The sequence below is a fragment of the Dasypus novemcinctus genome, chromosome 9, assembly GCF_030445035.2.
Source record: "Dasypus novemcinctus isolate mDasNov1 chromosome 9, mDasNov1.1.hap2, whole genome shotgun sequence".
NCBI lineage: Eukaryota > Metazoa > Chordata > Mammalia > Cingulata > Dasypodidae > Dasypus > Dasypus novemcinctus.
This window is the reverse complement of record NC_080681.1, coordinates 719,906-864,084: the sequence shown is the minus strand read 5'-3', so window position 1 is coordinate 864,084 and position 144,179 is coordinate 719,906. Positions and strand designations below refer to the sequence as shown.

Here is a 144,179-nt window from a genome sequence, read left to right as displayed (position 1 = left end):
TGCATAACAGACAGAAAACAAAACAAAAATATTAGAAATTAAGAGTTAGACACTTTGTGGATCAAAGAAAGGGAGGTGGAATATAGGAGAGACAGTGCTACGAAGAGTATATCAAAGAGGGGAATCCATTCCTTTATCAGTGTGGGCTTTGTGCCAGCAAATTGCTGCCACCTTAGATCCTTTACAATCAGACACTTTACCCTATATTAATAAGATAATTGTTCCCAACTCCATTCCTCAAACACCTTTAATGCCCTTTTTCTTGCAGAGATCTCAATGAGGGGATCCAGAGGCCATGCAATTATTATCAGCTTTTCTGGTTATATTGCGACCAACTCCATCAGATGCTAATAATCTTCAGGGAGGTGTTGAGTTCCATCTTGAGCCAATATCTTTTAAACTATTGAAAGATTTAAAACTGTAAAAATACTAAATAAAGTCCTTGTTAGTGAAATCAGACTTGTAAGAAAACTCTCAAAGTGTTAACTAAGATAAGGAAACTATTCTGGCAGCAACTCTGCAAAACCCCTGCTGTCTACAGGACAATGTAGCTGTGGGCTAGTGCAGGTTAGTAGAGTTAAGTCATGTTTCCATGCTAATTCTGATTGGGCTTATTTAACCAAGATAATAAAATGAGTACAAAACTTTTATCAAGGTTTAAAAAGGAATTTTCAGTTTTAAATCAATAGTTTACTCCTGAACTTCAAGTCTCTGTATAGTCTTATAGAGTAGTAATTCAAAAATGTGCATTAACTGTCTGTCTAAACTGCTAAATAAAAACTTAGCTACATTTCTGCTGCTCAAGTTATCTTAACTGATTGCTAATAACTAATAAAAATGTTTCCAGGTACAAGCTTGCATGTTATAGGCAACATGGATTCCAGAAGAAATCTTAAAAAGTAAACTCTAAAATGTGATATAATGGGAAACTTAAAAACAGCTATACCAAGAAAGTAAGAATTATGAGTTAATTGCAAACTGTTAATGCGTTGTAATTGTTTTGTGTCTGTCTGTTTGTTCAATGTCAGTGTATATTTTATACCTCCAGATGGTAATATAAATTAATAAAAATTTTTAAAAAAGAGCTCTATTCAAATGGCCAAAAATTAAATAAATGCTTATATTAATACTTAAGTTTAAATGTTAATAAGATATCTACAATGATAAAAATTGTAAGTCTTGATTAACAAAATTACCATAAGTCTTTTTATAAAAAGTTGTTCTTGCCTAGATTGAAATGAATAGCTTATTTTTCTTCACAGGATAAAGTGAAGGATGTAAAACTTAAATGAATATTAAAGAAGGTTAAAAATTTGTAGAAATGCTGACTGAAATTTAATAAGTTTTTTCTAAAAAGTGTGTTTTGTACTAAAGTAGGATGGCTAATTTTCATAAACTCTTGGAACTTAAATTCATGTGGCAAGTTATAGAAAGTATTGTGGTAACTTTAAGTAAGGAAATGTGTTCTGTGAAGGTAAAATTTGTCTTAAAATAATATAATTATAGTCTATATGGTTACAAATAATTATAAAAGGTTTAATGAAGCATTGTTTAAATTAAGGTGTTTAAATGGCTAATTTCAAAAGGTCATTATTAAACAAACCTGAATTTATAATAATAATAAAAAGTAATTTTATAACAGAAAAACTAGTTGGCAGCCAGCCTCCCCTGCCAACTTGCTTCTAGGGAACTGTTTCTAATATTGCATGCTGTTAAGTCTTTAAAGTGAAGAAAAGTTCATTATTTTAACAAGCTTGTTTAGTGTTGATGGTATTATGTTGTAAGGTGTTTGCTTGATAACTTTGTATGTGGGCTATATGGAATGTGTTTTTATTATTAAGGAAAAGAGATGATTTTGTCCTAAGATAAAATGACTGATTATTGGGAAAGAGTAGACTGTGGAACAAAACCTATGTGAATACTAAAGTGCAGAAGGTTTGTAGAAAAGAAATTTTTATGATTAAAGTTAAATAAAATTTGATGGGTCTGTCTATAAAATTTTAAAAGGTTTAGTATCAAGTAATATACTAATGCAAAGTTAAAATTTTGTTATTTCTCAAAGTCTCTTAAGTCATTAGTCTGTTTTGGCAGAGGTTTTTGTCCTGAGTGATTAGTATACAAAGAAAGTCTGTTTTATCAAAATAGCTTCTTGTGCTTTAAACTCATCATTTCCTCGGTGTTCCAAGAAGGAAAGGTCTTATCTCTTTTAAAGGAACATAATGTTCAAAACTGCTTTCTCAAAACTAAATCCTGAAAAGTTAGCCTTTTATTCCAAACTAATTATAAGAGATTTGTTCTTTTACCTTAAAAGAAAAATTAAAGTAATAGTTAAGTTCATTTAATATGCTATAAGTCAATTAGAAGGTGTTTAAAAGTGTTATAAAATCAACAAGTTTTTTTTCCTTTAACCCTCTGTTAATTAAAGTTGTATGAGTAAAGGTTCCTATGAATGCTTAAAGTGTATAAAGTTACCAATATTTCAACATAATATTAAAGAGAAGTACAATGTGGTTAATTATAGTTTTAATTATTATAAAAAAGTATGTGTCACAGAAAAAACCTCTCATCATAGATTGAAATAACAACACTGTAGTATGCAGCAATCCCAAACACTGATAGTTTGTTGCAAGAAGTTAATGTCCAGCTGTGTTGCTATCACTTTGTTTTAAAACTTCCTAAAACTTTCTTGTGTCTTCTTAAACAAGTCAAGCCAGCTGCATTCCTCTATCTGTAAAAAACCCAACAATAAACTTTTGCAGTGCTTTTCAGGGCTATATGCATAGCCCAACCTTCTTGTACAGTATTTACTGATGGTAGTAGTAATGGAAAAGCAGCATATGTTACCTCTCAAAAAGAACAAGTTTGGCAGACTCCTTATTCGTCTGCTCAATGCACAGAGCTTTCAGCCATCATTAAGGTTTTACAAACATTCCAAGAACCCTTGAATATTGTCTCTGACTGTTTGTTTAACTGTAGGCCATATTGAAACAGCTCATATTTTTATTACTGATGAATTGTCTCAACTTTTTGCTGACCTTCAAGCCCTCATTCAGCATAGAAGTCAGCCCATATATATTACTCATATCCGGTCTCATTCTTCCCTTCCTGGTCCTCTAGCTACCCAAAATGCAAGAGCTGATTTATTAATAGGATGTTTGCAAGATGCCAATAAATGTCATGCATTGACTCATATTAATACTAAGGGACTTAAACAAAAATTTCGTCAACTAACAAAACATCAAGCTCAAGAAATTATTCACACCTGTCCCACCTGTGGACCCTTAACTACAGTGCCTTTTCAGGCTGGGGCTAATCCTAGAGGTCTGGCTCCTAATCAACTGTGGCAGATAGATGTTACTCACATACCATCATTTGGTAAATTATGATATGTCCATGTTTGCATTGATACTTACTCTCATTTTTTGTGGGCTACTACACAAAGTGGTGAATGTTTTCATCATGTTCGTTCCCATTTGTGGTCTGCTTTTGCTGTGATAAGTTGCCCCTCAAAAATTAAAACTGACAATGGTCCTTCTTACACCTATAAGTCCTTTGCTGCCTTTTGTGCTATGTATGGTATTGAACATACTATGGGCATTCCCTACAATCCTACAGGTCAAGCCATAGATAAACGCTGCCATCATACCCTAAAAACTATGCATTTAAAACAAAAAGGGGGAGATGATGGTATTATAACACCAAAAGATCAATTGGCAAAAGCTTTATTTACTTTAAATTTTCTAAATGTTTATAATTCATTGACACCTGTGGAATGTCACTTTGGAAAATGTCAAACATCTACAGTGAATGCAGGAAATGAAGATCAACCAATATTCTGGAAAGATATTTTAAGCAATGAATGGAAAAAAGGCAGGATTAAAGTATGGGGGTGAGGCTATGCTCTTGTCATTTCAGAAAATGGAGAACAAATTTGGTTACCTGTGAAGAGGATTAAACCTTGGAATGAAGAGATAGGGTCTCCTGAAACTTCTGATGATGGTGATCGTAAGTAATGAGGAAGCTGCTGGTAATTACACTTATTGGGCCTATATACCTAACCCCCCATTACTTAGAGTGTTAACCTGGAAAGATCCATTCTTTCATATGTATCTGAATAAAACCCATCTATTCCCTGGACCAATTGATGATCAGTTACCAATTAAGCCCCATGAAGAAGGACGAAGAATCTATAATTTTATATTACCATTTGATCATCGACCCTTATGCATTGGTAACCATCCTTTCTGTATGTATGTTTAAAATCAGGCCATAATTATCTTCAAAAATACTAATACTCAGTTTATTTTGACTTTATTTCCCTCTTACAATTTAATCATGACCAAAAACCTATGCATGATTGTCCACAAAAGACAGTAGGGATAAAGAAGGATGGCAAAATTGCCATATAGGAAAAGGATCTGTCATTTTTAATGATTCCTATGGAATAGTGTGGGAAAGTGCCCCTGTGGGGAGTCCCATTGAATATAATGACAGATTTATTTGGCATGGTCTAAATAGTAAAGGACAACAAAAAATAATTTTTACTAAAAATAATATTGTTTGGAAACAGAAAGGGAAATGGATCCCTTCTCCATGGTGTAATATTACATTTATACACAAGCAGAAGAATCTGTGGAAAGTTTTTCTAGGAATAGCTCCTACTATAGAATGGACTAAGAATAATAGTAAGAAGGGTCAATATCTGTATTTAAATCAAATTCATCATCTTCAGGCATGTGTAAGAGATCCTTATGTGTTTGTGGTTGGAAAATTAACTATAACCGAGAATGCTCTATTTTATAAAAGTGGGGCTTTGCACACCTGTTAGAGAACATTCTACAGAATGGCGATTTCATTACAATGGCTTGAAGGTGGCAGGGAGTGTGGATTCCAGTGCAACTGAACCGAATTTGGCAATCATCACCTGAGAGTTAACTGCTGTTCCATATTGCTCAAGAAATCCTGAGGTGCTCAAAGTGATTTGTGGGACTGCTAATAGCTGGCATATTAGGATTGATTGGTGTCATTGCAGCTGCCGCTACAGCTACCGTGGCCTTGCATGAGATGGTGCAGACTCAACAATACGTGCAAGAATGGCATAAGAATGCCAGTAACTTATGGCATATGCAAGAATATATTGATGGAGAATTAAACAGTAGAGTTAATGATTTAGAATCAGTGGTTTTACATCTTGGAGATCAAGTATATAACTTAAACTTACTTAGGGGATTGAAATGTGATTGGAATGAAAGTAACTTTTGTATTACTCCACTTGCTTATAATAATTCTGTGTTTGATTGGGAAAAGATTAAAAATCATTTGATAGGTCATAAAAGTAATATGTCATTAGAAATAGAATTACTGAAAAAGATATATTAGAAATGTCTCATAATCAAATTGATGTAGCTGATGATAAAGATATCTTTAATGATTTAATTTCTCATTTTATTAAGTTTAATCCAGTAGATTGGTGGAAGTCTCAACATTTTTGTCAGCATTAGGAATAGGACTTTTTGTGTTAATCTTGTTGCTGATTGTTGTCGCTTGCCTGGGACGAGGAGTATGCCGAAGACTGCGCCACGCTGATGTGATGGTACAAGCTAATAATTTGGTACTTGCAAAAAATCTGATATAGTTCCCCATGGTCAGAGTGCTTGGCTGGTAGTCAATGACAGGTAAGATTCTCAGAGGAGGGTAACCTAAGACAGGTACAGCCACCCTGACTAAAACAAAAAGGGGGAAATGTGGGAAACAAAGGCATGCTGTTTCCATGGTAGCAAGTTACTTTCCAACTACTGGGTCATGCTGTCCCTAGAGATACATGTGCAGGTGGCTAATCTCTCTGGGAAATGTAACATTCCAGCAGAACCCAGACTTGATATCTCAAGTAACCTGGGCAAGAAGATTAATGAGTATATTTGTTTCAATAATATAATAGAACATTATGAGCTTTGGTAACTATCTTCTCCACTGTGCATTGTGTTTTCAAGAATGAGGTAATGGGAATAGTTAGCTAGAATAGTTGCTGGTTCTCACAATTGCCTGGGGTATATAAAGAAGCCCCTGGGATTAATAAACTTGTCTGATGAGCTTGAGGCTTCAATGCTCTCAGATTCCCTGCTCCCAATCTCTCTTTATCTTTCATTCCCAATACCCTTCAGGTCCATGACTCTGACAATTAACAATATTATTGACAGCCATAATACAGTTTTGTAATTAATTCTGTTCATGTTGTGGAAACCTCCTCTCTTTGAGTACATACCACATGAGGATCTGAACAGGAATATATCTAGATTTCATATCCCAAATGGCATTGGCTCAGGCCTGGTTCTCGCCAGTTTTATACTCTGCATTAGGAACTCAAAGGACAAGGACCACCAATATCTATATCTCACACTGTCTTTTTTAAACATGACTGGCACGTCCTTAAACTTTGGGACCCCTCCGGCACTGAAATAGGTCCACCCCTAAGATTTCACTGGCCTTTGCTTACTCTCTCCAGAAACTGCTGGCTGTTACTGGATGCAATCTTGGGGAATTGCCATGTCTTCCTGGAAACAGAATTTCCTGAGTTTTGTCAGGGGCCTCTGTGTCTGGGATCAGGCAGTGAGATCCTATTCCAGGGTAAAATAGGTTTGATGTGCAGCCTAGGAGAAGCACGCATATGCTGGGCAGTTTGTTTAAAGGCATGAACTTCAGGATTCTTTAGCATATGGCTCCTGCTTGTGGTGGGATTTTTCTCAATTTCTTCTTGTTTATTGTTGTAATAAAAGAAAGGCCCAAGATGATTTACACTGAGCATCAGAAAAAGAAAGACTGAAAAGATGATGGGGAAAAAATCCTAGGAATCTATCTCCTTCATAACATCCCTGTGCTGCCTAGAAATTCTTTGAGAGAGCATCATTTATCTGTTCACAAATGAGCTGAGAAGCATTTTAACAAAGATCCAATGTCAACCCTTTTCCTTGGCCTGCATCAGCCTTTGAGGCTGGTTTTATATGTGGGAGAGATTTTCTCAGAACATCGCTGTGATCCATGACATTCTTGGATCACAGATCCTTGACAGTCAGATATCTGGAAGCCTTTCTCCTTGGCAGTCAGATATCTGGAAGCCTCACTGAACTGGGAGCCAATTCTCTTTCAGAAAATACATAATGTGGATTCTGGACCTAAAATCACAAGTGGAGGCCTTGGCTATCCCTGAAGATCTCCCACCCATGTGCCTTCTCACATATTGAAATCCATAGCTCTTTTTTCCCCAAGGAGTAAAGGAGAATCCCTGATTGGCTCAACACTTTTGACTTTTTGTCCACTAAATTCATCCATTTCCTTGTCTCTATAGCACAGCACTTTCAATCCTCCTACCCACTCATGGCCCAACACATCCACCTCCCTGGGGGAAGCACCCACATCCCATCTTGAATCATCTTTCCCTCCTGGAAGCTCTCTGGTGCTGCCTGTTTTCCCCAGGGCAGGAAATGGGCTCCTGTCACCAGTGGCACTGGAGGTGACAAGGTCGTTGTCCAAATCAGAAAACAAGGAGGACCGGCAGAGTCCCCTCATATTCAGGTCTTTGTCCTTCCTCAGAACACCCACATTTCAAATGCCCCAGGGATCCTCTGTGGGGGTGCTCAGCATCCCCCACCCAAGATCTTGAGAACCTCTGCTGTGGAGCCCTTTATCCCAGCCTGGGCTGTGGGGGGCACCCAGGTTGCAGGGGGAGCCTACTCCCCAAGCCTTCCTCCTCAAGCTCCACCACAAGCTGCCCAGCTTCCCTCCATTGTTCCTCAGGGGAATGCTTACTCCAGGCCACAGGGAATCTCCAGGAAGGGAGGGCCTGCCTCTGCCCAGTCAGCACCCTCACTGGATGACCCCTGTAATCCCAAGACTATTTATTAGAACTTCTGACTTTGACAGCAGTTCAAGTCTCTGGCCTAGAGGCACTTTCACCTAAGTCCTGATGCTGAGGCTCTTTCCTGCTTTCTCATGTGAGTAGCTTCCTCTTGGAGACACACTGATTACCCTCAGTCATTCAAATGATGTGGACTTGGGAGAGGGCAGTTGAGGTTAAGGTATTTGGGAACACATGAAGGAAGGTCACAATGCAAGAAGTCATGTTGCAAGAAGATATATTCAGAAGCAACCTTTATGTACAGTTCCAGGTTATAACATACTTTCGGGAGCCTCATCTTAGCTGATCATCACCATCCTATTTAGAGAGTCCATCAAATCTTTATTTCTGTGTCATTATCTTAATAATCACTTACATAACAGTAAAAACCAGAGAGCTTTCCCATGATAAAGTGAGGAACCATGATTTGAAAGGAGGTGTCTGAGTACAAACACCACAATCCTCCAATTTCAATTGACCTTCCAGCGAAAGCCTTGAGCATGTGTTGTCCAGGTGAAGTCAAATACAATGGAATGATGAATAGTGCAAGGACCTGGCAGAGAATTTCATATTTGGCTCTACCCTTAATGTTCTGGAGATTTCCAATTAGAATTTGTATTTCTGGGGAGGTTACCTCACTGGTAACTTCTCTATAAGAACACTATTATATTTAACTGAGAGTATTGCTGAGAAAATTGTATAAGCTAATATATAAAGTGTCTGATAGACTGGACTACACTGTAATACTCCTTCTTGAAAGCTACTGTTTTTCTTATTATTCTTGTAAATATTTTTATTGTTTTTATCAGTATTATTTTTGAAAATTCAATGAAATAGAGCAAAAGAACTCACAAAAGCTGAAATGTAGTAACAAAGTATGGGAGTTCAGAGCCATGGACTCATTGAAATGTCAGGGAGAGACATTAGTGGTCATGGATATTTTATCTTTTCATATGTAGAACTGCCAACTCAACCAACACTGCACTGCCCAGAGGAATTATGGGCCAACCACAATCAGCACATATCAATTCTACAAGACAGTGTTTTTTCTTTAATATCATGCTTCCCAGCGTTTGACCTCCTAAAGGAGTCACCTGCTCCAGGGCATAATATAATGGGGCCATTAAACATTGCATTTTTAATATCATAATAATCCTCCACATTCTCAAACTGCCCTGATTTTCCACTTGAAGCAGACTCTCTAATGCAGTCAGGCAGATTGCTCTTCTAAATCTTAAGTCTCTCTATCACTAGGGCTCTGATCACCTTTGGTTCCTGGGTATGTACTCCTGTTCCTAACTGATGCTCTGGGGCTGTGTTTCCCAAATTCAGTTCTTCCTCCTCTGAATCACCTGAAAAGCTGTTTAAATTGCTCACACTTTGGAACTCTGTGAATAAGACCAGGAAATAATCTTAATGTACCCTCTCAGGATATTCATACATAAAGATGTTAATGTCTTAAAGGTAAATCAGAGGGCTTAAAAGAAATGTTTTCTTTGAACTGGAGGACTGAGTGTAGCTTCTCATTGGTGAGTTTGGATCACTGAGTACTGGCTCTGAATTGTGTCTCTAGCCTTCATTGGATGGTGATCCTGGTGGTCATTTTTACACCAATTGGTGGAGTTTGAAAAAGCACACTTTGCTGAAACACAATTTTCTGAAGGGTGCCTTCTGTTTGGCTATCCAGGAAAGTGTAGCTTCAGTGCAAAACAGGCTTTTGGGCATCTTGCCTGACCTTTTCCCTAGGTTCCTTAGGAACTAGTTTGAACCCCCTTTTAGGTCTGCTGGCCCTGTTTTGGCCAAACACAAACAATTCTAAAGATGCAGAATAAGTTGATCCAAATGCCAAAAAAGTGCATTATTCCAAAGCCTATCAACAAAATGCTAGACAAGAAAGAGACACTGATCTTCAGAATAAACTAATCAAGATAAATCAGATGCCTTGACTTCAAAATTTGCACACCATACTATAAAAAAGGAATCTATAGCCCAGGCAAGGGAAAAAATTAAAGAGCTTGAGAAGACACAGAAATTGGAATAACTATCCAAAAGATGTTCAAACAAATCCCCTATGTCAAATCAAGGAGTTGAAGGATAAGTATGATTAAAGATATAAAGATATGAAGGAGACACTGTGTGAGCCTAAAGAACAATTTGAAAGCATGGAAAGAAAAATTACATAACTTCTGGGAATAAAAGTCCCAGTAGAAGAGAATAAAAATACACTAGCTTGAAACTTAACAGAGTGGAATGTAGGATCAAAATGTTCTACTTTGGGGAGACTAACAGAAGGGTGTGGGAGCCAGGATGGGGGAGCGACTAACTGTAGGGCTCTGCCAGGTAGGTTAGAACCAGAAGTTTTCTTCAAATTATAGTTTGACAACAGAATTTGAATATATCTTGTTAGGGCAATTTGTATATTCTTTTTCAGATTCAGAGCAGAAAGTTGAATTCTGAGTCCTTTTTGTTTCAATTATTTATTGATAAACCTAGTTTTGTGCTCTTCTGTATTTGTATCTAATAGCTGAAGGTTTTTCAATTCCTTCAATGATGAATACACTTTCTGAAGAAAATTCAGTACATACGGTCTAATAAGTGCATGTCTTCTTATGGAAAAAAGGTAACAGGATATGTGAAATTAAGATTGTCTCAGCAGTTGCAACACTTATTCTCTGGTTCATTGGAGTTATCCAGGTCAGTGAACAGGAAGGTGAGGATGGTCAATCACCACATCAGGGGAGAGAGAGCATCTACAACTGTAAGCAGGAGAATCCCATCCATCAGCCATTCAAGATCTAAGACCCTTTTGGATTAGAGGTGGAGTGAACATCACCATCCCAGGGTCCTCAGGATGGAGGAATAAAATATGGATTGGAGTGGACTTACTGGTATTCTACTATAGAATTATTGTGACTCTAGCAATGGAAGATTGTATCACTGATGTGGAGACAGTGGTCACAGGAGTTGGTGAGGGACACAGAGGGAGGAAGAAGTGTGAGATGGGATATTTTTGGGTCTTGAAGTTGTCCTGAATGATATTGTAGGGACAGATGCAGGACATTATATTCCCTGCCATAACCCACTGAATGGACTGGAGGAAAGTGTAAACTGCAATGCAAAGTATAATCCATGCAGTGTAGCAGTGCCCCAAAATATATTAATAAAATGCAATGAATGTGGCACACTGATGAAAGAGGTTGTTGATGAGGGTGTGTGGGGTATATGGGAACTTCTTATATATTCTAATGTACCATTTTGGGTGATCTATGCATTTAAAAAATATAATAATAAAAAATTTACATAAAGGGAAAAATGATTGTCTCAGCAAATTTATCAAGTTCAGTTTATTAAACACAGCAGTCTTGATATCATGTACGTTATTTCACATAATTCATATCTATTAATTCAAGATCTGCAGTATTCAACTCAGCCTGCCTTTCTAACCGTTCCCTTTGCTCAGATGCTCCAATATGCCTAAAAACTACCATTCATTCTGCAACTTCATGACCAGAAATTCTGTCCCTTTTTCCCAGAATAATTTTGTTATTGTTAACTATGTAATCTTTCATATTTTAATGATTTAGTTAAATTTAGCTAACAATACCCAGGCATGGATCAAAAGTGAGATTGCTCACAAAGGACTAGGCAGAAACAAGTTTTTATTTTCCACCCCTTTGTCCTGGCAAACTAGTTCTTCTTTCCAGAGAAACTAAAGTGACCTCCTTTTTAAAAATATTTTCAGAAATATTTCATGCCACTAAAAGAAAATATGAGCTATTTTCTTTTTAAAAACACTTTTAGTTTTAAAAATATATGTTTATAATGTTACATTACATATCACTGCATTGATTGTCTGTGAACTGGTACATCTGTTCCCATTTTATTTTTTGGGCTAGATTACTAAAATGAGGACTTCTACATTCCCCTAAATCTTAAGGTACCCCTAGGAATAAGTTTGCCAAATTTAGCAACTAAATATCCATGATGCCTGGTTATATTTGAAATTTTGTAAACAATAATTTAATATAGTATGTCCCCAATATTACTCGAAACATATATTTAAAACCTTTCATTGTTTATCAGAAATAACGAATTTAATTATGTACGCTGTATTTTATCTGACAACTCTATATAGAATTGCAACCTAAAAAGCCATGAGATATTCCTTCCGATAGTAAGACCACTGAATTTAAAATAAAGAGAACCTTAGTTTGAATTCTGGTGCCACCTACATAACATTCCATTTTATCATTTTCACTGAAATAGAAAAAATATTACTAAATGTCAATTTTATTCCATTCCATTGTCATGGACACTACTTAAAAAATTCCACTAGAGGACCAAGGACAATGCCAGTATCTAGTTTCTGGGTCCAGATTGTAAAATGTCTTAGTCAAAGTTATCACAAATGATATTCAAATATATTTTTGTGACCATATTGAAAATATCTGTGCATTAAATAAATGGACTACAAAAAATATGCTAATTCAGTAAATGCCATAGATAAAACAGTAGCAGTGGAGTCAGAAGAAAGTCACAGAAAAAACGACCTATTGATTTTTGGAAGGCGAAGATCAAGAACAAAATGAACAATTCCCAATGTTATATAAGCAATTTGAGAATATTATACTTTAGGGTAGACCTGTTCCCCCAAATTCAGAGCGAGTCATATTTAAGTTGATGGAATTACAGGTGTTTCCCCTTCAAAAATCCCGAGTGTTCTTCTGGTAGTATAGGTTGTTTTGCAGAGCGATGGCTATGGCGGCTCCCGCAGAGTAGGCCTGGCCTCCTCTCTGAGCCTGAGCACACTCAGGACGCCCCATCTTCTCTACTCTGTTGCAGGAAAGGGGCCTCCGGCGCCCCCTCCCAGCTCGCATGCGCACACTCCCTGTCTCGGGGCTCTAGGGCGGGAGGGTCGCCCAGCTCCAAGGGCTCCCATGGTACATTGCGAAGCTTCCGGTAACGCCATTAGCCCATCGCTCTCACCAGGCGGGCCCGTCATGCCGGTGTCTGGCTGAAGGGGCCCTTCTTTCGGTGGTGGTCCTGCCTTAGCACCATTTTTATAAAAGGGAGAGGTAGCGCGCGCACTTAGCAATGATCCGCCCCTTCACTGCCGCGTGGGATGATGGCATCCCCGCCCTCCTGTCGGTGCCTTGCCCTGTGCTGGGCGTATTCTCTCCGTGGGAACTGGCAGTCGCTGCAGAACCGGTGGACACTGTGATTTTTTTGATGACTTAAACCTATGTGAGGGGACAAATTTTAAGAATGCAGATAAGACGTTTGTAGTGTCAGTAGCTGTTAAATTCTGAGAAATAACTAAAAAAATCCTTCGATAATTGAAAACCATTATCCAATAAAGATGCAGCTAACATCATTAAAAAACGAGTGTAATTCTTCCATAAATATTCATGATTTTGCTAAAAATACGATTCCTTCCCATAAAAATATCAGCCAGCATTCATGCTCAGCATACATTCATTCAGCAAAGTTTGAGCAAGCTTGTTGAATAGAAAAATAAAGCCCTTCTTCATAGTGATGTGATATCATGAAAGAATTTCAAGCACAAGTGGACTTCAGATGCAAGAGTTGGCAAAATCTATGTGACAATTGGCTGTATGAAATTACTGTGTTTATAGTTATTTGTAAACTGCTACACTGCCATTGTATCATGAAAACTTAATATACAGTATATATTATAGTGTATTCTAAACATACTAATATGTATATATTCATACTGTATTTACATTAGAGACAGCATGGTTAAAATTCTTAAACCTTCCCTGCACAGCACTCCGTGTGGATTTGGGGATGAAAGGTACTTTTATGCTGGTGTTTTAGAGTAGAGATCCAGTGCCTAGCGGAAGTGTTGGTGTTTTAGGTGTTCATCTGGATGTTTTTTGGGGTCAGTATGTGTATCTGAGTGTGTGAGGAATTTTGTGCTTGATTTTGGGGTGGGAGAGTAGTGGCTGGTTGTGTGTATCTGGAAATGTGATACACATCGGGGGCTTCTTTGGAATTGTAGGAATTCAGAGGCTGTAGTTGGTTTTTTGCATATGTTGGGAATGTGTTTATATGAATTGAAAATTTGGAGTTTGTACATTAATGGGTTGGTAGGATTATGATATATGTATTCAATATATATTTGAGGCTAAGTGAAGGCTCTGAGCACTTTTTTATGAGTGAGACTGTTCATCCACATTCTGAATTCTTTGGGTCTATATTTAGAAGAGGGATTGCCAGGTCATATGGTCATCCTGTGTTTCAGAATTTAAAGAACCACCTGTTTCAGTTTTCTAGCTTGCTTAAATGCAGTGTTCTAGAAGTGGGCAGGCTTTTATAATAGGGATATACAAACTGATAAGCTTAAAGTTCTGAGACTGAGAAAATGTCCAAAGCAAGGGTTCATCAGGCAGTGCGTTCTCCTCTAAGCCCAGCTGCCATTGATCCTGGGTTCCCCCATTACATGGTAAGGCATATGGGGAACCTGCTGTTCTCGCCTGTTCCTTCCAGTTTTCCTGGCTATCAGATTCAAACTCCAGTGACTTTCTCTCTTCTCCCGTTATTCATCCTGTTTGTAAAGAACTCCATTAAGAGGCTTCAGACCTACACTGGACTACACCTAAGGCCCTTTACTGAAGTAACATAATTAAAAGGTCCCATTCACAATATGTTCACATCCACAGGAATGGATGAGAGTTAAGAATATGATTTTCTGGGGGTATATACAGTCTCAGACTACCACACCTCCCAAATGTTTCTAAAGAGGTTGTACCATTTTACATTCCCACCTGCAACGAACGAGGTTCCTACTTCTCTGTCTCCTCAGCAATGTTAATCATTTTCCATTTTTCAAACATAATAGTCATTTCATTTGGGAGTGCATGGTATCTCATGGTTTTATTTGTAATTCCCTAGGAATGTTGAACATCTTTTCATGTTCTCATTGAACATTTGCACATCTGCTTTGGAAAAATATATTTTCATTTCTTTGCCCATTTGCAATTGGTGGCTTTTCTGTGTGTGTGTGTGTGGTGCAGAAATTCTTTTTATAAATTTGATAATAAGCCCTTATTAATTATATGGTTTCCAAATATTTTCACTCATTCTATAGGTTGTTCTTTCACTTTCTTGATAGTTTTTGATGTACAAAAGTTGCTAATTTTCATGAAATTCAAAGTCTCTGTCTTTTTCTTTTGTTGGTCTTATATTTGATGTAAACTTTAAGGATCCATTTCCTAATACAAGTTATTGAAGAAATTTTCCTAAGTCTTCTTCTAAGAGTTTTATAGCTTTAGCTCTTTTTTTTTTTTTTTTTAATTTTTTTATTTTTTATTGACTTTGTAATAATATTACATTAAAAATATATATGTGAGGTCCCATTCAACCCCACCCCCCCACCCCCCCTCTCCGCCCCCCCAACAACTCTCGTTCCCATCATCATGACACATCCATTGGATTTGGTAAGTACATCTTTGGGCACCTCTGCACCTCATATACATTGGTTCACATCATGGCCCATACTCTCCTCTATTCCATCATGTAGGCCCTGTGAGGATTTACAATGTCCGGTGATTACCTCTGAAGCACCATCCAGGGCAGCTCCATGTCCCGAAGACGCCTCCACCTCTCATCTCTTCCTGCCTTTCCCCATACCCTTTGTCCATTATGTCCACTTTTCCCAATCCAATGCCACCTCTTCTATGTGGACACTGGATTGGTTGTGTCCATTGCACCTTTATGTCAAGAGGAGGCTCAGATTCCACCTGGATGCTGGATGCAATCCTCCCATTTTCAGTTGTAATCACTCTAGGCTCCATGGTGTGGTGGTTGTCCTTCTTCACCTCCATCTTAGCTGAGTGTGGTAAGTCCAATAAATCAGATTGTAGGTGCTGGAGTCTGTTGAGGCTCAGGATCTGGCTATCACATTGTCAGTCCAGAGATTCAAATCCCCTAAATATATCTTAAACCCCAACATTAACTGCACCTCCAGCACATTAGCATGAAAGTCTTATGAAGGGAGATCCCATCTGAGTCCAGATTCATCACACATAAACACCATTTCCAAAGAGGGGCCATCTGCCCTGGTAGTTAACCCCATCGGCCATGACCATAACTCCCATGGGTCTCTTTAGCCCTCAAAGGAACCAATATCTGGGGGTTGTATCTGCTTTATCTGTCTCTCTGACTCTGCTCAGTTGTGCATGAGGGCAAACCTTCTGCCAGCCTCCAGACTCTTTTTTAGAAACTCGTAGCCATATAAACTCATTTCTCCTTTCCATTTCCCCCTTACTTTAGGTCAAACAGCATTTTAAAGTCATGGTATTTTATGTAGACATGGATATTCTGCCGATCCGCATTGAACCTTCCGTATAAGGTCATTTTCCAGTTGCATCATCAGTTGGTAGTTGATAGTGGTCCCTCGCTGCCAGGGAGGCTCATCCCCGGGTGTCATGTCCCACGCTGGGGGGAAGGCATTGCATTTACATGCTGAGTTTGGCTTCGAGACTGGCCACATTTGAGTAACATGAAGGCTGACAGGAGGGAATTCCCAGGTACAATGTTGCTCTAGGCCTTGTTCTTATTTTAGGTTTATCAGCTCACAAGTATAGTCATTAGCTTCAGGGGCTCACTGTTGAACCCTCACTCCCTCCCGGTCCCCGCCACTGTACCTGGGAGACTGTCGCTGCTCCCCTAGGGACCACAACAGAGCACCACTGGCCAGGAACCCAGTACCCCCCCTACTGTGGTTTTTAATTGTTGCCACTATGAGTATATCCAAACATTACCATGCACCCTGGACATATGTTCTGTACAGCTCCCTGTCAGTCATATATCACCTGTCATTGGTATCCCATACCAGTATCCCTCCATTGCCATTGTTGAAACACTCTGTGATCCAGAACTCCCCGAAATTTGAAGCCCAATATAATGTCATGGTCCCTTACTAGGGAATGGCATATAGCGATGAGTTTAAAGGATAGATAAAGAACTTGGATAAAGTTAGATAAAGAACTTAGATAAAGAATGTTGACTTGAAAAAATTCCACATCCTATTTTTTTCTTTTCCCCCCCCCCCCCCCTAATTATTCAGCTTTTCTTCACAGGAGTCCTAGACCACAGCAATGTATATATATAATATACAGCACTCCCACACATCCACCAGAAAACCTTTTCCCTTCCACAGTGATACTCTTACGCCCTATTCATATCATATTTACTTAAAGTGATGTACAGAGTCTGAGACATTAGCTTTCTAACAAGGTGACATCTGTGTTTACATTATGGTGCATACTTTAGGATACACAGTTCTTTACATTTTTAGTTATCCTATGTTTTACATTATGGTTTACATTATCAGTCTGTCATCTCCTATATGTTATGGTGTAATATTACATGTTTTATATCCATCCTTGTGTACTCTCAAGAAACTCCTCTCTTACCCCCCATTTACTTTGGTTCCACACATTTAACGTCCATTTTCCCTTCCACCTTGGTGCTCTCAGTGATAGCCAACCTCCGTTTCCTGAGGAGCCACTTCCAGAGATAGATGGAATAGTGTTCAGGGCCTAACTTGCTCAACTGCCCCAATGCCCTGGGAGACACCCTTTCTCTCGAGGGATACAGTTCCCTCTATTGGATGGCATTAGTCCTCCCCAGGATGTGGGTCCACCCCCACTCTCACTACTTGGGTTTCTACCCCATGGTGTCACCCACTCTGGCAGAATGAGCATTTAGACATTCCCCAGGAGCCCGTCCTGCATCAGACCCTCCCCTCCGAGCATTCTAAACAGGTAACCCTCTTTATTATATTTTGATATGATTTTCTCGGCATTTTACTCTCCACCAACACCTGCCCCTCTCCTGGTTCGTATGCTACCCCTCCCTCCCCCCACTTTTGGGCAACGTTACCCACCCGTCCCTCCCCGGCCACCCTCAAACCCACAAAGCCCCAAGCAAAGGCAACCCCTTGCCCCCCTTTTATCTCTTCTTTGTGTTCATACTTACCACCATCTCGTCTTAAATTCCACCCCTGCAGACATCGGCTCATATCCTTCCTCCACCCTCCGATTTCCTGCAAGCCTATCGTTCAGTCTCTTGCTATCTAGGGCAGCTTGTTTATTTCATATCATTGAGGTCATGTAGTATTTGTCCTTCAATGTCTGGGTTGCTTCACTCAACATAAGGTTCTCAAGATTCATCCATGTTATCACATGTGTTTGTAGTGTGTTTGTTCTTACAGCCGAGTAGTATTCCATTGTGTGTATATACCACATTTTATTGATCCACTCGTCTGTTGATGGGGATTTGGGTTGATTCCAACTTTTGGCAATAGTGAACAATGCTGCTATGAACATTGGTGTACATATATTGGTTTGTGTTTTTGTTTTCAGTTCTGCTGGGTATATTCCCAGCAGTGGTATTGCTGGGTCATATGGCAAATCTATGGCTAGTTTTTTGAGAAACCGCCATACTGTTCTCCAGAATGGTTGGATCCTTCTGCATTCCCACCAGCAGTGGATGAGTGTTCCCCTTCCTTCACATCCTCTCCAGCACTTGTATTCTTCTGTTTTTTTCATAGCTGCCAATCTTATGGGTGTAAGATGGTATCTCATTGTGGTTTTGATTTGCATTTCCCTGATAGCTAGAGATTTGGAACATTTTTTCATGTGCTTTCTTGCCATTTGTATTTCTTCTTCGGAAAAGTGTCTGTTTAAGTCTTTTTCCCATTTTTTAAATGGATTGTTTATCTTTTTATTTTCAAGATGTAGGAGTTCTTTATATATGCAAGTTATAAGTTTCTTATCAGATATATGATTGCCAAATATTTTCTCCCACTGTGTGGGCTCCCTTTTTACTTTCTTGACAAACTCCTTTGAGGTGCAGAAGGCTTTAATTTTGAGGAAGTCCCATTTATCTATTAGTTCTTTTGCTGCTCGTGCTTTTGGTGAGATATTCATAAATACATTATCTATTACAAGGTCCTGTAGATGTTTCCCTACACTGCTTTCTAAGGTTTTTATGGTCTTGGCTCTTATATTTAGGTCTTTGATCCATCTTGAGTTGATCTTTGTATAAGGTGTGAGATGGTAATCCTCTTTCATTCTTCTACATATGGCTATCCAGTTCTCCAGACACCATTTGTTGAATAGGCCACTCTCTCCCAGTTGAGAGGGTTTGGTGGCTTTATCGAATATTATGTGGTTGTATATGTGAGGTTCTATATCAGAGCTTTCAATTCGATTCCATTGGTCTATATGTCTCTCCTTATGCCAATACCATGCTGTTTTCACCACCGTAGCTTTATAGTATGTTTTGAAGTCAGGTAGTGTGATTCCTCCAATTTCGTTTTTCTTTTTCAGTATGTCTTTGGCTATTCGGGGTCTCTTTCCTTTCCAAATAAATTTCATAGTTAGTTTTTCTAGTTCCTTAAAGAAGGCTGCATTGATTTTTATTGGGATTGCATTGAATGTGTAGATCAATTTTGGTAGGATAGACATCTTAATAATGTTCAGTCTTCCTATCCATGAACAAGGAATAGTCTTCCATTTATTTAGGTCTTCTTTGATTTCCTTGAACAATCTTGTATAGTTCTCAGTGTATAAGTTCTTTACCTCTTTAGTTAAATTTATTCCTAAGTATTTGATTTTTTTATTTACTATTGTGAATGGTATTTGTTTCTTGATTTCCTCCTGATCTTGCTCATTATTGGTGTACAGAAATGCTACTGATTTTTGCGCATTGATCTTATAACCTGCGACTTTACTAAACTCATTTATGAGTTCTAGAATCTTCGTTGTAGATCTCTCAGGGTTTTCTATGTATAGGATCATGTCATCTGCAAATAATGAAATTTTGACTTCTTCCTTTCCAATTTGAATGCCTTTTATTTCTGGTTCTTGCCTCAGTGCTCGAGCAAGTACTTCTAAGACAATGTTAAATAGGAGCGGCGACAGTGGGCATCCTTGTCTTGTTCCTGAGTTTAGAGGGAAGGAGTCTAGGATTTCTCCATTGTAAACAATATTGGCTTTAGGTTTTTCATATATACTCTTTATCATGTTCAAAAAATTTCCTTGTATTCCAATCATTTGGAGTGTTTTTATCAAAAAAGGGTGCTGTATTTTGTCAAATGCTTTTTCTGCATCAATAGATATAATCATGTGATTTTTTTCCTTCAATCTGTTTATATGGTGTATTACGTTGATTGATTTTCTTATGTTGAACCATCCTTGCATACCTGGGATGAATCCCACTTGGTCGTGGTGTATAATTCGTTTAATGTGTTGTTGAATACGATTAGCAAGTATTTTGTTAAGTATTTTTGCGTCTAGGTTCATTAGAGAAATTGGTCTGTAATTTTCCTTTCTTGTGATGTCTTTGTTTGGCTTTGGTACTAGGGTAATGTTGGCATCATAGAAGGAGTTGGGTATTGTTCTTTCTGTTTCCATGGTTTGGAATAGTTTCAGCAGGATTGGTGTCAGTTCTTTCCGGAATGTTTTATAGAATTCACCTGTGAAGCCATCTGGCCCTGGGCTCTTCTTAGTTGGGAGATTTTTAATAACTGATTCTATCTCTCTGCTTGTGATTGGTTTGTTAAGATCATCAATTTCTTCTTTTGTCAATATGGGCTGTTTATGTGTTTCTAGGAATTTGTCCATTTCCTCTAGATTGTCATTTTTGTTGGAATATAGTTTTTCAAAATATCCTCTTATGATAGTCTTTATTTCTGTGGGGTCAGTGGTGATATCGCCTTTCTCATTTCTTATTTTGTGTATTTGCATCTTCTCTCTTTTTTTCTTTGTTAGTGTTGCTAAAGGTTTGTCAATTTTGTTAATCTTCTCAAAAAACCAGCTCTTGGTCTTGTTTATCTGTTCAAGTGCTTTCTTATTTTCTATTTCATTTAGTTCTGCTCTTATCTTTGTTATTTCCTTCCTTCTTCTTCCTGTTGGGTTACTTTGTTGTTGTTTTTCTAATTCCTTCAAATGTGCAGTTAGTTCTTCAATTTTTGCTCTTTCTTCTTTTTTGATATATGAATTTATGGCTATAAACTTCCCTCTCAGTACTGCTTTTGCTGCATCCCATAAATTTTGGTATGTTGTGTTATCATTATCATTTGTTTCAAGGTAGTCATTGATTTCTTTTGAGATTTCCTCTTTGACCCACTGTTTTTCTAAGAGTGTGTTGTTTAATTTCCAAATCGTGGTGTGAAATCTGGGCTTCTTTCCCTTGCAAATCTCCAGCTTGACTCCACTGTGGTCAGAGATAATGTTTTGTATGATTTCAATCTTTCTGAATTCGTTCAGCCTTTCTTTGTGGCCTAGCATATGATCTATCTTGGAGAATGATCCATGTGCGCTTGAGAAAAATGTATATCCTGCTGTGTTTGGGTGTAGCGATCTATATATGTCTATTAGATCGAGCTCCTCTAATATACTATTCAGATGTTTTGTTTCTTTGGTGATTCTCTTTTGAGATGTTCTGTCCAGAGTTGATAGTGGTGTATTAAAATCCCCCACTATAATTGTAGATGTATCTATTCTTTCACTTAGTTTTTCCAGCGTTTGCCTGACGTATTTAGAGGCACCCTTGTTAGGGGCATAGATATTTATGATTGTTCGATCTTCTTGACAGATTTTCCCTTTGACTAAAATGTAGTATCCTTCTTTGTCTCTCACAATTGTTTCACATTTAAAGTCTATTTTGTCTGATATTAATATAGCTACTCCTGCCTTTTTTTGGTTATTGTTAGCTTGTATGATTGTTTTCCAACCTTTCACTTTCAATCTCCATGCGTCTCTGGGTCTAAGATGTGTCTCTTGTAGACAGCATATGGATGGGTCATATTTCCTTATCCAGTGTCCCAGTCTGAATCTTTTGATAGGTGAGTTTAATCCATTGACATTCAGTGTTATTACTATCAAGGAATTATTTGTGTTAGCCATATTTTGATTGGATTTGTGTTTGTCATAGTTTGTTTGTATATTTTTTTTGTCTTTTTTGTTGTTGTTGTTGGTCTTATACTCTCCTCCAACTTTGCCTTTCCTGTTTTTTCCTTTCTTCCTGCAGAACTCCCTTTAGAATTTCTTGAAGGGGAGGTTTCTTGTTGGTATACTCTTTCAGTTTCTGTTTGTCTGCGAATATTTTGAACTCTCCATCATGTTTGAATGCTAGTTTAGCTGGATAGAGTATTCTTGGTTGGAAATTTTTTTCCTTTAGTACCTTGACTATATCATACCACTGTCTTCTTGCCTCCATGGTTTCAGAAGAGAAATCAGCACTTAATCTAATTGAGCTTCCCTTGTATGTGATGGTTTTCTTTTCTCTTGCTGCTTTTAGGATTTTCTCTTTGTCTTGAGCATTGGATAATTTGACAAGTATATGTCTTGGGGTGGGCCTGTTGGGGTTTATGACTTGTGGAGTGCGCTGTGCTTCTTGGATATGTACATCTGTCTCTTTCAGTAGATTTGGGAAGTTTTCAGCCATTATTTCCTGCAACACTCTTTCTGACCCCTTTCCCTTCTCTTCACCTTCTGGAATGCCTATAATACGTATGTTTGAGCGTTTTGCATTGTCATTCAGGTCCCTAAATCCTAATTGGATTTTTTCTATCTTCTTATTGACCCCTTCTACTATCTGTTTGATTTCTGATGTACTGTCTTCCACATCACTAATTCTCTGCTCTGTCTCTTCTAGTCTGCTGATATTTGCTGCAAGTGTATTTTTGATTATTTGAACTGTGGTGTTCATTCCCATCATATCTGTTATCTTTTTGCATATGTCTGCAATTTCCCCTCCAAGTGTTGTCTTCATGTTGTTAACCTCTTTCATTACTTCATCAAATTTGTCGGTCATAAATGTTCTGATATCTTTCATTGCTTGTGCGAAGTTCTGCTCCCCTTCCTGATTTTTAGTTTGTTGATTGGATTCAACCATGTTTTCCTGATTACTGGTTTGATTTGTATTCTTTTGTTGCTGTCTCATCATCATTTTATCTTGACGGGTTTATTCAGTTCCTTAGCTTCTTTGTCTACTCTTGGAGATTTGTTAGCTGTTGTTTTTGTGTAAGTGTTATATCTTCTTTTTGTCACTTTGTTCTTCTTATTCTAATTTCTTGTTTCTGGTTAAGTTCACTTTAGAGGAAAGTATTAGTGTTGGGGAAAGGCAATTGTGTAAGCAAGGGAAAAGTGTAAAGTTGTATTGGTGATGTATGTTAATAAAGCAGGAATATGAGATCTGGAAGGATGGAGGTTAGATTCATGTAGATTGTATAGAGTTATAGCTGTAGGTAGAGTACCTTTTATGAAGTTGATGACTGAATTTGGGAGGAATATGGTATGAACTACACAGCTATTGTTTTCATGAGAGAGGGAAAAAGAAAAGAAAGGTAATAGTTTCAAGAGTGGATAATAGACAGAAAGCAGAACAAAGGTATTAGAAATTAAGAGTTAGACACTTTGTGGATCAAAGAACGGGAGGTGGGGGGTGGAATATAGGAGAGACAGTAGATGATAGTGGATATCAAGATGCAGGGGAAGGGGGATAGTGTAGGTAGCCTAAATCAGTTCACATAGAAATGAGGCAGTGGAGGATGGGAAAACCCAGCAAATGTGAGGTGTTCCCTGTAGCACCTATTGTATACTTGAATTAAAGTAAAAATAAGTGGAAGATGAGGGACAAGAGGGAAAGAGAAAACCGAAAAAAGAAAAAAAAAAAAACAAACTAATTATAATAAAGAAAAAAGAAAGGCAAGAAGAAAGGAAGAAAGAAAAAGAGGATGGGCAAACGGTGGGGAACGGATAGGGAGAAGAGAGATACAGGTACACACGTGTCACAATTGCAACACTATCTAAAACAACAACTTCCCCCCGCTTTGCCCTAAAACCCCCCCGTCTGTCTGCCCAAATGGGTCTGCAAGCACCTCCCTTCCCACAAACCCCCAATAGGCCGCCCAGGGCCCACGAACTCCCCAGTACTGCAGATGCTCAAAAAAAAAAAAAAAAAAAAAAATTAAGTAAAATTAAACAAACAAACAAACAAACAAACAAACAAACAAACAAACAAAAAAAAACAGAAACCCCTCCCCAGGCCCGGCTCCGCCCGCCACGGAGGCTTGGACCGGCTCTGCCCGGCTCCTCACGCCGCCTTGGCCTGGCCTGGCTCCGCCCAGCTCCGCTCGCTACAGCGGCCCAGCCGGCTCCGGCGTCCACCTCCCGCCACCGCGGCCTGGACCGGCCCTGCCCGGCTCCGTACCCGCCGCGGCCTGACCCGGGCCCGCCCGGCTCCAAACGCTACCGCGGCCCGCAGCCGGGGCCTGCACCGGCCCCGCCCGGCTCCAAGCGCTACCGCGGCCCGCAGCCGGGGCCTGCACCGGCCCCGCCCGGCTCCAAGCGCTACCGCGGCCCGCAGCCGGGGCCTGCACCGGCCCCGCCCGGCTCCAAGCGCTACCGCGGCCCGCAGCCGGGGCCTGCACCGGCCCCGCCCGGCTCCAAGCGCTACCGCGGCCCGCAGCCGGGGCCTGCACCGGCCCCGCCCGGCTCCAAACGCCACCGCGGCCCGGCTCCGCCCGGCTCAGCCCCGCCCGGCCCCGCTCACCGCCGGCGCAGCGTGGCCCGGCCTGGCCCAGCCCCACCGAGCGGGGCTAGATGCCTAGTCTCCGCCTACGCAAGAAGGGAATCCTCTACAGGTAGCTGGGATCCCCGTGTATATTTCACAGACGAATCCTCTCTGTTACCTTCCCTCCAAATCGATGTCCAGACACCTCCGGACCAGCAAAAATCCCGAAACAATCCGGTCCCAAAGAGTCTCCAACGCCGCCCAGCCGATTCCCTGCAGAAGACTCTAACAGGGATGTTCACTCAGCCGCCATCTTGCCCCCTCTCTTTAGCTCTTATATTTAGGTTATTGACCAGTTTTCAGTTAATTTTTGTCTATGGTAGAAGGAGCATCCATTTTTTTCCTTTTGCCTATGGATGATCTGTTTCCCTGGTTATTTTTTCAAAAAGAATATTCCTTCCTCTTTGATGTACTTGGAAGCTTGGTAAAAAATCAATTAGGCATTAATATCTGTATTTTTCCTTTGTTCTCTATTCTCTTTCCTTTGTTCATATTCCTGTCTTTCTTCCAGTATCACAATGGTTTGATTCATATTGCTTAGAGATAAGTTTTGAAATGGGACAGTGTGAATATACAAATATCATCTTTCTCAGGGTAATTTTGGGAATTCAGAATCCCTTGCCATTCTGCATGAACTGGTGATTAGCTTTCCCATTTCTGCAAAGTTTGCTGTTCAGTTTTGATTGGATAGTGTTGAATCAATAATTGGATTTGGGTAGTATTACCATCTTAATGATATTAAGTGTTCAAATCCATAAGCACAGAATATATTTTCATTTATTGAGGCCTTTTAAAATTTCTTTCAATAATGCTTTGTAGTATTCCATGTACAAGCCCTCTAAATCCTTGGTTAAATTAATCCCTAGCTATTTTATTCTTTTAGTTGCTATTGTAAATGAAATATTTTTCTCAATTTTGCTTCTGGACTTTTCATTGCTAGTGTACAGAAAAACTACTGATTTTTGTATATCGATCTTGTACCTGTCAAATTGTGGAGTTCAGTTAATTGGGTGGAGCAGCTTTTTTATAGACTTTTCATGATTTTCTATATATAGGACAATGTCACCAGGTAGAGATAATTTTACTTTGTTCCAATTTGATGCATTTAATTTATTATTTTTAATTCACAGTTTTACAGAAAAATCATGCACATAATACAGAGTTCCCATATATCCCTCCATAATTGCCAACTTATATTTGGTGGAATATTTTGTTACAATTCATAAAAGAATGTACTTATAATTCTACTATTAACTATAGTCCAAGAATTTCCTGTTTGTGTTGCACAATGCAACATTTTTTTCAGTTATTATTTCTAATAACTTACATGCATTCTAAAAATTTCCCCTATAATTACATACAAACATATAATTCAGTGCTGTTAATAATGTTTATAATGTTGTGCTACCCTCACCACCATTCATTAGCAAAATTATTTTCCATCACCCCAAATAGAAACTATGTACAATTAAGCATTTATTTCCCCTTCCATATTCCCATGACTGCTCCTACAAACCTATATTCTAGTTTGTGAATCTGTGAATTTCCTTATGCTAAAGACTTCATAACATTGAGATCATACAATATTTGTCCCTTTATATAATTTTTTATTTTTAAAGAAGCTTTAGATTACATAAATGTTACATAAAAAATATAAGTTATTTCCATATGCCCCATTCCCTCCATCTCCCACACTTTCCACATTATCAACATCCTTCATTAATGTGGGACATTTGTTACAATTGATGAACCTACATTGAAGCATTTCTACCAATCATGTACTACAGTTTACATTATAGTTTACCCTTTGTTCTGCACAATTTTGTAAGTTATGACAAAATATACAATGGCCTCTATCTGTCACTGCAATGTCATGCAAGACAAATCCAATTGCCAAAAATGCCACCATATGACAGCTATTCTTCCCTCTCACATCCCTCGGAACCTCTGGTAGCCACTGCTTCTACATCATTGATAAGAGTTCTTCCATTGCTAGAATCATAAGTCTCTAGTGGAATAATAATATGTCTACTTTATTTCATTGTTCATTCCTCAATCTTGAGGATTTTATGATGGTGATGCCCACTCTGTTTCTAACTGTGAATGGACTTAGATCCTGTGGGAGATGGATGAGCTTGCTTGCAGTTGTAGACATTGTCTGTTTCTTGGGAAATTCAAGGCTCAACTGGCACATGGGTGAAACAAAAATTTAAGGCTCTGGGACATATATGTATGAGGTGTTCTAACCAAACTCCTGAAGGGCATGGGTCTCAGCATCTGCATGACTAAAGAATGTGCTGAGCACCAAATAAGACATAAACTTTATTGTGACTTGTGAACATGAGAGGATCTTCACTGGCAGCAGGTTGGAGAATTGTTACTGCTCCTCATAGTGGCAGGAAAGTGAGGGGCAATATAGGGCTTTCAGAACAAAATATTTCCACAGGGTAATGAGAACAGAGCTTCTGCTAGGGTCACATGGGGGACACAGTGGACTCTGGTGGTGTTATCTGAGGAAGGAACTGTACCTCCTTGAGGAGATATATACCATCTACACATTGGCTCTTTTCCCTTTGGGGAAGTTTGTTAATTTTTAACTTATGTCCGGGTCACAGGGAAGGGGAGCCTGGGCTGTGGGTTCCCACAATCCACCCCCACCCATGCAGAAGCTTAGGTTGATCATAGGACATGGATTGCATCCACATTCCACAGCAACAGTAGACCAATAACAGAATAAATAGAAGTCTTCCAGAAAATCTAGTAGACTTATAAAACCATGTTGCCATGTCTAAGAATGGGAATTACACTATTTAGATAAAGGGTCAAAAGTTAATTACTAATGTGCTGTAAGTCCTCTTGCATATGATTTAATTGTTTTAATTTTATTTTTTTAATTCATTTTTTAAAAATATTACATTCAAAAAATATGAGGTCCCCATTCACCCCCCCATCACCCCCACCCCACCACTCCCCCACAGCAACACTCTCCCACATCATCATGACACATTCATTGCATTTGGTGAATACATCTCTGGGCATTGCTGCACCTCATAGTGAATGGTCCACATCATAGCCCACACTCTCCCATGTTCCATCCAGTGGGCCATGGAAGGATCTACAATGTCCCGTAATTGTCCCTGCAGCACCACCCAGGACAACTCCAAGCCCTGAAAATGCCTCCACATCTCATCGCTTCCTCCCATTCCCTGCACCCAGCAGCCACCATGGCCACTTTTTCCACACCAATGCCACATTTTCTTGATTATTAGCCACAATAGTTCGTGAATAGAATATCAGTAAGTTCACTCTAATCCTTACTGTATTCCTCCATCCTGTGGACCTTGGATTGGTTCCACATCTATGTCAAGAGGGGGCTTAGATTACACATGGATACTGGATACAATCCTGCTTTTAGTTGTAGGCACTCTTGGCTCCTTGATGTGGTGAGTGGGGTAAGTCCAACAAAACAGAGTGTAGGAGCTGAAGTCTGTTCAGGCTCAGGGACTGGCTATCATATGGTCAGTCCGGAGATTCAGATTCCCTAGATATATCTTAAACCACAGCACCAACTACACTTTTGGTAAAGTAACAGGAAAGGCTTGTGAAAAGAGATCCCATCTGAGTCCAGCTCCATCACGCAGAAACACCAGCTCCAAAGAAGGGCCAAATGACATGGCAGTGAACTCCATCTGCCATGCCCCTAGAACCTGTGGGTCTCTTTAGCCCTCAGAAGAACCAATACCTGGGGTTGTATCTACTTTATCTGTCTCTGAGACTCTGCTCAGGTGTGCATAAGGGCAACCCCATTGATAACCTCCAGACTCTTTTTTACAGACTCATAGCCATATAAACTCATTTGCCCTTTCCATTTCCCCCTTGATTTAGGTCAAAAGGCATTTTTAACTCCTGTTATTTATGTAGACAGGGATATTCTGCTGGTCAGAGTTGAACCTTTTATTCAAGGTCATTTTCTAGTTACATCATCAGCTGGTACCTGGAAGTGCCCCCGCGGTGCTACAGAGGCTCACCCCAGGAGTCATGTCCTACTCTGGGGTGAAGGCATTGCATTTACATGCTGAGTTTGGCTTTGAGACTGGCCACATTTGAGTAACACGGAGGTTCTCAGGAGGGAACTCTTAGGCACACTGCTGCTCTAGGCCTTGTTCTTATTTCAGGTGTATAGGCTCATAAGCATAGTCATTAGTATCAGGGGCTCACTGTTGTACTCACATTCCTTACTGGTCCTTGCCGTTGCACCCGGGGGACTGCCGCTGCTCCCCTAGGGACTGTGACAGAGCGCCCCCAGCCAGGAACCCAGCAAGCCCCCAGCTGTTGTTTTTAATTGTTTCCACTATGAATATATCCAAACATTTCCTTGCACCCTGGACACATGCCCTGTATAACCCCCTGTCAACCATATATCCCCTGTCAATAACATCCCATGCCAGTATTTCTCTGCTGTCATTGTTGAACCACTCTGTGATCCAAAACTTCCTGAAAAGTGAAGCCCGATATAATGCCAGGTTCCCTTAATAGTAAAATGGAATATAGCAATGAGTTTAAAGGTTAGATAAAGAATACATATTAATTTGGAGAAATTCTACATCCTGTCATTTTCTATTCTTTTTTCTAAGTATTAAGCTTATCTTCACAAGAGTTTTAGATCACAGTAATTCATATATACAATATACAGTACTCCCACATATCCAATATAAAACCTTTTCCCTTCCACAGCAATAATCTTTTACCATAGTCATACTATATTTACTGAAACTGATGTACAGATATTGAGACAATAGCTTTCAAACAAGGTAACATTTGTGTTTACATTGTGGTTTACACTTTAGGCTATACAATGTTCTAAATTTTTAGTTATTCTATGTTTTACATTATGATTTACATTATTAGTCTGTCAGCCCCTATATGTTTTTCATGTAATACTACATGTTTTATATCCATCCTTGTATATTCTTGTGAAACACTTCACAGTTACGTTGGTTTCATCTATTCAATATCTATTTCTCCCTCCCCTTAGAGCCCACAGTGATATTTAATCTTCATTTCTTGAAGAGCCATGTTCAGAGATACTTGCAACAGTGTTGAGGGCTTGACGGCTCAACTGCCCTAATGCCCTGGGAGCCACCATTTCTCTTGAGAGATACAGTTCCCTCTATTTGATGGCATCAGTCCTCCCCAGGATGTGGGTATACCTTCACTCTCATTATATGGGTGTCTACCCAATGATATAACCCACTCTGGCAAAATGAGCATTCACATATTCCCTAGGAGTCTGTCCTACATCAGATTATCCCCTTTGAGTATCTTAAACAGGTAACTTTCCTAATTATATTTTGAAAAGTTTTTCTCAGCATTATACTATCAACCAATACCTGACAATCTCCTATGTTCATATGTTGCCCCTCCCACCCCCAATTTCTTGGGCAATATTACCCATCCTTCCATCCCTAGCCCCCTTCAAGCCACAAAGCCCCACCCAAAGACAACCCTATGCCCCCATTTTATCCCTTCCTCGTACACATACTTACCTCCAGCTTATCATAGATTTCACCCATGTAGATGTCAGCTTACATCTTTCCTCTACCCCCCTGATTTCCTGTAAGCCTATCTTCCAGTCTCTAGCTCTCTGAGGAGGCTTGGTTTATGTATTTCATATCATTGAGGTCACGTAGTATTTGTCCTTCAATGGCAGGGTTGCTTCAACTCAACATAAAGTTCTCAAGATTCATCCATGTCATCATGTGTGTTTTTGTAGTGTATTTGTTCTTAAAGCCGAGTAGTATTCCATTGTATGTATATACCACATTTTATTTATCCATTCATCTGTTGATGGGCATTTGGGTTGATTCCAAATTTTAGCAATAGTGAACAATGCTTCTAGGAACATTGGTGCACATATATCGATTTGTGTCCTTGTATTCAGTTCTACTGGGTATATACCCAGCAGTGGAATTACTGGGTCATATGACAAATCCATATGGTTAGTTTTTTGAGAAACCGCCAAACTGTCCTCCACAATGGTTGGATCCTTCTGTATTCCCACCAGCAGTGGATGAGTATTTCCATTTCTCCACATCCTCTCCAGCATTTGTATTCTTCTGTTTTTTTTCATAGCTGCCAATCTTATGGGAGTAAGATGGTATCTCATTGTAGTTTTGATTTTAATTTCCCTGATAGCTAAAGATTTGGAGCATTATTTCATGTACTTTTTAGCCATTTGTATTTCTTCTTTGGAGAAGTGTCTGTTTAAATCTTTTTCCCATTTTATAAATGGTTTGCTTATCATTTTATTTTCAAGATAAAGGAGTTCTTTATATATGCAAGTTATAAGTCTCTTATCCGATATATGGTTACCACGTATTTTCTCCCATTGTGTAGGCTCCCTTTTTACTTTCTTGATAAAATCCTTTGAGGTGCAGAAAGCTTTAATTTTCAGGAAGTCCCATTTATCTGTTTTTTGCTGGTCGTGATTTTGGTGTGAAGTTCATGAAGCCATTTCCTATTACAAGGTCTTGTAGATGTTTCCCTACTTGCTTTCCAAAGTCTTTATGGTCTTGGCTCTTATATTTAGGTCTTTGATCTATCTTGAGTTGATCTTTGTATAAGGTGTGAAATGGTAATCCTCTTTCATTCTTTTACATATGGATATCCAGTTCTCCAGGCACCATTTGTTGAATAGGCCATTTTATCCCAGTTGAGAGGGTTTAGTGGCTTTATCAAATATTATATGGCTATATATATGAGGTTCTGTATCAGAATTTTCAATTCGATTCCATTGGTCTGTGTGTCTCTCCTTATGCCAATACCATGCTCTTTTCACTACTGTAGCTTTACAGTATGTTTTCAAGTCAGGTACTGTGATTCGTCCAATTTTGTTTTTCTTTTTCAATATGTCTTTGGCTATTTGGGGCCTCTTTCCTTTCCAAATAAATTTCATAGTTTTTCTAGTTCCTTAAAGAAGGCTGTGTTGATTTTTATTGGGGTTGCATTGAATGTGTAGATCAGTTTTGGTAAATAGACATCTTAATAATATTTAGTCTTCCTATCCATGAACAGGGAATATTCTTCCATTTATTTAGGTCTTCTTTGATTTCCTTGAACAGTTTTGTGTAGTTCTCAGTGTATAAGTTCTTTACCTCTTTAGTTAAATTTATTCTTAGGTATTTGATTTTTTTATTTACTATTGTAAATGGTATTTGTTTCTTGATTTCCTCCTGATCTTGCTCATTATTGGGGTACAGAAATGCTACTGATATTTGCACATTGATCTTATAACCTGCAACTTTACTAAACTCATTTATGAGTTCTAGAAGCTTTGTTGTAGACCTCTCAGGGTTTTCTATGTATTTCTGCAAATAATGAAATTTTGACTTCTTCCTTTCCAATATGAATGCATTTTATGTCTGGTTCTTGCCTCAGTGCTCGAGCAAGTACTTCTAAGACAATGTTAAATAGAAGGGGAGATAGTGGGCATCCTTGTCTTTTTCCTGACTTTAGGTGGAAGGATTTTAAGATTTCACCATTATAAACAATGTTGGTTGTGGGTTTTTCATATATACTCTTTATCATGTTCAAAAAATTTCCTTGTATTCCAATCTTCTGGAGTGTTTTTATCAAGAAAGGGTACTGTATTTTGTCAAATGCTTTTTTCTGCACCTATAGATATAATCTTGTGATTTTTTCCCTTCAATCTGTTTATATGGTGTATTACATTGATTGATTTTCTTATGTTGAATCATCCTTGCATACCTGGACCGAATCCCACTTGGTCATGTTGTATAATTCATTTAATGTGTTGTTGAATATGATTAGCAAGTATTTTGTTAAGTATTTTTGCGCCTAGTTTCATTAGAGAAATTGGTCTGTAATTTTCCTTTCTTGTGGTGTCTTTGTTTGGCTTTGGTACTAGGGTATGTTGGCATCATAGAAGGAGTTAGGGAATGTTCCTTCTGTTTTGATTTTTTGGAAGAGTTTCAGCAGGATTGGTGTTAGTTCTTTCCGGAATGTTTTGTAGAATTCACGTGTGAAGCTCTCTGGCCCTGGGCTCTTCTTAGTTGGGAGGTTTTTAATGACTGATTCTATCTCTTTACTTGTGATTGGTTTGTTGAGATCATCAATTTCTTCTTTCATCAATAGAGGCAGCTTATGTGTTTCTAGGAATTTGTCCATTTCCTGAGTTGTGATTTTTGTTGGAATATAGTTTTTCAAAGTATCCTCTTATGATAGTCTTTATTTCTGTGAGGTCAGTGGTGATACCTCCTTTCTCATTTCTTATTTTGTGTTTTTGCATCTTCTCTCTTTTTTTCTTTGTTAGTCTTGCTAAGGGTTTGTCACTTTTATTGATCTTCTCAAAAAACCAGCTCTAGGTTTTGTTTATCTTTTCAAATGGTTTCTTATTTTCTATTTCATTTAGTTCTGCTCTTATCTTTGTTCTTTCTTTCTTTCTTCTTCCTGTGGGAATAATTTGTTTTTTTTTTTTTTTTTTACTAATTCCTCCAAATGTGCAGTTAGTTCTTCAATTTTTGCTCTTTCTTCTTTTTTGATGTATGAATTTATGGCTATAAATTTCCCTCTCAGTACTGCTTTTGCTGCATCCCATAAATTTTGGTATGTTGTTTTATCATTATCATTTGTTTCAAGGTAGTTATTGATTTCTTTTGAGAGTTCCTCTTTGACCCACGCTTTTCTAAAGTGTGCTGTTTAATTTCCATATCTTGGTGTGAAATCTGGGCCTCTGGGTCTTACAGATTTCCAGCTTCACTCCACTGTGGTCAGAGATATTATTTTGTATGATTTCAATCTTTCTGAATTCATTAAGCCTTTCTTTGTGGCCTAGCATATGGTCTATCTTGGGGAATGATCCATGTGCACTTGAGAAAAATGTATGTCCTGCTGTGTTTGGGTGTAATGATCTGTATATGTCTATTAGATCCAGCTCCTCTAATATACTGTTCAAATATTTTATTTCTTTAGTGATTCTCTTTTGAGATATTCTGTCCAGAGTTGATAGTGGTGTATTAAAGTCTCCCAGTATAATTGTAGAGGCATCTATTCTTTCACTTAGTTTTTCCAGCATTTGCCTCATGTATTTGGAGGCACCATTGTTAGGAGCATAAATATTTATGATTGTTCATTCTTCTTGAGAGATTGTCCCTTTCACTAATATGTAGTATCCTTCTTTATCTCTCACAATTTTTTCACTTTTAAAGTCTATTTTGTCCGATATTAATATAGCTACTCCTGCCTTTTTTTGGTTATTGTTTGCTTGTAAGATTGTTTTCCAACCATTCACTTTCAGCCGCCATGAATCTCTGGGTCTAAGATGTGGTTCTTGTAGACAGCATATAGATGGGTCATATTTCCTTATCCAATGTCTCAGTCTGAATCTTTTGATAGGTGAATTTTATCCATTGACATTTAGTGTTATTATTTCAAGGAATTATTTATGTTAGCCATATTTTTATTGGACTTGTGTTTGTCCTATTTTGTTTGTTTTTTTCCTTCCCTTTTTGTCTTTTTTGTTGCTCTTACACTCTCCTCCAACTCTGCCTCTCCTGGTTTTTTCCTTTCTTCCTGCAGAACTCCCTTTAGTATTTCTTGAAGGGAAGGTTTCTTCTTGGCATACTCTTTCTATTTCTGTTGATCTGTGAATATTTTGAACGCTCCATCATTTTTGAATGCTAGTTTAGCTGGGTAGAGTATTCTTGGTTGGAATTTTTTTTCTTTTAGTACCTTGACTATATCATACCACTGCCTTCTTGCCTCCATGGTTTCAGATGAGAAATCAGCATTAATTTTATGCAGTTGGTTTTCTTTTTCTTTTGCTGCTTTTAGAATTTTCTCTTTGCCTTGAGCATTGGATAATTTGACAAGTATATGTCTTGGGGTGGGCCTTTGGAGGTTTATGATGTTTGGGGTGTGTTGTGCTTCCCAGATATGTATATCTGTCTCTCTCAGCAGATTTGGGAAGTTTTCGGCCACTATTTCCTGAAACACCCCTCCTGACCCCTTTCCCTTCTCTTCTCCTTCTGGGATGCCTATAATTCGTATGTTTGTGTGTTTTGCATCGTCATTCAGGTCCCTAATTCCTAGCTGGATGTTTTCTATCTTTTTATCGATCAATTCTACTATCTGTTTGATTTCCGATGTAGTGTCTTCCACATCACTAATTCTCTCCTCTGCCTCTTCTAATCTGCTGTTATTGCTATGAGTGTATTTTTGATTTCTTGAATTGTGGTGTTCATTCCCATCATATCTGTTATCTTTTTGCATATGTCTGTGATTTCTTCTCCAAGTGTTTTCTTCATATTGTTAAACTCTTCCTTTACTTCATTAAGTTTGTCTCTAATATATGATATAAGCTCTTTAATTACTTGTCTGAAGTTCTGCTCCCCTTCCTGGTTTTTAGTTTGTTCATTGGATTCAGCCTTATTTTCCTGATTACTGGTTTGGTTTGTAGTTTTTTTTGCTGTCTGGTCATCATTTTATCTTGATGGGTTTAATCAGTTCCTTAGCTTCTTTGTCTAGTCTTGGGGATTAATTAGGTATTGTTTTTGCATAAGTGTTATATCTTCTTTTTGTCACTTTGTTCTTCTTATTCTAATTTTTGTTCCTGGCTGAGTTCACTTTGAAGGAAAATATTAGGGCCAGGGAAAGGCAATTGTGTAAAAAAGGAAAATGTGTAAAGTAGTATTGGTAATAAATGTTAACAGAGCAACAATGTGAGATCTGGGAGAATGGATATTAAAGTCATGTAAGTTGTATAGAGTTATAGCAGTAAGCAGAGTACCTATAATGAGATAGTCGACTGAATATGGAAGGAATATATTATGAATGAAAAAGCCAGTGTTTTCATGAGAGAGGGAAAGAGAAAAGAAAGACAATAGTATCAAGAGTGGATAAAAGAGAGAAAACAAAACAAAGGTATTAGAAATTAAAAGTTAGACAATTTGGGGATCAAAGAAAGGGTGGTGGAATATAGGAGAGACAGTAGATGATGGAGAATATCAAGATGTGGGGGAAAGGGGATAGTGTAGGTGGCCAAAATCAATTCACACAGAAACGAGGAAATGGAGGATAAGGAAACCCAACAAATGTGATTCATTCCCTGCAACACCTATTGTATAATTAAGATAAAATAAAATAAGAAAAAAAAGAGAGAAAAGAAAAAAAGGATAAAAATGGGGGGGTGGGCAAAGAAAGGGAGGGAAACAAGCAAGGAAAAGAAAAGAAAAAAAATAACCCTAAATAAATGAAAAAAGATGTTGAGGGATACAATGGGAGAAAAGACTAGGAGATAATGCAATATTAGCAACCAAGACAATAAAAAAAAGAAAAGAAAAGAAAAAAGAAATAAAATGCAAAGGTCAAGGGCTAGAACAATCAAGGACCTGAGATGGCCCTCAGGGCATGGTAGATTCAGGGATGGGAAGTCTGTGATATTGCAGACTCAAGAGGTGTGAGTCTCTGGGGTGTGGGCCACCAGGGTTTAGGGGACACAGACCTGGGAGCCACAAATCCAGTTAACAGGGAGCCTGGGAGCACTGCAGTGCAACACAGCCTTCAGGGATCCCCGCAGCTGGGTGCCAGCCCTATGGGGGGTCACATCCGGAAACTCTGACCTCTGTGTGAGAAACCCAAAATTCCCCCTCTCACAAGAGTCTCTTTGTCGCTGTCTTACAAAGTCGACTTCAGGACACCTCCCACCCTGCAAGCCCCCAAAACAGCCTACTGGGGGCACTTCTGTATTGCAAACAATTTAAGGACCACTGCAGATCGGCAGCCAGCCCTAGGAGGTGGGGCTCTAGCCGGAAGTGCTGATCTCCATGTCAGAAACCCAGAATTCCATGCCTCACAAAAAACTCCTCCGTCTCTGTTTCACCAAATCAGTTTCCAAACACCTCCTGCCCTGCAAGCCCCCGAATAGCCCACTCAGGGCTTAGGAATTCCCCAGTGCAGCAGAGCCTATAGGAATCGCCACTGCCATGCCGCTCACCCCAGGGGGAAGCATCCTGTACACAGCCCCGATCTCCATGAAAGAGACCCTAAATTCTACCTTTTACATGAATCTTCTCTGTCACCGTCCCACCAAATTAATGTCCAGATGCCTCCTGCCCTGCAAAACCCCAAAACAGCCTGGTCCAGAAAAATTTCCAATGCTGCCCAGCCACTTCTTTGCAGGAGAGACTATAAGGTGCACTCACTTAGACACCATCTTGCCCCGCCTCCTGATTTAAAGCTTATAAAATATTATGGGTGTGATCAGGAATATCTACACAACATTGAACATTAATAAGGGTACTGGTACCACCTTGTTATTAGTAAGAATATTAAAGCTATTTTAATCTGTAAAACTACCTTATGTAGATGGGTAGTTTCCTCATTTAGTAAGGAAATTCCTACTTTGGAATTATTATGAGCTTGAGCAATGTGATTGGCTAATATGCTTATTTTTTGTGTTTGTGTGTGAGAACTGTAATACCACCTGGCACAAAAATAGCCAATGGATAGAACCCCCAGGGAGTGTACTTCAATTTATTTGTAGCCTTGACTATTTTTCCAATTACTGGGAGTATGGAGTAATGAGTCATATAACATGGTGGGTACATATGTCTATCCCCATATGCATTTTTCTGTTCAGTTATAGGGCAAATATAGTGACTCATTTTGCCTGTAATTCTATAGCCATCATTTAGGACATGGATAGGCTCCAGTTAATGAGCAGTAGGCCTACCACTGGAAAAGACTATCATTTTCTAAATTATACAGCTTAGGGGGTAACTACATCATGGATTCCCTCTTGTTATTCCATGCAGATGGGTGATGCAATCTAATGTGACAGACACAGCTGTTAATCATCCTGAACCACTATACACAGCATTTCCTAATAAAGGCCTGGGCTTATTTACCTGTTCCCTAACAAGGAAAATATATATAATTATGAATCTCATGGAAAGATGGCAGCTGGATTTAATCTTACATGAAATGTTCTCTTTTCAAACTTACCTATGGTTTCTATTCTCCAAGGCCAGCAAGGTGGTCCATGCTGTCTAATTGGAGGAGTTACTGTCCAAGGAAGACCAGTAGGTAGGTCTTTGCAAAAACCCAACATTTTGTCCAATTTTGGGCCTGGGTACACCAAAGTCCACTGTAGAAATGCATTGACAAGGACACTGTGGGAAAAAGAAAGATGTTCATGGGGAACAATAAGAGGGTAGATGGTGCTGGTCAAACAGTGTACAGCCAGCATTTCCATTAGTAGAAAACAAAGTATCAGGTAAGGGAGTCCTACAAGGAAACTTCCAATACTAGACATTTCCCCCTTGGGAATTCTCGCCATTTCCTATGCTGATATTAATAACTACTTTAGGCATAAGGACAGTCCACATAGACACACAGAGGTCCCCAGAGGGAATAGGAGGCCATAGGTTAATGATTTTTACTGACAGTTTTTATAAAAATTGTGGTCTTTTAACAATGTTTTGGGTGACTTCTATCCCCCTGTGCTTAGGATTCCCAGTCATTGAGGCTGCATAGGCCAGTACCATGGGCAGAAATACTCATTTTTCCCAGTTTGTATGGTTTGAGGAACAGGCAATAACTGATTATTGTTGCTTACTCTTTGGGGCTAGAGTGACTTGCCCTTTAGCTTGTATTATCGATGTCTTTGCATTGGTCATACTGTTAGTAATTCAACCCGAGGAAGTGTCACAGCCCGTGGCACTGATATAAAGGGGCAAAAGCTGGACATAGTTTCTTAGTCCATTCTTGTAAAGATCCCTCACTGCCTTTTGTTTGTTCTTTTAAAAGATTCTTCATCTTTTCTATAAGGCTTGTGCCAGTGGTGTTATACGGTAAAAGGGAAATCCAAGTAGCATTTTGGTGCATTGCCCAGGATGGTGGAGATGACTGGTGAATGGAGTCACCTGGCCACTGGGAAGGCCAACAAGAGGCCCATGGCATTGTCCATAGCAGTGAAAACATACCTTGCCCACTGTAAGAGCAGGAGGGGACAAGCAGACCAGTGCAGTCTACTTGTTAGCGTGTTCCTGGGGACTATGATCAGTTAATATATTCTCTGTGCTGAGGTAATTGTGGTGGTCATCAGAGCGAGCATGGTGGACATTCCTGGGTGTTGTCCACAAGCTGCTCATGAGTGACAGGCAGCTGGAGCTGCTGGGCCAAGTGCCTCAGGGTTGGTAATCATAATGTCTGCTTTTGTTTCATGGATCTATGCTGCTGCTTCACTAGTCTCAGTGTTACAGCTCCAGACTTTCCCAAGGGCATCACCTCAACATTCCTGAGGGGATTGTTACAGGAGTGGTCAGGGATGTGCTAGTTACCTCTTGCCACTGGCACGTGTCCCAAATGTCCTTCCACAGATCCTTCTGCCACAGAAGGCGGCCTATGACAATCCTTTTTCCCTGTTTTGAAGTTGCTATCCAGATATATACTCCCCAAAAAGGAGTACAGATAGTCAATGTGTCCTAGGGTTTGTGTAAAATGACCATCCATATGGTTCTCAACTCAGTCCACTGACTGCTTTGCCTGGTGCTTGTTCCCACCAAGTACTTTCAGTGCTGGGCTGCACTGTCACAGACCTCCATACAGTAGACTATCCACTAGCTGAAAAGTTCATGTACCATACATTTGCTAAAATATTCCTTTGCCTTATTTAGTGGGCACTTTAACAGCCACCTTGGGGGGGGATGTGTAACTTGGGTCAAAGGATCTTTACGTAAGATACTGGGCCTAGGATCTCATGCATTTCAGTACTTAAAGGCTAGAATTGAAGACACTGTGCTGTAGTAGGTAAGGTTTCCACTTTGTTAAGGTACTTAATGGAGAATTGCCAGGGTGAAGTTTGATTGTAGTATCAGCGGTGCATCCCTGGATAGGGTTGGCAGGCTTCAGGATGACTGGACATTTCTGAGTTAAATTTTTCGCTTGCAACAAAATGTTGTATGATCCATATAGTTGCTTCTCTAAGGAACTATATTGTATATTAGCTACTTTCCATAATTGTGACCAAAACCCAAAGGGTATGGCTCCACCCAAAGCCAATATCACTGTTGGCCACATCCAGTTGATAGGGTAAGTCAAGGTCCACCCACCTCAGTTCTTGTGCCTCCTGTCCTATTGTCCTCTTCACTTCTTCAAAAGCAGCCTGATGGGGGTCCTCCCATTTTCACGGTGAACTTTCTTGATTAGCATATGCCATGACATTAATATTTGGGCTAAATCAGGGATGAGTGGTGTCCAATACCCAACAACCCCAGGAAAACCATTAATTGTTTTGTAGTTTGTAGTGTGGGCACACTTTATACTTTATTGATTACAGAAGAGGATATAGCTTTTGTCTTACATGACCGAGGACCACCATAATTTAGTAGAGCAGGCAGGGACTTGCAGCTTATCCCAGTTGATTGCCTATCCCTGGCTTTCAGGGTGCAATATTATTGTATCTGGTGATTTTTTAAATTGTGAATGGGAATTACTGATTAATATGTCATGACTACTGAAATAGGGAAACAGCTATAGGTTTCTGCTTGTGGTCAGATCTCTTGTCATGAGGCCATGACAAATGGTTGGACTGTACACATAGCCTTGTGGAAGCACTGTAGAAGTCCATTGTTGGCCTTCCCATAGAAGGCAAATGCAGGCAGACTTGTCTAAGGAGGTACTAACAAAAGCATTAGCAAGATCTAAAACAAAGTGATAGTGACATAACTGGGTTCTAATTTCTTGCAGTAAACCAGCAATGTTTGTGACAGCTGCAAAAAATGCTGATATTACTTCATTTATTTCATGATAATCTGTTTTGTGCCATGTTCCATCAGGTTTTCATACTGGGCATATAGGACTATTGAAATGATTATGGGTATTTATTCTTCCTACACTTTCTAATTCCTTAATTGTCACAGTAATTTCCTGTTGCCCCTCTGGAGTCTATAATGTTTGTTCACCACAAATATTTAGGGTGAATGCACCTTCTTTGGGGACCTTTTAGCTTATTCCCATAATATTGCCTTTACTACTCAGCATCAGAAACAGAATGCTCCTATGGTAGTCTGTAATGTGGCATTATTCAGAAGGTAAATTCCTAAAATAATTTTGGATAGAGGAGAAATATATACTATACTTTTGGGGAAGTAATCATCCAATTTCAAAACTAAAAATTGTTACTTAGCATAAATTATTTTTCTCCATACCCAACTATAGCCAGCACTTGTCTGTGGAATCATGCTACTGTGCCTTAATTTAAAACACATTCAGCCCCTGTGTCTACTAAGGCTCACAATCTTTGATGATTAGTAGGGGATCAATATGTAGTTAACTCTAAATGTGGTCTCAGATCCCCAGGATCCTTGGCTATTGTTCTTACTAGGGGAAGTAAGCCCTTCCCCTGTGGTAGCATGAATGGTACCTGCCAGGCTTCTGTCAGGGGAACAGAAGGTTCTTGGAGTTGGGGCACCAGCTGTTTTCCTATTTTCCTTCCCTTTGTAAATCTTACACATGGTTAGTACTATCATGTTCTCTGCATGAATTTCCTGCTGCCTTGCCTGCAGTTCCCTTTTTCCACAGCCTTTTCAAGTCTCCTAATTCTGCTATGGCCTATGCAGCTCGCAGCACACAGAGGCCTTGCAACTTGCTCTCCCTTAGTAACCACTCACAAGTATCATAACAGGTGCCATGCTATAGTCATTGTTATCTTATGGTTTCCCTTATTCTTATTTACATGTAGCTGCTCTGCTACCTATTGTAGCACAGCCAGTATACCTGTTGGGGTTTTTAGGGTGTCCCTGTAATCCCTTGGCAGTCCCCACTCATCCAGGAGGTGCAGCCACATCTCCCCACATGGACATTATTATAGGGTACTGTGGGATTTCCCCCACCAATTCTCATACACTGAGCTAATGCCTGCTACTGCTGGTGGTCCTTCAGTGTCCTGGCTGGCTCGCCAATGAATCTCTCACAACTTCTGAAGGACAAATGTAAGAGCTCCTGGTAAAGAATGTACCTGGCACTGAGTCAGACATAAACCTTATTTGTACTTACGAAGAAGAGTCTTTAGTGGTGGCAGTCCCAGGAATTAAGATAGCATTCCCAAACTGGCAGGAAAATGAGGGACAACTTAAGGGCTTCAGAACATTCTATGGAGTAATGAGAGCAGAGTTCCTGCTAGTAACATGGAGCAGACAAATGGGGTCTGATGATAAGGAAAGATGTGTACCAACTTGAGAATATTGAGAATATTGATACCAGCTCTACGTTCATTCCCTCTTTGGAGGGTTGTTAATTTTTAACTTATATTCAGGCGATGTAGGCGGCTTCATGCTGCAGGCTTTATTTTAATCAAGGAATGGTAGCCTGGATACTTGGCTTCCATATGAGTTTAGGTCTCTGTTTAGAGATCTTCTTTTTAAGTATAAACATTAGATGTATAAATTTCTCCCTCCTCATAGCTTTTACTGCATCTGTAAATTTTCTTTGTTTTCCTTTTCATATATCTTAAGGTATTTCCTAGTTTCCCTTGTGATTTCTTTTTTTCATTTTTATCTTATTATAAAGATACATAGATCACACAAAATGTTACATTAAAAAATATGAGTTTCCTATATATCCAACTCCCCATACCCCCCACTCCTCCAATACTGACAACTTCTTTCATTAGTGTGGTACATTCATTGGATTGATGAAAACATTTAGAGCACTGTGACATAGCATAGATTATACTTTATGTTGTAGCTTACACTCTCACAGTCTATTAGGCAGATTATGGTACGATATATAAAGTCCTGCATCTGTCCCTGCAGCATCATTGAGGACCACTCCAAGTCCCTCTTCCTGCCTTCAGCAACTCCTGTGGACACAGTCTCCAGATCAATGAGGGAATTTCTTCCATTGCTAAAGTCACAATAATTCTAGAGGACCAATAAGCCCATTCTAATTAATATTTTATTCTTCCATCATGAGGACCCTGTGATGGTGATGTCTACTCTACCTCTAAATTGAGAGAGCATTACATCCCACTTGGAAGATGGATGAGATTCTCCTGCCTGTAGTTGTAGACTTTTTCGGTTGTTTGGTGACGTGCATGACCAACCTCAACTCCTTGTTAGCTAACCCGTATAAGCCCAATGAATTAGTGAGTGGGTATTGCAACTCTGTTGAGACTCAGGTCCCAGCTGGCACATGGACTGTCCAGAAACTCAAGTCTCCTGAGCATACAGCAACCTCAGTGCCAAACACAGTTTCAGTAAAAAGGACAGAAGTGGAATGTTTAGAGAAGACACATCTGAGTCCAAATCCATCACACTCAGGAACACAAATTCCAAAGTAGGGCTCACTGGCAAGGCACCAAACTCTAGAGCCATCTGCCATGACCATAGGACCTGGGTGTTTCCATAGCCTACAGGAGCACCACTACTTGGGGTTGTATTGACTTTGATTGTCTATGAGATTCTGCTGAGACATGCATAAGTGCAACCTTCTGATTACTTTTGGACTCATTTTGAAGTTTCTTAGTCATATAAACTCATTCATCTTTATGATTTCCCCCTTTTATTCAATGTCTTTCTCAAGTTGCATCACCAGCCAGTGCTTGGTAGTAATCCCTCCACACCAGAGAGGTTCATCCCTGGGACTCACGTTCCATACTGGGTGAAGGTAATACATTTACATGCTGAGTTTGGCTTGGAGAGTGGCCACATTTGAAGAACATGAAGGCTCTCAGGAAGTAACACTGAGGCACCCTGCAACACCAAGCCAAGAAGAAATTTCAAGCACAACAGACTCATATGCATAGTCATCAGTATCAAAGACCCATCACTGGACCATCCTTCTTCACTGATCATTGCCCTTGCACTTGGGGATTGTTGCTTTTCCAGTGGGGAATGTAGCAGAGCTCCCCAGGATGAGAACCCAGCACTCCCTCAGTTGTGTGAATCTCTACTCACTATGTCAATATCCAACATACATCCAAACATATCTATATACTCTATATGCATGCCCAGGTGAACTCCCTCCCATGCATCCCCATCAATGACACCCCACACCAATGCTCCACCCCTGCCATAGTTGTACCCCCCAGTGATCCAAAACTTCTTAAAAAATGAAGCCTAATAAATTGCCAAATTCAATTAATAGGAAAATGAAATAGTAATGATATGCTTAAACATTAGAAATAAAGTACATAAACATTTTTAAAAACTAAAGTGAAAAAAATTGGGGGTATTAAAAAAATGAAAAATATTATTTAAAAATATTTGGTACTTCTGCCTTTCATCACTGTAATTTTCCTGTATGTACAGTGGCAAGGTTATCTCTTCCATTTCTTCCTCATTGTCTTACCTCTTTTTTTTTCATTATGTCTTCAAAGAAGATTTAGGTCACAGTAAAGTCACATACAGAATAGAGGAGACTCCCATATACCCAACATCCCTCCTCCTTTTCCCCCTCCCCACCAATGATCTGCTTACATGTGGATGTTACATTTGCTACAACTGATGTACAAATATTGGAACATAGCTACTAACCATGTTCAGTACTTTACATTATAGTTTACATTTTAGACCATACAGTTTTAAAAATTTTTGATGAAACTGAATCACACTTATAAAACCTACCAATAAAGTAAATTTCAGGACCAGATGGATTCAGAAATGAATTCTAATAATCTTTTCAAGAATTAATATCAGTCTTTATCAAATTACTCCAAGAAATTGAAGAGGAAGAAACACCAGCTAAGTAATTCTAGGAAGTCAAACTCACACTAATACCAAAGCCATATAAAGATATTACTAGAAAACAAAATTACAGATCAATCACTCTAATGAAAATGATGCAAAAATGCTCAACCAAATACTTGACAATCATATCAATAGCACATTAAAAGAATAATACACCAGGATCAAGAGGGTTTAATCTCAGACATGCAGAGTTGGTTCAAAACAAACAAAAAATTAATGTAAATCACCATATTAACAAATCAGAGAAGGAAAATCACATGATCATTCTCTAATGACACAGAAAAGACATTTCAAAATATCTAGCATCCTTTCTTCATTAAAAAACAACCAAACAATTAGAATACAAAGAATAAAAGGAAAATTCCTCAACATGTTATACAGCATATATGAAATTTCCTCAGACAACAATGTACTCAAAGTTGAAAGGCTGAAAGTACTCCTTTAAGATGTGTAACAAAAGAAAGCCATCCTCTGTCATGGTCATCTAACGTTGTAGCTGAAGTTCTGGCTAGGGAAATTAGGCAAGAAAAAGAAATAAAATGAATCCAAATCAGAAAGGAAGAAGTATAAAACTTGCACTATTGGAGAGATGACATGATTTTTTTTTAACTTTTTATTGCATTTTTTAAGACACATTTATTGCATTTTTTAAGATCACAAAAATTTACATTAAAAAATATAAGAGGTCCCCATATACCCCACACACACCCACACACCTCCCACATCAACAACTTCTTTCATCACTGTGGCACATCCATTGCATTTGGTGAATACATTTTGGAGCACTGCTTCATGGCATGGATTATAACTTGCATTGTAGTTTACACTCTCTCCCAGTACTTTCAGTGGGTTATGGCAGGATATATAATGTCCAGCATCTGTCCCTGCAATATCATTTAGGACAACTCCAAGTCCTGAAAATGTCCCCACATTTCATCTCTTCTCTCTCTGCCCTCAGCAACTACTGTGTTCACTTTCTCTACATCAATGCTACAGTTTCTTCCATTCCAAGTCAAAAGAGTTCTATAGTAGAATACCAGTAAGTCCAATATAATCCATATTTAGAAAACTCTCAAAATCAATGATGAATTACTAGAACTCTTCACTCTAAAATAAATACTAGGTCTTCTGGGAAGACAACATCCAAGTATGTAGGCAAGGCTGAATAAACAATAGTGGAAGGGGAAAAAGCTCTCTGAGAGAGCTGCTTGGGGTTTTGCAGAGGAGGAGAGTGCTGTGCATTGGCCAGGAGGGAAAGGGACAGGCAAAGAGGCCAATAAAAACCATGAGTTACTCACCTCTGTGGCTTAGAAAGGCACATATCCCCCACCATCAAGGCAAATAGCCTTGGTAAAACCTCTGGTTCACAGCAGCCAAGTGGGCGTGGAAGGAAGGTCCTCCTCTCTGGGAAGAAGAGGAATCTGGCAGAGGGTAGAGAGTGGTTTCTCTTCAGGGAGTTTGGACAGCTGATCCACTTTGAATCTGGGCTGTAGCCAGTCAGAAAAGTTGAGGTTGAAAGAGATCCATCTATGGAGGAATTGAAGGAAAGTAGGTGTGGGATTGGCATCCAAGAAACTCAGAAGTGTAAAGGGGGAGGAGAATTAGGGCAGAAGGGACAGAGAAGAAATAAAAGACCCCAGTGGCCCCAGGGAGAGGGAAGAGAGGATCAGAGCAGGCAGGCTGGCACAACTACCCACCTTGGATGACAGAGAAACTAGGTCAGTGAGTGGGTGGGCTGACCGGTGCCTAACAGCCCCGGAGAGAGGGAAGCCAGGAGAGATAGCCAGCAATGTGAGAAGCCAAACTCGCCTGAGAGAGAGGTCAGGAAGAAGCAGTTAAGCTTTCATAACTCTATCTAACCCATGGAGTGGGTGTATCTCAGTGGAAAAATGCCTGTCTCACATATATTAGGTCCCTGGTTCAACATCAGGTACTACCTGCGCAAAGGGAACTTATAGTTACCTTTGTTTTTTTTATAGGTTTTTTTTTTTTGTTTTTTGATCTGTTATTTTATATATTTATTATTAATTTTTTTTCTCTAAAACACAGTACTTTCCCTGTGGAGGACAGGCTGCAGGATGATTGATGAGCACTGGCAGTCTGATATGGTATCTCATGGCCTAAGATGAAAGCCTGTTTATTCTGGGTTATATTTGTTTTGTTTTTCTTTTTGTTTCCTTTTTTCCCCTTCTTTTCTTTCCTTAGTTTCTCTTGTCCTTTCCGTTTTCCCACTTCCATTGTTTTTCTTACATTCCACCTCCTATTTGGTCTTCTTTCTTCCCCCCTGTCTTCTCATTTTTCTGGACTTTTACTTTATTCTGTTTTTTTCTTGTTTCTTTCTTTTTTTTTTTTTTTACCTTTTTAATTCTTATTCCTTTGTATTTTTTATGATTTTTCACTCATTACTTATATCTTCTCGTGGCTCTTTAATTTTATGATTCCTTTTCTACTTTTTTTTTACTATTATTCTTTTTATCTTCATCTTTCTTTTATTTTCTATGGTGTTAGTATTTTTTCAGGGAAACTTGGACAACTACAAAGATACAGAATAAATGAAACCAAGTGTCAAAGAAGAACCTTAGCAGCAAACACAAGGAAACCAGAGGAGTATCCTGAAATATCCTTGAGAGTATAGGAGGAGAAAACTACCCATCTGCACAGAGGAAACATGAGTAGAGCACTCCATGCCAGAGTTCAGTGCCCATGGCATGCAGGCCACATCAGGAGCTATTCTGTGGTTGGAGCTGGAAGTTCCATTTCCCCCAATAAAAATGGAAGGAAAACATGGTGTGGCACTGACATCAGCTACTGATTAGGGGATTTGGTAGGCTGAAGTAGAATCCTAGGAACAAATGAACTTTGAGCCTGCCAGGTCAGAGGGAAGCTGATGGCTACCGCTTTGACTCCACCCCAGGTACGAGAGAAAGCAGCGCTGACTGAAAATAATGGTGCTTGTAAGGAACAGCTTCTTTCTACCTAGGTTGGATTGCAGGACTAGCCTAAACCCTAGTCCCAATTCTGGCATGGAGGGAGCTGGGGGGACCTGCTCCACCTCCCTGGGAAACTGCAAGCCATGCTGCAGAGGCTGGTGTCCATCCTAATGTAGGGGTGGAAGCTGCCTCAGAAGCTATTCTGTGGCTGGAGTTTGAGGTTCCATTTCCCATAAACAGTGGAGGAAAAGACAGATTTCCACTGACCTCAGCTACTGATTAGTGGATGGGGCTGGCTAAAGTGTAATCCTAGAGACAGCTGGGGTCTGAATGTGTCCATGTGGGAAAGAGCACTGTAGCCACCATTTTGACTCCATCCCCTAACACGAGGGGGAGCCTGGCTGACTGAAATACAGTGAAGTTAGAGATGGGCCTCTTTCCACCAAGACTGAACTGCAGCCCTAGCTTAGGCTCCAGCCCTACGCCCAGCAGAGAGGTAGCTGGTGGGACCTGCACCAGGCTCTCCAGGCAACTGCAACTGTTCTCTGCTGGCACAAGCTGAATAGTCAGATTCCAGGGGCCTCATCACCACATCCCAAGAGAATAGGAGAGGAGCTGGGAATCCTTTGCCTCTCTGGGCAAAGGCAGGGGTTTTCAGCCCACACAAACACATTTTTTGAGTGCCTTTGAGCCCATCTCCATTTCTGTCCCCCCAAAAGATAGAAGGGGCGTGTTGTTGCCTCAACCTCTCAGGCAACTTCAGACAGTTTTGAGCTGCACTAGCATGACTGTTGGGCACCTGTGGATACACCTCCATCCCCCATAGGACAAGTGATGGAGTGTGTTTGCCCATCCTCTATGGGTAACTAGTGCTTTTGGCCCACACATCCTGGACTGGTGAGTATTTGTTGACTCACCTTCACCCCCCAAGAGGAAAGAAGGGGACTGGTCTTTCCACAGACTATTTGAGCAATGGCACACGGTCAGCCTGCATGGACTGGACTATTGGATGACTATGAATCCACCCCCACCCCCAATAGGATAGGAGGGGTCTGGTGTCTCCACAGCCCTTCTGGACAATGGCGGGCACTTTCAAACAACAGGGACTGAACTGTCTGGTACCTGCAGATCCAACCCAACACCTTAAGAGGAAAGAAGAGGGATGGTGTTTCCTCAACCTCTCCAGGCAATGGCAGGCATTCTTGGCCTAAAGGGATTGAACTGTTGGGTGCCCATAGAACCACCCCTGCCAGCCAATAAGCTAGAGGGGGCTGGTGCTTCCTCAGCCTCTCTGGGCAATGGGTGGGTGCTTTCAGTCTACAGGACTTAAGTGTTGAGCATTTGTGGCTCTGTTCCCACCCACTAAAGGGCAGAAGGGACAGTACTCCCTCCGTCTCTCACAGTAACTGCAGGCCAATTTGGCCCACAGAGATTAGATTGTTGGACACTCCAGAGGGTACATTCCCACCCACAGCAAGGAGAGGGTCTGGTGCTACATCAGTTTACCTGAGCAACTGTGGCCATTTTGGACACACACAGCATAGATTCCTGACCAAAACTATAGTTCCATCCCTGCCTAAAGTAGGGGAGGAAGGAATGTGAAGCTTCATCAGTGTGTCTGGGTGACTACACAGAGTCTTGTTGTGGCCACCTGGATTATTATAAAAATAGATGCAGCTCAGTCCCTACCCCTGACAGAAGAGAAAGTCTGTAGGAAGCTTTATCACTTCCTGAGGCAATAGCAGCTGCAGCCTCCATAGCTTACAGCACGAATTAAATCTTTGGCTCCTACTACACAACCAGCAAGGGAGAAAAGATAAGAAATCCCTAAACTAAAGGGAGAAACTGCACCCAGAATAAATATATCTAGCAAGCCAGATGCAGAAACACCAACAAAATTTACAATCCATACCAAAAATCAAGAAGAGTTTGCCCAATTAAAGGAACAAGATAACAGATGACATAAAGGAGTTGAGACAACTAATGTTAGATATTCAAAGAAATCTCCATAATGAATTCAATGAGAAGGCTAAAGAGATTAAGGATATTAAGAAGACATTGGATGAGCACAAAGAATTTGAAAACATACATAGGAAAACAGCAGACTTTATGTGAATGAAAGGTGTAATAAATGAAATGAAAAACACTGGAGGCATATAACAGCAGATTTCAGGAAGCAGGAGAAAGGATAGGCAAGCTTGGAGACATGGCCTCTAAAAGTGAAAAAACAAAACAACAGAAGAAAAGAATAGAAAAAATTGAATAGGGTAATAGGGTCTTAGGGAAACAAATGACAGAAAGAGATGGGAAAACATATGTGTGGTGGCTGTCCCAGAAGGAGAAGAGAAGGGAAAAGGGACAGGAGGATTATTTGAAGAAATAATGGTGGAAAATTTCCCAACCCTATTGAAGGACATTGACATCCATGTCCAAGAAGCGCAACATACACCCATTCCACCAAAAAGACCAACTCTGAGACACAAAGTAATTAAAATGTCAAATGTCAGAGACAAAGAGAATTCTGAGAGCAGCAAGAGAAAAGCAATGCATAACATATGTATTAGTCAGGGTTCTCTAGGGAAACAATCAACAAGGGATATCTGTCACTAGTGAGAGATTTATCAAAGTGTATCAAACAGACGTGGGGATGCACAGGTCCAGGTTCCACAGGTTGGTTGCAACCAGGAGCTCTGATGAAAGTCCAATGAAGATTCTTGATGAGTTCTGGGAGGTGTTGGCTGTCCAAAGATGAACTGGGAAATTCTCTCTCAATGCTGAAATCACTTCCCCTTTTAAGGGATTCAACTGATTGGGTTAAGCATCACTCATTGCTAATGGCATTCTCTCTGATTGATGTAATTATAAGCAGCTATCTATGATTTACCACTGCAGTAAAGTCAATGGTGACTAAATCCATAAATGCCCTTGTTTTTCAGTTAGCCCAGTGCTTGCTTGACCAAACAACAGGGTACAATTACCTGGACAAGTTGACACAATAGCCTAAACATCACAACACATAAGGAATATCCAATAAGATTAAGTGCTGATTTCTCATCAGGAACCATGGAGGAAAGAAGGCAGTGGTATGTTATATTTAAGACACTGCAGGAGAAAAACTGCCAGCCAAGAATTTTATACCCAGCAAGATTATCTTTTAAGAATGAGGATGAGATAGAAAATTCACAGATAAACAGAAACTGAGAGAGTTTATAACAAAAATACTAAAGGGGGTGTTACAGCCTGAAAAGAAAAGAGAGGAGAGAGAGGCCTGGAAGAGAGTCTAGAAATGACAACTATACTAGTAACAGTAACTACAGTGTCAAATCTAAAATTACAGATAAAATGCAAAGATCAAAATGCATGAAATAGAAACTGCCTTTACAGTAATAACATTGAATGTTAATGTATTAAACTCCCCAATCAAAAGACACAGACTGGCAGAATGGATGAGAAAATATAAGCCATCTATATGTCATCTGCAAGAGACTCCCCTTAGACCCAAGGGATACCAATAAATTGAAAGTGAAAGGTGGGAAAAATATATTCCATGCATGCAGTAACAGCAAAAAAAAAAAAAGAAAAAAGAAAAAAAAAGCTGCAGTAGCTATACTTATATCAAATGATATAGATGTTAAAAGCAAAACTGTTATTAGAGACAAGGAAGTACATTATATATTAATAAAAGGGATGATTCACCAGAAAGAAATAACAATCATAAATATATATGCACCTAACCAGGATGCTCCAAGATACATGAGGCAAACACTGGCAAAACTGAAGGGAGAACTAGACATCTCTACAATAATAGTTGGAGACTTCAATACACCACTCTCAGCATTAGATAGAACATCTGGGCAGAGGATCAATAAAGAAACAGAGCTTGAAAAATGTGATAAATGGACTAAACCTAATAGACATATACAGAGCATTGCACCCCAAAACAGCAGGACATACATTATTTTCAAGTGCTCATGGATCTTTCTCCAGGGTAGACCATATGTTGGGTCACAAAGAAGGTCTCAATAAATTCAACAAAATTGAAATTATATGAAGCACTTTCTCTGATCATAACGGGATGAAGTTGGAAATCAACAAGTGGCAAATAAAGGGAAATTTCACATATATATGGAGATTAAACAACACACTCATAATCAGTGGATCAAAGAAGAATTTCAAGAGAAAGCAATATCTCAAGATAAGTGACAATGAGAATACAACATATCAAAACCTATGGGATGCTTTGAAGGCAATGTTGAGAGGATAATTTATAGCCCTCAATGCTTACACTGAAAAAGAAGAAAAATCTAAGATCAATGACCTAACTGCACAACTGGAGGAACTAGAAAAAGAACAGCAAGCTAATCCCAAAACAAGTAGAAGAAATGAAATAACAAAGATAAGAGCAGAAATAAATGAAATTGAGAACAACAGAAAAAAAAATAGAGAAAATTAACAAAACCAAAATTGGTTCTTTGAGAAGGTTAACAAAATAGACAAAACCTTGGCTAGACTGATCAAGAAAAAAGGAGAGAAGATGCAAAGAAATGAAATAAAAATGAAAAGGGGAACCTTAGTACTGACCCAACAGAAATTGGAGAGATCATAAAAGGATACTATGAACAACTTTATGCTAAAAAACTAGACAATATAGATGAAATGGAAAAACTCCCAGGAATGTACAAAGAACCTACACTGATGCTAGAAGAAATAGAAGACCTCAACAAATCAATCACAATAGATTGAAACAGTCCTTAAACAGCTCCCCAAAATGAAAAGTTCAGGACCAGGTGAATTCATAGGTGAATTCTATGAAGCACTCGAAGAAGATTTAATACCAATCTTACTCAAGCTCTTCTAAAAATTCTAAAATTTTGAACAAGAAGGAACAGTACCAAACTCATTCTGTGAAGTGAATATCACCCTAATACCAAAGTCAGATAAAGATATTGCAAAAAAAGAAAATTATAGACCCATTTCTTGAATGAATACAGATGCAGAAATCCTCAATAACATATTTGCTAATCAAATACAACAATACATTGAAAGAATTATCCATCATGATCAAATGGATTTTATACCAGGCATGCAAGGCTGGTTCAGCACAAGAAAATCACTGACACTTTTATCCCTAAGGTAATAAAAATCAACTTTAAATTTAGAAAAATTCATACACAGCTGGGCTTTATGTAAATTAACTTCAATAGTGGTTAAAATAGATATCCGGTAACAAGACTGCCATAATGCACCACATTAATAAGTCAAAGAAAAAAATCACATGATCTTATCAACTGACACAGAAAAGGCATTTGACAAAATACAGCATCCTTTCTGGATAAAAATACTACAAAAATTGAAGGAATCTTTCTCAACATGATAAAGGTGATATATGAAAAACCCACAAGTAACATCGTACTGAATGGTGAAAAGATTTCCCATTGAGATGAGGGACAAGACAAGGATGCCCACTTTAACCACTGTTGTTCAATATAGTGGTAGAGATACTAGCCAGAGCAATCAGGCAAGAAAAATAAATAAGACATCCTAATTGGAAAGGAAGAATTAAAATTTTCACTATTCACACATGATATGATAATATACCTACAATTCCCAAAAAAATCTACAACAAAGCTGCCAGAGATAATAAATTATTTCACTAGTGTCAGAAGATCAATATGCAAAACTCAGTAGTGTTTCTATACCCTAATAATGCACAATCTGAGGAGGAAGTCAGGAAAAAAATTCCATTTATAATAGCAACTAAAAGAGACAAATATTTAGGAATAAACTTAACCAAGGATTCAAAGCACTTGTACTCAGAAAACTACACTACATTGCTAAAAGAAATAAAAAACAACCTAAATAATTGAAAGAAAATTCCATACTCATGGATTGGAAGATTAATTCCACTAGGATGCCAATTCTATGCAACTTGATATACAGATTCAATACAATCCCAATAAAAATTCAACCAGCATTTTTAAAGCACATGGAAAACACAGTTACCAAATTTATATGGAAAGGTAAGAGGCCCCAAAAAGCCAGAAACATCTTAAAAAGGAAAAGTGAACTTGGAGGACTCTGTCTTCTAGACTTTAAATCCTATTACCTAGCTACAGTAGTAAAAACAACATCATATTAGCATAAAAATGGACACATAGACCAATGGAACTGAATTGATGGTTCATGAATAGACACTCACATCTGTGGCCAAGTGATTTTTTTTTTCAAATTCTACTCAATTTATTCATTTTTTTAAAAAATATTACATTCAAAAGATATGAGGTCCCCATTGACCCTCACTGCCCCCACCCCACCACTCCCCTCACAATAACATTCTCCCCAATCATCATGAAACATCCATTGCATCTGGTGAGTACATCGCTGGGCATCGCTGCACCCCATGGTCTGTGATGCACACCATAGCCCACCCTCTCCCACGTTCCTTCCAGTGGGCCATGGGAGGACATACAATGTCCGGCAATTGTCCCTGGAGCACCACCCAGGACAACTCCAAGTCCCGAAAATGCCTCCACATCTCATCTCTTCCTCCCATTACCCACACCCAGCAGCCACCATGGCCACTTTTTCCACACCAATGCCACGTTTTCTCAATTATTAACCACAATAGTTCATGAATAGAATATCATTAAGTCCACTCTAATCCTTACTGTATTCCTCCTTCCTGTGGACCTTGTCTTGGTTGTGTCCATTCCACATCTATGTCAAGAGGGAGTTTAGATTCCACATGGATACTGGTTGCAATCCTCCTGCTTTCAGTTGTAGGCACTCTAGGCTCCATGGTATGGTGGTTGACATTCTTCAACTCCATGTTAGCTGAGTGGGGTAAGTCCAAAAAATCAGAGTGTAGGAGCTGAAGTCTGTTGAGGCTCAGAGCCTGGCTATCATATTATCAGTCCAGAGATACAAATCCCTAGATATATCTTAAACCCCAGCACCAACTACAATTCCAGTAAAGTAGCAGGAAAGTCTTGTGAAAAGACATCCCATCTGAGTCCAGCTCCATCACGCAGAAACACCAGCTCCAAAGAAGGACCAACTGACATGGCAGTGAACCCCATCTGCCATGACCATAGAACCTGTCGGTCTCTTTAGCCCTCAAAAGGAAAAATACCTGGGGCTGTATCTACTTTATCTATCTCTAAGACTCTGCTCAGGTGTGCATAAGGGCAATCCTTCTGACAACCTCCAGACTCTTTTTCAGAGACTCATAGCCATATAAACTCATTTGTCCTTTCCATTTCCCCCTTACTTTAGGTCAAACAGCATTTTTAACTCCTGTTATTATATGTAGACAGGAATATTCTGCTGGTACGTGTTGAACATTTAATTCAAGGTCATTTTCTAGTTACGTCATCAGCTGGTACTTGGTAGTGATCCCTCGGTGCCAGGGAGGCTCATCCCCGGGTGTCATGTCCCACGCTGGGGGGAAGGCATTGCATTTACATGCTGAGTTTGGCTTCAAGACTGGCCACATTTGAGTAACACGGAGGCTCTCAGGAGGGAATTCTTAGGCACACTGCTGCTCTAGACCTTGTTCTTATTTCAGGTGTATATGCTCACAAGCATAGTCATTAGTATCAGGGGCTCACTGTTGGACCCTCATTCCTTCCTGGTCCTTACCGTTGCACCTGGGGGACTGCCGCTGCTCCCCTAGGGACCACCACAGAGCCCACCCTGGCCAGTAACCCAGTACCCCCCCAACTGTTGTTTTTAATTGTTTCCACTATGAGTATATCCAGACATTTCCATGCACCAAGGACACATGCCCTGTATAACTCCCTGTCAACAATATATCACCTGTCAAAAACATCCCATACCAGTATTCCTCCACTGCCATTGTTGAACCACTCTGTGATCCAAAACTTCCTGAAATGTAAAGCCCAATATAATGTCAGGTTCCCTTACTAGTAAAATGGAATATAGTGATGACTTTAAAGGTTAGATATAGAATACATATTGATTTGGAAAAATTCTATATCCTGTCTTTTTCTTTTCTTTTTTCCTAATTATTGAGCTTCTCTTCACAAGAGCCCTAGATCACAGTAATTCATATACACAATATACAGTACTAACACATATCATTATAAAATCTTTTCCCTTCCACAGCGATAATCTTTTAACTTATTCATATCATATTTACTGAAACTGATGTACAGATATTGAGACAATAGCTTTCAAACAAGGTAACATTTGTGTTTACATTGTGGTTTATACTTTAGGCTATACAGTTTTCTAAATTTTTTAGTAATCCTATGTTTTACATTGTGGTTTACATTATTAGTCTGTCATCCCCTATATGTTTTTGGTGTAATATTACATGTTTTATATCCATCCTTGTGTACTCTTGTGAAACACTTCTTTTGCCCTCACAGTTACTGTGGTTCCATCTATTCAATATCTATTTCCCCCTCCCCTTAGGACCCACAGTGACAGTCAATCTTCATTTCTTGAGGAGCCAAGTTCAGAGATACTTGCAACACTGCTGAGGGCATGACTTGCTCAACTGCCCTAATGCCCTGGGAGCCACCCTTTCTCTTGAGAGGTACAGTCCCTCTATTTGATGGCATCAGTCCTCCCCAGGATGTGGGTATACCTTCACTCTCATTATATGGGTGTCTACCCAATGATATAACCCACTCTGGCAAAATGAGCATTCACAAATTCCCTAGGAGTCTGTCCTACATCAGATTATCCCCTTTGAGTATCTTAAACAGGTAACTTTCCTAATTATATTTTGAAAAGTTTTTCTCAGCATTATACTCTCAACCAATACCTGACAATCTCCTATGTTTGTATGTTGCCCCAACCTCCCCCCAATTTCTTGGGCAATATTACCCATCCACACATCTCTAGCCCCCCTCAAACCCACAAAGCACCACCCAAAGGTAACCCTATTCCCCCATTATATCTTTCTTGTGCACATAATTACCTCCAGCTTATCATAGATTTCACCCATGTAGATGTCAGCTTATATCCTTCCTCTACCCCCCGATTTCCTGTAACCCTATCTTCCAGTCTGTAGCTCTCTGAGGCAGCTTGCTTATTTGATATCACTGAGGTCATGTAGTATTTGTCCTTCAATGCCTGGGTTGCTTCACTCAACATGAGGTTCTCAAGATTCATCCATGTTATCACATGTGTTTGTAGTGTATTTGTTCTTAAAGCCAAGTAGTATTCCATTGTATGTATACACCACATTTTATTGATCCACTCATCTGTTGATGGGCATTTGGGTTGATTCCAACTTTTGGCGACAGTGAACAATGCTGCTATGAACATTGGTGTGCATATATCGGTTTGTGTCCTTGTTTTCAGTTCTGCTGGGTATATACCCAGCAGTGGAATTGCTAGGTCATATTGCAAATCTATGGTTAGTTTTTTCAGAAACCGCCAAACTGTCCTCCAGAATGGTTGGATCCTTCTGCATACCCACCAGCAGTGGACAAATGTTCCCAATTCTTCACATCCTCCCCAGTATTTGTATTCTTCTGTTTTTTTCATAGCTGCCAAACTTATGGGAGTAGGATGGTATCTCATTGTAGTTTTAATTTGCAATTCCCTGATAGCTAAAGATTTGGAGCATTTTTCATGTGCTTTTTAGCCATTTGTGTTTCTTCTTTGGAGAAGTGTCTGTTTAAATCTTTTTCCCATTTTTAAAATGGGTTGTTTATCTTTTTATTTTCATGATATAGGAGTTCTTTATATATGTAAGTATAAGTCTCTTATCAGCTATATGGTTGCCAAATATTTTCTCCCATTGTATAGGTTCCCTTTTTACTTTCTTGACAAACTCCTTTGAGGTGCAGAAGGCTTTAATTTTGAGGAAGTCCCATTTATCTATTTGTTCTTTTGCTGCTCATGCTTTTGGTGTGGTGTTCATGAAGGCATTTCCTATTACAAGGTCTTCTGGATGTTTCCCTACATTGCTTTCCAAGGTCTTTATGGTCTTGGCTATTGTATTTAGGTCTTTGATCCATCTTGAGTTGATCTTTGTATAAAGTGTGAGATGGTAATCCTCTTTCATTCTTCTACATATGGCTATCCAGTTCTCCAGGCACCATTTGTTGAATAGGCCATTCTCTCCCACTTGAGAGGGCTTGGTGGCTTTATCAAATATTATATGGCTATATACATGAGGTTCTATATCAGAACTTTCAATTCAATTCCATTGGTCTGTGTGTCTCTCCTTATGCCAATACCATGCTCTTTTCACTACTGTAGCTTTGTAGTATGTTTTGAAGTCAGGTAGTGTGATTCCTCCAATTTCGTTTTTCTTTTTCACTATGTCTTTGGCTATTCGGGACCTCTTTCCTTTCCAAATAAATTTCACAGTTAGTTTTTCTAGTTCCTTAAAGAAGGCTGTGTTGATTTTTATTGGGATTGCATTGAATGTGTAGATCAGTTTTGGTAGGATAGACCTCTTAATAATATTTAGTCTTCCTATTCATGAACAGGGAATATTCTTCAATTTATTTAGGTCTTCTTTGATTTCCTTGAACAGTCTTGTATAGTTCTCAGTGTATAAGTTTTTTACCTCTTTAGTTAAATTTATTCTTAGGTATTTGATTTTTTCATTTACTATTGTGAATGGTATTTGTTTCTTGATTTCCTCCTGATCTTGCTCATTATTGTTGTACAGAAATGCTACTGATTTTTGTGGGAAACAAAGGTATGTTGTTTCCATGGAAGCAAGTTACTTCTTTGCCCACTGAGTCAAGCTGTCCCTTATGATTATTGGTGCGGAGCACAATCTTGGCTGGGTCAGCACACCTGCAGGCAGAACAATACCTATAGAACAGAACAACCTGAGTAACAGGATTTATGAGTATAGTTACTGATTTTTATAATAATAGCTCCAGTAAAGTTTGTTGGTGTTCCTCAATCACTAGTTAATATAGAATGAGGTAAGGGTAATAGGTAACTTGATTTTGTGCTAAATGTCACGTATGTTAGGGATATATATACTAGCCTCTCGACTTAATAAAGTTGTCTGATGAGCTTGAGAAATCAATGCTCTCAGATCCCCTGAACCCAATCTTTCTTTGTCTTTCATTCCCGATACCTCAGGTCACCGACCAAGACTCCAACAATTTTTGAGCATTGATCTTATTACCTGCAACTTTACTAAACTCATTTAGGAGTTCTAGAAGCTTTGTTGTAGACCTCTCAGGGTTTTCTATGTATAGGATCATGTCATCTGCAAATAATGAAATTTTGACTTCTTCCTTTCCAATTTGAATGCCTTTTATATCTGGTACTTGCCTCAGTGCTCGAGGAAGTACTTCTAAGACAATGTTAAATAGAAGGGGAGACAGTGGGCATCCTTGTCTTGTTACTGACTTTAGAGGGAAGGATTTTAGGATTTCTCCATTGTAAATGATGTTGGCTGTAGGTTTTTCATATATACTCTTTATCATATCAAAAAAATTTCCTTGTATTCTGATATTTTGGAGTGTTTTTATCAAGAAAGGGTGCTGTATTTTGTCAAATGCTTTTTCTGCACCTATAGCTATAACCATGTGATTTTTTTCCTTCAATCTGTTTATATGGTATATTACATTGATTGATTTTCTAATGTTGAACCATCCTTGCATAGCTGGAATGAATCCCAGTTGGTCATGATGTATAATTCATTTAATGTGTTGTTGAATATGATTAGCAAGTATTTTGTTAAGTATTTTCCTTTCTTGTGGTGTCTTTGTTTGGCTTTGGTACTAGGGTAATGTTGGCATCATACAAGGAGTTAGGCAATGTTCCTTCTGTTTTGATTTTTTGGAATAGTTTCAGCAGGATTGGTGTTAGTTCTTTCTGGAATGTTTTGTAGAATTCACCTGTGAAGCCATCTGGCCCTGGGCTCTTCTTAGATGGGAGCTTTTTAATCACTGATTCTATCTCTTTACTTGTGATTGGTTTGTTAAGATCATCAATTTCTTATTTCATCAATACAGGCTGCTTATGTGTTTCTAGGAATTTGTCCATTTCCTTGAATTGTCATTTTGTTGGAATATAGTTTTTCAAAGTATCCTCTTATGATAGTCTTTATTTCTGTGGGGTCAGTGGTGATATCTCCTTTTTCATTTCTTATTTTGTGTATTTGCATCTTCTCTCTTTTTTTCTTTGTCTCCCTAAGGGTTTGTCAATTTTATTGATCTTCTCAAAAAAACAGCTCTTGGTCTTGTTTATCTTTTCAAGTGCTTTCTTATTTTCTATTTCATTTAGTTCTCCTCTTAGCTTTGTTATTTCCTTCCTTTTTCTTCCTGTGGGATTAGTTTGTTGTTTTTTTTTTTTCTAATTCCTCCAAATATGCAGTTAGTTCTTCAATTTTTGCTCTTTCTTCTTTTCTAGTGTATGAATTTATGGCTATAAATTTCCCTCTCAGTATTGGTTTTGCTGCATACCATAAATTTTGGTATGTTGTGTTATCATTATCATTTGTTTCAAGGTAGTCATTGATTTCTTTTGAGATTTCCTCTTTGACCCACTGTTTTTCTAAGAGTGTGCTGTTTAATTTCCATATCTTGGTGTGAAATCTGGGCCTCTGGCCCTTGCAGATTTCCAGCTTCACTCCACTGTAGTCAGAGATATTATTTTGTATGATTTCACTCTTTCTGAATTCATTAAGCCTTTCTTTGTGGCCTAGCATATGGTCTATCTTGGAGAATGATCCATGTGTACTTGAGAAAAATGTATGTCCTGCCGTGTTTGGGTGTAATGATCTGTATATGTCTATTAGATCCAGCTCCTCTAATATATTGTTCAAATATTTTTTTTCTTTAGTGATTCTCTTTTGAGATGTTCTGTCCAGAGTTGATAGTGGTGTATTAAAATCCCCCACTATAATTGTACATGCATCTATTCTTTCACTTAGTTTTTCCAGCATTTGCCTCACGTATTTAGAGGCGCCCTTATTAGGAGCATAAATATTTATGATTGTTCAATCTTCTTGACAGATTGTCCCTTTCACTAATATGTAGTATCCTTCTTTGTCTCTCACAATTGTTTCGCATGTAAAGTCTATTTTGTCTGATATTAATATAGCTACCTCTGCCTTTTTTTGGTTATTGTTTGCTTGTAAGATTGTTTACCAATCATTCACTTTCAGCCTCCATGAATCTCTGGGTCTAAGATGTGTCTCCTGTAGACAGCATATAGATGGGTCATATTTCCTTATCCAATGCCCCAGTCTGAATCTTTTGATACATGAGTTTAATCCATTGACATTCAGTGTTATTACTTTCAAGGAATTATTTATGTTAGCCATATTTTGATTGGACTTGTGTTTGTCATATTTTTTTGCCTTCTCTTTTTGTCTTTTTTCTTGCTATTACACTCTCCTCCAACTCTGCCTGTCCTGTTTTTTCCTTTCTTCCTGCAGAAATTCCTTTAGAATTTCTTGAAGGGGAGGTTTCTTGTTGGCATACTCTTTCAGTTTCTGTTTATCTGTGAATATTTTGAACTCTCCATCATTTTTGAATGCTAGTTTAGCTGGATAGAGTATTCTTGGTTGGAAATTTTTTCTTTTATTATCTTGGCTATATCATACCAATGCTTTCTTGCCTCCATGGTTTCAGATGAGAAATCAGCACTTAATCTTATGGAGCTTCCCTTGTATGTGATGGTTTTCTTTTCTCTTGCTGCTTTTAGAATTTTCTCTTTGTCTTGAGCATTGGATAATTTGACGAGTATATGTCTTATGGTGGGCCTGTTGGGGTTTATGACGATTGGGGTGTGCTGTCCTTCTTGGATATGTACATCTGTCTCTTTCAGTAGATTTGGGAAGTTTTCAGCCATTATTTCCTGCAACACACCTTCTGACCCCTTTCCCTTCTCTTCTCCTTCTGGGATGCCTATAATACGTAAGTTTGTGCGTTTTGCATTGTCATTGAAGTCCCTAAGTCCTAGCTGGATTTTTTCTATCTTTTTATCAATCAATTCTACTATCTGTTTGATTTCCAATGTACTGTCTTCCACATCACTAATTCTCTGCTCTTCCTCTTCTAATCTGCTGTTATTTGCTGCAAGTGTATTTTTGATTTTTTTGTACTGTGGTGTTCATTCCCATCATATCTCTTATCTTTTTGCATATGTCTGCAATTTCCCCTCCAAGTGTTGTCTTCATATTGTTAACCTCTTCCTTTACCTCATTAAAATTGTCTGTGATATATGTTCTGAGATGTTCAATTACTTGTGTGAAGTTCTGCTCCCCTTCCTGGTTTTTAGTTTGTTCATTGGTTTCAGGTATGTTTTCCTGATTACTGGTTTGGTTTATAGATTTTTGTTTCTGTCTGGTCATTATTTTATCTTCATGGGTTTAATCAGTTCCTTAGCTTCTTTGTCTAGTCTTGGGGATTAATTAGCTGTTGTTTTTGCGTAAGTGTTATATCTTCTCTTTGTCACTTTGTTCTTCTTATTCTAATTTCTTATTGCTGGCTGAGTTCACTTTGAAGGAAATTATTAGGGCCAGGGAAAGGCAATTGTGTAAGCAAGGAAAATGTGTAATGTAGTATTGGTGATAAGTGTTAACAGAGCAACAATATGAGATCTGGGAGGATGGATATTAGATTCATGTAAGTTGTGTAGACTTATAGCAGTAGGTAGAGTACCTATAATGAGGTAGTCGACCAAATATGGGAGGAATATGGTATGAGTTAAAAAGCTAGTGTTTTCATGAGAGAAGGAAAGAGAAAAGAAAGGCAATAGTTTCAAGAGTGGATAAAAGACAGAAAACAAAACAAAGGTATTAGAAATTAAGAGGTAGATAATTTGGGGATCAAAGAAAGGGAGGTGGAATATAGGAGAGACAGTACATGATGGAGGATATCAAGATGTGGGGGAAAGGGGATAGTGTAGGTAGCCAAAATCAATTCACACAGAAATGAGTCAATAGAGGATGAGGAAACCCAGCAAATGTGAGGTGTTCCCTGCAGCACCTATTGTATAATTAAGATAAAATAAAATAAGATGAAAATGAGGGACAAGAGAGAAAAAAAACAAAAAAAAGAGAAGAAAGAAAGAAAGAAAAAAGGGAGGTGGGTAAAGGGAGAGGAACAAGTAAGGAAAAGAAAAAAAGATATAGAACAACTACAACAGGAATAACAAACTCCCCCCCTAAATAAGTGAAAAAAAAAAAAGGACCTTGGGGGATACAAAGGGAGAAAAGACTAGGGGATAATCCAATGCTAGCAATCAGAAAAATGAAAAATAAAAAATAAAATAAAAATAAAAAAACAAAACACACACAAAAAAGGAAAAAACGCAAACGTTGAGGGCTAGGACATTCAAGGACCACACATGGACCTCAGGGCATGGTGGATTCAGGGATGGAAAGTCTGTGATATTGCAGTCTCAAGAGGTTTGAGTCTTTGGGGTGTGGGCCACCAGGGTTTAGGGGACACAGACCTGGCAACCTCAAATCTGGTTAACAGAGTGCCTGGGAGCACTGCAGTGCAACACAACCTTCGGGGATCCCCGCAGCTGGGTTCCAGCCCTATGGGGAGGTCACATCCACAAACTCTGACCTATGTGTCAGAAATCCACATTTCACCCTCTCACTAGGGTCTCTTCTGTGGCTGTATCACCAATTCGACTTCAGAACACCTCCCGCCCTGTAAGCCCCTGAAACGGCCACCTGGGGGGTGCCTCTACGCTGCAGCCAATTTAACAACACTGCAGATCAGTAGCCAGGCCCAGGGGGAGGGGCTCCAGTCAGAAGCACTGATATCAGTGTCCGAAACTGAAATTCCCACGCTTCACAAAATATTCCCCTAATCGGCTTCCAGACATCTCCCACCCTGCCAGCCCCTGAAACAGCCTCCTGGTGATATCTCTTATGCAAGCGATTTAAGGCTGCTGGAAATCGGCAGCTGGCCTTGGGGGTGGGGCTCTAGCCTGAAGCACTATTATTTGTGTCCGCAATCAAAAATTCCCCACCTTGCAGTAAAACTCCCGTCTGTCTCCCCAAATCAGTCTATGAAGTCCTCCTGCCCTGTTAGTCCCCCAGTAGCCTGCTCAGGGCTTATGAATTCCCCAGTACCTCAGAGTCTCCAGGAATCACCACTGCGGTGCCAGTGCCATGGCTTCACCCACCCCAGGAGGAGTCCTGTGCTCAGCCCCCACCTCCATGTAATAAAGCCTCAATTTTATCTTATACATGAATTTTCTCTGTTACCTTCCCACCAAATCGATGTCCAGACACCTCCTGCCCTGCAAAATCCCGAAACAGCCTGGTCCCAAAGAATTTCCAATTGTGCTCATCCACTTCTTTGCAGGAGAGATTATCAGGTACACTCACTCAACCACCATCTTGCCCCACTCCCCTGTGGCCAAGTGATTTTTGACAATTGTGTCAAGATCTTCCAGTTGGGGCAGAACAGTTTATTCAAAAAACAGTGTTGGGAGAACAGGATATCCATAGCCAAAAGAAAGAAAGAAGACTCTTATTTCACACCTCTTACAAAAATTAACTCAAAATGAATTAAAGACCTAACCATAAAAGGAAGTACAATAAAGCACCTAGAAGAAAATGAAAGGAAATGTCTTCAAGACCTGTTGGTATGTGGTGGATTCTTAAACTTTACACCAAAAGCATGAGCAGTGAAAGAAAACATGGATAAATGGGACCTCCTCAGACTTAAACACTTCTGTGATTCAAAGGACTCCATCAAGAAGACTAAAAGGCCATACAGTCAATGGGAGAAAACTTTTGGAAACCACTAATCTGATAAGGGTTTGGTTTCCATTCTATATAAAAAGATCATACAATTCAACAGTAAAAGAGCAAGCAATCCAATTTAAAAATGGGCAAAAGATTTAAATAGACATTTCTCCAAAGAGGAAATACAAATGGCCAAAAAGCACATGAAAAAAAACGTTCCATATCACTAGCTATTAGGGAAATGCAAGTTAAAACAATAATGATATATCATCTAACACCATATAGAATGGCCATTACTAAGAAAACAAACAACAGTTAAGTGCTGGAGAGGATGTGGGGAAATAAGAACACTCCTTCACTGTTGGTGGGAGTGTAAAGTGGTGCGGCCTCTGTGGAAGACAGTTTGGCAGTTCCTCAGGAAGCTAAATATAGAACTCCCATATGATCCATTCCTCTACTAGGAATATATCCAGAGGAACTGAAAACTATGACATGAAGAGACATCTGCACACCAATGTTCATAGCGGCTTTGTTCACAATTGCCAAAAGATGGAAACAACCCAAGTATCCATCCACCAATGAATGGATAAACAAAATGTGGTATACATATGATGGAATACTATGCTGCAGTAAGAAGAAATGAAATTGGGACATATGTGATAACATGGATGAGTCTTGAAGACATTATACTAAGTGAAGTAAGTGAGACACCAAAGGACAAATATTGCATGGTCTCATTAATATGAACTAAATACAAATAATAAACACATGGAATTAAATCCTAGAGTATAGGTTATTAGGAGATAAGAGGAGGGTTGAGAAGAATTATGGATGCTTAATGTATGAAGAAGTTTTAATTAACCTAATGGTAAAAGTGTGGAGATGCATAGAATTGATAGTAACACATTATAGTGAGTAGCAACTGGTTTATGAATGGGATTGTGACTAAAAAAGGTAGTCTGGGGAAGTAAATGTCAATAGAAAAAAAGCTAAAGAATAAACTAGGAAGTGAATAACACTGTGAACCCAAAGGCAGTTGAGAATTGTTGTTAAGGATAGAAATGCAAGAGAGTCCTTCTGTTAGGTAGAGCAAATGTACATCACTGTTGCAGGATGATGGGAATATGGAGAAGCATGGGAAAACTACAATTGGTGTGCCCGATAGACTGTGGTTAACAGTAATACTATAATATTCTTACATCAATGCCAAAGCTGTACTGTGTTAATAATAGAGGTGTATTGAAAAAGTGTGCCAAATTTATACTATGGACCATGAATGGTGGTAATAGCCTAAAGATATTGTCTAATAATCTGTAACAAATGTTCCACAAGGGTGTGGAGTTGTATGTGAAATCTACACATCAGTATTTTTTCAAGATTACAATCTCTGTAAATTCACAATATCTGTAACAAAAATATATTTTAAAAGAATGGTATGGTTTGGGGTAAAAACACACCAAATGTAAGATAAGGACCATCAGTAGTAATATTTTGACAAAGTTCCTGCATAGTGTGTAACAAATGTTTCACAACAATACAAAGAGATGGTGGAGGGATGATGTATGAGATCCCTGTGTGATGTAATGTATGTTTACTTTGTAAGTTCACAATGTGTACCTTACACTTATTATTTATGTTCATGTATGAATGATGAACATCAATAAAAAGAAAATGTTCAAAAAAAGAAATGCAAAATATGACAAGAATAGATCTTAAGAAAAATGGCTCATGTAAGTTCTGCATTGAGAGTAATGACTTGTATATTAATGGATAAAACTTTCCAATCAGAAGTCACAGATTGACAGATTAGATAAGTAAATAGGACCCATCTATATACTGTCTACAAGAAACTCACTTAGACGAGAGACACAAGAATGTTACAAGTGAATGCAAACAATAGTGAAAAAGGGTAGGAGTACCTATACTCATATTGTACAAAATAGACATTAAATTCAAAACTATTGTAGAGAAAAAGAAGCATGCAATGTATTAATAAAAAGGATAATCTATCAGGAAGAAAAAAATCACTGAACATAAGTGAGTGGGGAGCCATGCAGTATATTAGGCTTCATTTTTGAAGATGTTATGGACCTCACAAGGCAGGGGAGGAACACTGGTGTGGTGTGATATTGAAGGGGGGCACATGGTTGGGAGGGTGTTCTCCAATGCACATATATAGGGTAAATAAGAAAGTTCAGATATTCATTGGATATTTTCCTACTAGTTAGAGGTACAAATGACAACAGAGGGAGTGTTGAGTTCCTAGCCAGGGAAGCTCTGTCACATTCCCCAATGAAACAGCAACAATCTCCCAAGTGAAAAGGCAAAGATCAGTGAAGAAGAATGGTCTAATGATGAGGCTTTGATAGTGATGACTATGCTTACGATCTTGTGTGCCTGGAATTTCACCTAGGCATAGAGCTGCAGGGTGCCTAAGAGTTACCTCCTGAGAGCCTCCATGTTGCTCAAATGTGGCCACTCTCTAAGCCAAATGCAGCATGTAAATGCATTACCTTCCCCCAGCATGGGACATGACTCCCAGGGATGAGCCTCCCTGGTGTTGAGGGATTACTACCAAACACCAGCTGGTGATGCAACTAGAAAAAGTCCTTTAATAGAAGGGGAAATGGTAAAGACAAGTGAGTTTATATGGTGAAGAGACTTCAAAATGTGTCAGGAGGTCATCAGAGTTGTTGCACTTATGCACATCTTAGCAGGATCACCGAGACAGCCAAGATAGATACAATCCCAGGTACTGGTTCTCCTGAGGGCTTCAGAGACCCACAGGTTCTATGGTTGTGGTGGATGGCTCTGGAGTTCAATGGATTGTCAGCAGGCCCTACTTTGGAATTTGTGCTCTGGAATGTGATGGAGTTGGACTCAGATGTGACCTTTCTATACATGCCTCTTCTGTCACTTTTCTGAACCTGTGGTTGGTGCTGGGGTTGGTGTATACTCAGGAGACCTAAAATTCTGGACTGGCCATGTGCCAGCTCGGCTCTGAGCCTCAGCAGAGTTGTAAATCCTATTCTCCACTACATTGAACTTACCCACATCAGCCAACTGGGACCTGAAGATGGTCAACCACCACACCGGGGAACTGAAAGTGCCTACCACTGCAAGCAGAAGAGTCACATCAATCAGCTATGTGGGATCTTAGCCCCCTCTTCATTTAGAGGTGGAGTGGATATTACCACTCCAGGGTACACAGGATGGAGGAATGAAATATGGATTAGAGTGGACTTACTCGTATTCTACTATAAAAAGATTGTGACTCTAGCAATGGAAGAAATTGTTTCATTGATGCGGGGATGGTGGTCATAGTAGTTTGAGGGCAGGGAGAATGAAGAGATGTGATGTGGGGGCATTTTCTGGACTTGGAGTTGTCCTAAATGATATTGCAGGGTCAGATGCTGGACATCATATATCCTGCCATAACCCACTGAATGGACTGGGAGAGAGTGTAAACTACAATGTCAACTATAACCCATGCAGTAGAACAGTGCTCCAAAATGCACTCACCAAGTGAAATGAAATGTGCCACAATGATGAAAGGGGTTGTTGATGTGGGAGGAGAGGGAGGGGGTGGCATATATGGGAACATCTTATATTTTTCAATGTAACACATTTGCAATCTCCTTATCTTTTTTAAAAAGACGACTTAAAAATAAATTAAAATAAAAAGCAGAAAAAGTCATAGATTTTATGCACCTAACCAGAGTGCCCCAAGATACATGAGACTGACTTTGAAAAACTAAGCAGAGAAATAGATGCCTCTACAATTATATTGGGGACTTTAACACACCATACTCAACTTTAGAACATCTCGACAAAGGGTCAATAAAGAAAAAGACACCTTCAATAATACTTGGAAGAACCTAGACCTGAGACATATTCACCCAAATACAGTAGGATATACATTCTTCTTGGGGACACACAGAACTCTCTGCAGGACAGTGCATATGGTATGTCATAAAACAAGTGTCAAAGAATTCAAAAATATAGAAATTATACAATGTAATTTCTCTGATGACAATGGAATGAAACTGGAAATTAATACGGGGTAGAGAACCAGAATAGGTACAAAATTATGGAAGTTAAACAATGCATTCCTTGACAATCAGTGGGCAAAAGGGGAAATTGTAGAAGAAATCAGTACCTACCTTGAAGTCAATGAAAATGAGAACACAGCATAGCAAAACCTATAGGATGTAGCAAAAGCAATGCTGAGAGAGAAATTTATACCATAAATGCGTATATTAAATAAGAATAAAGAGCTAAAATCTAAGGCCTAACTTCACTCCTTGGGCAACAAGAAGAACAATAATCTAATACCAAAGCAAGCAAAAGAAGGAAATAAAGATTAGAGTAGAAATAAATGAAATTGAGATTTTAAAAATAGAGAAAATTAATAAAACCAAAAATTGGTTCTTTGAGATTAAGAAAACTGACAAACTTAGCTAAACTAACAAAAAAAGAAAAAAAAAGAGAGAGAGAAGATGCAAACACATAAAAAACAAGAGAGGGGATATCACACTGATCCCACAGAAGTTAAGAGTATCATAAGAAGATACTTTGAAAAAATGCATGCCAACAAAATGGATAACTTAGGTGAAATGGACAAATTTCTAGAAACACACAAGCAACCTACATTGAAGAAAGAAGTAATTGAGGAACCAAACAGACAAATCACGAGTAGAGAAATTGAATTTGTCATCAAGCACCTCCCAATGAAGAAGAGCCCAGGACGAGATGTCTTCACAGGTAGATTCTCCCAATCATTCTGAAAAAAACTAAAACCAATCCAGCTCCAACTCCTCAGAAAATGGAAGTGGAGACAACATTGTCTAACTCATCTATGATGTCAACATAATCCTAGTATCAAAGCCACATATAGATGCCATTAGAAAAGAAAACTACAGACCAAACTAATGAAACCGGATGCTAAAATCCTCAACAGAATAATTGCTAATTTTATTCAACAAAACCTCAAAAGAACACTACACCATGACCAAGTGGGTTGTATCCCTGGTATTCAAGGATGCTTCAACATAAGAATATTAATGTAGGTAATTCACAACATTAATGGTTCAAAAGAAAAAATCATGTGATCATGTCTATTGATGCAGACAAAGCATTTGACAAAATACAGCAGGCTTTCTTGAAAAAACACTTCAAAAGTTAAGAAGGCTGAGGAAGGAATGCTAAGACATGTTGAGTCTTCATTTTGTAGTAATGAAATTTTTCTAAAATTTTTGACAAGAATATACAACTTGGTGATTTACTAAAATCCATTGATTATACACTATGGATAGATGATATGTTGTGTGAAGCACAGAAAGGGAAAGAGAGATTGAGAGATGAGGAATTTTTGTGTTTATCTGGGTTTTTTCGTTCATTATTATTGAAATAATGAAAATGTTCTAATAATGATTGAAGTGATGAATGCACACCTATGTGACTATTTGAAATACCACTGATTGTACAATTTGCATGCATTGTATGCTTTATTACTATGTTAGTCAGCCAAAGGGGTGCTGATGCCAAATGCCAGAAATGTCTTGGCTTTTAAAAAGTTCATTTATTTCAGTTAGAAGTTTACAGTTGCCAGGACATAACGTGTAAGTTATTTCCCCTCATCAAAGACAGTTGCCTCACCTTGGAGAAAGATGGCTGCTAACATCTGCAAGGGTCCAGTCTTCCTCTTCCCCTTAAGGCTGTGACCCCAGTCTCTTCCAATATCAGCTGTAGGCTTGGATATTTCTCTTGAACCCGAGTTACTCTGTTCTCTCCACAAGGTCAACTATAGACTCTCAGGCTCCCTCTCTTCCCAGGACCTCTGCCATATCTATGGAGCCATCTCTATTCCTCTGTGTTCTTTTACTGTGCATTTACTTTCTGGGGACCCCACATCAAAAACTCCAACTCTCTTCTTTGCCGTGTGTTTTTTCTGTGAGTCTATGCCCACCCTTGGTCTTAATGATGTCACCCAATCAAAGCCTTAATCATCATTTAATGAAGTCAAAGTGAAATCTCTGAATCCTATCCAATCTAGTAGGAATAAACTAGTTTACAAACATAATCCAGTATTTATTTTTGAAATTCATGAACATTGCCAAACTTCCACAGAAGAAAACTTATTCAATATGATAAATGGTATCTATAAAAAACCCACAGCAAACATCATGTTCAATGGTGAAATGTTAAAGGATTTCCCAGTAATACTTGGAACAATACAAAGATGCCCACCATCACTGCACTTATTTAACATTGTGTTAGAGGTGCTTGGTCAAGCACTTAGGGAAGAAAAAAAACAATATCCCAATTGGAAAGGAAGACGTAAAATTTTCAATATTTGCAGATGACATGGTCCTATATATAGAAAGCCCTGAGAAGTCTACAACAAAGCTACCAGACTTAATAACCGGGTTTAGTAAGTAGCAAGATATAAAATTAACACTCAAAAATCACCAGCAATTCTGTACACCAATAATGAGCAATCTGAGGAGGAAATCAAGAAAAAATGCATTTACAACAGCTACTAAAAGAATCAAATATCTCAGAATAAACTTCAATATAGGTGCAAAGAATTTGCACACAGGAAACTACACACACAAAGGAAATCAAAAAAGACCTAAGTAAATGGAAGAATATTCCATGTTCATGGATTGGAAAACTAAACATCATTAAGAATTCTGTCCTACCCAAATTGATTTAGAAACTTATCACAGTTGTACTGCATGGGACAACATGAACGAATCTTGAAGACCTTCTTTAGAGTGAAGTAAACCAGGCACCGAAGGACAAATATTACATGTTCTCACTGATATGACCTAAGCAAACTGAGTAGATTCTCAGAGCCAGAGTCTGGAAGGTAAATCATCAGGAGAGAGAAAGGGAATAGAGTGTGATGAGCCAGTGCTCAATATTAGCAGAAGCTATGAGAAGGTGGGAGCGGATGGTTTGTCAGTGGATTGGGGTGATAGTGGTGCAGGTATGTGAGGTCATCATGCTGGAATGTGAGGGTAATTAGTGTGTGGTAGGTTGGGTTGGACTATCCATGGAACTGGGGAGAGGGCTGGAGGAAAGAACAGGAGAACTGGGAATTTGCAGGTCTGGTTAAATCTACAATGAGGGAATGCTCTTTTGGCAAATCTGACAGGGGAGGATTACTGTTGCAGAGTGTTGGGGTGGAGGATATGTAGAACAGGGTGCACCTGGGGCATGGGTCTATGGAATATGAAATAGTTCATCTTGTCATAGATGACACACAATAAACAAGAAAATATCAACTTTAGTCCTTGGAGTCCTGGTAGTTTCTCAAATAGAGGGGAAATGTCTCTCAAGAACATCGGCAGTGCCAAATAAAAGAAGATGGACCAATATATCAAGCCCTCAATATTAATGAATGGAACTATGAAACTTATTTTCAAAATTGAAACCTAGTGGTTACCATAGACTCTGAGGGAGGGGGAGGGAAGAATACATGGAACATAGCGCATTTTTAGGGCATTGGCATTGCTCCACATGATCTTGCAATGATGGATAGAGACTATTATACATTTTGACAAAATCTATAAAATTGTAAGGGGCAAATATAAACCATAATGTAAGCCATTGACCATGCTCAATAACAACACTTCAATAGTTGTTCATCAACCATAACAAATGTACTATATATATATATATATACATATATATATATATATATAAGATTTACTTATTTATTTCTCTCCCCTTCTCTGCCAACCACCCCACCCCTCCCCGGTTGTCTCTTCTCTGTGCCTATTCGCTGCATCTTCTTCTTTGTCCCCTTCTGTTGTTGCCATTGGCATGGGAATCTGTGTTTCTTTTTGTTGCATCATCTTGTTGTGTCAGCTCTCCGTGTGGGTGGTGCCATTCTTAGGCAAGCTGCACTTTCTTTCATGCTGGGCAGCTCTCCTTACGGGGTGCACTCCTTGCGAGTGGGGCTCCCCTACACGGGGGACACTCCTGCGTGGTACAGCACTCCTTGTGTGCATCTGCACTGCACATGAGCCAGTTCCACACAGGTCAAGGAGGCCTGGGGTTTGAACCGTGAACCCCCCATGTGGTAAACGGAAGCCCTAAACACTGGGCCAAGTCCGCTTCCCTATACTCATATATTTTTAATAGGGTAAAATGTGAGATGAGGAAGAATGGCATATATAGGAATTACTTACATGTTCTATATGACTTTTCTATAACCTAGGACTTCTTTTAAATAGAGAGTAAAAAAAATAAGACACTGGAAACATACAGACGAAATTTTCACTGGACATAAAAGGTGACAGATCTTCGGTGATGAAAGACACAATGGAAAAAATGTATTTTATTTTTTTATTTTTTATATTTTTGGTTTGTTTTCAAGGAGGTTTGTGATTGCAGAAGGGTCAAAATTGTGACAGAGAAGGATCACGGTTGTGGGGTGACAGGGGTGGGGGGGGTGTGAGAAGGGGTGCACCTGGTACATGCCTGAATGGAATATGAATGTGTTCAAACGGTCTTGGGGTTTTTTCTCAGTGGATGGAAACCCACATAATAACTGAAAGAATATTGAATTCCCATCCTGGGGAGTCCTGCTACGTTCTATAATAGAGTGGCAAGAATTCCCAGAGTACATGGGTAGTGCCTAGTGAAGGACAGACTAATACATTAGCTCCTTGATATTCATGCTTGTACATATGAACCTCAATCCTGTGAAATTGAAATTTAGCTTAGTATTATATATTGCCTCAGTTCCTTCCTGAAAGTCTCCTCATTCCTGAAATGTGGATTTTTCTCTAAGACAAATTCAGCAGATAAACTCGTGATCTTCCCCCTAGCATGGGACATGACTCTCAGGGATGACTCGCCCTGGCATTGAGTATTATTACCAAGCATAAACTACTGATACATTTGGAAAAAAATCTTGACCAAAAGGAAGAAATATTAAATACAAGTGAGTTTTCATGGCTAAGAGATTTCAAAGTGAGTTGGAAAGTCATTCCAGAGGTTTAGCTTATGTACGTCTCACGGGGATCTCACTGACTGCCAGAGTAAACAGCCTCAGATGGGAGTGGGGGCCTCACGAGTGTTCCTGGGACATCTAGACATTATAGATTGTGCAGACAATCCCAGGAAATCCACACCCTGTCCAGGGGCCTTACCTTGGAATATATGATAACCTATCCCCCAATGAATTGAGGTTAAATTTTTAAATATTTTTCCTACATATGGCTCTTATGTCACATTTATATGAACCTGTAACTAGCACTATACCCATTAAATATGTATCCCAGAGACTTAAATCTTCTGGCTGTTCACATGCCAATTGTGCCCTGAATCTTACCAGAGTGGTCACCAACACCTACTCTCAAGTTCGACTCAGGACAACTAACAAAAGGAAGATGATGGACAACACCCATCCCAAAACAACAGAGTATCTGCAACTGCAAACAAGACAGTTCCATCCACCAGCCCAATGGGATCTGAACCACTCTCAATGGGAGCAGAGACGGCATCACCATCCCCCAATCCTCAAAATTGAGGAGTGAACAAATATAAGTGGGGAATGTAATTATGGAGTAAAGTAGTTATATCATTTTTTACTTATGGAAGAACTTGCAAAATTGATATAAAGCAGTGGTCACCAGAGATCCTGGGGGAGGGAGAGGGAATAGGTATAATATGGGACATATTGGGACATTGGAATTGTTCTGCAGGACTGTACAATGACAGGTACAGGCCTTTATATATTTTTTCAAAACCTATAAAACTGGGCAGTGCAGTGCCTCACCTATGGTGTAAAATATAAATCATGAATAGTAGGAATGCCTCAATATGTGTTTACCAATTGTTACAAATTCCCACACTAAAGAAACATGTTGTTAATGGGAAAAAATGTGGGAGTGGGAGTGGGAGGGAATGAGATATATGGTTATCCCCTAGATTTTTTCCCTATTATTTTTTAAATGTTACATTTAAAAAATATGATGTCCCCATATACACCCCCCACCTCATTTACGTAATCTAAAGCTTCTAAAAAAAGCTACTAGAGCTAATTTTGGAAGTAAAAGTGATAGGATAAAAAAACACATAAAATTAGTTATGTTTCTATACACTAGAATAATAGGAGGAAATTGGGAAACAAATTCCATTTGCAATATCAATTTAAATAATCAAATAATATAAGTTTAACCAAAGATGTAAATGACTTGTATTTAGAAATCTAAAAAACATTGTTAAAAGAAAGTAAGGAAAACCAAAACAAATGGAAGTATCTTCTGTATTCATGGATTGGAAGACTAAATATCATTAAGTTTTCAATTCACCCAAAGTGATTTACAGATTCAATGCAATCCCAATAAAAGTTCCCACAGCTACTTTACTGAAATGGAAGTCAACTACAAAATTTATTTGGAAGGGAAAGAGAACCCAAAGAGCCAAAAATTATCTTTAAAAAAACAAAGGCAGTGGACTTACAATTCCTAGGACATTATAGCATATTACAAGGATACACTGGTCAAAACAATATGGTATTGGCATAAAGATAGACATATAGATCAATGAGATCAAACAAAGTTCAGATACAGATCATTACCTCTATAGTCAATTGATTTTCTCATTTTTTCCATTTATTGAAGTATATCACTTATACATAAACAGTAAGTGTATAGTAATAGTTGTGAACCTGCAAAACAAACATACATAACATAATACAGGGATCTCATACCTCCCCCTGCCAATGCCTGGTATTGTTGTGAAATATTTTTAACTAATGAATAAAGAGCATTCTTAAAATATTATGACTAGCCAAAGAATCTTACATTTGGTGTGTTTTTCCTCCAGTCCACCCTATGATGATGATGATGATCACTAATTATTTTTATTATTATACACGAACATACATAAACAATAAGTGTATATTAAATGTTGTGAATTTACAAAACAAACATGCATAACATCATACAGGGTCCCATATATCATCTCAACACCAACACCTTGTGGTTTTATGAGACATTTGTTACAAATTAGTAAAGAATATTGTCAAAATCTTATTAATGATAGTCCTCATCTTTACATTTGGTGTATTTTTACCCCAACCTATCCTATTATTATTTTTAGAATATATTTTATGACATAATTTGTAAACTTACAAAATAATCATGGACACGTGCAGAATTCCCATATGACACCCCTCCATCAAAATACCACACTGTGGTGGTACATTTGTAACAGATTACATGATAATATCATCAGATTATTACCAGGTCATTAGCGTACATCTGGTACACTTTTTCCATACTCCGACATTACCCAACACAGTGCATCTTTGGCATAGATGATTGAATATTACATCATTACTGTTTACTGCAGTCCATATGTCATTCAAGTTATATTTCCCCATGTTTCTCTACATTCCCACCACCCTGCAGTAGTGATGTATATCTGCTCTAGCTCACAAAAGACACTCTTGTATCTGTGCCATCAACCATTCTCATCCACCTCTGGGTTTACTGTGTTATTCAGTCTCTAAATTATTCTCCAGCTTTCTGTCAATTGACATTTACATTCCTAGATTACCCTTTTCAGCAACAAGACCATTAATAAACAACTTATTACTCACTACAATGTATTAACATTAACTCTATATATTTCTACACTTCTATAGTAAAGTTAATTAATACTTCTACCTACATTAAACACCAGTAGCTCATCTCAATCCTCCTCTTATCTCCTTTAAGAATCCACCACCCACCATGTCTTGAAGATATATTCCTACATGTTCTTCTAGAACCTTTATGGTTCTTGCTTTTATATTTAGGAATTTGTTCCATTTTGAGTTAATTTTTGTATAAGGTGTGAGATAGGGTCCTCTTTCCATCTTTTGGCTATGGATATCAAGTTCTCCCAGCACCATTTGTTGAACGGACTGTTCTGCCTGAGCTGGTTGAGTTGGACAGGCTTGTCAAAATTCTTTTGGTCCTAGATGTGAGAGCCTGTTTCTGAACCATCAATTTGATTTCATTGATCTATGTGCCTCTCTCTATGCCAGTACCTTGCTGTTTTCATTTCTTTAATTTAATTTTTTTTTGCACCATGCTGTTTTTACAACTGTAGCTAGGTAAGATGATTTAAAGTCCAGAAGTGAGAGTCCTCCAACTTTACTTTTCCTTTTTAAGATGTTTCTGGCTATTCAGGGCCCCTTACCCATCCAAATGCATTTGAAAAACATGCTGTACAACTTTTTAAAAATGCTGGTGGAATTTTTATCATGATTACACTGAATCTGTATAACAATTTAAGTAGAATTGATATCTTAATCATATTTAGTGTTGGAATCAATGATCATGGAATGTTCTTCAAATTATTTAGTTCTTATTAAATGTCTTTTAACAATGAGATGTACTTTTCTGAACACAAGTGCTTCACATTGTTAGTTAAGTCTATTCCTAAATATTTGGGTTGTACCTGTCATATTTTATTTTCACCACTCTTTTAAGACTTTCAGTTACCTTTATTGATATAATCTTCATTTCTAGACTTCTTCTAAGCCTCTCTCTCCTGTTTTATCTTTTCAGGCTGTTGGACACCTTTTAGTGTTTTCTGCAAAGGCAGTCTGTTCGTTATAAACACTCTCAGTTTCTGTTTATCTGTGAATATTTTAAACTCACCCTCATTTCTGAAAGACAATCTTGATGGATATAAGATTCTTGTCTGGAAGTTTTTCTCTTGAAGTATCTTAGATATATGACACCACTGTCTTTTTGCTTCCATGCTTTCTGAGGACAAATTGGCACTAAATGTTATTGGGGGGTGGCGGACTTGGCCTGGTGTTTAGGGCATCCATCTACCACATGGGAGGTCTGCAGTTCAAACCCCAGGCCTCCTAGACCCATGTGGAGCTGGCCCATGCACAGTGCTGATGTGCACAAGGAGTGCTGTGCCACGCAGGGGTGTCCCCTGCATAAGGGAGCCCCACCCACAAGTAGTGAGCCCCATAAGGAGAGCCAACCAGGGTGAAAGAAAGTGCAGCCTGCCCAGGAATGGTGCCACACACACGGAGAGGTGACACAACAAGCTGACACAACAAAAAGAAGCACAGATACCTGTGCCACTGACAACAGAAGTGGACAAAGAAGATGCAGCAAATAGACACAGAGAACAGACAACCGGGGTGGGGGGGAAGGGGAGAGAAATAAATAAATAAATCTTTTTTAAAATGTTATTGGGTATACCTTATACACTATTCATTGCTTTTCTCTTGCTGCTCTCAGAATTCTTTGTTTTTGACATTTTACATTCTGATTAGTATGTATCTTGGAGTTGGTCTATTCTGATTTGCTCTTTTCCCCCCATAATCTCTATTTTTTTTAATGATACATTAAAAAAATAGAGGTTCCCATATATGCCCCACCCCACCTAACACCACTCCTCCCACATCAACAACCTCTTTCATCATTGTGGCATATTCATTGCATTTGATGAATACATTTTGGAGCACTGCTGCACCACACGAATAATAGTTCTCATTGTTTACAGTCTCCCACAGTCCATTCAGTGGGTTATGGTAGGATATATAATATCCTGCATCTGACCCTGCAATATCATTTAGGACAACTCCAAGTCCTGAAAATGCCCCACAGCACATCTCTTCTTCTGTCTCCCTGCCCTCCGCAACTACCATGGCCTCTTTCTCCACATCAATGGTACAATTTCTTCCATTACTAGTCACAATAGTTCCATTGTATAATATCAGCAAGTCCACTCTAATCCATATTTTATTCTGCCATCCTGTGGACCCTGGGATGGTGATGTCCCTTCCACCTCTATATTGAGAGGGGGTTTAAGTTCCACATGAATGATGGATGCAATTCTCTTGCTTGCAGTTGTAGGCCCTCTCACTTCCCTGGTGTGGTTGTTGACAATCTTCACCCATTAGCTGGCTTGGGTAAGTTCAATGAACTAGAGGGCTGGAGTTGCAAGTCTGCTTAGGTTCAGGGCCCAGCTGGCACATGGGCAGCCCAGAGATTCAAGTCCCCTGAGTATACAACAACCCTAGCACCAAACACAGATTCAGTAAAAGTGAGAAAAGGCATGTGTAGAAAAGTCACATCTGAGTACACCAGCACCACTCAGAAACATGCATTCCAATGTAGGGGCCACTGACACAGCACTGAATTCCAGAGCCATTTGCCATGACCATAGAACCTGTGGGATCCTGAAGCCCTCAGGATAACCAGTATGTGGGGTTGTATCTACTTTGGCTGTCCCTGGGGTCCTGCAAAGGTGTGCAAAAAAGCGACCCCACTGATGACCACTTGACTCTTTTTTGAAGATTCTTAGTTATGTAAACTCATCTGTCTTTGCCATTTTCCACTTTTATTCAAGGTCAAAAAGCAGTTTTTAACACATGATCCTATATGTAGGCTGAGATATTCTGTGGGTCTGAGTTGACTGTCTTATTCAAGGTCTATTTTCTAGTCATATCACCAGCTGGTGCTTGGTAGTAATCCCTCAGCACCAGAGAGGCTCATACCTGGGAGTCATGTCTCATGCTATGGGGAAGGTAATACATTTACAAGCTGAGGTTGGCTTAGAGTGGCCACACTGGGAAGCAGACTTGGCCCAGTGGTTAGGACATCCATCTACCACATGGGAGGTACATGGTTCAAACCCTGGGCCCCCTTGACCTATGTGGAGCTGGCCCATGTGCAGTGCTGATGAGTGCAAGGAGTGCCCTGCCACACAGGGTTGTCCCCATGTAGGGGAGCTCCATGTGCAAGGAGTTCGCCCCATAAGGAGAGCCACCCAGCACGAAAGGAAGTGCAGCCTGCTCAGGAATGGCACTGCACAGAGACCTGACACAACAAGATGAACCAACAAAGAGAAACACAGATTCCCATGCCGTTGACAATAACAGAAGCAGACAAAGAACACGCAGCAAAATGGACACAGAGAACAGACAACTAGGGGGGAAGGGGAAAGAAATAAATAAAAATAAATCTTTTAAAAAAAAGAGAGTGGCCACATTTCAGGAACATAGAGGCTCACCAGAGGTAAATCTTAGGCACCCTGCAGCTCTAAGCCTAGTTCATATTTCAGGCACACAGATTCATAAGCATAGTCATCAGTATCAAGGGTTCATTATTGGACCATCTTTCTTTGTTGGTTTTTGCTGTTCCACTGGCGGGATTGCTGCTGTTCCACTGGGGAATGTGGTAGAGCTCCCTTGGCTAACAACTTAGTGCTCCTGTAGTTGTCATTTGTAACTATAACTACTATGAAAATACCCAACATCTATCGAAACCTTTTTATGTACCCTACATACATGCCCTGAGAAATCACTCTCAACCATGATCCCTCCATCAATTATACCTCACACCAGTGTTTATCCCCTGCCATAGTTGAACCGCTCTGTGGTCCAAAATTCTTCAAAACTGAAATCCAATATATTGCCAAATTCAATTAATAGGAAAATGAAATATAGTGATGCATTTAAGGATTAGAGATAGAATATATACAAATTTAGAAAAACTAAAATAAAGTAAAAATAAATTGGGATATTAAAAAATGAGAAATATTATAAAGCTTTATTTTTAATGTTTTGTCTTTCATCACTGCAATAGGTATCGCCCTGTATGTACAGTGGAAAGGCAATTTCTTTCATTTCTTCCACAGCGTCTATAGCTTTTTAAAAATTTTTTCTGCTAATCTTCTCTTCACACAAGTGTTAGATCACAGTATTTCACATACACATTATAAGGGACTCCCATATATCCAACATCAAACCCTTTACCACTTCCCCAGCAAATTATCTTTTTTCATGTTCATGTTATATTTGCTGCAGCTGATATACAGATACTGAAACATAGCTTTCAAATATGGTTCCATTTTGGTTTGCATTGCGGTTTATATTTTAGACTGCACAACTGTCTAAATTTTTAGTTACCTTATGTTTTACATTGCTTTATATTTTAGCCTATATACTTATACATTTTTGGTGTAATTTAATATGTACTGTATCCATCATTTCATGATCTTGTGGAACTCTTCCATTGCAGTATAGAATGAGCCCATCTATTCTATAACACTCTCCGCCTCCCCTCAGGGCCCACAGTGAAAATCAATCTTCATTACTTGAAGGACCAGAGTCACAAATACTTGCGACAACGCTGAGGGCTTGACTACTAGACTGCCCTAACCCATTGGAAGCCACCAATACTCTTGAGAGATCGTTCCTACTATGATTTATTTTGATGCAAGTACATTGAGGTTCTTGGACATGGATATCCATGTCCTTCAATATGGTTGTGAAATTTTCCACAATTATTTCTTCAAATATTCATTCTTCCTCTTTTCCCTTCTCTTCTCCTTCTAGGAAATCCATAACATGTATGCTTGCATGTCTCCTCCTGTCGTTTGTTCCCTGAGACCTTGTTAATTTTTTCCCCATTCTTTTCTCCATTTGTTCTTTTGTATGTTTTCTTTCAGAGGTCATTTTTTCAAGCTCACCAATTCTTTGTTCTGCCTCCTCAAATCTGCAATTATATGATTCCATTGTAATTTTAATTTTGTTTATTGTGCCTTTCATTCCCATAAGATCTGCCACTTATGTATGCTTTCAAATTCTTGTTCTCATCCAATGTCTCCTTACTAATCCTTTATGTCTTTAGACATTTCACTGAACTTGTTAAGAAGATTTGTTTGAACATCTATGATCAGTTGTCTCAAATCCTTTTTGCCATCTGCAGGCTTATCTTGTTCCTTTAACTGGATCCTATCTTCCTGTTTCTTGGTATGGATTTTCATTTTATTTTGGTATCTTGGCATGTGGCTTACTAGATGTTTTTATTCTGGGTGCAATTTCTCTCATTAGTTTAGGGCTTTCTTGCCCTATCTTCCATGCTGGTTGTGTAGTAAGAGTCAAAGATGTCGTTGGTGCTGTTATTTTGGAGGTTCAAGCTGCCTTCATTTCCCCAGGGATTGATCAAGTTTCCCCAACTTTCTCCTTTGCCAGGGTTGGTCACAGAGCCACAGCTGTGTGCCATAATCCATGTCATGCAGGCCTAGAGTGTAGTGGCTCAGAGAGACTTATGAAGCTCAAAGCCCCTTTCTCCCCTGCCTAGGTGGGGATGGAACTACAGGTATGGGCAGCAATCTATGCAGTGTGGGCCAAAATGACTGTAGTTGCCCTGGTTGAGTTCTGACTATTCAGTCTGCCTGCTGAATGAACCTGCAGTTACCTGGATAGCCTGGCAAAGGGCTCATCAGCTTCTTCCCTGGTACAGATAGGGCTTAAGCCTAGGCTAAGGCTGCAGGTCAATCTGGGTGAAGGAAGCTGGTCCCTACACTCACTTTAGTTTTCAGTCAGACAGACATCACCTCATGTAGGGGCAGAGTCAAAATAGCAGCTACTGGCCTCTTTCAAGTTTGGACAGGTTCAAACTTTTGCAGTTCTAAGTGTTATATTTAGCCCTTAGAAGAGCTGTTCTAAGCTGTTCTAGGTGTTATTACTGATTTACTAATCAGTAGCAGAAATCAGTATCCAATAATCTCTTCATCCTGTTTTTGGGAAATGAAGTTTCTAATTCCAGCCACAAAATAGCTCCTGAGGCAACTTGTGCCACCAGAGTAGGATGATCACCTGCCTCTGATGTGAGGTCTGTATTTTACCTGAAATACTGGCCCAGGCCCCCCTGCTTCCTCCCTACTGGAGGTGGGGTTCGGTATTATGCTAGAGCTGTGCAATCTAATCTGGATGGAAAGAAGCCAGTCCCTACCAGCACTGTGAATTTTAGTCCATCCACTGGGCAGAGTTAAAATGGTTCCTTCTGGCCTTTTTCTTCTTGGACAGTTCAAAATATAGTTGTTCTTAGGATTATACCTTAGCTCGCTGAATTTGCTCATCAGTAGCTGAAGTTGGTGCTCAATCATTTCTTCCTCCCCCATTTTTGGGAAGTAGAGCTTCCAATTCCAAGTCATGGAATACCTACCTTGGTGGCCTGCCCCACCATTGGAGGATGGGCAGAGTCCTTTGGGGCATGGAGCATGCTACTTATCAATCTTCTCTGCAGATGGGAATTTTCCTGCTTCCATTCTTTCAAGAATGTGGCAGGATGCTCTTCTACTGTCCTGGTGTCAACAAACAGGTGCTTTAGATAGCTCTGGGTGATTACCAACTGCCCGGTAGCACAAATTGACTCTCTGAGCTCCTGACTCTTCTGCCGTCTTGCTGGTTGTCCTCTATAGTCAATTGGATTTTGACAGGGCTACCAAACCCACTCAGCTGGGGTAGAACATTCTCTTCAATAAATGGTGTTGGGAGAACTGGATATCCACATACAAAAGAATGAAAGAGTGGGAGCAGATATGGCTCAGTTGAGTGCTTGCTTCCCACAAGGGAGAACCTGGGTTTGCTTCCCAGTGCCTCATAAAAAAACAAACAAAAACCAACAACAACTAGCAGACAACCTAAAAACCCAACACAGGGGAGCCAAAGTGCCTCAGTGGTTGAGAGATGACTTCCCCACATATGAGGTCCTGGGTTCAATCCCCACTTTGGTACCTAAAAAAAAGAATGAAAGAGAATGAAAGAGACCCCTATTACACACTTTATGCAAATATTAATTCAAAATAAAAAATTAAGTATAATAGCTAAACTGTAAATCTCTTAGAAGAAAATAATGGAAAGCATTTTTAAGATCGTGTGGTAGGAGATGGTTTTTTAGACTTTATACCCCTAGCACAGGCAGTGAGAGAAAAAAATATAAATGGGACTTTCTCAGATTTAAATGCTTTTGCATTTTATGTTAGACCATTGATTCTAAGTGTGCCCATAAGGTCTAATTTACTCCAGGTCATCTTCTTCCAGTAAAATCATAAATTCCCTGGTTCCTGAAGGAATGACAAAGGGTGGAGACAAACCTCTCTACACAACCACATAACGTAAACCCACTACAATTTAATACACTCTTCCTGCATCCAAACTTTCTCATACCTACTGTAGTCCTTCTCACATATCTAGATCTATCTCTGAGGATGTTGTACAAGGATGAGTTTCAGGTCATTGTACTTTTTTATTTTTGTCTATTGGTATCTAATTGCGGATTGCTCCAAGATTGTTCAAGAATGTGGGAGAATCGTTAAGACTCTTAAGCCAGAAATTTGGGGACTTCCGTGAATCATCCACTGGGCAGGAGATATTTTTAGGAGTTCAAAAATTGAAAAGCATTGTGTAAATAAAAAAATAAGTGTCTTGTTAGCTGACATAGGCTCTATTGCAGTTGACACATAATTTTACCGGGGTCAGTACAGAGCAGAGACAGATGGCACTTCTGGGTGTGAAAAGGGGAAAATACTATCATCACGGTTTCTGCGTCATAGTCACAACAGCCCATGGTATTGGGCCACATTGCTAATCATTCATTCAAACTCTTTAGCTAGGATATTTATGTTTTGTGAGCACTTTTGCTCTTCTTGTCCTTTCAAAATCTTAAAATGATAATATAACAATAACAAAAACTAAGAATTTCAATAATAAGAAAAAAATACCAATTATCATGCAATGAAGCAAAGCCTGAGAAGTTGGGTCTATGAAGTATTTTGTCTATTAACCCATGTAACCATCTCAACAATACTGTGAAATAAATGGAATTAACCCTTACAGGTGAGGTTACCAAGTGAGGTAACCACTCCAGGATTACAAATTGAGTGAGGGAGAGCCAAGTACTTCACAACTGTACAGTTTTTACCATCTCCCAGTTCTAATTGGAATTCTCCAGAACAATGTGTGTGGGGACAAAACTAGAGTTATTTACCTGATACCTGTGGATTTTGCTTTCTCTGGACAACACATGCTCAAATCATGTGCTGGAAGGTAGAGTGCAAGTGGAGGAGTGTGGTGTTTTAGTCACATCTCAGTTCAAATTGTGGCTCCTCAATCTATCACGGACAATTCTCTGATTGTTGGTTTTTATGCAAATGATTACTGGGATAATGATCCCAACGTAGAGAGTGGCTGGACACCCAATATAGGGAAGTTAGTATCAACTGAGATAAGACACCTGAAAATATGTCATAAACTGGAAATATATCTTCTCTCATCATTACCTACTGCCAAGAATTTCTGGAGACATTAACAGGGTGTATCCATCTCCTAGTCCTCTGTATCTGCATGTTGCAAAACAATCAAATGTGTCTCCAAGAGGAAGCCACTCACATGAGAAAGCAGGAAAGAGTTTCAGCATCAGGACTTAGGCGAATGTGCCTCCGGGCCAGGGACTTGAAGCACTGCCAACATCAGAAGTTCTGGTAAACATTCTTGGGGTTACAGGAGTCATCCCTTGACTGGGTGGAGGGTGGACCTCTCTCCAGGGAGGCCCCCTGTGGCCTGAAGAAAGCATTCCCTGGAGGAATACTGGGGGCCAACTGGGCAGCTGGTGGTGGAGCTTGAGGAGGAAGGCTTGGGGTTCAGCATCCCTCAGTAGACTGGGTGCACTCCACAGCAGAGGCTGAGATAAAGAGCTCCATAGCAGAGGCCCTCAAGATCCCAGGAGGGACATGCTGAGCACCCCTACAGAGGATCCATGGGTCACTTGAAATGTGGGGCATCTGAGGAAGGACAAAGGGCTGAGTAGGAGGTGGCTATGCTGGTGCCCCTACTTTTCTGATTTGAAGAATGATCTTCTCACCTCCAGTCCCACTGGGGACAAGGCCCCCCTTTCCTGTCACCGACTGTGGCCTGGGGAAAGCAGGCAGCAGCAGAGAGCTATCAGGAAGGAAAGATGGGGGTAAGTGCTGGCCCCAGGAAGGTGGGTGTGGTGAGCCAGGAATGGGCTAGGGGAATGGCAGTGCAGTGTCAGGGTACAGGGAGACTCCAGAGTTCATGGTCTTGTCTGGTCCTAGCACTGGAGATGCTTTAGGGACCAGGAAACAAGTGGATAAGTGCCACAAAGGCAACACTCTTGAGGCTACCAAGGGCTGTCCTTTACTCATGAGGAAATTGAGAGCTGGAAAATGTGCTTAGTAAAAATTTCTTCATGTAAGCAGCTCTGGATCTACCCAGACATAACTAAGATAGTTTTCTATTAATCTAATCTTAATAGTTACTCATTGTTCTTAGCTCCCAAAAGGACATCAACCAGACCTTCCCAGTTCTGCTTACAGGAATAAGAAGAATAAAATATCAACTGAAGGCAAAACCAGAGAATAGCATCAGAAGTACCAATATCTGAATCTAAACTGTCACTGATAAATCACTGAAATTGGAACAACAGTTATGAGTTTAACATGCTTGAGATGACACAGGACTGAAAAATTACAGGTACCCTCCTCACAACTCCCCTGGAAGATCTAAAGTCATCAATTGTGTTTTGTTTTGTTTTGTTTTGTTTTGTTTTGACTTGCTTTTCTTCTCATCTCTCCCCTGGTTTTTTCCTTATAAAAATTCAAGTTCCCATTCTCACTTTGAACTGGTTTTGGAAAGATTCTCCCAGTTCCTTGCTTGTGCATTTGCGATAAGTCACTTTCTCACTGAGAGACATGTTTCTCCTTTGTGGTGCTGGAACAGGCATGCCATCCTATTGGAATGGCCATGCATATGTTAAGAGAATCAGAGCTATGAATTTCAATAAGTAAGCAGGCACTAGGTGAAGGAAATTCAGTATAGCACATGTCCCTCTAGTGACTTTAAGTTCTAGAACTTCAGATTAGAGTTTTCCCATAAGACAACTTGCTCCCATTCAGTGAGGCTCCCAGACCTGTGAATGCCAAGGAGAAAGAAGGACGTGCTATCAGGACAGCCCCTCTCTGAGGAAATCGCTACCAGAAATTCAGTCAGACTCAATATTTGGTGAAGGCATTCGGTCAGCCTCTTGACCAAAGAGCTGGTGTCAAGGAATTCTTTGGAAAAAATACCCCTCAGAAATAAAAAATAAATCTTTAAAATAAAAAAGGATAGTGCATTCCTTCTTATACCTGAGTAATATTCCATGGTATGTATATATCCCTCTTTCCTTATCCATTCTTCTATTCATGGACACTTGGGTTGCTTCCATCTTTTGGCAATAGCAAATAATGCTGTTATGAACATTGGCCTTCAGAGATTGCTGGAGCAAATGGCAGTTCTATAGTTAGCTTGCTGAGGAAATGCCAAACTGTCCTCCACAAGGGCTGCACCATTTTCCACTCACACCATCAGTTAATGACGGTTCCCTTTCCTTCACATGCACTGTAAGTTATACAAAGCAGTTTTCAGAAGAAAGTATATCACTTCTATTTATATAGCAGGGAATCATACATTGATAATACTTTATTTTAAAAATGAGTCAATTGTAGTGATACATATTAATAAATTATGCAACTAATCCAAAGCATACAATTGGTGGTATTTGGTATAATCACACAGTCGTACATTCATCACTTTGATCATTATTAGAGCATTTCCATTATTTCAATAGTAATAATATTAAACAAAAGACACCCAGTGCCAGTAACTACATAGCCAACTTCTACCCAAAAATCTGCAGACACACAGACACCCAGTCACACAACAAACAGACACATACGAGACACCCCCTTGCCAAATGGATATACATGGTAACAATCACACAAATCCACAGAAACCTAAAGAAACTCTGACACTAATTATATATTTGCCAGGCCTTCCAATATACATTCAGAGTCCCTTGTACATAAAAAATATGAGTTTATATGGCTATGAGTCTCCAAAAAAGTCGGGAGGTCATCACAGGGGTCGCTATTATGCACACCTCAGCAGGGTCCCAGAGAGAGCTAAAGTAGATACAAGCGTAGGTATTGGTTTGTGTGAGGGCTACAGAGACCCACAAGTTCTATGGTCATGGCAGATGGAGTTCAGTGCCATGTCAGTTGGCCATAATTTGGAGTTTGTGTTCCGGATGAGATGGAGTTGAACTCAGAAGTGATCTTTGTTCACAAGCCTCACCTGTTACTTTTATCAGACCTGTGGTTTGCACTTGGGTTTGGTGTATGCTCAGGGGACCTGGATCTCTGGACTGTGCATGAAGTCCAGGTCCTGAGCCTCAACAGACCTGCAGCTCCTACCCTCTGGTTTAATGAGCTTGCTCCAGCCAGCTAAAAGGGAGGTGAAGAAGGTTAACCAAAACACCAGGAAGACAAAAGTGCCTACAACTGCAAGCAGGAGAATTGCATCCATTCCATCCATGTGGAATCTAAGCTCCCTCTCAATATAGAGAAGTGGACATAATTATCCCAGGGTCCACAGGATGGAGGAATAGAGTATGGATTAGAGTGGACTTGCTGATATTCTATTCTGGAACTATTGTGATTAGTAATGGAGGAAAATGTAGCATTGATATGGAGAAAGTGGCCATGGAGTTGCTGAGGGGAGTGAGAGGGAAGAAGAGATATGTGGGGGCATTTTAAGGACTTCTAGCTGTCCTGGGCAGTACTGCAGGGACAGATGCTGGACATTGTATGTCCTGCCATGGCCCACTGGGTGGACTGGGTGAGAGTGTAAATTACAATGTAAACCACTATCCATGTGGTGCAGCAATGCTCCAAAATGTATCCACCAAATGCAATGAATGTGCCATGATGATGAAAGAGGTTGTTGATGTGGGAGGAGTGGGGTGAAGGGGGTGGGAGCTATATGAGGACCGCATATTTTTTAATGTAACAATAAAAAATATATATATACATAAATCTCACAAATTCCAGTAAAAATTAATCCTTAATACAAAAACACCACCTCTAAACATCAATGGACAAACAAGCACTTACTAGTAAGCATATCTTTGTATCCTATAAAAAACTACACCAAAACTCACAAACCCCTAATCAATCCCAGAGACTCTGACAACAACCAAATACATTCAAGATAAACTCGGATATTGCCAAGTACTTAAGGCACAATCCCCCAAACCTGTGAACACACACCTAGGTATGACGCCACAGAACTTGAATACGAAGAGCAACTTTTCCACATTCTCCTAAATCTCACACACGACACCCCCTCTTTCAGCCAAATGGACACAATAACCTCACACCCAAATACAAACTCACACAAGCCTCCATCGTGAGAAACTATGAACAGAATGTGCCCATAGGCCCCGATAATATGTTCACCTTCACAAACCCAGCCCCCCACAAAATCCAGTCACTCCTCTCCAAATTTGGTCCACACCAAAAACAAATGCCCTGAACTCCCACCCAGGCAGTGTGAGCACGTATTTAATGCCTATGCTCTGAATAGACACAGACCCAAATCACACCTCACAAAGAGACACATATACGATAACTCACTTTACCCTCAAAATAAACAGAGCCATCCCAAAACACACATATGCAAGTTTCCAAAGTGGCCCACTGTGTTGCTAAGCAGAATATTTGCTGTTCCTTTCTGCAGTGTCTTTGATGAGAAAATACTACAATCTCCTCCCTGTTGAACCCAGAGGTGGCCATTTGACTTGCTTTGTTCCATGAATACCCACAAATTACTAATGGCCAATCCTCCAATGCATACATTAGAAGGGTCAACATAGCCTTGTGAATCAACACACACTCCAGAGTTCACCTGAGCTCCCTACATTCTCCAAAGCTGCAGAATCTACCTACAAACTCCTTGAATTTTCACATAAAGTGTCCACAGCCCTAGGACACCCAGCCCACAAGTCTTCATGTGTATACAGAAACCTCCAACACCACCCACACATGTATTTACCTTCCAAACTTCCCTCCTAAACACACAGCAGTCCCCACCCTTGGAATTCACAAGTATTAGTACAACTTATATACACAGAAACTCCCATTTCCCTAAAGATACCAACATCTCACACAACCTTGAGAAAACACACACACTCAGAATGCATGGTGGGGTGGGCTGGTGTAAATGAGAACCTCTTATATTTTTAAATGTAACATTATTTATAATATATGTATCTTCAAAAAATACAATTAAAAAATTATGTGTATAAAGAAATGTCTCCGAGGCTAAAAGGGGAAGAGTTTTGTGGAGAGTGGGAAGGGCAACAGATCTCTCTGCATCTGCACATTCCCATCACTAGTAGATAGGAATGTAGGTGGGAGACAGCCTAGATCACAGCACCTGAAGAGATTACAGGACAGGGAATCACTTTCTCCAGGCCTCACCCTTTCCCAGGAGGCTCATAATATATTGTCTGATGGAAGCATGTGAGAAACGTCTGGACAACTCAGTTCACCTGAGGAAATGGCAGACTTTCTAGAGCCACAGTCCACCTGGCCAGCTGAGACAGTTTTGGGGTCTATGTGACAATTCGACTACTCACTCTGCCCATACCCATTTACCGATCTTTTTACAGAGGTTCTTTAGTAACCATCTTGTTCAATAATCTCTGAATTCCAGTTTGCATTTTAGAGAATCCAAACACATACAAACCATTTCTTCATTCAACAATTATTTATGGAGCATCAATGGCATGTTAATGATGCCTCATGCAGGTCTTACATATTAGTGCAGGAAACCAGCTATAAACAAATATCTCTATCCTGGACTCACATGCAAACTGAATTTCTGAAATGTACACTCAGAAATGAGACTTAGTGCTGTAACCTTAGTGGACTCTGCAGATAGAAATTGGGGGTGAAAATAAGATTTTGTGTTAACAAAAAATCCTGATTGAAAATTTAAGAGAAGAATTGAATGCTCAAGGGGAGAGTCAATTTCCTCACATAAAAATAGTTACCCTACACTGGAATCCTCTTCCTGGGATATCTGCATCTGGGCACTGAGGTTCAAGATATTTTTCAGGTATACTACTCATCCATTGCCACAATAGTGCAGATAAAGAAACTACTGCAAAGCTCAATTGATTACAGCCATAGGTGTAGATTTCCCTCAGGTGTCTGAGGGTGGGGGCTTGCAGCTTGGCTCTTCTGGAAGTTCTCCTCTGATCTAGGCTCCTTCACATGTCAGGATTGACTAAAGAAAAGCAGTCTGGTCCACATCTCACCCTCAGGAGGAGAGCATGAGCACATGCACCTGTCACTGGCTGACATGCTAGGGGAGGTCCCAGAACCAGGTCCCAGAGGCAGAGTAGAAGGCACTGCAGTGTGACAAAGGGAAGGGCAAGGAGGCCTGGAGGGAAGCACTCTCTCATGCTTCTGCCACAGGTAGCTGTGACTTCTAACTCACCAAGTTTAGAAGAGACTGTTACTGCATGTTACTGCGCTCTGACCCTGGGAGGCAGCTAAAAACACATTCTCAGGTCATCTAATCTTTATTCAGCAAACAATCCCTTGTGGCATCCTTTGTGCAAACACTGTGAAGGCTGCTGTGCAGAATTCAGAGCTGAATGGGTCAGGTCCCAGTGATAGAGGTTCAAAATCACATAGGGGGTTTTGTAATTAATTTTGTTTGGAATCAGAGTGAACTGCATTAGGGGACTGGGCAGATGTGTTCTACCTAGATAAAAGTAAGAATGAACATTTTTTATGAGAACTCACAACATGCCAATCACAGCTCCTATAAATCTAATGTACTAACTAAAGTATTTACAACTCTACAGACCTAGCAGTGTTATCTTCATTTCACAAATAAGTGAGACCCAGCTCAGAGTGGGGAAGACTGTTGAAAAAGTCCCAAGGGCCATGGAATCAACATGAGGGAACCAAGTTTGAGCCAGGCTTTCTGGAAGCAGAGGCTCTGCTCTAGCCCTGACCCCAGGCTCCCTCTTGATTGTGTTCTCTGAAGCTGAGGAAGGGCAGAATGCAGAGAAGTCACCCACTACAGGAAGGACAGCTCAGGTACCTCCCTGGGATGGAGCTACCTCCAACAATGCTGGGCCTCAAAGGTCAGGACCTCTCCATCAAGGCCTTTTCCAGGTGACCCCTCTCAGCAGTGGCAGCAGTTTCTTCATCTGGAGGATACCCCGATCTCCTGCTGCTGCTTCCCCTACTGCCATGGTTAGTTCATGCTAGGGCTGCATCCACCCACATCTTAACCCATGTTTGAACAGGTTCCTGAGCTTTATGGTTTCTAGATGCCCAATGATGAGGTACTAGGGTTGTTTTAATATCCATTTCTCATCTGGGGCAATCATATTAAGACATACTTGCTGATGGATGGATGGGTAAGCAGGGAACTTGGCCTACAGCCAGAACCTAGAATAGTCACCTCCAGGATGATGATGGCATAGGGCTTCCTGCTTGAGGAAGCAGCAGTGAGGAGGAGAGTCTGGGAAAAAGGGAGGTGTGTGTGTCTGTAGGGCTGGGGGTGAGGGTCTTTTCATCCCTCACTTGCTCTCTCCACCCCCTACTGCAGAACAAAATCTTCTTCTGACCTCACCCCTGATTCTTGGCCTCTGTCAGGCCTTGTCTGTGCTCCATGGAGCTTGCTCTGCTTTCCACATCTCCAGGTCCTGGGCCTCCTTCCTTGGCTCTTAGAACACAACTTCCACCTTCAGTCCCATGTTCGTGCTTTTGAAATCAGAAAGACTTCCTTTTAGGAGCAGGTTCCAGGGGTGGTAAAATAACCTTCAGAGTCTCCTCAGACCTTGCCAGTGCATTACGTCAGGGCCTGTGTGGCCCCATGCCCTGGTGTAGAATTTGAAGGGAAAAGGGTCTGTCACCTGCCTTTGGAAAGTAAAAGATGTCACCAGGCATCAGGGAGCTTGGCCATAACGACCACTCAGTGAAGACCTGAGATGGGAAGAGGAGGGTAAGTCCTGTCCTGTCCCCAGGTTGAGGGCTGTTGCATCCAGGCCTCAAACTTCACATCCAACATGGGGGCAGCAATGCCAGGCTGGGGTCTGCAGCCCCCAGACCACGCTCCATTCTCCGATGTCAAGGCACACCATCTGTCTCTACCCACCTTGTGTCTTTGTGGTTTTTATGTGGGGGTTTTAGATACCCCCATTCCCACAACTCAAAATTTTAGACATAATTCCAATAAATACAATCATCCTACTGTGGTAGATTGAATTAGGTAATGCAATTTAGATCTGTTTTAAATCTTAATCATTTTCCTGTGGCTGTGAACACAGTGTTAACAGAATTTCTTCTGGTTTTCATGTTCAGGTCATGTGTGGCCCATCTAAAATTGAAGGTGGTTCCTAATTCACATGGCTGTAGGCTTTACAAAGAGGAGCAAGAAGTCACAGAATCTAGGAAATAAATGATATCACCAACTGACCAGAGGCTGAGAAACAATCCAAGGAACTGCAAGGATTCCCAGAAGATGTACAGGCTTTGGGAGGAAACAAGTTTTCCACACACTTTGACCTGGACTTCCAGTCTCAAATGAGACACCAACATATGCTGTTTCAGCAAAACCATGGTGTGGGATTTGTGAGATCAGCTCAAGCACACTAAGATGTTCACTTCCATGTATAAACACACAACCCCACCATTCAATGAGATATATATACACATACTAAGAGCCCACAAGACATACTAATAACTCTCTACTGAAAGCTTCAATAACATAGTACTGGGAAATATACATCCAAATCACTGTGACCCAGAGTACACACTCATTATGTATAAAATGTACCACATGCCTAAATTTTACCCACAATTCTCCTATACAATACAAATATGAAAAAACACCACCCTGTATCACCAAATACAAATACAGCTCCCACATTTACTTAGTCCCTATACTTGCTAATGATCATCAACATATCTCCAGCATCTTCCAGAATAGGCACATGAAACACAACAATCCTTCCATCTGAACATATACATCTGCCAGCTTCACAGACTATTATATAGTTTCCCTTCAACACCAAAATATATACACACAACTCCTGAAAGTCACCCAAACATACATCACCACTCAACGTACCCTGAGCACATTTCAATGATCCCACACATTCAACCAATATACAGAAGATACACAGTCCCTACCAACTAATATACTGACATGTTCCCTAGCATTGCCCATATGCATATGCAGAGGCAATTCCAAACTTAAACACACAAAATTCCCAAAGAGTCATGGGGAAAGCACACACAACATATAATGTTTCCATAGCCTCAAACTGCAAATACATAACACCAATTCCTTGATATACATGCACTGCATCTCACAGGATCCAAGAACCCCAAAGCCTCAGGCTCACTGAAAAAATAGCCAGATCCTCCACTTAACCCCAAATATCCACACAGACACCACTGATTCACAGATTTCAAGGTATCTATCACATTCCAACCAACCTATGAAATGCAAATACGAGTGTCAAACTTTCAGTTCATGTGAACACACTTTCAAAAGACATGCACAATAGAGCTCACACTCCCTGAATTTCTACAGTCCATAAGAGGCCCACCAATACATTTACAGAATATCACATTTTCAGATACACAATCAACCTCTTCTCTGCATACCCACAATCAGGTACAAAACATCCTTCTATCCTCAAATACACTAACTGACCTGCTAACAACCCCATGAAACACACTTCTACCTAGAGGAACTCAGCTCCTGGATACAATCATAAAAGTAGTTAAAGCCCCAGTTATGAATGTAGTGGTATGTAGCCAGGTTTAACACTGTGAACCAACTCTAAAATAATTCTGTGTGCATATATATAAACATAGAGAATACACTTCAATCATTTAATAGCATACGGCACGTGCAGCACAAATTTTACAAATAGTTAGAAAATATACATTATCTTTTGTAAATGGCATTTAGTCAATTGACTCGCACAGTCTTTTTTTGCCCAAATCTTATATCTATTATATATAACCTGTGCTTGAAAATCCATCACAATTGACACCAGACGTTGAAAAGTCCATGAAGCAAAGACTCTCACGTTCATGACAAAATAATGGTTTTGACATGAACACTGGTTAATATTTCTACCTTAAAAAGTAATATAGTGAAATATCCAAGATATGCTGAATTTGCACTTCATGTTTAGTGTTCCCTCTTTCCTCAATAGAAGGTATTTTATATACTGAAATATTTTCCCTCAGTTTTCGTATTATCACAATGTAACAGATACAGACTTAGGTCACATTATTAACAATTTAAAGTTAATTTAACTCTATACCATCTAGTTGAACAAATGCAGCCAGTCTGGTCTGCAGTGTTCCTCCCTCCCGCAGTACAGATGCTCCCCCGAAAGTGGAAGGGACAAGTGAGGGCAGAGCCACAGCCTTAGGGAGCAGCTCCTGATTCACAGGAGCACACACAGTCCTGAGCCCAGAGACACCACTAGGAAGTCATGAGTTGGCGCATACTTCATCTTTATTTTTTATACAACTGACATAGAAAAGCAGGTGGAAGTGGTGGGACTAGGGTGATGGGACAACCCCTCCCCCCCAAACCCTGGGGTTCACAGTTATGGACTTGCCTTCCTCCTTGTGCACATGCATTTCCCTCCTGGAGCCAGTTTCCAACTGACATCAGAGGTGGTTGGAGGACCAGAGAACACGTGACAGAGCCCCGACCCCACAGCCACGTGCCCAAGTGCCAAGCTTCCAGGTCCTGCAGGGACCAGGTCCTGGGAGGGGCATGGAGGAGAGGCAGGTGGTGGAGCCCCATAAGGCTCTGTGAGGCATGTTCAGGCCATGCCTCCTCTCCAGGAACCCGAGCAGCCATCCCCGGCTCTGGGAGAAAGCATGTGGGAAAGGAAGACTCACGATTTTTAGACTCACAGATGTGGAGGACAGTCCCATGCACTGAGATAGGGTCCTCCGTAAAGTGTTTTAGAAGAGGTCTAGCCTAGGGTCATGTCCTCAGATTGGAAGGATTGCTTATGCACGTCTTGGCTGCATTTGTTTTCTTCTGGTTCATAGCCTTTCAAAGAATATGCCCTTTTTCCTATTCAGAGGCAGGGTTCCTTATAGACCCATCCTGGCAAAGTATTTGGGATCTGGAAACTCCTTCAAAGCTATGCTTTCTCTAAACTCCATTGCTGGTTGTATCCTAGGACTTTTCCCGTATTAGAATATTTTTTAGTGAGCTTATTTAATATGTACAGTAAATGTGGACTCAGTAAGATTTTGATTGAAGATTATTTTTATGATAGCTTTCATCAGGACATTTGATAATCTGAGTCCAGAAACTAGTTCATGGCTTTCTTGAGTCCTTAAACTTGAGGCAAATTCTTACCAAGCTTCTTAGCAATGAAGTAGAATATAAATCCAGGCTTTGCAATACTTCCTGTGACTGTTTTCTGATTCAGTAGAAATATAAAAATTATGTGTTTGGGTGGAGCATAGATACAAATTCACTTGTCTTTACTGCAGGCTCAGTGCTTTCTTTTTCTTTATGGGGTAACCATTAAAAACATAATGGGTTACACTTCTTATGTAGCATTGCCAGATGAAATAGAGGACACCTAGTTAAACTTAAATCTCATAAAAACAATGTGTATTAACATATATGTCATATGCAATTTGAGACATACTTATGCTAGAATATAATTCATTGTTTACTGAATGTCAAAATTTACTGAGGTTTATTTTTTATTTGCTGAAACTGGGAACATTATTCTTAGGGATATTTTAAAGGTTTTATTGATTGAAGAACTTCTCCTTGTAGTGTATGCTAAGGAAAGAAGAGTTGAAAACAAGCTACCAGCCAAAAGACAATAATTGCAGTAAAACTGACACTAGATAACATATATATACTCTTGTATAAATGGTTTAAAATGACAAATAAACATAAAATGTTTATATTGAATTTACATCGTGTTTGCTTTTAGTTGCATGATATTTTCCTGGAAAGATGCAAAAGGAGCAAAAACATTAGTGTCCTCTGCTGATGTGGACTGGGATGCCAGAGGAAGTGGGTGGGTGGAAGACTTCTCACTACATTTTCCATTGTGCAAAATTTGACTTTCACACCATGCAATGTTCACCTGTTAAAAGTAATCAAAATCACTGAAATGTAAATTTTAAAATCTTAACAACCAATTAATGAGAAAAAAGCATCGATTTTTCCTGTAAGCCTACAAGCCTGGAGTTCTTTGAGGTGGAGGGGCTTTCCAGCACAAACCAATGTTTATTTATAAATAATTTAAGTATAGAACCTAGGAAGAAGTCTTTGTGCTATGAATTAGGAAGAATCAATAACTTGCTCTAACAAAGTCCCTAATAACTGTGCTGTCCCATTATACTTTGAAGGGACCACCTGCAATTTCCCATCAGAGTCCTGCATGACGTTCTACCCTCCCCCACTTCAAGCCCACCTGTCCTCTGCCCCTCCCCCCTGTAGAATGTCTGAGTGCTCATCCTAGTCCTGTTGAGATTCAAACTTCTCCACCCTTTCCGTGGATTTCTGAGAATCTGTTGGCAGCAGTTCACCCTCAGGGCATAGAATTGAATCTTTGCTAGAGGTTGTCAGAGAGCAGTGGTCAGTGTCCAAGTGTACCGAGGTGACTTCAAAAGGTAAGCACTTAGGATAAGGTGGTGTGTTATCAGGGTCCCTGATATCCTTCAAATCCATAGAAATTCACAGTTGACCCATCTTCTTGGATGAATCTCGAGGAAGGAGAAATCACTGGACTCCACCAAGAACCTCTCCCCTGGAAATTGGTGGGGTAGGTTGGAAACCCAAGACTTAGAGTTGAGGAAGGGGTCTCTTTAGATATGTGAGGGCTATAATAGGTATGAGAAAGTTTGGATGCAGGAAGAGTTTCTCTCTAGAAAAAAGCCATGTTAACAACGGTATTAAATGGTACCGGGTTTACGTTGTGTGGTAGTGTAGAGAGGCTTGTCTCCACCCTTTGTCATTACTTTGGGAACTTATGTATGATTTTACTGGAAGAATATGACCTGGAGTAAATGAGATCCTATGGGGACAGTTAGAATCAATAGTCTCATGTAAAAACACTTTTCGGTAGACTTCATCATGGCCAAGTCAGCAGTGAAATATCCAGTCTGCGAGGCAGCCTGGAAGTTACTCTAACGGTCCCAGCCCAGAGCCTCTAAGCTCCTACCAGCCCAGAGGCCTTTTGCTTTCACTCCTGGAAAATGTTTTCTTTGATTCAATGTTTCCAGGGCACTTGTGGTAACTTCAGCTGGTTTTAGAGATTGGGTTTACTTGGATTTTATGACTTTTTCTTAAACTGTGTAAACTCAGATGTTCAACCAATTCATCTTCTCTAATTCCTCACGGTGAACTCTCAGCTCTTCATTTTAAAATTGAGGTGAAGATGTTGCTCATAGTCTATGAATACTTCATGGCCATGGAATAGAAAGTGGCTGCTATTTGTTTTCAGTAAAACACTCAAAGAAGGGTAGGTTCTTTCTGCAGAGGGGAAGGAGAAGAGATACAATTAGGTATATGTTACTCTATCACTAATAGTACTAGCAGTAATAGTAGTATTGGTAACAGTCTAAAGAGATGACGCAGAACATAATCTTAAGAATTTACCACCTTCATGATGCCCTTGTGCTGCCTAGAACTTACCCAAAAGAACATCCCTTATCTGCCCGTGAGCATGCTGAGAGGTATTTTTTCCAAAGAATTCCTTGGCACCAGCTCTTTAGTCAAGAGGTTGACCGAATGCCTTCACCAAATATTGAGTCTAGCTGAATTTCTGGTAGTGATTTCCTCAGAGAGGGGCTGTCCTGATAGCACGTGCTTCTTTCTCCTTAGCACTCAGAGGTCTGGGAGCTTCATCGAGTGGGAGCAAGTTCTCTTATGGGAAAATCCTAATCTGGAGTTCTAGAACCTAAAATCACTAGAGGGACAGGTGCTATTCTGAATTTCCTCCACCTAGGTGCCTGCTCACTTTTTGACATTCATAGCTCTGATTCTCTTGACATATGCATGGCCATTCCAAAAGAATGGCATGCCTGTTCCAGCACCACAAAGGAGAAACACATCTCTCAGTGAGAAGGTGCATTTATTGCAAATGCACAAGCAAGGAACTGGGAGAATCTTCCCAAAACCAGTTCAAAGTGAGAATGGGAACTTGAATTTGTACAGGGAAAAACCGAGGGGAGAGATGAAAAGAAAAGCAAGTGCAAAACAAGAAACAAGTGGTGACTTTAGACCTTCCAGGGGTCTTGTGAGGAGGGTACCTGCAATTTTCCAGTCCTGTGTCATCTCAAGCATGTTAAACTCATAACTGTTGTTCCAGTTTCAGTGATTTACCAGTGACAGTTTACATTCACATACTGGTGCTTCTGATGCTATTCTCTGGTTTTGCCTTCAGTTGATATTTTATTCTTCTTATTCCTGTAAGCAGAACTGGGAAGGTCTGGTTGATGTCCTTTTGGGAGTTAAGAACAAAGAGTTACTATTAAGATTGGATTAAGAGAAAACTATCTTAGTTATGTCTGGGTAGATCCAGAGCTGCGTAGGTGAAGAAATTTTTACTAAGCACTTTTTCCAGCTCTCAATTTCCTAATGAGTAAAGGACAGCTCCTGAGAGCCTCAAGAGTGTTGCCTTTGTGGCCTCTAAATCCACCCATTTCCTTGTCTCTACAGCATCTCCAGTGCTGGGACCAGACAAGACCATGAACTCCGGAGTCTCCCTGTATCCTGGCACTGCCCTGCCAATCCTTCACTCATTCCTGGCCCAACACCCCCACCTCCCTGGGGGCAGCACCTACCCCAATCTTTTCTTCCTGGCAGCTCTCTGCTGCTGCCTGCATTCCCCAGGCCACAGGTGGTGACATGAAAGGGGGATCTTGTCCCCACTGGGACTAGAGGTGAGAAGATCATTATCCAAATCAGAAAACTAGGGGGACCAGCAGAGGCCCCTCCTACTCAGCCCTTTGTCCTTCCTCAGATGCCCCACATTTCAAGTGACCCAAGGATCCTCTGTGGGGGTGCTCAGCATGCCCCTCCTGGGATCTTGAGGGCCTCTGCTCTGGAGCCCTTGATCCCAGCCTCAGCTGTGGGGTGCACCCAGTCTGCTGAGGGAGGCTGGACCCCAGGCCTTCCTCCTCAGGCTCCACCACCAGCTGCCCAGTTGGCCCCCAGTATTCCTCCAGGGAATGTTTTCATCAAGCCACAGGGGGCCTCCCTGGAGAGAGATCCTCCCTCCACCCAGTCCAAGGAAGACTCCTGTAACCCCAAGAGTGTTTACCAGAACTTCTGATGTTGGTAGTGCTTCAAGTCGCTGGCCTGGAGGCACATTCACCTAAGTCCTGATACTGAAGCTCTTTCCTGCTTTCTCATGTGAGTGGCTTCCTCTTGGAGACACATTTGACTGTTTTGCACCATTGAGATACAGGGGGCTAGGGGATGGATACCCCAGGTTAATGTCTCCAGAATTTCTTGATTGTAGGTCATGAGGGGAGATGATATATTTCTGGTTTATGACTTATTTTCAGGTGTCTTATCTCAATTAATACCTCCCTAACTTGTATATATAAAGAACTCCTATATCTTGAAAACAAAAAGAAAAACAACACATTTAAAAAATGTGAAAAAGATTTAAACACTTTTCCAAAGAAGAAATATAAATTGCTAAAAAGCACATGAAAAAATGCTCCAAATGTCTAGCTATCAGGGAAATGCAAATCAAAACTACAATGAGATACCATCTTACTCCCATAAGATTGGCAGCTATGAAAAAAACAGAGGAATACAAATGCTGGAGAGGATGTGGAGGAATGGGAACACTTATCCATTGCAGAAGGATCCAATCATTCTGGAGGATAGTTTGGTGGTTTCTCAAAAAACTAACCATAGATTTGCCATATAACCCAGCAATTTCACTGCTGGGTATATATCCAGTAGAACTGAAAACAAGGACACAAACTGATATATGCACACGAATGTTCATAGCAGCATTGTTCACCATTGCCACAGTTGGAATCAACCCAAATGTACATCAAGAGATGAATGGATAAATAAAATGTGGTAGATACATACAATGGAATACTACTCGGCTTTATGAACAAATACACTACAAACACATGTGATAATATGGATGAATCTTGAGAAACTTATGTTGAATGAAGCAACCCAGGCATTGAAGGACAAATACTACATGACCTCAATGATATGAAATAAGTAAACCAAGCTGCCTCAGAGAGCTAGAGACTGGATGATAGGCTTACAGGAAATCAGGGGGTAGAGGAAGGATGTAAGCTGACACCTACATGGGTGAACTCTATGATAAGCTGGAGGTAAGTATTTGTACTAGGAAGGGATAAAATGGGGGCATAGGGTTACCTCTGGGTGGGGCTTTGCAGGTTTAAGGGGGGCTAGGGATTGGAGCATGGGTAATATTGCCCAAGGAATTGGGGGGAGGGTCTGGCAACATATGAACATAGGAAATTGTCAGGTATTTGGTTGAAAGTATAATGCTGAGAAAACCTTTTCAAAAATATAATAAGAAAAGTTACCTGTTTAAGTTGCTTAAATGGGATAATCTGATGCAGGACAGGCTCCTAGGGAATATGTGAATGCTCATTTTGCTATAGTGGGTTATATCATTGGATAGAGATCCATATAATGAGAGTGAAGGTTTACCCACATCCTGGGGAGGACTGATGCCATCAAATAGAGGGAACTGTATCTCTCAAGAAAAATGGTGGCTCCCAGGGCTTAGGGCAGTTGAGCATGTCAAGCCCTCAACAGTGTTGCAAGTATCTCTGAACATGGCCCTTCAAGCAATGAAGATTATCTGTCACTGTGGGCCTTAAGGGGAGGGGGAAAGATGTATTGAATAGATGGAACCAATGTAATGGTGTGGGCAATAGAAGTGTTTCACAAGAGTACGCAAGGACGGATATAAGACATGTAAAATTACACCAAAAATGTATAGGGGCTGATAGGCTAAAATGTAAATAATAATGTAAAACATAAGATAACTAAAAATTTAAAGAATTGTATAGAATAAAATATAAACCACAATATAAACACAAATGTTACCTTCTTTGAAAGCTATTGTCTCAATATCTGTACATCAGTTTAAGTATATATAGTATGAATATGTAAAAAGATTATTCCTGTGGAAGGGAAAAGGTTTTATGTTGGGTATGTGGGAGTACTGTATATGATATATATGAATTACTGTGATCTAAAACTCTTGTGATGATAAGCTTAATAATTACAAAACAGAAAAGAAAAAGGACATAGACACTCAGGAAAAGACAGAAGTAGTTGCCTTGCCAAGCTGCATACAGGGCAACACTTACTGCAGTGATGGAAGGCAAAACATCAAAAACAAAGCTTTTGCATTTTTAAGTTTTTTGATACCCCAATTTATTTTTACCTTAATTTTTCTAAATTAATATGTATTCTATATCTAACCTTTAAACTCATCGCTATATTCCATTTTACTTATAAGGGAACCTGGCAATATATTGGGCTTCACTTTTCAGGAAGTTTTGGATCACAGAGAGGTTCAACAATTGCAGTGGAGGAATACTGGTGTGGGATGTTATTGACAAGGGACACATAGCTGACAGGGAGTTCTAGAGGGCATATATCCAGGGTACAAAAAAATGTCTGGATATTTTCAGAGTGGATACAATTAAAAACAACTGAGGGAGTGCTGAGTTCCTAGCCAGGGGAGCTCTATCACAGTCCCTAAAGGAACAGCAATAATCCCCCAAGTGAATGGCAAAGACCAAAAAAGAAGGAAGGTCCAACAATGAGCCCTTGATACTAATGAATATGCTTATGAGCATGTGCACCTGAAATAAGAACAAGGCCTAGAGCTGCAGGGTGCCTAAGGGTTACCTCCTGAGAGCCTCTGTGTTGTTCAAAGATGGCCAGTCTTGAAGCCAAACTCATCATGTAAATACGTTGCCTTCGCCTCAGCATGGGACATGACTCCCGGGGTTGAGCCTCCCTGGTACCGAGGGATTACTACCGACTACCAGCTGATGATGTAACTAGAAAATGACCCTGAATACAAGGGTCAACTTGCACCAGCAGAATATCTCAGTCTACATATAATACCTGGAGTTAAAAATGTTTTTTGACCTGAATCAAGGGGGAAATTGAAAGGACAAATGAGTTTATATGGCTATGAGTCTCCAAAAAAGAGCCTGGAGGTTATCAGAGGAGTCGCTCTTATGCACACCTCAGCAGAGTCCCAGAGACAGATAAAGTAGATACAACCCCAGGTATTGCTTCTTCTGAGGGCTACAGAGACCCACAGGTTCTATGGTCATGACAGATGGAGTTCAGTGCCATTTCAGTTGGCCCTTCTTTGGAGTTTGTGTTTCTGTGTGATGGAGCTGGACTCAGACGTGATCTTTTTCACAAGTCTTTCCTGTTATGTTTACCAGAACTGTAGCTGGTGCTGTGGTTTAAGGTATACCCAGAGGATCTGAATCTCTGGACTGACCATAGGATAGCCAGGGCCTGAGCCTCAACAGACTTCACCTTCTACACTCTGGTTTATTGGACTTACCCCACTCAGCCAAAATGGATTTGAAGGCCAACCACCATACCATGGAGCCAAGAGTGCCTACAACTGAAAGCAGGAGGATTGCATCCAGCATCCATGTGGAATCTAAGCCTGCTCTTGATATAGATGTGGAGTGGACACAACCAATCCAAGGTTCACAGGATGGAGGAATAGAATATGGATTAAAGTGGACTTACTGATATTCTATTCATAAACTATTGTGATTAGTAATCGAAGAAAATGTGGCATTGGTGTGGAGAAAGTGGCCATGGTGGCTGTTGGATGTGGGTAATGGAGGAAGAGATGAGATATGGAGGCATTTTCAGGACTTGAAGTTGTCCTGGGTGGTGTTGCAGGGAAAATTACCAGACATTGTATGTCCTCCCATGACCCACTGGATGAAATGTGGGAGAGCATGGGCTATGATGTGAACCATTGACCATGAGGTGCAGCCGTGCTCAGAGATGTACTCACCAAATGCAATGAATGTCTCATGATGATGGAGAAGATTGTTGCTATGGGGGTAGGATTGGGGGGAGGGGGTGGGGGTTATATGGGGACCTCATATTTTCTGAATGTAATTAAAAAATAAAAAAATAATTAGGGGAAAAAAGAAAAAGAAAGGACATAGACAGTGAGGAAAAGATGGAAAAAGTTGCCTTGCCAATTTGCATACAGGGCAACACTTACTGCAGTGATGGAAGGCAAAACATCAAAAACAAAGCTTTTGCATTTTTTAATTTTTTGATACCCCAATTTATTTTTACTTTAATTTTTCTAAATTAATATGTATTCCATATCTAAACTTTAAACTCATCACTATATTCCATTTCACTATTAATGGAATGTGGCAATATATCGGGCTTCATTTTTGAAGTTTTGGATCACAGAAAGGTTCAACCATGGCAGGGCAGGAATACTGGTGTGGGATGTTATTGACAGGGGACACATGGTTGGCAGGGAGTTCTCCAGGGCATATATCCAGGGTACATAAAAATGTTCGGATATTTTCATAGTGGTTACATTTAAAAATGGCAACTGAGGGAGTGCTGAGTTCCTAGCCAGGGGAGCTCTATCACATTCCCCAATGGAACAGCAACAATCCCCCAAGTGCAACCACAAAGACCAAAAAAGAAGGATGGTCCAACAATGAGACCTTAATACTAATGACTATGCTTGTGAACCTGTGCACCTGAAATAAGAACGAGACCTAGAGCTGCCGGGTGCCTAAGAGTTACCTCCTGAGAGCCTCTGTGTTGCTCAAATGTGGCCAGTTTTGAAGCCAAACTCAGCATGTAAATGCATTTCCTTCCCCCCAGCATGGGACATGCCTCCCAGGGATGACCCTCCCTGGCACTGAAGGATTACTACCAAGTACTGGCTGATGATTTAACTAGAAAATGACCTTGAATAAATGGGTCAACTCAGACCAGCAGAATATCTCAGCCTACATATAATACCAGGAGTTAAAAATGCTTTTTGACCTTGAATAAAAGGGGAAATGGAAAGGACAAATGAGCTTATATGGCTATGGGTCTCCAAAAAAGAGCCAGAGGTTATCAGTGGGGTCACACTTATGCACACCTCAGCATAGTCCCAGAGACAAATAAAGTAGATACAACCCCAGGTATTGGTTCTTCAGAGGGCAACAGAGACCCACAGGTTCTATGGTCCTGGCAGATGGAGCTCAGTGCCATGTCAGTTGACCCTACTTTGGAATTTGTGTTCCTGTGTGATGGAGCTGGACTGAGATGTGATCTTGGTTCACAAGCCTCTCCTGTTACTTTTACTGGACCTGTGGTTGGCACTGGGGCTTAGTTGTACTCAGGGTACCTGAATCTCTGGACTGCCCATGTGACAGCCAGGCCCTGAGCCTCAACAGACTTGCAATTCCTACACTCTGGTTTATTGGACTTACCCCACTCAGCTAACAAGGAGGTGAAGAAGGTCAACCATCACACCAGGGAGCCAAGCTGAAAGCAGGAGAATTGCATCCAGCACCCATGTGGAATCTAAGCCCCCTCTTGATATAGACGTGGAGTGGACACAACCATTCGAAGGTCCACAGGATGGAGGAATAGAGTGTGGATTAGAGTGGACTTACTGATATTCTATTCATGAACTATTGTGATTAGTAATCGAAGAAAATGTGGCATTGGTGTGGAGAAAGTGGCCATGGTGCCTGCTGGGGGTAGGGAGTGTGAGGAAGAGATGTGATATGGGGCATTTTGGGGACTTGGAGTTGTCCTGGGTGGTGCAGCTGGGACAGTTACTGGACATTGTATGTCCTCCTGTGCCCCACAGGGTGGACTGTGGGAGAGCGTGAGCTATGGTGTGGACCACTTACCATGAGGTGCAGCATTGCTCAGAGATGTATTCACTAAGTGCAATGAATGTCTCATGATGATGGAGGAGGTTGTTGTTATGGGGCGTGGAGTGGGGTGAGGGGGATGAGGGTATATGGGGACCTCATATTTTTCTAAAGTAACATTTAAAAAAAGAGAAAAAATTAAATAAATATAAAAAAATAAACTAAAGTCAACCATATGCTTCACCAAAAGAAAAAGAAAAAAAAAGAAATAGCGATTTTCCAAAGAGTACCCTCACATCCAATGACTCTTGTGTCTAATAATCCCTCTACCCATATCAATAATCACTAGGTTGACAAAATAATTAAAATATACAGCACTGTGTAGTGTAGTTTTGCCTGTTTTGGAACTTTAAATGTGAGTTGTTGCTAGAGCTGTATTTTGTTTATTTTGCTTTCATACATTCTGCTATACAATTATAGCATACTTTGTGTATCAAGTCTTCTGTTGATGGACATTTGCCTTGTTTCTGTTTCTGATCACTGCCAATAAGTCTGCCATAAACATTGTGATCCATGTCACACACACAAAAAAAAACTTATGAGATACAGCAAAGACAGTCTTGAGAGGGAAATTTATAACCCTAAACACTTATATTAAAAGAGAAAAAAGAGCTAAATGCAAAGATTTAACTGAGCAAGAAGAGAAACTAGAAAAAGAACAACAAACCAATCCTCAAAGCAAGCAGAAGACATAACAAAGATTGAAATAGAAATAAATGAAATTGAAAAGAAAAAAGAACTTTAGAGAAAATCAAAATCAAAAGCTGGTTCTTTGAGAAGATAGGTAAAATTTACAAACTCCTATTTAACAGAGAAAAAAAAGAGGCAAGTAAATACAATCTGAAAAAAAGGGAAGAACTATGACTGACCCCACAGAAATAAAAAGGATTCTAAGAGGATATTATGAGAAACTGTATGTCAACAAACTAGACAACCTAGATGAAATGGGCAAATTCCTAGAAATGCATGAACAACTTACACTGACACTATAAGAAATGCAAGAACTTAACAAACCACTCACGCTTAAAGACATTGAATCCATCATCAAAAACTTCCCATCAAAAAAAAGTCTAGAACCAAATGGCTTTACAGGTGATTTCTACCAAACATTTCAAAAAGAATTAACACCAATCCTGTTCATTCTTTCAAAAAATTGAAGAGGGAAAATTACTCAACACTTTTTATGAAACCAATATCACTATAAAATCAAAGCCAAATAAAGACACCACAAGGAAAGAAAATTATAGACCAATTTCTCTATTAAACATAGATGCAAGAATTCTCAAGAAAGTATTTGTAAATTAAATGCAGGAGCATCTCAATAGACTTGTACATTACGACCAAGTGGGATTTATTCCTGGTAGGCAAGGCTCATTCAACATAAGAATATCAACCACATTACCAAACTGGGAAAAAAAAAAAAAAAAAACATTATCTCAATCAAAAAAATCAGAAAAAAATCAGAGAAAGCATCTGACAAAATCCGTCATCCTTTCTTGATAAAAAACATTTCAAAAGATATGAATAGGAGGAAAATTCCTCAATATGATAGAAAGTATATATGAAAACCGCACAACCAACATCTTAGTTAGTGGGGAAGGGTTGAAAGCTTTCCCTCTAAGATCAGGAACAAGACAAGGATGCCCACTAGCAACCTTTTTATTTAACATTGTACTAGCTCTACTTAGAGCAAGAAAAAGAAAACAGCAAAGGCATCCAAATAGGATAAAGAGGAAGGAAAACTCTATTTGTGGATAACATAATCCTATTTTTAGAAAATTCAGAAATGTCTACAAAACAAAGCTACTTGAGCTAATAAATGAGTTCAGCAAAGTGGCAGGATACAAGATCAATATGCAGAAATCCATAATGTTTTTTTACATTAGTACTGCATAATCTGAAGAGGAAATCAGGGGGAAATTCCACTAACAATAGCAACAAAATGACTAAAACACCTAGGAATCAATTTAACCAAAGAAGTACAGGACCTATAAGCAGAAAACTACAAAACAACACTAAAAGAAATGTTAGAAAGATTTAAACAAATGGAAAGATATTCCATGTTCATGGACTGGAAGACTATTGTGAAGATGTCAATCCTAACCCAACTGATTTAAAGATCCAACACAATACCAATCAAAATTCCAACAGCTTACTTCACATTAATAGAAAAGGCAATTACCAAATTCACTTGGAAGGGAAAGTACCCCTGAATAGCCAAAAGTATTCTAAAAAAGCATAGTATACTATACTATAGCATAATATAGGAGGAATTTCACTGTCTGATCTTCAAACATATTACAAAGCTTCAGGGGTCAAAACAACATGGTACTGGCATAAAGAGAGACACATTGAACAGTGGAATTGAATTGAAAATCTAGAAATAAACCCTTACCTCTATGGTCAACTAGTTTTTGACATATCTACTAAGTCCATGTTAACAGGAAAAAACAGTTTCTTCAACAAATTGTACAGGGAGAGCTGCATATCTATAACCAAAAGAATGAAAGGGGACCCCTATCTCATTCCCTATACAAGAATCAACTCAAAATGGATCAAAGACCTAAATATAAAAGGCAGGGCCATAAAACTACTAGAAGAAAATGTAGGGAAATATCTTAAAGACTTCATGGTACATGGTGATTTCTTGTACCTTACACCCAAAGTACACACAACAAAAGAAAAAACAGATAATTTGGAATTCCTCAAAATTAAATACTTTTGCTTCTCACAAGACTTTGTCAAAAGGGTGAAAAGGCAGCCAACTCAATGGGAGAAAATAATCAGAAATCACATATCTGATAAGGGTTTAATATCCATGATATATAAAGAGATGTTACAATTCAACAATATAAAGACAAAAGACCCAATTAAAAATGGGCCAAACACATGAATAGACATTTGCCCAAAGAAGAAATACAAATGGCAAAAAACATATGAAAAAGTATTCAATGTCAGAGAACTAAATGTTGGAAAGAATGTGGATAGGAACACTTATTCACTGTGGTTGGTAATGCAGAATGTAAAGCCACTGTAGAGTTCATCAGTTCCTAAAGAAGTTGAATATAGATTTCCCACATGACCTTGCAATACCACTATGGGGTATATACACAGAAGAACTGAGAGCTGTGAGAGCAGTGACATGAAGAGACATCTGCACATCTATGTTCATAGTGGCATTATTCACAATTGCCAGAAGCTGGAAACAACCAAGGTGTCCATCAACTGATAAATGGATAATAGAACTGTGGTATATTCACACAATGGAACATTATGCATCTGTAAGAAGAAATGAAGTCATAATATTGTCAACACTGATGAACCTGGAGGACAGTACATTGAGTGAAGCAAGCCAGACAGAAAAGGACAAATATAGGAAAATTGCATTACAATGAACCAAATGTATTGTGTAATATAATGTAGGATTCCATTTATATAAAATGTAAATAGAAATCAATTTATAGATGAAAGAAAAAAGTATTTGTGCAAAATAAGCGAGAAAGGGGAGCTGTGAACAACAAAGAAAGCACAGAAAGATTGAGGAGTGGTGGATTTTTTTTTTTTTTTTTTTTTTTTATCACTGAGATAATGAAAATGCTCTAGTGATGACTATAGTGTCTGGATATCTCCAGAACCCTCAGGAGCCCTGAAATTTGGGATAGTACCTACTTTGGCAGTCAGTAAGATCCTGCTGAGGTGTGTAGAAACTCATTTTGAAGTTTCTTAGCTTTATAAACTCATTTGTCTTGACCTTTCCCCCCTTTCAGTCAAGGGCTTTTTCCAGCTGCATTGCTAGTCGGTGCTTGGTTATAATCCCTTGGTGCCAGACAGGCTTATCCCCAGGATTCATGTCCTACACTGGAGAAAGAAAATGTATTTATACACTGAGTTTGGCTTAGAGAGAGGCCACATTTGAGCAAAAAGGAAGCTCCGAGAAGGCAACTCTTAGCACCCTATAATACTAGGCTAGGTTTCAATTTCAAGAGTAAAGGTTCTGGGAAACGGACTTGGCCCAGTGGTTAGGGCATCCATCTACCACATGGGAGGTCCATGGTTCAAACCCCGGGCCTCCTTAACCCACATGGAGCTGGCCCACGAGCAGTGCTGATGCGCACAAGGAGTGCTGTGCCATGCAGGGGTGTCCCCCACGTAGTAAGGAGAGCCGCCCAGCACGAAATAAAGTGCAGTCTGCCTAAGAATGGCACCACCTACACAGAGAGCTGACACAACAAGATGACACAACAAAAAGAGACACAGATTCCCATGCCGCTGACAACAACAGAAGTGGACAAAGAAACAAGATGCAGTAAACAGACACAGAAAAGAGACAACTGGGGTGAGGGAGGGGAGAGAAATAAATAAATAAATAAATAAATAAATAAATCTTTAAAAAAAAAAGAAAAAAAGTAAAGGTTCTTATAGTCATCAGTATCAAAGACCCATAAGTAGACCATCCTCCTTCACTAATCATTGCCCCTGTATTTGGGGGATTCTTGCTGACCTATTAGAGAATGTGGCAGTGCTCCCCAGGATGGGAATTGGATATTCCTTCAGTTATTATATGAGTCTCCACCCACCATGGCAATGCCCCATGAATATCTGAACACATTTATATGCCTTTTACATATGCCCAGGTGAGCCTCCTCCTATTTATTCCCCATCACTGACACCCCATACAAATGATCACCCCCTGCCAGAGACAGAAAATCACAACTGCTGGACAGGATGTAGAGAGAAATGAACAGTTAGTTATTCACTGTTGGTGAGAATGCAGAATGGTACAGCCCCTATGGAGGACCATTTGGCAGTTCCTAAAGAAGTTGAATATAAACTTGCTACATGACCCTGCAATATCACCGCTAGGCATATATCCAGAAAAATGAGGAGCACTAATACCAACAGACATCTGTACACCAAAGTTCACTACAGCAGTATTCACGATTCCAAAAGTTGGAAAAAACCCAAGCGTCCATCAACTGATGAATGCGTAAATAAACTGTGGTGCATTCACATAATGGAATATTACACAGCTGTAAGTGAAGTCATAAAGCATATGACAAGCATGAATCTAGAGGACATTATGTTGAGTGAAGCAAGCCAGACACAAAAGGACAAATACTGTATGATTGTGTGACTATGAACCAAATATATTGTGTAACATATTGTTTGATTCAAAAAAATTTATATGTACCCAGTACATTTATTTGAGAAATGGTATCTTTATCCAACAGTATTTTCTTTTTCTTTTTAAATTATTGTTTACATATTCAATTATTAAATGTACAAAATAAAGTTTTAAAAAAAGTGAGGTTACACTGAAGAGTTGAAAATCAGAGACTTTAAAATGTGATACTTTACTCAAGAAAAATAAATACCAAAAACAGAGATAGAGAAACCAAGCTTTTTTTAGCATAATAAAACCACGTGTGAAATATAGGAATGTGGATAAAGTTGCATATATGCCTGTTTTCTTTGAAATTGAACAAATGTATGTTAACAAAAGATGGTAACATAATATCACTTATGCTAAGTGAAGAAGCCTGACACAAAGTACTACATATTGTGTGACCCCATTTATATAAAAGGTAAATGTAAATCAATTTATAAAGTTGAAGTTCAATTAGTAGTTATATAGGGCTGGGGAGGACTGCTAAAGGGTGTGCATTTTTTCTAGAGTACTGAAAATGTTCTAAAATTTTTGATGGTGAGGAATGCATAATACTGTGATAATACTAAAAGCCACTGATTATACACTTCAGATAGATTGTATGGTATATGAATATATCTCAGTAAAACTTAATAAGTAGATAATTGTATAAGAACAGCAAAAAAAAAAAGCAGCAGTTCAGCACGGGAAACAAGATCAAGGGGTGAGGAATTTCCTTAATTTATTTTTATTTATTATTATTCAAATAATGAAAATGTTCTAATGATGGTTGAGGTAATGAATACACAACTATGTGATTATACCAAATACCACTGGTTGTGCACTTTTTTTTGGTTGTACACTTTAAATGAATTGTTGTTTTATTAATGTATACCAATAAAGTTATTTCTTAAAAACATATAAGCATGTATCAATAAAATTAATTTGTTTTTTTAAAAAAAAGAAAAACACTTCTAATCCTCATCCAAAGATTTCATTGTTAAGGTTTTGGTATAAAACCTCCCCAGATTTTCCCACTGAGCAACATTGTATTCCTCCTCCTCACACTTAGGATCTGCTGAGTGACAGTGCATTAGGAGAATGGCAGTCATCTGTGTGGAAGTGACAGGGCCCCCAGCAACTCTGCCTGACTTTTCCTCTTCCGGGGTGGCAATCGTGTGAAAACCACCTTCAGAAGCTCAGGGGAAAGCACAGGGGTCAAAAGAAGGGGGTGGGGGTGAGGAGGTCCAGCACATCTGTCTTAACTAGAGCAGCTGCTCCACAGCTCTGAACTGCTTCCCTTGAATGGGACCAACTCTTCTAAGAGGCTAAGAACAGAAAGCGCAGAGGCTTCCTCTGCAGCCGGCTCCTTTAAGGTCAGCTGGGTGACGGCTCTTGGCAGACACAGCAGGGCTAGAATGGTGTCCCCAAGGCACCTGGGTCACCCCTCTGCCAAGCAGAGGTGCCCTGGAGCTCCTGAAATGCTCAGCACAGCCCTGGGCTCCCTCAGCAGCCCCTAATAGGTGCCCTTTCCCAGTCTGTGCAGTGCACCCTAGCAGGCACCCAAATCCGGTGGCCCCTGTTGGCCAGCCAACCTCCTCCGGCCCTCACAAGCTAGCATCTTAGCAAGACACACAAACCATTCCCACCCAGCATTACTCCAACAAATCAAAGTTTTAAGAAAAGCTTTAACCACTACCAAAAGGAAAAGCCTCCCTGGGGCCATGGGGAGCTCTGAGGAAGGCCCTGGCTCAGGCTGTCCCAGGGCATCCAGTGCAGCACAGCCAGGAGGGGAGCGATGGGAGTGGGCTCCTAGATCACAGACCTCACCTGCCACGTGTACTCCCGGAAAGCTGAAAGAAGTAAAACGGGAGGAAGAGAGAAAATGAAAGTCTCAAGTGGCTCACCAGGGCTTGGATCCAAAGAATGCAAATGCCCACGATGAGGAAGAGCGCCACCCGCAGACCTCTGGGTTGGATACACACTTTTAGTTGTAAACTGTTGAGGTTCCTGCAAAACTCCCGGGCTGGGCAGAAACCTGCCCCCAGGCCCCTCCCAGGAGAGGACCCCATTCCTTGTGCTCCCTGAGGGCACACACCGGGTGTCAGCCCTGCTCCCCCCGGGCCTTCCCAGGGCCCCTCCCCAGGGAGATCAGTTCCCCTGTAAAAGCCACGCTGTGGGCAGGCACCAGCTGGCCCTATCCAGGGCAGGAGAAGAAAGAGAAGCAGCCTGGGCTTGGAGGCAAATGTGAAGTGGAGGGCCTGGGAAGGGAGAGCTGAAAGGGGAGGCACCCAGGAACCTGGGAGGGTAGGCAGGGAGGGCAGAGGACAGGGCTGCAGGTTGGACCATGGGCAAACAGGGGGCTTGTGGGGAGGGAGGGGAGCTGTGGGCAGAGGAGGGGCCATGGGGGGAAGAGGGATGGGGAGGAAAAGGATAGCGTGGGGAAGGAAGGGCCAGGAGGAGGAGGAGGGACTAAGGGGGAGGGGCCATGGGGGAGGGACCATGGAGGGGAGGGACGCTGGGGCGAAGGATGGGGGAGGAGGGACAGTTGGGGGGGGTAAATTGTGAAGGGAAGGAGGAACGTGTTGGGGGGATAGTGGGGGGTGGGAAGGGACCAAGACTGCGGACAGGTCCGTTTGCGGGGAGGAGGGACCGTGGGAAGAGGGACCCTGAGGGGAGGAATAGTAGGGGGGGAGGGATCAAGGGGGCAGAGGGCCCCTGGGGGGAGGGATGGTGGGGGGGAGGGACCATGGGGGTAGGGAAAGTGGGGGAGGAGGGTCCGTGGAGGAAGTGTGGGCTGCCCTCCCAGTGGGCCGCGGGACTCTTATTCTGACTGGGGCCCCCCCAGCCCCGCCACGCTGGGCCTGGACCCCCGAAGGACGCCCGCCCCGCGCTGCCCGCGGAAGCAGCCCCCCCCCCGCCCCGCCCTGCCTGCCCCCCCGCCCTGAAGGACCCCGCCCCCGCAGGCGAGGCAGCTGGACCTCCGTGGGCGCGGGACGGGCGCCCCTCACGCGGCAAGGGGGTTCGCTCGCCCTCGTCTGCGCCTACGGCCCCGCCTGCGCCCGCCCGACGCCACGTGGGGCCCAGACTTACCGCTGCGCGGGCGGGACGCGGGGGTCCCGAGGGCGGGTGAGCGCTCCCCGCAGCCCCCCCGTGCGCCCCGACACCGCGTCCCTCCTGCCCTCGGGCTCGCAGGGGTGCCGCGGGAGCGCGCAGCAGGTCCTCGCAGGGGTGCCGCGGGAGCGCGCAGCAGGTCCGCGGGGCACGCGCCCAACCGCCGCCAGCTGTTAAAGGGGCCGCCGCGCGGGGGCAGGGCGGGACTTGAGGGCCTGAGAGCCCGAGGGCCAATCAGGTCTGGACCGGTTCCCCGACTCCGCCCCGAGGGGGCGTGGCCATCTCCCTGACGGACAGCGCCCAGCAGCCAATCATCGCGCGGTCCGGCTGGCGCTAAGGAGGGCGATCTCCCCCTACGGCGTGAGGGCGGCTCCTGACTGGTGGGCAGGGGATCCCCGCAAGTGGGGGTGTCCCCACCCACAGTGCACCAGAGGCGGCCTGGGCCCGGGCGTGGGTCACCGAGGCCGGCTGCTTGGAGCTGCTGGAAGCCCGGTGTGAGGGGCCTCTGGCCCGGCGCAGCCGAGCCCGGCCCCGAGCGAGGCTGTCGTCCCTCCTCCTTTCTCCCGGAGCTGGGGGCTGGCTCCTCTGAGGAGCCTGAGGAGTGCTGGCCCCTGGCCTGCGTTCTGGGGAGAATTTATTTCCCACGTTTATTTTATTCGTACATGTTAATAAATCATACAATACATCCAAAGAATACAAGGAACGGTATTTGGTATATCAGAGTTTGCGGGCATCATTTCATCATTGGGAGTGCGTTATCATTATTTCAATAATAAGAATAAGCAGAAAACAGACTTCTTCATCCCTCACTCTCTCTGTTCCCCTGCCTTACAGAGCTGCTATTTCTGGCCATTCTAGCACAATTACTTATTTATTCAGTCGTTTTATTCAGACATGTTCACATACCATAACATCTATCTTAAGTGTAGAATCAGTGGCTTTTAGTATAATCCCAATGTTGTGCATTCATCATCACAAAAACTTTTAGAATTATTTCATTACTCCACACCCCTTAGCATGCCTTCCCTAGCCATCCACAACCACTAATCAAAGGTCATCTTTATAAATTTATTTATATTTACATTTTATATCAATGGAATCATAAAACATCTTTTTACCTTTATTTTGTACATTTAATAATTGAAAATATAAACATAATTAAAAGAAAATACAGTTGAATAAAAGCATACATTTCTCAAATGTACTGAATACATATAAATTTTTTTTGAATCATATAATATGTTACACAATGTATTTGGTTCACAGTAATGCAATCATACAGTATTTGTCCTTTTGTGTCTGACATGCTACACTCAACATGTCCTCCAGGTTCCTCCATGTTGTCAAATATTTTATAACTTCATTTCTCCTTGCAGTTGCATAATATTCCGTTGTGTGTATATACCACAGTTTCTTTATCCATTCATAGGTAGCTAGATACTGGGTTTGTTTCCAACTTCTGGCAAGTTTGGATAATGCCTCTATGAACATAGGTGTGCAGATGTCTGTTCACGTCACTGCCCACGGTCCTTCTTGGTACTTTCTTTAAGCATGCACATACCCGCTGTATTAGTCAGCCAAAGAGGTGACTATCTGTGGCTTCTCCTGGCTTCCAGAGGAAATCTCGTTCTGAAAGGGAGTTTCTAGCAAGGGTCTTCCAGCAGCCCTTTTGGGGGCACCGAAGGACACGTGTTTAATGGTGGCGGCTTTCTTCCAGGTTCCAGATCCGCTATCAATTCCCTGTTTCACTAGACTGCCTCAGATTGCCACATGTGCAGCCTTAAAGCCAAGGAGCCATAAGCCATACTGAAGCCCTGACTCAGAGGGAACCAACTGTGTTTCAGAAGCAGTGCTGCTTAGCATAGATTTTGGATAAAGAGTGTTACATGGTAAAATGACTATGTGAACAGAGAAGAAAGGAGAAGAAGTTTTGACCTACTTCCCCATATTCATTGTCACATGACAGAACACAGTTGTGTTCAGTATATTGTAGCAGTGTTTTCAGACTCAGTTCAGGTCATCATCACCATTATTCAATTATTCTGTTAGTGAGATGTCCTTAATTCCACAGAAATCTGAAACATTTTTTATGCACAGGGACTATTTTTTTATAATTATTTTTTAATTTTTAAAGAAGCTTTAGATTACATAAATGTTACATAAAAATATAAGGAATTCCAATATGTCCCACTCTGTTCACCCCCCATATTTTCCCACATTAACAGCGTCCTTCACTAGTGTGGTACATTTGTTAAAATTGATGAACCCATACTGAAGAATTGCTGCTAACCATGTGCTAAAGTTTACAATATAGTTTACACTTTGTCCTGCATAATTTTGTAGGTTATGACAAAATATACAATGGCCTGTATTCATGGCCTGCAATGCCATGTAGGACAATACCAATGTCCCAAAAATGCCCCCAAATTCCACCTCTTCTTCCCTCTCCCATCTCCAGAACCTTTGGTGGCCACTGCTTTTACATCAATGAAAAGAGCTCTTCAATTGCTAGAATAATAAGTCTTAGTAGAATAATAATGAGTCTATTTTAGTCCATTGTTCATTCAATACCAATCAAAATTCCAACAGCCTACTTTACAGAACTAGAAAAAGCAATTACCTAATAACAATTGGAAGGGAAAGTATATGTGAGAAACCAAAAGCATTCTAAAAAAGAAGAGAGACAGGGAGGAATTACTCTGCCTGACCTTGAAACATTACAAAGCTACAGTTGTCAAACACATGATACTGGCATAAAAGTAGACACATTAATCAGTGGAATAGAATTGAAAGTCCAGAAATAAACCATCATCTCTATGGCCAAATGGTTTTTGACAAACCTACCAAATCCATGTTAATGAAACAAAACAGTCTCAGCAACAAATGGTTCTGGGAGAAATGGAAATCTATAACCAAAAGAATGAAAGAGGACCCCTATCTCACTCCCTATACACGAATCAACTCAAAATGGATTAAAGACCTAAATATAAAAGACAGGCAATAAAACTACTAGAAGAAAATGTAAGGAAACATCTTCAAGACCTAGTGATCAGTGGTAGTTTCTTGGATCTTACATCCAAAGCACACACAACAAAAGAAATCATAGATAAGTAGGACCTCCTCAACATTAAACACTTTTGCACCTCAAAGAACTTTGTCAAAAGATTGAAAAGGCAGCTGACTTAATGGGAGAAAATATTTGGAAATCATATGTCTGATAAGCATTTAATCTCCAGGATATATATAGAGAGGTTACAACTCAACAATTAAAAGACAAATGACCCAATTAAAAAATGGGCAAAAGATTTGAATTGACATGTGTCCAAAAAAGAAATACAAATGGAAAAAAAAAACATGAAAAAATGCTCAACATCACTAATAATTAGGAAAATGCAACTCAAAACTACAATAAGGTATCATTTCACACCTATCAGAATGGCCAGTATTAAAAAGACAGAGAACTAATGTCATGGAGAGGATGTGGAGATAGAAACACTTATTCATCAGTGGGAATACAGAGTGGTACAGTCACTGTGGAGGACTGCTTGGCAGTTCCTAAAGAAGTTGAATATAGGAAAGCAGACTTGGCTCAATAGATAGGATGTCCGACTACCACATGGGAGGTCGGCAGTTCAAACCCTGGGCCTCCTTGACCCATGTGGAGCTGGCCAACATGCAGTGCTGATGCATGCAAGGAGTGCCCTGCCACACAGGGGTGCCCCCACATGTAGGGGAGCCCCATGCACAAGGAGTGCACCCCGTGTGCAAGGAGTGTGCCCTGTAAGGAGAGCTGCCCAGTGTGAAAGAAAGTGCAGCCTGCTCAGAAATGGTGCCACACACATATGGAGAACTGATGCAGCAAGATGACACAACAAAAAGAGACACAGATTCCCGTGCCACTGACAACAACAGAAGCAGACAAAGAAGAACATGCAGCAAATAGACACAGAGAACAGACAACTGGGGGGGGGGGAGGAGAGAGAAACAAATTTTTAAAAAAAGAAAACATCAAATAGACTATTATTCCATCATAAAAAGAAAAAGAAGTCCTGATTCATGTGACAGCAGAGAGAACCTTGAAGACAACATGTTGAGAGAATTAAGCCAGAAACAGGTGGACAAATCTTATATGATCTCACTAATATGAAATAATTAGAATAAGGGAACACAGAATGGGGAATCCTTTATTTTATTCATGATGGTTCTATAAACCCACGACTTGTGAAAACTTCAGGATCTATCAATTACTGAATTCCTAAATAACTTCCACAGTTTTAGGTATCTGTAACAAAGGCACAGCACTTGCTGGTATCAAATACGCCAAGGCTGATACTATAAATACTTCAAAGCTGGTTGTTTTAAGGATTGGAAACTTATTGCCTCAGGTTTGGAAGCTAGAATTCCAAAATAAAGATCTCAACAGAACACACCTTCTCCCTGACATTGCAATATTCTGCTGCCGCTTGCTGCAGTACGTGGGGTTCCTTATCTGGAATCTCTGCCTCTATCACATGGTTCCACCTTTTCTCTTTTGTGACTTCTGGCTTCCCTGATTTGGGGCTTCCACTGATTTTCTGTGTCTGAGTTTCCTTTGCTTGTAAGGACTCCAGTCTTGTGGCTTAAGGGCCAGCCTGATTCCATTTTGCCACATCTAAAGAGGAATCTTCAAATGAATTGTGATGAATGCCTACCTTAACCTTTAAAAAAAAAAGTACCCCTATGTTCCAACTCACAAGTAGGCCATCAACAGCTTATGTGAGTGCACAAATGAACAATCCTTGGGAATAATGTAATGTGCCAACACCTTTTAAATAAAGATCTCAGGATTTGTAGCTTGCAAAATCAGAGACTGTTTTATCTCTTTCCTGGGCGAAAGGCTTGCTCTCCTGGTGACTGGAGAGTAGCTTTGAAGGACTCTGAGGAAAGACAAAAGGGCAGGTGTAAATGTTTAACTGACCCTTTACAATAAGTTGGAATGCTCTCAACTATGTATTCGTTTGGTTGTTAGGTGTTGCTGTTAGCAAAAAGAATGGGGGTGAGGGGCCCAGGTAGACCACAGGTCCTTCAGTAAACTTGCTTTGTTTAGCCAGTGGCCTTTTAAAGTAAATTGAACCTGGCACTGGCAAAGTTGAAACAAACTATCATGCAAAATATTGTACAAACAAATGTTATCATCTTATTGTTGGGAGCGTGTCACCTAAGATCAGGGATGGAAGCCAGTGGTTTTATTCTTGCCTTTTGGTAAGGTACTGTTTTGTTGTAGAGCTTGCCTTTCATCTGGGAGAACTTCTAGGCCCAGCTCCTTAGATACAGCCTGACTCTGCCAGTTGTCTAATCTCTAGAACTTTAAAAGTGAGCTGTTATGCATGGGTGAGAGAAGAGAAGGGACCTGTATGAGGGTATGGCAGCATGTACTTATCCTTTCAGCCTTGATAAAAATCAGGGGCTTTAGGGGACACTCCAACCCCACCCCCACCCCCAGGAAAACAGCAAGAAATTGGATTCTAAATTTAAACTGGAAAAGAAAACAGGAAGTTGCCATAAAATAGTTCTATGGTGTTATATATTTCAGAATCCCAACAAGAAATATGAATATTTCTAATTCTAATCCTGTGATTTTTTGAGAAAACTCTTAATATTTAAAATTTGAATTTTTAAAAAGATTTTTCGTACATATAACTTGTGGCCTATTATAACCAGTTGATCCTTGTTCAAAATGTGTTCCATAGACCAGAAGCCTCACCAAGTTCTGCGAGATTGTAGAAACACCTCACCCCAGACTTTTGAATCATAATAGGAAGGTTCCCCAGGTGATTTGCTGCAACCTGTGTGGGTGAACTGAGAACCTGAGGGGAGGTGACAGGAGCTGAAGAAAGATACATAGAGACAAAGACAAGATTAGAGGGGATCAGGTGGGCCAGGGCTAGCTGATGGTAAAGCCAAGGCCCCGAGCTGGCACCACAAGCTTTATTTAAAGCAGTTAAGGGGAGCAGATGTGGCCCAGTGGTTAGGGCATCCATCTACCACATGGGAGGTCCACCATTCAAACCGCAGGCCTCCTTGGCCTGTGTGGAGCTGGCCCACATGCAGTGGTGATGTGCGCAAGGAGTGCCGTGGCACGCAGGGGTGTCCCCACATAGGGGAGTCCCACATGCAAGGAGTGCATCCTGTAAGGAGAGCTGCCCAGTGCAAAAGAAAGTTCAGCCTGCCCAGGAATTGCACTGCACACACAGAGAGCTGACACAACAAGATTACACAACAAAAAGAAACACAGATTCCCGTGCTGCTAACAACAACAGAAGTGGACAAAGAAGAACAGGAAGCAAATAGACGTGGAGAACAGACAACTGGGGTGGGGGGGAAGGGGAGAGAAATAAAATAAAATAAATAAATCTTTAAAAAAATAATAAAGCAGTTAACTAGGTCATTGTTCTCAGAGCAGGGGCTATCAGGCACGAAGTTCTTTGAGGAGGATGTTCTTAGAGATCCTTCTTATCAGAACATCAGTTCCTTTCTGCTTACTTGCAGGTACAGACATGTTTGACCACACCCCCACCTCTCTGCACACATTGACCCTCCCTCACAACGTGGCTTGAGCCGAGCACATTACTTCAGGGACCCCTACATGATTCACATGCATACTAAAGTTTGAGAAGTACAATCCTCTATGTTTTTGTGCTAAAAACCTCACATGGGTGCTATCGATCAGCATTCAGAAGCATTTAACAATCCACCTCAAGGCTGAGATTTTTGTATAAAAGGGGCCTGAACCTCTGTTAGAGGTTTCTCCCTTACAAGGTGTTTAATAATGAACTGATCACACTGTTTACAATGGTTAAGAGTGACTTGAATTCCTGTGACCTAGAACAGCTCCTATCCAGAATCTACATGTTCAGATACAGTTCATTTACCCACCAGAATAGACAAAGAGCAACGCGATACCACCAACCCCCTCACACTCCTAGAATTCACTACCACTAGCAGACCACCCCCCTGGCCATCCCTATTGGCCCTCGGTCTTACCCAAGCCCCACCCCCTCCCATTGGCTAAGCATGTTCCTGCCTATAGATATACTGTATAGATTCATGACCCCCTCTGCCAAATGCGGGCTGAAGTCTCTCTCCAGTCCCTTCCATTGGGAGAGCTTCCCAATCAACTTCCTGCCTGCAATCCTGTCAGTCTCCATGTCTCAGTGAGCACCATGTTTTCTCTAACAACCTCCATCAAAGGATGAAAAGGATGAGCTAGCATATAAAAATAGCATCTAGCTTCTTAAATACTTAATTGGTGTGTAATAAATATTAGCTATCCCTAATGCTAATTAATATTCTCTGTCTCTAAAGAAATTTGGTGAAAATCCCCAATCATGAATGTATATTTAAATCAATGATACTTTGCTCCCTAATGATTTAAAAGTTGAATTGATATTTTAAATGGGATGTTTTTTGACAGTAAAACTAATCTGAAATATTATGAACTAATCAGTGGAATTGCATAAATTATATCTTTAAAAAGTGAAATCCATGCCTATCTCGTAGTTGGGAGAATGTTTACCATGCTTATGTCAAACAATAAGAATATATTTTTTGTGTGTGGAAATGAGTTCATTTAAACTTCTTACTTAAACTAGCTTCCTCCTATTCATGAGTGTGAATTCTGTGAGAGCTTATTGGTTTTTTGCTCCCATCATCATGGTAGGAAATAATTAATGTAAGTCCTTCAGTTTGAGAAGTCTAGTTTCTTATTTTTATTTTTATGAGCTTGGTTGAAAGCATAGTTTTATAATTGGAGTGAAGGAGGAGAATACTCTCATATACACTGCAATGTAAGGACATTGTGAGAAGGAGAAGTGCCCTGGATTGGACAAAACTTTCTGAACAACAGCAACAACAATAGTAGCTATCCATCATTTAGTGTGTGCTTACTCTACTCCTGTCACTTTGTGGTTGAGGAAATTGAGGCACAGGAGTTGCAAATCATTCAAGGTCACATGGCTAGTGGGTGTAGGAGCTGGGACTTGAATCCAGGCAGTCAGGTTTCAGTTTGCTCCTCAGTGCCTCCTGAATGCATCACTTTGAGTTGCTCCTCATAGTGGTACAGGAGACCCTGAGCCCAAGGATATTTCTGTGCTCTCTGGGCAGGCAGCCAGGTGCACATATGGGTGAGTTTTCACATGCTGAGGTGACAGGATTACAAGGGCTGCCATTTCTTCATGGGTGTGCGGTGCTCCTCAGTGTGCAGCTACTCAGCCCCATGGAGAAGGAGAGGGCAGGCTTCCTCAAAAGCCCAGGAGGCTCTCTTCCTAGAGGAGCCCACACCAAAGCTTGATGTGTTTCCATCCTACTCTCCCATTTCTCAGCAAGTTCTGTTCATTCCCCCAATCTCCCAATAAATTCTTTTTACTGGCCTAAAAATAAATGCCAGGAGAAGAATCAGTATTTCAGATTGGAAAGGGCCCTTCAGGGCACCCTGGTGCTTAAGATCCCGTCCTTGCATGTCTTCCTGGACCATCTGACATTGCATTTGTTCAGGAATTTTTACAATATTAAACCAAGTAGTAGGAGATAATTTTAGGATTCAGATGTTAGTTCCACTGATTTTGAAACCTCTTCATCCTGCTGTGTCAGCTTCCTCAATGGGAGAATATAGGTGGTACTGACTGAGCATTTTAGGAATTGTCAACATAAGTTACTTCCCTCACCTTAGTCTATTCCCACATGTTGGAGCAAGAAGGCTGTTGACATCTGCCAGGGTTCAGGCTTCCTGTGTTCCTCTCTTCCTGGGCTCATTTCTCTCTGGGCTCAGCTGCTCTACTCCTCTGTGTGCTTACTTCCCAGGCTCCAGCTCAAAACTCCAACTTTCTCTTCTGCCATGTCATTTTCTCTGTGAGTCTCTACCCACCAAGAGGGTGGGACTCAATATTGTACTGACAATCAAAGCCTTAACTATTACTTAATCAAGTAACAGTAAAACCTCTGAATCCAAACACACCCAGAGACACAGACCAGTTCACAAACATAATCCAGTATCTATTTTTGGAATTCATAAACAATATCAAACTGCTATACTACCTAAGATTACAGTGGATAAATGGACACTGTAATTGTTACCTAGACATACCATTTACAAATGACCTACAATTTATATCCTTTAAAACAGAGTTCACCAATCAACAGAATACTTATACTGAGATTGCTCACAAAAAGCAACTACTTTCACTGATCCCAGTGGAGGGTGTCGGGGGGGGGAGAGAAACAAATCTCTTAGTGTCTGGTCCTTATCAGTTTATAAGTATAGAATTACAATATGACCCAGCAATCCCTCCAATAGACATATATGCAACAGCAGGGACTCAAATCGATATCTTCACACTAGTGAGTTCACAATTACCAGAAGATGCTATCAACCAACTGTCCATCAACCAATGTATGGATAAACAAAATGTGGCATATACATATACACCCAAATGCAATGTGTTAATAAGACAGTGATATACTGGAAAAAAATACACTTTAATATAAAATATGAACTATTGTTAATACTACAGTTATAATACTCTTCTATCAATTGTAACAAAGTACCACACTAATGCAATGTGCTAATAATAGAGGGAGTATAAGGGAAGACTGTATTTGTTACATGATTTTTCTGACAACCTACTTATCTAAATAAAAATTTAAATTAACAAAAAGCCAAAAAAAATGCATATTTCCAATCATGTTTCACCTAGTTATTTCATATATTTTCTTGCATTTTATGTTTTTGTTTCATGTTTAGCTCAATGATCCTTTGAGTTAAATTTTGTGCAGAATTTAAGATATATTGCATTAATCTGTTATGATTAAATTGGGTAATCTGTGGTTCTTTCTCCATTATTTTGGTCACTCAAGAGTTCATAACACATATACATTTTATTATTACTATGAGTTTTCACTCTAAAACTGCTATATTTTTCATCTACCTCTATTTCAAATTGTGCTCTTTCTCACTTCTCTGTTTGGTGCAAATGACATTTCAGTGTACTTGCCCTGATTACATTAAATTTGTCTCCCTTAGTCAATATCTCATTAACAGGAATTGTATAGGCAGTTCTCTGAAATCAGAGAACATTGACCAAATTGTCTGCTTTCAAATGCTGTAAATAAAAACAGACATTTTCAGGTCAGAGTTAACTCATTCTGCTTGCAATGACATATATTTCTCTTGATGTAATGTTCTGACCAATTCTTTTCTTTATTTGGAAACCTGCTTGTACTTGGCCTACAAACCTGCTTGTACTAGTCCGACCTCTGCCAGGCTCTTGGCCCAGACTCTTTGATAATGAAGGAGTGGCAGCAATCTGTAGATCAGAACCACATGAGCTTAGTATCCTGATATTCCTTTATTCTCAATTCCTTTGTTCCTCACTTCCTGGGCTTTGCTCTGTCTTTCTTATTCTCCCAATGACTGCAGTCTTAATGTAGTATTTCCCAACACTGTTCATATCATGACACAGATTGGAGTCCTCTAGATTTGTGGTGCATCAACAGCAAAATATGCTTTATCTTCAACTGCTCCTTTGAAAGTTCCATTACCATAGTGTTCTAAGGTAGTGGTTCTCAACAAATTTTGCCCTCCCTCCCCCCAGGGGCCATTTAGCCATTTGTGGAGGCTCTTTTCTTTTAGTTGACATAATGCTGGGCTTGTGAGAGGAGATACTACTGGCATCTAGTGGGTAGACAGAGGTCAGGGATGCCAGTAAACACCCTAAAGCACTCTGCACATGCCCCACAACCAGGAATTTTCTAGTCCAGGGTGCCAACAGTGCTGAGAGTGAAAAAACCTGCTGTATGGGAAACCCAACTCTCCCTATGGCCCAAGCATCCACCACAAGGCTGGCTGCTGTTTCTGCATACACACCTTACCTCTGGCCTAGAGTGGGGGGTTATCCACCTTGCTCTTTTCAGATAATTATTCTTTCCTATTTCCTAAACAGAGGCACAGACCAATGTTTGAATCTCATGTCACCAGATGATATCACCCACTGCCCTCACTTGCTGTTGACTGTAGGCCCCTTATTTTTTATTTCTTTCCCCTTTTCCCCCTGTCCCCCCATTGTCTGCTCTCTGTGTCCATTTGCTGTGTGTTCTTCTTCATCTACTTACATTCTTGTCAGTGGCACCAGGAATCCATGTCACTTTTTATTGCATCATCTTGCTGCATCAGCCCTTGGTGTGTGTGGCACCACTCCTGGGCAGGCTGTGCCTTTTTTACATGAGGCAGCTCTCCTTGAGGGGTACACTCTTTGTGCATGGAGCTCCCCTATGTGGGGGACACCCCTGCTTGGTACAGCACTCTTTGCATGCATCAGCACTGCACGTGGGCCAGCTCATCACACAGGCCAGGAGGCCCTGGGTTTGAACCCTGAACCTCCCAAGTGGTAGGCAGATGCTCTATCAGTTGAGCTAAATCTGCTTCCCCCTCATTTCTGAGTTTCCAGTACTGACACTCTGTTACTCTCTCCAATACCCCTCACATCTCAACTAGCCAATACACTGTCCTCTCAATTCTTTACTCTTCTCCTCCTGTGATCTTGTCTCCACACTCTGCAGCCAAGCACTGCATGATCCTCTCTCAAATCTTCTCATTATTGGTAGCTGTAGTCTCTCCCCAATACCGATTTCATGCCTCCTACTGCAGACCACCACCTCACATGACGTATCACCTTAAAGTTGGAACATGAACTTAAAATGGCTTCATGGACATTTACTTTCCTAGAAGTTCTACTGCATCTCATAGTAACCAAAAGACAGCTGAAGTTGTCAAACTAATTGCCTGTAAAATAGACTTAAAATGAACAACTGTTAAGAGGGACAAAGACAGTCATTATATACTGATAAAGGGGGCAATTAACAAGGAGGCATAATCAACAAAGAGACATAATCATACATATATGTATCTAATGGCAGAGCCCCATAATATATAAAGCAAATACTGACAGATTTGAAGGGATAAATAGACATTTGTACCTTAACAGAATTGGATTCAAGGAATAAATCACAAATTTAAGAGGGAGCTACTGCTTTTTAAACCATTCATTTCCAATGGTCTTAAGACATTATAGATCATTCTCTTTGAGACTTTCTCATGAAAGAATTCTCTTCAGCCTACAGAATTGAATTATTTCCAAGATATAACATCCTATAGAATCAAAGCAAAGCAATTCTAAATTCATAGTCAATAGTGAAAAATAATTGATTTGGAATATGTTCATAAAAAAGACAAAGGGACAGTGGCCTGCCAGAAAAGCAATCCATCTTTGGAATTAAAAACTGCCAAAAGCAAATGATCTGCCATGAAAAGGAGTTCCTTTTCCCAAAACATTTACAAATGAACCTTCAAGCATAATATACTTTGCAACCTAAACATTATAACAATACAATTGTAGTAGAAAAAAATATTGTTTTAGGTTCCCAACCTACTAAAAACTTATACGATGAAATGGTTAGACTTCATCAATGGGAATTTATTAGCTTACAGTTTTGAGCCTGAGACAATATCCAAATCCAAGTATCTCGAAGTGATGCTTTCCTCCGAAGACCTGCTGCCAGCAATCTTTGGCTCCTCTGCCACTTGGCAAGGCCCATCATGCATCTGCCGGTCTCTCCCTTCTTTTCTAGGTTTCATTGATTTCAGCTTCTTGTTTCCATGGCTTTCTCTCTTTGTCTGAATTTCACTCTTATAAAGGACTCCAATAATAGGATTAAGCCTAATCCTGAATGAATGTCTTAATTAAAGCAGTCTCCTCAAAAGATTCTACTTAACAATGGGTTTACCTCCATATCAATGGTGCAGATTAAAGAATGTTTTCCTGGGGTACATATTGCTTCAAAACACCACACCCACCCTTAGGACCCGCAAAGATGTTACTTTCCATATGCAAAATACATCTATTCCATCAAAATATCCCCAAAGCCTTAAGTCATTTCAGTGTCAGCAGTAAGTACAAAGTCTCATCAAAATTGCTTATAGCTGCTTAATAAATAATTGTGCAAGAATAGCCAGAAATAGCAGCTATGTACACAACAGGGGAAGCATAGAGAGATAAAGGGGTGAAGAATTTGTTAGTTTGTCTTTTGTTTATTATCATTATTGAAAGAATGAAAATGCTGTAATGATGACTGAGGTGATGAATGCACACCTGTGATTATACCAAATACCATTAATTGTATACTAGATGAATTGTTGCTTTATTAATATGTACCCACAAAATTGCCTTGTTTAAAAAAAATCAGTTATAGGTGTGTTCTGTCCTGGGGCATAATTCTCTGTCTGTGGACCTGTGAAAATGAGAACAAGTTATCTGCTTCCAGTACACAATGGAAAGACAGGCATAGGATATGCATTCCTATTCACACAGGAAGAAACTGGAAGGAAACACAGGGTTCATGGGTCCCAAACAATTCTGAGACACAGCAGGGACTCCTTCATCAGATGTCAAGGTCTGAGGGTCTTCTATGGAATGATGTTTGGCCTCTCGGCCTAAAGGAGCAGCAGTCGCACCCTTTCCCATGCTCTCCCCAAACACTGGGGAGGAGGCTACACACTTGAAGCATCATGGTCATGGCCAGACACTGCAATCCCAGAGCACAGGATCAGTGCTGTCAGAACACTGGCTGATGGTCATGCTCTCCCCAAAGCCATACCTATGGAAACATTTTCCTAAAACATGGAACATATTCTCTTTAAAATGAGGGACAAGGATGAGAATAGAATATTCACTAACACTTCTAGTCAACATTATATTGGCAGTCTTTAGGTAGAGCAAAAAAGATTAGAAAAAGAATTTAAAGGCATAAGATTTAGAAAGGAAGAAATAAAATTGCTTGTATATTATTTGTCAATTTATGTAGAACCATGAAAAAATCTACAGGAAAAGTTTGAGAATACAAGGTAGTTGAATGAAAGACTAACGACACAAACAGATCAATCTAACCAAAGGCATGCAATATCGAAGGTAAAAAAAAAATGTAATACTTTATTAAGGGAAATTAAAAGAGGTCCACAATAAAGAGATACATGATTTCATGATTCAGAAGAATTCAGATCTGTTGCTGGAGAAGCTACACCCAGGTCCCAGTGCCTGAAGGGAATCTTGCTCAAGATCTGCAGCTTCAGCCTGGCCAAGAGATCACTTCAGAGGGAGCATCTAGACCTGGGTCGCCCATGGGATGTTAGGCCTGAGGTAACTGTCTGCTGTCCTCTCCCCAGGTCTCTACTGTCATCTGCTTCTCCTATCCTAAACATCACCCTGCCGGGGTTCCACCTGGGGCTCTTCTCATTTGTCCCTCTGTGGGGTACCTGGTCACACCCCATGCCTTAAAACTCAGCTGCTCACATTCACATACACTGTCTTTACTACCCATCTGTTCTCCACACACAGGTATTCCCCCATCATTTCATTATGGAAAATTCCAAACACAGAAAAATTGAAAAGATCATGGAGAAAACAGCCCTAGATCCACCTCTTAGACTCCTGTGTCCTTGTCATGTAACCCATCTACCCCTTGATGTGTGCTGCCTTCCAAAGTCAGGGCAGTGGCCAGCACACTGTGCTGAAGGGAATCTGTGACCTGTGACTCCATTACACCCACTTCTGTCACTGTTTCTCTCTCACACACATACATGGCCACAGTGATAAATCATGTGCCTCCCCACTTTATTGTTCCTTTCTTCTCCATAACACATGGTTGAGATTAAGTAACACCCTTGGGCCCCCTAAACATGCTTAATCTCAGTAGTCCAGCAATTCAGAGCATTGCTTGAAGCTTGTCCTTGAGGCCTTGAGGCTGCATCTGTCCACCCCTATATTTATGTGGTGGCAGTCCTCTGCTCACCTGCAGTGAGGAGTAGCTCTGGGGGTACACAGTGTTGGTGGAGCTCAACATTGAGGTACAAAGAGAGGGTGAAAACTCCTTGGACTTCTCCCTGGTAGGAGGAGAGAGTGTGCACATATATCTGTAAAGACTCTTGCTTTGGGGAAAGCTGAAAGATAGTCTCTGAAGCCTGCAAATCATGCTACAAAGCATCACTATGGTGTTTTGCCTTTTATCTGTAGAACTTTAGAAACCATCAGTCCTGGGAGTCTGTTTGGACCCTAGTGAGTTTACTGCACCACATAGAAGACCTACACAAAAGCTTCATGGGGCTGCTCATGTCATGGGATGCAACAAAAAGATGTCCCCCACACCCTTACCACCCCTACCTCCAACCCCCTGCCCCATTGTCCCTTAGGTTGGCTTATTTACAAGTGGGTGCGGTGACCTGTTCTGGACCCCATGACATCATCAAGGGAGAAAGACAGAGAAGAGCATGCAAGGTAGTTCCAGCTTGAGTTGGCAACATTTTGGAGACAGGGGCCAAGGCAGGAAGTGGGAGAAGGACTATCTTGAAGGAGGAAGCCAGGAACCCATGGGCCATAACCCACTGAAGGTACTGGGGGAGACTATAAACTACAATGTAAACCACTATTCATGTGGTGCAGCAGTGCTCCAAAATGTATTCATCAAATTCAATGAATGTGCCACGATGATGGAAGAGGTTGTTGGTGTGGGAGGAGTGTGTGTGTGAGGGTTATGGGAAGCTCTTACATTTTTTAATGTAGCTTTTTCTGTGATCTATGTATCTTTAAAAAATAGACAATTTAATTAAAAAATTATATTAAAAAAGACATGATCATCCTATTGGGGCTACTTTTAAAATTAATATTTTTTCATCATAAATTTTTCTTTTATCAGATGTCAATACCATTTTTTTTCTTTCTGAGAGAAGTTGTGGGTTTACAGAGCAATCATAGATGATATACAAGATTCCCATATACCATCCAAATAGTAACACCGAGCATTGGTGTGGAAAATATATTACAATTGATGAGAGCACATTTTTATAATTGTACTATGAACTATAGTCTATGGTTTAAGGTCGGGTTTGTTGATTATGTAGTGCAGTTCCCTGGAGTTTTGTAAAAGTTTTATTTTTTTTTTTACCATATACAGAACTTTACATTTCTTCTTCTAACCACATTCAGATGGTTATTTCAGGGCTCTTAATTACCTTCACAATGTTGTGCCACCATCACCACCATCCACCACTAAAACAGTTATATCATTTCCAAATAAGAGCCATGCACATTTTTAGCCATAATTTCCCATTCCCTCTCCACACCTCATCCTCTGGTATCCTATATTCTAGATTCTGACTCTGTAAGTTTGCTTATTCTAGTTTCATATCCATGAAATCATACAACATTTGTCCTTTTCTGCCTGGTTTATTTCATTTAACATGTCTTCAAGCTTCATCCACACTGTCTCGTGTTTTAGTTCCCTAGACTGCTCAAAACAAATACCATGAAATGAGTTCACTTAAACAATGGGAACGTATTCACTCATGGGCAGAGTTCAGAAAAATGTCTGAATCAAGGCATCATCAGGGTGATGCTTTCTTCCTGAACAGTAGCTTCTGGTAATCATTGACTCCTCTACCACATGGCACATGGTGGCATCTGCTGGTCTCTCCCTTCTCTTCCCATTTTTGTTGATATCAGCTTTTGGCTTCCATGGCTCTCTCTCTCTATTCATTCTGTTTATTAATACCCATCCTGATTGATGTTGGTGACACCCTAAATGAAGTAACCTTAACAAAAGTCCCTACTTACAGTGGGCTCACACCCACAGGAGTGAATTAAATTTAAGAATGTGCTTTTCAGGGGCACATACAGCATTGCACCACCACAGTCCATCCTCTGGATCTGCTAAAGACATGTTCTCCCCATATGCAAAATACGTTTATTCCATCCCAATATCCCAAAGACTTTAAATCATTTCAGAAACAATGCTTATTACAAAGTCTCATCAGAATTGGTTATGGGTGTGGTCTGTCCTATGGCACAGTTCCCCTCCTTCAGTTGACCTGGGAATCCTAATTAAAAAGTTATCTGCTTCCCATGTACAATCGAGAGGCAGGCATAGGATAAACATTCCCATTCCCACAGGGAGAAGTTGGAAGGAAAACAGGGATTAGAGTTTCCAAGCAATTATGAAACCCTGAAGGGCATACTCTGAGAGTCCTCTATGGAAAGATGTCTTGTTCTATGGGCCTGATGGAGTGGAAGACAACCCTTCCAAGTGTGTGTGCAGTGAAAATGCTCTCCCCAAATACTGGTGGTGAAAGCATCACCCTCTCCACCATTGAGATGACACCTAGGCTGTCAGCAATCTTGGGACATAGGTTCCAACTTCCTAGAACACTGGGGTGATAACACTTTTCCTGAACAATGGGTTGGAAGGCCTGCCCTCTCCAGTGCTATGGCAGATGCACATTTTCTGCACACATGGTGTGTCCACACTCTTGGTCTGAATTGTGTTTGGTCCAGAACTCAGCTTCCATGGTTTTGCCCTTGACGTGATTTTAGTCTTCAATGTCTCCCTTTTAATCTGGGCTGGCAGTGGCTTATACAGATCTTGCAAAAAAAATTGTGTTGGTCTGCATGTAGTAAACAGGGTTAAATCCATCAAACAGGACTTTTCACAGTTTTTTCCTGAGTAACTACACTGCAAGTCCTGACTTGCCCTGGAATGTCTAATTGGATTCATGTTCAGTTAAACCCTCACATGGACACTGTTCTCTAGGGACTTGCTTTATGGAAGTCCAGAATTTTCCAAGCCTTCAATTTCTGGTTTCTTTATGCTCAGGAATTCAGTTATTAGCTTTTCCCTTTCCTCTTATATTTTACTATAAGCTGCAATGAAGGGCAAACTGCCCTTTCTATATTTACCTTGGAAAACTCTTCAGCTAAATATCCCAGCTCATTACTTTCAAGTTCTGCCTTCCACCAACATCAGAACTTAATTTTGTCAAGTTCATTGCCATTTTGAACAAGGATCACTTTAACTCGTTTCTAATAACACTTTCAAATTTCCATCTAAGGCCTCAATGGAAGTATATTTAGTGTCCATATTTATAGGAACAGACACTAGAAAGTAATCTTTAAACATTTTCTAGCAAGTGATGCACAGTTGCATGAGCCTCTAACCATTACTCAATTCCAATGCCATTTCCACATTTTTAGAGCTTCCAAAAGCAGCACTCCACTATCCTGGTACAGAAATCTGTTTTATTTTCTAGACTGCTTAGAGCAAATATCATGAAATGGGTTTGGCTTAAACAATGGGAATTTATTTGTTCATGGTTTTAGTACAGGAATATGTTCAACTCATGTAATCCATCAAGGTTATGATTTCTTCTTTAAGACTAGTACAGTGATTCTTGGCCCCTCTGCCCATGGCAAGGTATATGGTGGCCTCTCCCAGTCTCTTCTTTTTCTTCTAGGTTTCATGACTCCAGCTTCTTCCTACCATAGCTTTTTTCTCTTCATAATGTGTACTGTTTAGAAAGGACTGCAGAAATAGGAGTAAGTTCCACCCTGGCTGAGATGGGTCACACTGTAACTGAATGAACCTCATCAAAAGGTCCTACTTACTGTGGGCATGCATTCATAGGAATGGATTGCTTTTAGGAGCTACTTTTTCTGAGATATATACAGCTTCAAATCTTCACAATGCATGTATCAAATCTGCACTTCTTTTTATGACTGAATAATATTCCATTGTATGAATATACCACATTTTTTCCCATTCACCACTTGATGGACACTTGGGTTACTTCCAACTTTTTGCAATTTTGCATAATGCTGCTATGAATATCATTGTGCAATTCCATTATTTTGGATTTATATCTAATAGTTGGACTATGGGGCATGGTAGTTTGAGAATTTTTAGACCCTAGAAAATCATGTCCTTAGAGCTAATTAATTCCCTGTGTGGAAACCAATTGTTGGTGGGATCTTTTGATTAAATTACTCCATTAAGGGCCTTTGATTAGATTGTGTGACCCAGAGTGTGCCTTAATTCTCCTACTGGAGTCCTTTATATATGGAGGAATAAAAAGCCACTGATGGAGAAAAAAACTGCAGAGACAGTTAAAAGACTTCAGAAGCTAAAATCAATGCCCAGCAGAGAGAACAGCCACAGATGGAGTAGTCAGAAGCTGAAAGAAAGGTGTGCCTGTTTTATTGACCTTTTCAAAGACCCATTTTAGTTTCACTGATTCTATTGTTTTATCGTATTCTATTTCATTAATCTCTGCTCTAAACCTTGTTATTTACTTCCTTCTACTTGCTTTGGGTTTAGCTTGATCTTCTTTTTCTCTGGTTCTTCCAGGTTTGAGGTTAAGTCTCTAATATAAAATCTTTCCCCATTTTTAATATAAGCATTTACAGCTTCATGCCAATTTTAAATGTAAGCATTTAGAGTTTTTTGGTTAGATTTAGTAAATTTTATTTCACATTTTTGTTCTTACACCTTTCAGAGCATTACACAATTACATTTTTTCATTTTCTGACAGCAGATACCTTATGTGGAAATATTTTTTTTAATATTACAAATTAGGTATTTCCAAAATGCAACAACTACACATAAGACAATTCACAAAGTGTAATTTACTAGGACATGTACTAAGAATTTAGAGCAGCCAATCAGTAGAAATCTGACCAAATTTGGCAATCAGGAAAAATCTGACCAAATTTAGCAATCAGCTATTTATATATTAAAAAACAAATCTAATTAATCTTCCAAACAAGAAGCTTGAAACTTTTTGTTAAATCCACATTGGAAGATAGGAAGTGATCATTTAAACCTATATCCAGCCTTAACAGTGTTAGTCCCAAATACTAGCCTATTTCCAGTCTGCCACTGAATAAGGAGCATCTCAGTTTGTCTGACCCCATATATCAAACTCTTATGCTATTGTGTGCATAGAAAGGTTAAGCCATCATTAATTAAAAAGCAAAACAAAAACTCATTAAATATCTGTGCTATTCTTCCAGCTCATCTGCAATTCCAAGTCTGCAACTTGTGTCACTTGGTGACAAGCTACATTTTCTATTACATATATTTATGTTACCTGTGAGTATGTATGTGTACACACACAAAAAAAATACTATGTACAAACTGGCTATTAAAAGTCTCTGCAATTGGAAAGCATCTACAGGACCTTGTAATAGGAAAGGGCTTTATGAACTTCACACCAAAAGCACAAGCAGCAAAAGAACAAATAGATAAATGGGACTTCCTCAAAATTAAAGCCTTCTGCATCTCAAAGGAGTTTTTCAGGAAAGTGAAAAGAGAGCCTACATAATGGGAGAAAATATTTGGTAACCATATATCTGATAGGAGACTTATATCTTCCATATATAAAGAACTCCTATAGCTTGAAAGTGAAAAGACAAACAGTCCATTTAAAAAATGGGAAAAAGATTTGAACACTTTTCCAAAGATGATATACAAATGGCTAAAAAACACATGAAAAAATGCTCAAAATCCCTAGCTATTAGGGAAATGCAAATCAAAACAACAATGAGATACCATCTTACTCCCATAAGACTGGCAGCTATCAAAAAATCAGAAGACTACAATTGTTGGAGAGGATGTGGAGGAATGGGAACACTCATCCACTGCTGGTGGGAATGCAGAAAGATCCAGCCATTCTGGAGGACAGTTTGGCAGTTCCTCAAAAAGCTAGTTATGGATCTGCCATAATCCCAGAAATTCCACTGCTGGGTATATACCCAGAAGATCTGAAAACAAGGACACAAATCGATACATGCACATCAAATGTTCATAGCAGCATTGTTCACTATTGCCAAAAGTTGGAATCAACCCAAATGCCCATCAACAGATGAATGGATAAATAAAATGTGGTATATACATACAATGGAATACTACTCAGCTATAAGAACAAATAGAGTACAAGCACATGTGATAACATGGATGAATCTTGAGAACCTTATGTTGAGTGAAGCAACCCAGACATTGAAGGACAAATACTACATGATGTCTCTGATAGGAAATAAGTAAACCAAGCTGTCTCAGAGAGCTAGAGACTGGATGATAAGCTTTAAGGTAGTTGGAGGGTAGAGGAAGGTTTTGAGCTGACAGGTACTTGGGTGAAATCTATGATAAGCTGGAGGTAAGTGTACAGGGAAGGCATAAAATGGGGGCATAGGGATAACTTAGGGTGGTGCTGCATGGGTTTTAGGGGCACTAGGGATGGGAGGATGGGTCAGATTGCCCAAGAAATTGGGCAGAGGGTGAGGGGAACATTTGATTATGGGAGATTGTCAGGTATGTGGTTGAAATTGTGGTACAGAGACAACTCTTTAGAGAATGTAATATGGAAGGTTGCCTGTTTTGGATGCTTAAGGGCAGGGGGCATCTGACACAGGGCAGGCTTCTGGGGAGTGTGTGAGTGCTCATTTTGTCATAGTGGATTATATCATTGGGTGGAGACCCATACAATGAGAGTGAAGGTATACCCACATCCTGGGGAGGACTGATGTTCTCAAACAGAGGGAATTGTATCCTTGAATCAGTGGCTCCCAATAGGTTAGGGCAGTCAAGTATATCAAGCCCTCAACATTTTTGCAAGTATCTCTGAATATGGTCCCTCAAGTAATGAAGATTGATTGTCATGGTGGGCCCTGAGGAGAAGGGGAAAGAGGTGTTGAATACATGGAATCAGGGTAACTGTGGGACAATGGAAGTGTTCCACAAGATTATGCCATGATTGATATAGGTCATGTTAAGTTACACTAAAAATGTATAAAAGGCTATAGGCTAAAATGTAAACCATAATATAAAACATAAGATAACTAAAAATTTAGAATATTGTATAGTCTAAAATATAAACCATGATGTAAACCCAAATGGAACCACATTTGAAAGCTCTCATTTCAATATCTGTACATTAGCTGCAGCAAATATAATATGAACATGTAAAAAGATCACTGTTGAGGAAGGGACAAAGGGTTTGATGCTGGATATGTGGGAGTACTATATATTGTATATGTGAATTACTGTGACCTAAAACTTATGTCAAGGAAACTTAATAATCAGGAAAAAAAGAAAAGGAGGTAGTTACTGAGGAAGAAATTGAAGAAACTACCTTGCCACTGTACATACAATGCAACACCTGTAGCAGTGATGAAAGGCAAAACGTCAAAAACAAAGCTTTTTCATTTTTTTGATACCCCAATTTATTTTTCCTTTGTTTAATTTTTCTAAATTTCTATGCATTCTATATCTAACCTTTAAACCCATCATTATATTACTTTTTGTTATTAATAGAGCCTGGAAATATATTGAGCTTCCTTTTTGAAGAAGTTTTGGACTACAGAGAGGTTCAACTATGGTGGGAGAGGAGCACTCATGTGGGGTGTCATTGGTGGGCTGCACACGGTTGGGAGGGCGTTCTCCAGGGCATGTATACAGGGTACATAGAAAGGTTTGGATATTTTCATAGTGGTTTCAGTTGGAAACAACAGATGAGAGAGTGCTGGATTCCTGACCAGGGAAGCTCTATCACACTCCCCAGTGGAACAACAACAATCCCCCAAGTACAATGGCAAAGACAAATAAAGATGGAAGGTCCAACGATGAGCCCTTGATACTGATGGCTCCGATTATGAGCCTGTGTGCCTGAAATATGAACTAGGACTATAGTTGTGGGGTGCCTAAGAGTTACCTCCTGAGAGCCTCCATGTTGCTCAGATGTGGCCACTCTCTAAGCCAAACTCAGCATGTAGATGCATTGCCTTCCCCCCAGCATGGGACATGACTCCCGGGGATGAGGCTCCCTGGCACTGAGGGATTCCTACCAAGCACCAGCTGATGACATAACTACCAAAAGATCTTGAACAAAGAGGTCAACTTAGACCGACAGAATATCTCAGCCTACATGTAATATCAGGTGTTAATAACTGCTTTTTGACTTTGGATAAAAAAGGGGGGAATGGAAAGGACAAATGAGTTTATATGGCTAAGAGTCTCCAAAAAAGAGTCAGGAGGTCATCAGGGGTTGATGCTTATGCATGCCTCAGCAGGGTATCAGAGACAGCCAAGGTAGATGGAAACACAGGTGCTGGTTCTCCTGAGGACTGCAGCAACTCACAGTTCTATGGTCAAGGCAGATGGCTCTGGAGTTCAGGGCCATGACTTTGGAGTTTGTGTTCCTGAGTGTGATGGAGTTGGACTCAGATATAACTTTTCTACACATGCCTCTTCTGTTACTTTTACCAGACCTGTGGTTGGCATTTGGGTTGGTGTATACTCAGGAGACCTGAAACTCTGAACTGTCCATGTGATGGCCAGGCCCTGGGCCTCAACAGACTTGCAGCTCCTACCCTCTGGTTTCTTGGACTTACCCTGGCCAGCTGACAGGGAGGTGAAAAGGGTCAACCACCACACCAGGGAGCCAAGAGTGCCTACAGCTGCAAGGAGGAGAATTGCATCCATCATCCATGTGGAATTTAAACCCTCTCTTGGAGGTAGAGGGGACTGGATATAGCCATCCCAGGTCCACAAGACAGAGGAACAGAGTAGGGATTAGAGTGGACTTACTGGTGTTCTGCTGGGGAACTATTGTGATTAGTAAGGGAAGAAACTGTAGTAGTGATGTGGAGAGGGTGGGCACGGTGGCTGCTGATGGTCAGGAGAGGGAAGAAGAGATGTGGTGTGGGGGCATTTTCAGGATTTGGAGTTGCCCTAGGTGGTGCTGCAGGGATGGATGCTGGATGTTGTGTCCTGTCATGGCCTAGTAGGTGGACTGGGGAAGAGTGCGGACTACAATATGGGCCACTATCCATGTGCTGCAGTGGTTCTCCAGAATGTATTTGCTGAGTGCAGTGGATGTGCCACAATGAGTTTGTTGATATGGGAGGGGTGGGGTGGGTGGGGTGGGGGGTATATGAGGACCTCATATTTTTTTAATGTAACATTTAAAAGAAAATAAAGAAGAAAAAAAAATTTTTTAAGTGCAAAAAGTTACTTTCAATTGAGGCTATGGTTCCTATGCCTTGGGGTTTTTTGACTTCACAACTGAAAAATACTACTAACATTTCACTTCCTTAAGACAAAATTTCATTGCTTGTTTAATAAGTTGCTCAGTCAAAATATGGCTATATGGAGGTAAAAAACCAAGCCCAACCAAAACATACAAACAAACAAACAAACCAGCCAATTCAGTACAATTTCTTTCTACAATTTGAACAGGCAATTTGTGGAAGTTATTGCTAACTAGATTAGAAAATCTGTGGTGCTTTCCAATTTTTCTCACCTACCTTACTGTCCATGTTCATATTTCAAACTGTACCAACAGAGCCCACATTTTGGGGGTCGGCCGCTTGGCAGTCTTAGCTGCCTTTGTGACAGCTGTGACACAGGCCCTTTCTCTTACTAAAGTGTTACTGGAAGTTTTCTAAAAAGGGGGAGGGTTGCAAGAGAGCAAGGAAAGATGTTGGAGACTTAAACCATGAAATGTGGGTCTCCTGTTGGATTAAAAGGCCATTATAAATTTCTGTCCCACAGTTATGATATGAATAATGGTGAATTGAAGCTGAAAATCTGGATGCAAACAATGTTCCCTACACATACGATCCTGCCATCTGGTGTGAAGGATTCAGAGATGTTTTTGGAACAGGCTTTCATTATCAAGGAATTCCTGAGCTTTTTCTCTCCCTTTGAAGAGGAGGAAGTAGTGGAGGCAGAAGGTGCATGCATGCTCTCTGGAGGAAAATCAAAGCTTTCAGAAGAACTACAGTCTGCATGGGTTGATTTCAAATCAATGCTACAACTAATGCACTGGAAGAGTCAGGTCTCAGTTTGTTTCTTTTGTGCCTTTTCTTTGGCAATTTTCAGTACATCCTGAGCTTTGTTAGATCCAGTTCTTACTCTGAAGCACATTTTTTGTACTTAACTGAGTGTTTGATGTACTTGCTTGAGCAACTTGGCACTACTCTGCCTCTGTCATGAGCAAAATTTGAAACCTTAACCACAGAATAATCCATGACTGTGCTTGGAGAGATGAAGGTGGACTTGGACTGATTGGGGGACTTGTTGTCCTGGGCAGGAGCACGTGGCACTGGAGATGAGCTGGGCAGTCAAACATCTACAACTGTTGTGCCAGCTTCCAGGGGTGCTGAAGGTCTCTCCTCCTGAGTTCCATGCAAGGCCTGCCAGGGCCATCACACAGCACCCAAACTCATGCCGTTTGGGGACAGGCCTGTGCCATCAGGTGAGTGGTGTGAGGGCTCAGACTCCTCATGGTTTGGGGTGGCTGCTGGCCTCCAGCAAGCTTCACATTCACCTGTGTCCTTCTGGTTAGGCAGGGGCAGTGTGCCATTTGCAGGTTCAGAGCTTCTCCTGGTGGCTAGAGCTCACCCTCAGGTGTTGTGGGGTCAGTTTGTTATCAGGGAATGAGAATGATGCAGCTGAGGCTGGCAAAAGATTGGGCTTTGGAGCTCCTATGTGGCCAAGTATTGGCCAGGTGGGGCTGTGGCAGCCACTCTGTGTTTAGAGGTTAATGTGCAGCCAGGGCCAGGAGTCAGGTGGAGAAAGGGCCATCATGTGGTCAGAGGTAGGGAGCTGGTGAACCATGTGTCCTAGTTTCAGGGTGTTCAGGATTCATAATTCTGGTTGTTGGTTAAGACTGAAGAGAGACCAAGCAGTAAAGGACAGTGGATTGAAGCAGTGGCAATGCCCTCTTCCAACCAGTGGATGCTCTTCCCTGCTCAGATGACTTAACTCTGCCAGGGGAAAGAGGCAGGACCATAGAGCTTCTAGTTTCCTCTCCTTCTGACTCTGCCCTGCTTTTAGCAGGAAGTCAAGGAACTGACCCTCTGTGGTCCCCAGAAGCCACTCAAGGACTTTGGAAACCACTGGCGCTGGTCCTGGAATTTCCTGGAGATGAGAACCTTTCAAAGCCACTGGAGCCCAGGTCCTGTCATCTCCATGGCTAATGTGACCAATCAGCAGTTTAGCCCTGGCTCTGCTCTCAAGGCAAAAGAGTGGGGCTTGAGGCTGAGAGCAGAGACAGCTGACCCGGGATGGAAGGAGCCCCCATGGCCGCAGGTGGGGGTAGCTTCTGTCTGGCAGCAGGAGAGGCAGACTTAGAAGTATAATGTGCTGCTGTCACCTTCATCTTCATTTCAAATATCATTGGGTTGCTTAAACCAACCCCTTCTGAGTTCCTCCTCTGCCCCAGGTGCTGTTCCAAGCACTGCCCCTGTCCCTCTGCTCCTCCTCTCAAGAGTTCACAGCCCCTGGAGCTGTAAGAATGCTGCTGGTGCCCATGTGGCTCGCTGGGGCAGGGCTGGGGCCCAAGCCAGGGCCGAGGCCCATCCTGGCCTGCCCTTGACCCTGAGTGCATCTGTCCCTCCTTGTCCTTTAAATGATCTGACATCGAATCTCTCATGGCTCCCAGCTGGTTCACTTCCAGGCCTGGCCCAACCTTGCTGTGTGACCCTGGGCAGGTTCTCCTGACCTCTCTGTGCCTCAGTTTTCCCTCTGTGAAGTGGGGCAATAGGACTTTCATGTTGAGTTGCTGCAGAGATTATCTGGGGTTAACCAAAGGCTCAGAGCTCAGTCTGAGAGACACTGAAAGTATGATGAATATTAATTTGTAAATTACTAGTTACTGCTGCCTGGTGTTCCTTTAATGCACCATTATTCGATGTGGGAAGCCACGCTCCACTCTGAGGCCCTTGCTCAGCCTTTCCAGTTTTCAGTCTTATACCCACGCCCCATTGCAGCCACTGTAAACACAACTGCTAATGAGTTGCAATTAGGTGTCCCTGGGGCCAGTCCCTCAGGCCCAGCCTCTAGCCCCCTCATCTCACATGTGCAGGAGGACAGGGGAGCCCAGTGTGACTCCTGTGTGGGTCCCACAGATGGTCAGGGATGAGCCCAGATGGGAACCCAGATTCCCAAGGTCACTGGAGTCCCTTCCCAGGCCCCTGCCTGCAGGAGCCTCTGCCCACTGAGGGGTGGTGTTTGCTTGTCCTTCAAGTCTCTTCAGGGCACCAATATGTTGGTGGAAGGTTCTGGCCTCCATGCTGTCTCCTGGATCCCCAACTGGCCTGGGCCTGGCCTCTGTCCACTGGCAGCTGGCAGCAACCTGGTGGACCCACACTGGCCACATCAGGATCATGGCTTATGTCCTGGTGTCATCCATGGAAGTGGGCAGCTGGCTCCCACTCAGGAGCTGGAATTCATGATGCCCCATCTGGATCCATCTGGATGCCAAAGAAGCTGTGTCCATCATTGCCTTGGACAATCCCAGCCCTAAAGGTGGGTCTCCTCTTGACAGGATGATGTACCAGATGCCATGACCCCCTCACCTCTTTGTTGAGGGGGCAGAAGCATGGAAGGACCAGGATGTTTACTTTCCCCCACTGTCATCTGATTAGACCCAGAACCTGTGCCACTGAAACAGACACTCTTCCCACAGTTATTACCAATACATTTTAGTTTACTTTGGACAGAAAATATGCACATTGCTAAAGAGTAAGGCAGTGTAGAAAGAACTAAAATGAAAGGAAAGAGCTGCTGCCTCTCTACTTCCCCCTCCAGGGCCATCTGGCCTCACCTGTTACCACCTGCCAGGGACCAGCAAATGTGAGGAGGGATTTCACTGGTAAACCACTAGCTTTCTTGTTCTTCCAATATTATTTTTGCCAGGTTTGTAGAATTCCCTGCCCAGGCGTTCCTGCTGACTGCCCAAGCACTGGGATAAATAAGGACCCTTGGACAATGGCTGTTTCCTGGCTGCCAAACAGTGGACTGGCTTGAACAGTGGGAATTTATTTACTCATCGTTTTTTCAAGAATACCAAAATCAAGAGTGTCATGAGAGTGACGCTTTCTCCCAGAAACTGAAGCACCTTAGAGCTGGCAGCCAGGGACCCTTGTTCCTAGCTCTTCTGTCATATCCCAGTGCACATGGTGGCCTCTGCTGGCTTCTATTATTCCAGATTTTGTTCACTTTCACCTTTGGCTGCTCCTTCTGGCTTTCTCTTTCCATGTGATCTGACCTGTAAGACCTTCAGTAACAGGACTGAGACCCATTCTACTTTAGCTGGGCTAGGCCTCAGCTGGTGTAACCTCGTCAGTAGACTCACATGATGGATTAGGTTTAAGAACATGCTTTTCTGGTGAATGTATCTCCAAACCACAAAAGCCAGTTACCCCGCTCTTGCCCCACCCTGTCCCCTGCCCTGTCCTGAAGCTCTATCTCATATCCCATTGGCCATGGCCCATCCGCTTGCTTCCTGAGTCTGCAGAACTGCGGACATCTCCCACCTGCTGTTCACCTCACCCCTCACCTCTCAGTTGTGGGTTCATAGCTGTGTGCTTGCCTTTCTCTTGGAAGAAATAGATACAATACATTCTCCTACGTTTGAACCAGACCTGGGAACTAAGCTCAAGAGTCTTCTCTTCCCTGCGATCACCCTGAACTCCTGAAGCTGCTATCTGGCATCTTCCTTCCACCATATAAATTGCTCCCAGGGTTTCTCAACAGCATGACCTCCTTATTTTACATTCCCATTTGTAGTTTGAAAGGCTCTGGAGGGTCTTGCACATTCCAGGTGACAGTTTTTTGTTGATGGTGTAGGAAATGGAGAGGAGATAACCAAAGATCCCAGGGCTGGGGGTCATGGCAGGAGGCAGAAGAGACAGAAGAGAGGGCACTGAGGGCTGAGAGTGCCAAGGGGCTCTGCTGGGGACCTTGCCCCATCTCCCAAACCAGTGGACACCATATCCTGTGGTCACATCAGGTGCCAGCAGGACCAGGTCCCCCAAGAACAGGGTCTCCCTAATGTGGCGCCAAAGACCCCACTGCTGGGCACTGTCCTGGGAGGGCAGGATGATGGGACATGAGAGGGAGAGGGTGGGCCCTGAATCACAAGCTCCTGATAAGAGCAACCATTTGTGGGACCAGCAGGACCCTGTGGCCTGCACTCCCCTCACCTGTCCCCATCAGCCTCTCTGGGCCCCATGTCCTGTGGACACATCCTGTGTGTCTGCACCCACCCTTACCTTCTCTTGCTCCTCAGAGTCCCTAGCTTCCTCCCCCTACTTTGATCTGATGACCTTGTTTCTTTCTGTTAAAAACTCCTCCTTTGAAGACTGGTGTGGGATGTTATTGACAGGGGACACATGGTTGGCAGGGAATTCTACAGGGTATATATCCAGGGTACATGAAAATGTTTGGATATTTTCATAGTGGTTACAATTAAAAACAACTGAGGGAGTGCTGAGTTCCTAGCCAGGGGAGCTCTATCATAGTCCCTAAAGGAAGAGCAACAATCCCCCAAGTGAACAGCAAAGATCAAAAAAGAAGGAAGGTCCAACAATGAGCCCTTGATACTAATGACTGTGCTTGTGAGCCTGTGCACCTGAAATAACAACAAGGCCTAGAGCTGCAGGGTGCCTAAGAGTTACCTCCTAAGAGCCTCTGTGTTGCTCAATGTGGCCAGTCTCAATGCCAAACACAGCGTGTAAATGTGTTGCCTTCCCCCCAGTGTGGGACATGACTCCTGGAAATGAGCTTTCCTGGTGCCAAGGGATTACTACCAAGTACCAGCTGATGATGTGACTAGAAAATGACCTTGAATAAAAGGGTCAACTCGGACCAGCAGAATATCTCAGTCTACATATAATACCAGGAGTTAAAAATGCTTTTTGACCTGAATAAAAGGGGGAAATGGAAAGGACAAATGAGTTTATATGGCTATGAGTCTCCAAAAAGACCCGGGAGGTCATCAGAGGGGTGACCCTTATGCACACCTGAGCAGAGTCCCAGAGACAGATAAAGTAGATATAACCCCAGGTATTGGTTCTTCTGAGGGCTACAGAGACCCACAGGTTCTATGGTCATGGCAGATGGAGTTCAGTGACATGTCAGCCCTACTTTGGAGTTTGTATTTCTGTGTGATGGAGCTGGACTCAGATCTGATCATTGTCCACAAGCCTCTCCTGTTACTTTTACCAGAACTATAGTTGGTGCTGGGGTTTAATGTTTACCCAGGGGACCTGAATCTCTGGACTGACCATGTGATAGCCAGGCCCTGAGCCTCAACAGACTTGCAACTCCTATACTCTGGCTTATTGGACTTACCCTACTCAGCTAACATGGAAGTGAAGAAGGTCAACCACCACACCAGGGAGCCAAAAGTGCCTACAACTGAAAGCAGGAGAATTGCATCCAGCACCCATGTGGAATCTAAGCCCCCTCTTGATATAGATGTGGAGTGGACACAACCATTCGAAGGTCCACAGGATGGAGGAATAGAGTGTGGATTAGAGTGGACTTACTGATATTCTATTCATGAACTATTGTGATTAGTAATCGAAGAAAATGTGGCATTGGTGTGGAGAAAGTGACCATGGTGGCTGCTGGGTGTAGGGAGTGGGAGGAAAAGATGTGAGGTGAGGGCATTTTCAGGGGTTGGAGTTGTACTGGGTGGTGCTGCAGGGATAGTTACTGGACATTTTATGTCCTCCCATGGCCCACTGGGTGGACTGTGGGAGAGTGTGGGCTATGATGTGGACCATTGACCATGAGGTGCAGCGGTGCTCAGAGATGTATTCACCAAATGCAATGAATGTCTCGTGATGATGGAGGAGGTTGTTGTTACAGGGTGAGGAGTGGGGAGACAGGGGTGGGGGGATATGGGACCTCATTTTTTTAATGTAACATAAAAAAAAAGACAAAATAACCCTCCTCCTTTGGGGGCATATTGACCTCCTTAAACTGTAAGTCTAGAGGCTACAGCTGTTATGGTTTGTGTTGACATGTGTCCACCTATGAAGCCAAGACTAAGAAAATGAACATGTCCATCCCTGGAGTCCCCAGCTGCCCATTCTCCACCCTCCTTCCCTGCCCCCTATCCAGGGATCACTGCTGTGCTTCCTTTCACAATGGAGTCCCCTGAACCTTCTAGAATTGCATGGGAGGGATTTGCACAGCACTGCTCTCTCTCTCTTCTCTCCCTGCCCCCTTGGTCTACCTTTATTAACCCAGCATAATTATTTGGAGATCTGTCATGGGGTGTGTATCCTTATTGCTAGGTAGGATTCCACGGTGTAGACAGGCCACATGTGGTTCATGCTATAACCTGTCAGGCCTCTGGGTTGGCTCCAACTTTGGGCCTTTGCTGATAAAGATGCTGTGACCCAGGGACACATTAGCGGTGGCAGCACATTTGATCTCATTTCTCTCAGGTAAAAACCTTGGGGTGGAATGCAGAGGTTATGTGGCAGCCACTGAGCCTGGACATGTGGCTGCACCTGGTTCCTCCCTTCCCTCCCAACAAGCCCCACGAGTTAGTCCTCAGGGCCTCTTCTCTCCTGTTGCACCCGAAACAGGCTGCTACCCAGAACCCCCACCTCCTTCCCACTTCTGTACACAGGACCCC

General features: G+C 40.7%; 1 long non-coding RNA gene across 2 annotated transcripts; it reads right to left on the bottom strand.

Moving 5' to 3' along the window:
- Window positions 1-95,523: 95,523 nt before the first annotated feature.
- Window positions 95,524-99,283, bottom strand: LOC131279672 (uncharacterized). 2 transcript variants are annotated; one of them, XR_009187050.1, is made up of 3 exons: window positions 98,916-99,283; window positions 97,903-98,093; window positions 95,524-97,123 (listed from the first exon to the last, which is right to left on the bottom strand). It is a non-coding gene; the product is annotated as an uncharacterized lncRNA (long non-coding RNA). The 2 variants fall into 2 exon arrangements; XR_011649574.1 differs by lacking the exon at window positions 98,916-99,283 and adding an exon at window positions 98,437-98,894.
- Window positions 99,284-144,179: the final 44,896 nt, after the last annotated feature.